The sequence below is a fragment of the Triticum aestivum genome, chromosome 1B, assembly GCF_018294505.1.
Source record: "Triticum aestivum cultivar Chinese Spring chromosome 1B, IWGSC CS RefSeq v2.1, whole genome shotgun sequence".
Lineage (NCBI taxonomy): Eukaryota > Viridiplantae > Streptophyta > Magnoliopsida > Poales > Poaceae > Triticum > Triticum aestivum.
The window spans coordinates 594,359,519-594,483,012 of NC_057795.1; the positions used below are offsets into that span (position 1 = coordinate 594,359,519).

General features: G+C 45.0%; 2 protein-coding genes across 2 annotated transcripts; one reads left to right on the forward strand and one right to left on the reverse strand.

Moving 5' to 3' along the window:
* Nucleotides 1-17,025: 17,025 nt before the first annotated feature.
* LOC123140890 (histone H2A.1-like) lies at nucleotides 17,026-99,678 on the forward strand. The gene is made up of 3 exons (XM_044560157.1): nucleotides 17,026-17,166; nucleotides 99,037-99,147; nucleotides 99,237-99,678. Exons 1-3 carry the CDS (start codon nucleotides 17,044-17,046, stop codon nucleotides 99,501-99,503), a joined length of 501 nt encoding a protein of 166 aa, XP_044416092.1. The 5' UTR covers nucleotides 17,026-17,043; the 3' UTR covers nucleotides 99,504-99,678.
* Nucleotides 99,679-115,370: 15,692 nt separating this feature from the next.
* LOC123080163 (uncharacterized) lies at nucleotides 115,371-117,899 on the reverse strand. Its single transcript, XM_044503062.1, has 5 exons — nucleotides 117,039-117,899; nucleotides 116,046-116,747; nucleotides 115,759-115,962; nucleotides 115,483-115,676; nucleotides 115,371-115,391 (listed from the first exon to the last, which is right to left on the reverse strand). Exons 1-5 carry the CDS (start codon nucleotides 117,427-117,429, stop codon nucleotides 115,371-115,373), a joined length of 1,512 nt encoding a protein of 503 aa, XP_044358997.1. The 5' UTR covers nucleotides 117,430-117,899.
* Between the last annotated feature and the right edge of the window lie 5,595 nt (nucleotides 117,900-123,494).

Below are 123,494 nucleotides of genomic sequence, written 5' to 3' on the forward strand. Positions count from 1 at the left end.
GACTTTGACAGACTTGCCCGATGATCAGCGAGCGATAGAAAACAAATGGATCTTTAAGAAGAAGACAGACATGGATGCTAATGTTACCATCTATAAAGCTCGACTTGTCGCTAAGGGTTATCGGCAAGTTCAAGGGGTTGACTACGATGAGACATTTTCTCCCGTAGCGAAGCTAAAGTCCGTCCGAATCATTTTAGCAATTGCCGCATACTATGATTATGAGATATGGCAAATGGACGTCAAAACGGCATTCCTTAACGGTCATCTTAAGGAAGAACTGTATATGATGCAGCCGGAAGGTTTTGTCGACCCTGAGAATGCTAACAAGGTATGCAAGCTCCAACGATCCATTTATGGGCTGGTGCAAGCATCTCAGAGTTGGAACATTGACTTTGATGAGATGATCAAAGCGTTTGGGTTTATGCAGACTGATGGAGAAGCCTGCGTCTACAAGAAAGTGAGTGGGAGCACTGTAGCATTTCTCATATTATATGTAGATGACATACTTTTGATGGGAAATGATATAGAACTCTTGGACAGCATTAAGGCCTACTTGAATAAGTGTTTTTCAATGAAGGACCTTGGAGAAGCTGCTTATATATTAGGCATCAAGATCTATAGAGATAGATCGAGACGCCTCATAGGTCTTTCACAAAGCACATACCTTGATAAGATATTGAAGAAGTTCAATATGGATCAGTCTAAGAAGGGGTTCTTGCCTGTGTTGCAAGGTGTGAAATTGAGCTCGGCTTAATGTCCGACCACGGCAGAAGATATAGAAGAGATGAGTGTCATCCCCTATGCCTCAGCCATAGGGTCTATTATGTATGCCATGCTGTGTACCAGACCTGATGTAAACCTTGTCGTAAGTTTGGTAGGAAGGTACCAAAGTAATCCCGGCAAGGAACACTGGACAGCGGTCAAGAATATCCTGAAGTACCAGAAAAGGACTAAGGACATGTTTCTCGTGTATGGAGTTGATGAAGAGCTCGTCGTAAAGAGTTACGTCGACGCTAGCTTCGACACATATCTGGATGACTCTAAGTCACAAACTGGATATGTGTATATTTTGAATGGTGGGGCAGTGAGCTGGTGCAGTTGCAAGCAAAGCGTCATGGCGGGATCTACATGTGAAGCAGAGTACATGGCAGCCTCGAAGGCAGCGCATGAAGCAATCTGGGTGAAGGAGTTCATCACCGACCTAGGAGTCATACCCAATGCGTCGGGGCCGATCGCACTCTTCTGTGACAACACTGGAGCTATTGCACTTGCCAAGGAGCCCAGGTTTCACAAGAAGACCAGGCACATCAAGTGTCGCTTCAACTCCATTCGTGAAAATGTTCAAGATGGAGACATAGATATTTGTAAAGTACACACGGGCCTGAATGTAGCAGATCCGTTGACTAATCCTCTCCCTAGAGCAAAACATGATCAACACCAGAATTCCATGGGTGTTTGATTCATCAAAATGTAACTAGATTATTGAACTCTAGTGCAAGTGGGAGACTGTTGGAAATATGCCCTAGAGGCAATAATAAAATGGTTCTTATTATATTTCTTTGTTCATGATAATTGTCTGTTATTCATGTTATAATTGTGCTATCCGGAAATCGTAATACACGTGTGAATACATAGACCACAACATGTCCCTAGTGAGCCTCTAGTTGACTAGCTTGTTGATCAACAGATAGTCATGGTTTCCTGACTATGGGCATTGGATGTCATTGATAATGGGATCACATCATTAGGAGAATGATGTGATGGACAAGACCCAATCCTAAGCATAGCTCAAAGATCGTGTAGTTCGTTTAGCTAGAGCTTTTCCAAATGTCAAGTATCATTTCCTTCGACCATGAGATTGTGCAACTCCCGGATACCGTAGGAGTGCTTTGGGTGTGCCAAACGTCACAACGTAACTGGGTGACTATAAAGGTGCACTACGGGTATCTCCGAAAGTGTCTGTTGGGTTGGCACGAATCGAGACTGGGATTTGTCACTCCGTATGACGGAGAGGTATCTTTGGGCCCACTCGGTAATGCATCATCATAATGAGCTCAATGTGACCAAGTGTCTGGTCATGGGATCATGCATTACGGTACGAGTAAAGTGACTTGCTGGTAATGAGATTAAACGAGGTATTGGGATACCAACGACCGAATCTCGGGCATGTAACGTACCGATTGACAAAGGGAATTGTATACGGGATTGCTTGAGTCCTCGACATCGTGGTTCATCCGATGAGATCATCGAGGAGCATGTGGGAGACAACATGGGTATCCAGATCCCGTTGTTGGTTATTGACCGGAGAGGCGTCTCGGTCATGTCTGCATGTCTCCCGAACCCGTAGGGTCTACACACTTAAGGTTCGGTGACGCTAGGGTTGTAAAGATATGAGTATGCAGTAAACCGAAAGTTGTTCGGAGTCCCGGATGAGATCCCGGACGTCACGAGGAGTTCCGGAATGGTTCAGAGATAAAGAATTATATATAGGAAGTGAAGTTTCGACCATCGGGAAAGTTTCGGGGGTTACCGGTATTGTACCGGGACCACCGGAAGGGTCCTGGGGGTCCATCGGGTGGGGCCACCTATCCCGGAGGGCCCCATGGGCTGAAGTGGGAGGGGAACCAGCCCCTGGTGGGCTGGTGGGCCCCCCTTGGGCCCCCCCTACGCCTAGGGTTGGAAACCCTAGTGTGGGGGCGCCTCCACTTGCCTTGGGGGGCAAGCCGCCCCCCCTTGGAGATCCATCTCCTAGGGCCGGCGCCCCCCCCCCCCCCCTAGGGGGCCTATATAAAGAGGGGGGATGGCAGCCGCACCCATGCTCTTGGCGCCTCCCTCTCCCCTTGCTACACCTCTCCCTCTCGCAGAAGCTTGGCGAAGCCCTGCCGAGATTGCTGCTGCATCCACCACCACGCCATCGTGCTGCTGGATCTTCATCAACCTCTCCTTCCCCCTTGCTGGATCAAGAAGGAGGAGACGTCTTCCTCAACCGTACGTGTGTTGAACGCGGAGGTGTCATCCGTTCGGCGCTAGGATCTCCGGTGATTTGGATCACGACGAGTACGACTCCCTCAACCCCGTTCTCTTGAACGCTTCCGCTCGCGATCTACAAGGGTATGTAGATGCACTCCTCTCTCTCGTTGCTAGATGAACTCATAGATTGATCTTGGTGAAAGCGTAGAAAAATTTCATTTTTTGCAACGTTCCCCAACATCTTGTGCTCCACAATGACCTCCTTCTTGCCGTCCTGCTAGTCTTGGTCTTGTTGCACCTATATGGAAACCTTTGCCTGATGCCTTGGTACTCCGCGCCTGCGCTTGCCCCCTTAGCACCAAAGGGGAAACGAGTACACTGTGTGCGCTAGCGCCCGCCTGGTCTTGGTCGTCATGGCTTGCGTCACGGGAACCTCGCGAGGTACCCCTTGCCTTGATCTCTCTGCCTCCCTCGTGAGCCTGCCTGAGGAGGCCGCTCCTGAGGAGGTCTCGTGTCATCCGCCCTGTGAGGCTTGGCCCCTTGCGAGGGTCTTGAATGTTTGGTTGATGAAGACGGGCCGCACTGGGCCGCTGGTGGAGCCACGTTGCTGGCCGCGGGCAGGCAAGTCTGGGGACCCCTGATGTCTACTACACAACCTTCTTCTTGTAGACGTTGTTGGCCCTCCAAGTGCAGAGGTTTGTAGGACAGTAGCAAATTTCCCTCAAGTGGATGACCTAAGGTTTATCAATCCGTGGGAGGCGTAGGATGAAGATGGTCTCTCTCAAACAACCCTGCAACCAAATAACAAAGAGTCTCTTGTGTCCCCAACACACCCAATACAATGGTAAATTGTATAGGTGCACTAGTTCGGCGAAGAGATGGTAATACAAGTGCAATATGGATGGTAGATATGAGTATTCGTAATCTGAAATTATAAAAACAACAAGGTAACAAGTGGTAAAACTGAGCGTAAACGGTATTGCAATGCTAGGAAACAAGGCATAAGGTTCATACTTTCACTAGTGCAAGTTATCTCAACAATAATAACATAATTGGATCATATAACTATCCCTCAACATGCAAAAAAGAGTCAGTCCAAAGCCACTAATAGTGGAGAACAAACGAAGAGATTATGGTAGGGTACGAAACCACCTCAAAGTTATTCTTTCGGATCAATCTATTCAAGAGTTCGTACTAGAATAACACCTTAAGACACAAATCAACCAAAACCCTAATGTCACCTAGATACTCCATTGTCACCTCAACTATCCGTGGGCATAATTATACGATATGCATCACACAATCTCAGATTCATCTATTCAACCAACACAAAGTACTTCAAAGAGTGCCCCAAAGTTTCTACCGGAGAGTCAAGACGAAAACGTGTGCCAACCCCTATGCATAGGTTCATGGGCGGAACCCGCAAGTTGATCACCAAAACATACATCAAGTGGATCACGTGAATATCCCATTGTCACCACAGATAAGCACGGCAAGACATACATCAAGTGTTCTCAAATCCTTAAAGACTCAATCTGACAAGATAACTTCAAAGGGAAAACTCAATCCATTACAAGAGAGTAGAGGGGGAGAAACATCATAAGATCCAACTATAATAGCAAAGCTCGCGATACATCAAGATCGTGCCATAGAGGGAACACTAGAGAGAACACGAGAGAGAGAGAGAGAGAGATCAAACACATAGCTACTGGTACATACCCTTAGCCCCGAGGGTGAACTACTCCCTCCTCGTCATGGATAGCACCGGGATGATGAAGCTGGCCACCGGTGATGGGTTCCCCCTCCGGCAGGGTGCCGGGATGGGCTCTCGAGAGGTTTTTGGTGGCTAAAGAGGCTTGCAGCGGCGGAACTCCCGATCTATCTTCGTTGTCGATGTATTTAGGGTATATGGGATTATATAGGTGAAAGAAGTCGGTCGGGGGTGCTCAAGGGGCCCAGGAGACAGGGGGTGCCCAGTAGGGGGGCACGCCCTCCTATCTCCTGGCCTCCTCGAGGCTCTTCTGACGTGAACTCCAAGTCTCCCGGATCATATTCTTCCCAAAAATCATGCTCCCGAAGGTTTCATTCCATTTGGACTCCGTTTGATATTCCTTTTCTTCAAAATACTGAAATAGGCAATAAAACAACAATATGGGTTGGGCCTCCGGTTAGTAGGTTAGTCCCAAAAGTAATATAAAAGTGTATAATAAAGCCCGTAATCATTCAAAACAGATAATAAAATAGCATGAATGCTTCATAAATTATAGATACGTTGGAGACGTATCAGCATCCCCAAGCTTAATTCCTGCTCGTGCTCGAGTAGGTAAATGATAAAAGAAAGAATTTATGAAGTGTGAATGCTAGAGGTGGACAAGTTTGATCAATGACAATTTCAGTCACCTTTACTAGCATCACTATATGTCATAACAGTAGTTCATCTCATAAAACTTCTCACGATCAAGTAACAAGCTATTCACATGTTAAAGCATAGACCATAAACTTTCTTGAAAACTAGCAAACTTCATTCTTAGCCATCAAACAATTGCAATTCATCTTATTTTCAGGAAGGGTCCATGTCAGAGCTTTGATTTAGCAAACTCCACATACTCAACTATCGTATAGTCTTCTACAATTGCTAACACTCACGCAATACTTATGGTTATGGAGTTTTAATCGGACACTGAGAAAGATAGGGGCTTATAGTGTTGCCTCTCCCAACGTATTCACCTTTGGGTGATGTCAACAATAATAGTTCATGCTAACTTACATCCAATTGGATATATATATCAGGATGTTTCCAACACAGGTGCTTGCCAAAGGATAAAAATGAAAAAGCGAAAGGTAAAGATCACCTTGACTCTTGCATAAAGTAAAAGACATAAAGTAAAAGATAGGCCCTTCGCAGAGGGAAGCAGAGGTTGTCATGCGCTTTTAGGGTTGGATACACAAAATCTTAATGCCAAAGAATGTCACTTTATATTGCCCCTTGTATATGGACCTTTATTATGAAGTCCGTCGCTTTTATTGCTTCCATAACAAGATCGTACAAAGCTTATTTTCTCCGCACTAATAAGTCATGCATATTTAGAGAGCAATTTTTATTGCTTGCACCGATGACAACTTACTTGAAGGATCTTACTCAATCCATAGGTAGATATGGTGGACTCTCATGGCAAAACTGGGTTTAAGGATATTTGGAAGCACAAGTAGTATCTCTACTTGGTGCTAGGAATTTTTGGCTACCATGAGGGGGAAAGGCAAGCTCAACATGTTTGAATGATCCATGACAATATACTTTAACTGAGATGTGAGAAAACATAACCCATTACATTGTCTTCCTTATCCAACATCAACTCTTTAGCATGTCATACTTAATGAGTGCTCACAATTATAAAAGATGTCCATGATAATGTATTTATATGTGAAATCTCTCTTCCTTCAATATTCTTTCATGAATTGTTCAAGTGACCAATACAATGCTTGCTAACCTTCAATAAATTTACAACCTCTACTTCTTAGACGTGAAGTCATTACTCCCCATGGGATAAGCATATGAAACATATATACTTTCAGATTTATGACATTCAACTCATTCAACCATTTACTCATAGGATATAAGTGAAGCACACGAGTAAATGACAAACTACTCCAAAAAGATATAAGTGAAGATCAATGAGTAGCTAAATAATTATGTAGCTATATGAAGATTCTATCTCTTTTAATAATTTCAGATCTTGGTATTTTATTCAAGCAGCAAGCAAAACAAAACAAAATGGCATTGCAAGGATAGCACAACTCATGTGAAGAAGCAAAAACTTAGGTTCAACCGATACTAACCGTTAATTGTTGAAGAGGAAAGGTGGGATGCCTACCGGGGCATCCCCAAGCTTAGATGCTTGAGACTTCTTGAAATATTATCTTGGGGTGCCTTGGGCATCCCCAAGCTTGAGCTTTTGTGTCTCCTTAATTCCTTTTATATGTTGGTTTACTAAATCTCAAAAACTTCATCCACAACAAACTCAACAAGAACTCATGAGATAAGTTAGTATAAATCATGAAAAACCTTATCATTTTCTACTATAACAAATCACTAAGATTATTATTCAACATTGCATACTAAATGTCTGCATATTTAATACTCCTATCCTAAAATAGAATCATTAAAAAGCAAGCATATGCAAACAATGCAAACATAATAGCAATCTGCCAAAACGGTATAGTCTGTAAAGAATGCAAGATTCATCATACTTCCCTAACTCCAAAAATTATAAGAAAAATACTAAGCTGTATAAGATTTATCAGAGCTCAATATGAAAAATTATTCAACATTATATCACTCTCTGACTTTTCTAGGGAATTTTTGCAACAGCGGTAAACTTTGTGTTTTCAAACAGCAACATGTATACTAGCAAAATAAGCATGGTAAAGGCTATCCTTGACATTTTTATTGAAAATATAGAAGTAAAACATTATTCTAAATAACAGCAAGAAAATACTAACAAAAGAAATTGACGCTCCAAGCAAAACACATATCATGTGGTGAATAAAAATATAGCTCCAAGTAAAGTTACTGATGAACGAAGACGAAAGAGGGGATGCCTTTCGGGGCATCCCCAAGCTTAGTTGCTTGGTTGTCCTTGAATATTACCTTGGGGTGCCTTTGGCATCCCCAAGCTTAGGCTCTTGCCACTCCTTATTCCATAGTCCATCGAATCTTTACCCAAAACTTGAAAACTTCAACCACACAAAACTTAACACAAAACTCGTAAGCTCAGTTAGTAAAAGAAAACAAACCACCACTTTTAGGTACTGTAATGAACTCATTCTTTATTCATATTGGTGTAATATCTACTGTATTCAAACTTATCTATGCTTCATACCCTCCGATACTACTCATAGATTCATCAAAATAAGCAAACAACACAATGAAAACAGAATCTGTCAAAAACAGAACAGTCTGTAGTAATCTATATCAAACGTATACTTCTGGAACTCCAAAAATTATGAAATAAATTGGTGGACCTGATAAATTTGTCTATTAATCATATGCAAAAATAATAAACCTAAAATCACTCTTCAATAAAAAATGGCAGCTATTTTTGTGAGTGCTAAAGTTTCTGTTTTTTACAGCAAGATCACAAAGACTTCACCCAAAGGTTCTACTTAGCACAAACACTAATTACAACATGAAACCACATCTAACCAGAGGCTAGATGAATCATTTATTACTAAACAGGAACAAAAAGCAAGGAACAAAAATAAATTGGGTTGCCTCCCAACAAGCGCTTTTCTTTAATGCCTTTCTAGCTAGGCATGATGATGACAATGATGCTCACATAAAAGATAAGAATTGAAACATAACGGGAGCATCATGAAGCATAAGACTAGCATATTTAAGTCTAACCCACTTCCTATGCATAGGGATTTTGTGAGAAAACAACTTATGGGAACAATAATCAACTAGCATAGGAAGGCAAAACAAGAATAACTTCAAAATTTTAAGCACATAGAGAGGAAACTTGATATTATTGCAATTCCTACACACATATATTCCTTGCTCATAATAATTTTAAGTAGCATCATGAATTAATTCAACAATATAACCAGCACCTAAAGCATTCTTTTCATGATCTACTTGCATAGAAAATTTACTACTCTCCACATAAGCAAAATTCTTCTCATCAATAGTAGTGGGAGCAAACTCAAGAAAATAACTATCATGTGAGGCATAATCCAACTGAAAACTAAAATCATGATGACAAGTTTCATGGTTATCATTATTCTTAATAGCATACAAGTCGTCACAATAATCATCATAGATAGCAACTTTGTTCTCATAATCAATTGGAACCTCTTCCGAAATAGTGGAATCATCACTAAATAAAGTTGACACTCTTCCAAATCCACTTTCATATTCATCACAATAAGATTCAATATCCTCCAAAATAGTGGGATAAATACTACCTAAAGTTGACACTCTTCCAAACCCACTTTCATCAATATAATCATCATAAATAGGAGGCATGCTATCATCATAATAAATTTTCTCATCAAAACTTGGGGGACAAAAAATATCATATTCATCAAACATAGCATCCCCAAGCTTGTGGCTTTGCATATCATTAGCATCATGGGTATTCAAAGAATTCATACTAACAACATTGCAATCATGCTCATCATTCACATATTTTGTGCCAAACATTTTATAGATTTCTTCTTCTAGCACTTGAGCACAATTTTCCTTACCATCATTCTCACGAAAGATATTAAAAAGATGAAGCGTATGAGACAAACTCAATTCCATTTTTCTGTAGTTTTCTTTTATAGACTAAACAAGTGATAAAACAAGAAAAAAAATATTCGATTGCAAGATCTAAAGATATACCTTCAAGCACTCACCTCCCCGGCAACGGCACCAGAAAAGAGCTTGATGTCTACTACACAACCTTCTTCTTGTAGACGCTGTTAAGCCTCCAAGTGCAGAGGTTTGTAGGACAGTAGCAAATTTCCCTCAAGTGGATGACCTAAGGTTTATCAATCCGTGGGAGGCGTAGGATGAAGATGGTCTCTCTCAAACAACCCTGCAACCAAATAACAAAGAGTATCTTGTGTCCCCAACACACCCAATACAATGGTAAATTGTATAGGTGCACTAGTTCGGCGAAGAGATGGTAATACAAGTGCAATATGGATGGTAGATATGAGTATTTGTAATCTGAAATTATAAAAACAGCAAGGTAAGAAGAAGTAAAAGTGAGCGTAAACGGTATTGCAATGCTAGGAAACAAGGCCTAAGGTTCATACTTTCACTAGTGCAAGTTCTCTCAACAATAATAACATAATTGGATCATATAACTATCCCTCAACATGCAAAAAAGAGTCAGTCCAAAGCCACTAATAGCGGAGAACAAACGAAGAGATTATGGTAGGGTACGAAACCACCTCAAAGTTATTCTTTCGGATCAATCTATTCAAGAGTTCATACTAGAATAACACCTTAAGACACAAATCAACCAAAACCCTAATGTCACCTAGATACTCCATTGTCACCTCAAGTATCCGTGCACATGATTATACGATATGCATCACACAATCTCAGATTCATCTATTCAACCAACACAAAGTACTTCAAAGAGTGCCCCAAAGTTTCTACCAGAGAGTCAAGACGAAAACATGTGCCAACCCCTATGTATAGGTTCATTGGCGGAACCGGCAAGTTGATCACCAAAACATACATCAAGTGGATCACGTGAATAGCCCATTGTCACCACAGATAAGCACGGCAAGACATACATCAAGTGTTCTCAAATCCTTAAAGACTCAATCTGACAAGATAACTTCAAAGGGAAAACTCAATCCATTACAAGAGAGTAGAGGGGGAGAAATATCATAAGATCCAACTATAATAGCAAAGCTTGCGATACATCAAGATCGTGCCATAGAGGGAACACGAGAGAGAACACGAGAGAGAGAGAGAGAGATCAAACACATAGCTACTGGTACATACCCTCAGCCCCGAGGGTGAACTACTCCCTCCTCGTCATGGATAGCGCCGGGATGATGAAGATGGCCACCGGTGATGGGTTCCCCCTCTGGCAGGGTGCCGGAACGGGCTCCCGAGAGGTTTTTGGTGGCTACAGAGGCTTGCGGCAGCGGAACTCCCGATCTATCTTCATTGTCGATGTTTTTAGGGTATATGGGATCATATAGGTGAAAGAAGTCGGTCGGGGGGTGCTCGAGGGGCCCCGGAGACAGGGGGCGTGCCTAGTAGGGGGGCGCCCTCCTATCTCCTGGCCTCCTCGAGGCTCTTCTGACGTGAACTCCAAGTCTCCCGGATCATATTCTTCCCAAAAATCATGCTCCCAAAGGTTTCATTCCATTTGGACTCCGTTTGATATTCCTTTTCTTTGAAATATTGAAATAGGCAATAAAATAGCAATATGGGTTGGGCCTCCAGTTTGTAGGTTAGTCCCAAAAGTAATATAAAAGTGTATAATAAAGCCTGTAATCATTCAAAACCGATAATGAAATAGCATGAATGCTTCATAAATTATAGATACGTTGGAGAAGTATCAACCCCCGTTCCCAGAATGCCGACAGTAGCCCCCGGGCCCAAGGCGCGATCGGACTTGGCTTAGCAGCGAAGCCAAATGGGTAAGTGCGAAGCGCCGCGGGCCCCCAAAGCATGCGGCCTTGGCCAAGGCGTGGCGACTGATTGGACGTGGGCGTCTCCGCGTCCCCACGCCGCCTCGGCAACTGCCCGACTGACAAAAAGGCTGGTGCGAGCAAGGCTTGCCTTCATTGCTGTCCTTCGTCTTGCTCCAGATCCCCTTCCTTCACTACAAGAAATATGTCAACTTATGACCTTCTGTCAGTGACCCTGGAAGAATTCGTCATAGATTTATGACCATTTGAGACCAATTGATCAAAAGCTGTTCGAGGGGCTCCAAACCCTAAACCATTGCGACCATTTTGGTCAGAAAGGTCATAATTTCCTTACATGAAATGGTCATAAAGCTAACAGCGCTAGTCCGCTGCCTTATTTCTAGTTGTTAACGACCAATATAGATGGTCATAGCCTTGTAAATTGTAGTGGGTTGCTATGACTAGGCGCCACCTCATCAGTTTTGCCTATGTGTCATGTCCATGTGGCAGTTTTTGCCCTAGGTTGTGAAGCAACCTATATTTCTGTCATTCCCAAAATTCCCAAAAAAATCTCATAAATTCTTTAGGTCATATCTTTGTCAAATATGTAAAAACCTTCCTTGCCTAGTTCAAAAATAATTCAAAAATATTCATTTTCCTATTCTGTTCAGAGTAACAGTTTGTGAAGGAAGTACCACTTTCGCATGTCCAAATAGTATCCATTTTCTACAGTGCTTTCCTATGCCCAAATAACCATCCTCCACCAAATGCCAGCTCAATCCATTCATTATTTTGAGTCGAGCTTCAACATTCGTATTTATGTCCAGTGTGGTGGTTTGCAAAGCAAGTACCACCTAGGCTCCTCCTTTTGAGCTGAAAATTTGTGAAAACGGTCTTCTTAGTAACTGATCATCCTCAGCCAAAACTCACGCCCATTAGCCATGTACATTTCCCGTACCGCTAATCAAACACTTGGCTGCTAATTCATGTTTGAGCACCGATTGGTCTCCTCGTGAGAATCTTATGTTGTAATTTTCTTCCTAGCACCAACCTAGGGAGTGCCCAACCCACTAGACATGCCTAGGCCGCCCAGAACACATGGCAACGCCACGGTCACGCGGTGACCACGAGCGCGGCATGCGAGTTTACGCGCTCTAGAGTTGGGGCCCTCGGCCACCGCCCAAACCTCGACGTATTGCCACCAAACCATGTATTTATGATTAAATAGGTCCTTATGTAACTAGAAATGATTTTTGGAAAAAATAAATAGCAAACTGTGAGGCAGCTGCAGTTCAAATTTGACCCGCTTCCAACTAAATCGGCAGAAATTTGTCTTTTTCACCAGAGGTGGATCTAAACTTTTTACACCAGACCATTTTGTCAATTGTGCATTAAATATGGCCTAGTATTTTATAAAAATGATTTGGTCCAATTTTGCAACAATTATTTGGTAGTTCCTTCACAAAAAAACCTCCTTTCGGGCACTCGAAAAATGGAAAATGGTTTTTTCGTCCAACGGAAATGAAAACTTCCTTAGGCAACATTGTTTGCTATTCCAATATGCACCCTTGTGCACAATATGAGATCATTTGAACAAACTATGCCATGAATGTGGCCATAAGATTGATCATTTGGCTTGAAAGCCATGAATCTTCACACTTGATAGCTCATTTCTGAGAACACTTTTTTAAAATAATTACCGTATTACAAGTTTATTATTTTTCCTAGAAACTTGGTCACATATAATGACACAATTCGAAGGTTTTCCAATTTTTTGATTTTTTTTGAATTTTTTATGCCCGTTTCAAAATGCGGTCAAAACGGCGGGAATGACCGTTCCTAGCTAGTGGTTGAATCTTGGAATTTTTTTGGTGTTTCTATGATTAAATAGATACTTATGTAACTAAGAAATGATTTTTGGAAAAAATAAATAGCAAACTATGAGGCAGCTGCAGTTCAAATTTGACCCGCTTCCAACTGAATCGGCGGCAATTTGTCTTTTTCACGAGAGGTGGATCAAAACTTTTTTCACCCAACCATTTGGTCAATTGTGCATTAAATATGTCCTAGTATTTTAGAAAAATGATTTGGTCCAATTTTTCAACAATTATTTGGTAGTTCCTTCACAAAAAAACACCTCCTTTCGGGCACTCGGAAAATGAAAAATGGTTTTTTCGTCCAAAGAAAATGAAAACTTCCTTAGGCAACATTGTTTGCCATTCTAATATGCACCCTTGTGCACAATATGAGATCATTTGAACAAACTATGCCATGAATGTGGCCATAAGATTGATCATTTGGCTTGAAAGCCATGAATCTTCACGCTTGATAGCTCGTTTCTGAGAACACTTTTTTATAATAATTGCGGTATTACAAGTTTGTTATTTTTCCTGGGAACTTGGCCACATATAATGACACAATGCGAAGGTTTCCCATTTTTTTTGATTTTTTTTGAATTTTTTATGCCCGTTTCAAAATGCGGTCAAAACGGCGGGAATGACCGTTCCTAGCTAGTGGTTGAATCTTGGAATTTTTTTGGTGTTTCTCTGATTAAATAGATACTTATGTACCTAGAAATGATTTTTTGAAAAAATAAATAGCAAACTACGAGGCAACTACAGTTCAAATTTGACCTGTTTCCAGCTGAATCGGCGGGAATTTCTCTTTTTCACCAGAGGTGGATCAAAACTTTTGACACCCAACCATTTTGTCAATTGTGCATTAAATATGGACTAGTATTTTAGAAAAATGATTTGGTCCAATTTTGCAACAAATATATGATAGGTCCTTCACAAAAAAACTCATTTTGAGCTCTCGAAAAATGAAAAATGTTTATTTTTGCAAGAAAACTCATTTCTCAATACACCTTTTTGAAGATATTTGTATTTTTTCATGTTTGTTATTTTTTCTGAAAACCTGTTCACATTTTGGTGACACAATGAGAAGGTTTTTTATTTTCTTTTTGAATTTCTCAGGTCACAAAATAGCTGACATGATTTTAACATATTATTTTTAGACAACTATGACCAATTTAGATGGTCATAGCATCATACTGCATTCTTATTGGTCTATAGACGTTTCACGCGGATCGTGCATCATACGTCGTCGGATGCTCGTGGATCCAACGGCTGTCCTCAACCCTTCCACACCTAACACGAAACCCTAGCTGGTCATTTTCCATCCACCCCCCCCCCCCCCCCCGCGCCTCCTTTCTTTCCCACATCCATCCATCTCCTCGCTGTCTCGCCCGACGGAGAGAGAGAGAGAGCTGCCTCCTCCCTTCTAGATCGCCGCTGGCACCTCCCTCCGCCGGAGCTGGCCGTTGTTCATGGCCTCCCGCACGCCCCTCCCCTTCCTCCACCCAAACCCTAGCTCAGATCCCCCCATCTCCTTGCGCCACTGCCCCCTCCCGATCCAATCCTCCCTCCCACCGATGACCTCAACCAAGGACGACGGAGATCCAGTCCTCTCCCTGTGCGGCAACCCTTCCTCCCACCCACCGCCTACCTCGTCGTCCTCCTCACCCACCGCCCACCTTGTCCCTCTCCTCACCATCTCTCCCTACCCTCCGCCCTCTACCTCCTGCCTCGATCCCCCAAATCCAATCGACACAACCCCGCCGCCCCCGCACCCCGTACTGTCCACCATGGCCGCCTCCTCCTCCTCCCCGCTCCGGAACCCCACACCAACCCACCACCCCGTCGTGGGGGCGTGTCCGTGGTGGCTGTCCTTCCACGTCGTCTCCCCAGCGACCCCCACCCCGGCGACTCAGGTGCGTCCCTCCACTCCATCTCCTCCTCCTCACATCCCTCCCTCACTTCCTCACCTCGTGTTCTATCCCTCCCAGATCTAGGATGCCATGGGCGAGATGGCCTCTTCCTCCCCTGCGTCGGCGTGTGGCAGCATGACCGGGTTGAGATCATCGCCAACGACCAGGGCAACCGTACCACGCCCTCCTACGTCGCCTTCACCGACACCGAGCGCCTCATCGGCAACGCCGCCAAGAACCAGGTCGCCATGAACCCCACCAACACCGTCTTCGGTACATGCCACCCTCCCTCCCTCCCGACCCGCTGTGTATCATGCGTCGTCTGTTAGATGAGATCTCCGTGGTTGCGTGCGGTCCCTGTTCTGTTCTTACACGCACGATCTGATATGATTTGTTCTGAATAATCAGATGTGGTTGTTGCCGAATCCATCATGCAGTGCCCTGTCTATGAGATTAATTACAGATTTATTATTGGTTCATATCTGCATGTGTGTTCTCTGTTGTTTGGCATGCTGTAGTCCCCTGTTTATGAGATTGTTCTATGTCAGATTCTCAAATTAGATCCTTAGGAATGGATGGCTTGTCAATTAAGTTAGGATGGCTTGTCAATTTAAGTTAGGATGCCACCTTATGATTGAAAATATGTTGTAGATCTAGTCTTATTTAAATTAGATGTAGCAGCTGCTGTCGATTCTGTGTTGCAGTCCCGTTTTTCTCTTATCTATCACAAAATTTTATTATTAGTTTATTGGCATGGCTGCTCTCTGTTTATACTATTCGAAATGCTGTTATTTTTTGTTGTTGTTTGTTCTGCATGGTTCAGGAGTAGATCCTTCACAATGGAGGGCTAGAATTAAGTTGGGTGGTTGAAATTATGCTGCATATGAAAATTAGTTCTACTATGGTATACTAGATTCTCAAGTTTTACATCCATCAGAAAAGACTACTTGAAACTATTTCTGCTGCTGCTACTGTCAAACTACTTTTGTTGTTGTTTTCGTTGTCATATGACTCTAATCTCTGCTGTTGTTGGTGTCAAACTGATGCTATGAACCCAGCAGCTCATATGACTCTATTGTTGTTCTTGACCTGCTGTTGCTGCTGTTGTAGGAGGAGCACACCTAGGAGAAGAAGGAGCACTCCCAGGAGAAGCTCTGCCTCTACAGCCTCTACAAGCAGGCCACCCTTGGCCCCGTCAACACCGGTATATATACACATCTGTCCATCTTCTTATTACTAGCATCAGTAACAGGTTTGATTTACTGTTGAAGTGCTTTCAAGTTTGGTTTGTGGTGCTGTATAAGCAAAGGGCTGACTGCATAATTGGTTTGTTGATCGTATGTGTTTGCTTGTGTGGCAGAAATCTGCCCTACATGTAGTAGCCGAGGCTGTTGTACGTTTTCTTTTCCTAATTTCTGCAGGATGCATTGCATGGAACAGAGCAGGCTCCGAAAGAAACAATCTGCATTTCTTTTTGTATTTTCAGAGCTCTGCACAATAATAGCCTTTGCAGTTTCGGAGTAGCTGCACGGTTCACGTTTCAATTCCATTCCTAGAGAATAAAGTTTTAATGGGATTACCAGTCCAGATGTGCGTCCTTATTGCTCTGCACAATAATCTGCATTTTCTTTTTGTATTTTTAGAGCTCTGCACATGAACAACCTTTGCACAACAACAATCTAATTATGTTTTTATCTACAAAGGATAATGCTAAACAGTTCACAGTTTCATTCACTAAATATTGCAAAGTCCAAAATCAATCATATGTCAGCATGATAGTTAGATTAAACAATTCACAATCTACAAAATTGGAAATTTGAGAAGAAAACATTTCACAATCTACAGCAGAACTCTGTACGGTTTCATGTTGTTTTCCTTTTTTGTTTTATAACATGGATACGGCATGGTTCCTTGATTGGGTTTCCTCACGCATGCAGGTGACGGAAATGTGGTGTTTAGCGGGGTTTCTTCCTCAACTTTGGCGCCTCCCGCCCTGCCCGCCAGTGGCCGGTTTTGTCGCTTGTAAGACCAAGAGAGGCGAGAGGAAGCCAGGTGAGGCATGGGATCCCCGGCGTTGTCGCTTGAAATCTCTTTTGCTTGCTTGGTTTTGTTGATGGTTTCATTGGGTGTGCATGCAGGGGGCTCTGCTGCGAAGGGAGATGGCCGGGAAGGGAGGCAAGGGGCTGCTTGCGGTGAAGACGACGGTGGCCAAGGGCGCCGTCGACAAGGACAAGGACAAGAAGAAGGCGCCTGTGTCCCGCTCATCCCGCGCCGGGATTCAGGTTTGCCCGCTCCCTAATTCCCCCACTTTCCTGTAGCTATTTTGTGGACCGTTCTCGCGGGTGAATTGTTAGATCTCCAAGTGTTTCCTGCCGTGGATCTGGTGCCATGCTGCACCTTATGTTTGTACGAGATTTGTTGTAGAAGCTTATTGTGTTCCATTGTCAGTATTGATTATCGATTTGTAGTAATGATTATCAGTTAGCTGGTTCGTTTAGGTTGTCTCCCCCATCTTAGTCAGAGTTTGTTTGTTATGTTGTAAACTATGCCAGATCTATGTTTTGCACTCCTGCAATGTTATGACAGTATACTGATTGCAGGCTTCAGTACCATGCACTGGCAAAAGTCCCATATTTTATTGATCTATTAACTTGTAGCTGTACCTTTTGAATTCTACCCACACTTGTACTGTACTATTGTGGGATCCATTTACGGTTTTTTCTATATAATAATAACATTGCTGGAGATAGGCATGTATTCTCTTTTTACAAGTAAGATTTAAGATGTGTTTATACTCTTCATGATCATCTGCCATGTAGTAATTGTTATTTTTTGTGACTTCTAAAAGCATCGTACTAGTTGAATTTGTGTTATCATTCTGAGAACTTGTCCTTTTTATTGAATGGTCTCTTCATAATATATTTGCTCCAATTTTTTGATTCTTCTTTGCTGATTCATGTAACAGGGCGTCCTGACTATGAGCAAGAGCAAGAGCAGGTGCATGTGCCTGTTTGTAATTCTAACGAAGGAGCTCCATCTTGAAGAATATGGTGTTTGTAGAGCTTGTAAATTAGTTACTCCACATGTAGAGTTATTTGTAGAGCAGGAGCACCATTGTATTGCGTGTTATTTGTAGAGCAGGAGCTCCATACAGAATCTGGCTCTATACTGAATCTGGCTGTTGTTATTTGAAGTATTATATGTGTTTTTTGTCAGTGCCAATTTAAATATAGGTTATTTATTTACTGTCAAAATGAAATGAGGAATATGGCCCTGACAAGTCAGACCCACTTGCTAGAACCTGACAACTTGGACCCACTTATGAGAACATGATAACTGGGATTCAGCCCAGCAAAGAAATGGCCCAGAAAATACGTGATCAAAAAGAAAATCAAGGGCCACGCAAAGAAATCAATAAGGCTGAATTGTTGGGCCAGACCCAGGTAGCTAATAAAAGCATAGGAAAAAATACATTAAAAGGCCGAATTGTTGGGCTAGGCCCATGTAGAAAATCGAATTGGACCGGGCTGAATCTTGTGCCACATCAGCTTGCCACGCTGGATGCCTACATGGCCTGGGGGAGGTTGCTAGTGACCAAAACGCCACAGTAGGAATATTTTGGTCGTAAACGTCTTTGACCATTCCAGAAGAAAGGTCGCTATAGTCAATTTACGACGGCCAGCTTTTGACCTTCTGTTTTTGGTCACAAAAAGGTCATAAATGGAAATTTGTGACCTTTCAGTGACCAATAGTGGTGGTCATAAGTTGACATATTTCTTGTAGTGCTTGCCCTTTGCCTACGAAATCTCCAGATCCGCTTCGACCTTCTCCCCTCCGATGAGTGATGGCGCCCCGCAAGGCCAAGATTGACGCGCCGCCGGCCTGGTACACGCCAGCTCTAGATGCACCCACTATTGATGATGGTGTGGGCCACGAAGGCATCCGTAGTTAGGGTTCTGTCACGCCCAATATGCGACCCTATCCAAAAGGAACTCGAAGGTCCCACCAAGGATAGTGCCGTGGTTCTAAGTCTGACAGTAGAGTGGGGGGTAGGTACGGAGAGGCAAGGTCCTAGCTATGGAGAGGTTGTAAACACAAGAGATGTACGAGTTCAGGCCCTTCTCGGAGGAAGTAAAAGCCCTACATCTCGGAGCCCGGAGGCGGTCGAGTGGATTATGTGTATATGAGTTACAGGATGCCGAACCCTTCTGCCTGTGGAGGGGGGTGGCTTATATAGAGTGCGCCAGGACCCCAGCCAGCCCACGTAATGAAGGGTTTAAGGTGTATTTAGTCCGGGGCGTTACTGGTAACGTCCCACATAAAGTGTCTTAACTATCATAAAGTCTACTTAACTACAGGCCGTTGCAGTGCAGAGTGCCTTTTGACCTCCTGGTAGTCGAGTGAGTCTTCGTGGTCGAGTCCTTCAAGGTAGTCGAGTGAGTCCCTCGTTGGTCGACTGGAAGGTGACCTCTTCTAAGGGTGTCCTTGGGCAGGGTACTTAGATCAGGTCTGTGACCCTACCCTAGGTACATGACCCCATCATTAGCCCCCGAATGGATTGAGGCTTTGAGTGACGGAGGAGTTGATGCTGTTTCCGATTAACCTTTGCACACTGGTCGTGTGTTGTTCTGAACCAGAGAATCTCTTCGTTGATAGTGAGCAACTTGTCTTCAGTCGACTCGATCCATTCTTTTCTTTCGTCGAGTGATCTTTCGGGCTTCGTCGATTTTCGAGCGACGGATCGCAGGAAATCCCGCGCCTGACAGACCGATCTACCGTTCGCAGATTCCGCGGGATGCGAAATTTGGGGAAACGCGCGAAGCGGAGCGGACCGCGGCGTTCGGATGGGACGGGACATAGACGCCTCGATCCCTGCTCTGCTTTCTTCGCCACGTATCCCGCCCGCGTAATAGTTCCAGGATATGATTAGATCGACCGGGCCCACCTGTCATCCACTCAGAAGGGATCTTATAAATGCGCCCGGCGAGGGTTTTTTGAACAGTGCCTCAGCATTCTCTCTCTGCCCCCTTCGTCTCCGCCCAACGTGCTCGCTCTCGCCTCCGCACCACTTCTCCTCACGCGCCCCGCCGGTAGCCATGGTCAAGGAGAAGATGGCGGCGCTGGAGCGCGCGAAGAAGGCGTCGGCGACGGAGAAGGCGAAGGGGAGATCCACCAGCCGCGGTGGGTCTTCGTCTAGATCTCGCCTGCCAAAAGGCTGGGTCCAGGGAGACTGGATCCAGTCGACCATCACGGAGAAGGATCTCCTCGACATGGCCAACGAGGGCCTGATCCCTCATGGAGCTGCGAGGCTTCCGGGGAAAGAGTGGCAGCCCCAGCCGGAAGAGGGTGAGTGCGTGCTTCTGGCTACCCATGTTGACCGCAGATTCTCTTTGCCGCCGAGCATTTTCTTTCGTGGTTTCTTGAACTTTTTTGGAGCGCAACTCCACCACTTCACCCCGAATTCTATCGCCTACCTTGCCGCGTTTGTGTCCATGTGTGAGAGTTTTCTGGGCTGTCGACCGCATTGGGGCTTGTTCAAGCACATATTCACATGTCGCTCTCAAACCGTGAAGAAGGCGAGTCCAGGCGACGAAAGAACCCGAGTGGTCCAAATGTGTGGAGGTCTGGGGATCCAGGTGAGGAACAAGAGCACCTTCCCAGCCATGACATTTCCCGAGTCAGTCAGAGGCTGGCAGTCGACCTGGTTCTACTGCCAGGACGAGTCGACGCCGGGGCAGTCGAGTGGACTCCCTCAATTTACCATGGACCGAGTGAACAAGCCCTCCTCTCTGAAGTTGATTCCGGAGGAGAAAGCTGACGTGAAGATGCTGATGGAGCGCGTAGTTCAGTTGGTTCGGGAGGAAGTGACGGGCATGGATCTCCTGGAAGTTTTCCTTAGGCGCCGTATCCAGCCTCTTCAGTTCCGGAGCCATTGCATGTGGTTGTACTGTGGGACTGAGGATGTGACTCGGGTCAATCCAGAAACAGTCGACGATGCCACTCTGGAAAGGTGGACGGCCGCTGTTACTGGGAACAAGGACAACCCTCGCGGGGCCAGAAGGATTCCCCCACTCGACTGCCACAGTGACCCAAGCAAGGTATGTCTGCTCCACTTCCCATTGTATTCTCGTCATATTTATTTCTGTTTTCTCTGCCGATCAGTCGACTGATCTTTGTCTTGTTGTTTATCAGGCCCTCACCGAACTGTACTCGATGCCCAACGGAGCGCAGGCTCCGACTGAGGAGGGAGAAGCGAGCGGGGCGAGAGCCAGGAGGAGGAGTGGGACTCGGACGCCGCTGAGGCCGATGATGATGACGATGACGATGACGATGGTGACGATGAGGACGAGGAAGAGGAGGAGGAGGAGGAGGTCGGACCACCGCGCTCGGAAAGGCGGTCGAAACTTGCCCATGACCCTGCGACCGAACGCGGCGAGGGGGTTGCGACTATTACACAGTCGACTAAGCGCCCTCGGACCACCTCTCCGGCGCCGACTGAAAAGGCGCCGAAGCAGCCCAGGGCGGCCTCGTCGAAGCCGACCAAGCACCTGCCGAAGATGAAGGTGTCCATCCCCACCATATCAGGGTAATCATGTTGCTTAAGTCTTCTTGTTCTGTGTGAACTTTGTCTCTGGTTGGCGCTGGAGTTAGTCGACTGATTCTTTGGAGTTGCAGTGCTGCTACTTCTGAGACCTCGGCCCGGGCTGATGACCATGAGATGGAGGATGCAGCAACCTCAAGACCCGGTACTATACTCTTAACGCCACTTTTAGTCGACCGACTCATGATCTCTAATTCTGATTCTTTTCTGTAGCTCCATCCAATGTTGTAATCACTCTCCCTGATGATGATGAAGACGAGGAACCGGTGAAGTACAGAAGGAGTAGGAAAGCGTCTGCCAGCAGGGTGACCCAGGATGTGACGGTGCCTGAGGCTCTGGTCGCGGAGGAGGAGAACACCACTCACACACCATGTCCTTCGCAGATCCACTGACGAGTGCTCCGCAGCCCTCCCTCTTCACGATGCACCACGTCCCAGAGGACCAAGCTGGCGCAGCGAAGGAGGCAATATGCCAGGCAGGGATCATGATGGAGCAGTTGAAGACCATCCGGGATGCGAGCCAGGCAGCTTACGACGCCAGTTCCGCCCTCCAACGCAATGTTCAGGTCAGTCGACCACCATTTGTTCTGTTAGGGTATGCTACCAAAAACTTTTCCTTTCCAGAATTTATAGTAGTCACCCACTGGGTGTGTCGATTAAACTCCGTGTTAGCGGGGGCACGCTGAGTGCACCCGCTGGGTGTAGTCCCCAAGGCTAAGGTCGACTGCTGGCAGTCGGCCTTAGGCTTTATAATTTCAGTCTTTCCGTCATTCGACTATGGCGACTGGATTTCGCAAACTGGTCGACTGGTCGACTCTGTCTTCAATAGGATTAGTGGGGGCACGCTGAGTGCACCCACTGGGTGTAGTCCCCAAGGCTAAGGTCAACTGCTGGCAGTCGGCCTTAGGCTTTATAATTTCAGTCTTTCCGTCATTCGACTATGGCGACTGGATTTCGCAAACTGGTCGACTGGTCGACTCTGTCTTCAATAGGATTAGTGGGGGCACGCTCAGTGCACCCACTGGGTGTAGTCCCCAAGGCTAAGGTCAACTGCTGGCAGTCGGCCTTAGGCTTTATAATTTCAGTCTTTCCGTCATTCGACTACGTCGAATGAATTTCGCAAACTGGTCGACTGGTCGACTCTGTCTTCAATAGGATTAGTGGGGGCACGCTGAGTGCACCCACTGGGTGTAGTCCCCGAGACTACGGTCGAATGCTTGTATTCGGCTGTAGTCTTAGAAACACGTGATTTTTCCTTTTTCACTCGGAAGTGAATTATATTTGACATTTTAGTCGATTGGTTCTTCGCAGAACTCCTGTGATCTTGTGGCTCGCTACTCTGAGCTGGAAAACAAGCACGTTCAGCTCGAGCTGAATTTGAAGCTGGTTCAGGAGAAACTGACGAAGGCAAAGGAGGAGACCGAAGGTATGTTTGGTGAGACCTTGACGACTGCTTTTTCCCTTCATTTGTTTCAAAATCTGATCTTGCTGTAACTTGCAGGTAAGGTGAGGGAGGCCCAACGGAAGAAGGACCTTGAACTAGCTGAGAAGACCAAGCTTGTTGACGAGAAGTTAGCTTCAGTCGCCAAGCTTGAGCAAGAAAATGCCAATCTGAAAGCTGCTCTTGGGAAGAAAAAAGATCTGGAGGCCTTCCTGAATGGTCTTGCCAAGAAGTTGTTTCTTATGCTTGAAGGTAAATTTCTATGCTCGGCGATCATTTCCAACCGTGGTTTTTTCCATTCGACCATCGCCTTGACTCGGTGATCGTCCTTGCAGAATTTTGTCAAAACTTTGAAGAAGAAACTAGCCGGCTGGAACCAAACATTGACCCCGTCAATTCTCCGATGGACGACGAAGTTGCCATGAATGTTTTCCGACTGGAGTCCCGTGTTGCAGCTGTCGTGGACTATCTTGCAAGGCTGAAGGTCGCCACATCTCGCATCGACTCGACGCTCTGGCCCGGGGAGACACTTCAGAACGACCTCGAGTCGCTAATGGCTCGCTTGAACACGATCCCTGGTCGAGTGCAGGAGTGGAAAAAGTCCTCGGCTCGGTGCGGTGCAGATGTTGCTCTGTGTCTGGCCCGAGTCCACTGCAAAGATGCGCGAGAAGACAAGCTGGCGGCCCTCCGGGTGGCCAACACCAAGAAACACGACTTCAGGTCCTTTATGGAAACTTTCCTTGCGGCTGCCACTCGGATCGCAGATGGAATTGATCTTGATGAGTTTGTTGCACCTTCCAGCCCTCCACAGGAGGGGTAAAAAACTTCTTCTAAGCTCGACGCTTTAAATTTGCCTCGGTATGCTGAGTGGAGTTGTAACCGATAAACCTTAACGGGCTTAGCGCCTGAGCACTTTCGGTTCCTTTAGGTATCGATCCGAACTTGAATTTGGTGTTTGAATATGATTGCTTTTGGCTCGAAATGTCTTTTGCAGGTTCAAAGCAGGGCGCTTACTGCAATCGACTTATTCCTTAGTCCACTTAGGTGAGCGCTGGGCTGCAGCTAAGCCTCCCAAGTGAGAAGTTTGCTTTTCACTCGGTAGGATTTCTATATCTTAGGCGAGCACTGGGCTGCAGCTAAGCCCCCGAGTGAGAGGTTTGCTCTTCACTCGGTAGGATTTTTGATAACTTAGGCGAGTACTTGGACTGCAGCTAAGCCCCCGAGTGAGAGGTTTGCTCTTCACTCGGTAGGATTTTTATATCTTAGGCGAGCACTGGGCTGCAGCTAAGCCCCCGAGTGAGAGGTTTGCTCTTCACTTAGTAGGATTTCTGATAACTTAGGCGAGTACTTGGACTGCAGCTAAGCCCCCGAGTGAGAGGTTTGCTCGTCACTCGGTAGGATCTTAGGCGAGTACTTGGACTGCAGCTAAGCCCCCGAGTGGAAGTCTGGCTTACCACTCGGTAGGATTTTATTTAATCTTAGGCGAAACGGATTCGCAGCTAAGCCTCCGAGTGGGAGTCTGGCTCACCACTCGGAGGATTTTTACAAACTTAGGCGAAACGGATTCGCGGCTAAGTCACCCACTGAGGGGAAATTTTATTGGACAAAATAAGAAGTGACAAAAATTATGGAGGAACTATGACACTATTATTTTGAGGTCCAAGAACTACAGAAGTACTTTATTGCAACTCATCCGAGTGATAAAGCTTAAGTGTAAAATGGGCGGAGTAGTTCCGCGTTCCAAGCTCGAGGCTCGTCGATATTATGTTCGACGTTGTAAAGACGGTACGCCCCATTGTGGAGAACTTTGGTGACAATGAAGGGTCCTTCCCAAGAAGGAGCAAGCTTGTGTTGTTTCTTATGATCCACTCGGAGAACTAAATCTCCTTCCTGGAAGGCTCGACCCCTCACATTTCTGGCGTGGAAACGACGCAAATCTTGTTGGTAGATGGTCGACCGGATCAGAGCCATCTCCCTTTCTTCCTCTAAAAGGTCGACTGCGTCCTGCCGCGCTTGTTCAGCTTCTGCTTCGTTGTAGATCTCAACTCGAGGAGCATTGTGGAGAAGATCACTCGGCAAGATTGCTTCAGCTCCGTAGACCAAGAAGAATGGAGTTCTTTCGGTCGACCGATTAGGTGTGGTCCGCAGTCCCCAAAGCACTGAGGGAAGTTCGTCGACCCAAGCTCCAGCTGCATGCTTGAGATCACGCATCAGTCCGGGTTTCAATCCCTTGAGAATCAGGCCATTGGCTCGCTCTGCTTGTCCATTCGACTGCGGATGAGCGACTGAAGCGTAGTCGACTCGTGTGCCTTGAGAGTTAGAGAAATCTCTGAATTCCTCCGAGTAAAAGTTCGACCCATTATCCGTAATGATGCTGTGCGGGACTCCATATCTGAATATTAGTTCCCTGATGAAGCTAATAGCAGCACCGGCGTCAAGGTTCTTGATTGGTTTAGCCTCAATCCACTTGGTGAATTTGTCGACTGCCACCAGTACATGCGTGAAGCCACTTCGCCCTGTTCTCAAAGGACCGACCATGTCCAACCCCCATACTGCGAAAGGCCAGACGAGTGGGATGGTCTTCAGAGCCGATGCAGGCTTGTGCGACATATTCGAGTAGAACTGACATCCCTCGCACTTATCCACTATTTCCTTTGCCATCTCATTCGCCTTTGGCCAGTAAAATCTGGCTCGGTATGCTTTGGCCACGATGGTCCGAGAGGACGCATGATGACCACAGGTTCCCGAGTGGATATCATTGAGGATGATTCGACCTTCTTCTGGTGTTATGCACTTCTGACCAACTCCAGTCGCGCTTTCTCTGTATAATTGTCCTTTGATTACGGTAAAGGCCTTAGATCGACGGACGATCTGTCGAGCCTCTTCCTCATCCTCCGGGAGCTCTTTTCTCAGGATATACGCGATATATGGAACTATCCAGTCGGGAATGACCACCAAGACCTCCATGACCAAGTCGACCACTGCTGGGACTTCAACCTCAGTCGGATCTGTGGCACTCTTGGGCTGTGGAGCTTCTTCGGTGAAAGGATCTTCTTTGACTGACGGAGTGTGTATATGCTCCAAGAACACACCACTCGGAATGGCTTCTCTCTTGGAACCTATCTTTGCTAGATCATCAGCTGCTTGATTTTTCAGTCGGGGTATATGATGGAGCTCCAACCCCTTGAACTTCTTTTCCAGCTTCCTCACTGCACTGCAGTATCCAGTCATGGCTGGGCTTCTCACGTCCCACTCCTTCATCACTTGGTTGACCACTAAATCCGAGTCGCCATAGACCATCAGGCGACGGACGCCGAGTGAAATGGCCATGCGCAATCCGTATAAGAGGGCCTCATATTCTGCCTCATTGTTGGAGGAATCAAAGTGAATCTGGAGCACATATCTGAGCTTATCTCCTCTGGGGGAAACCAGGACAACCCCAGCACCGGAACCATTCAACATCTTAGAGCCATCAAAGAACATGGTCCAATGCTCCGAGTGAACTTCAGTCGGCTGTTGCTGTTCAATCCACTCGGCGAGGAAATCTGCTATTGCCTGGGACTTAATGGCCTTCTTTGCTTCAAACTTGATATCAAGGGGAAGAAGTTCAATCGCCCATTTAGCCACTCGACCAGTTGCATCTCTGTTGTCCAAAATCTCTGATAGTGGAGCGTCGCTGACGACTGTGATGGAATGATCAGAGAAATAATGAGCAACCTTCTTTGTGGTCATGTATATTCCATACACGAGCTTCTGATAATGAGGATATCTCTGCTTGGATGGAATCAAGACTTCAGACAAATAATACACTGGGCGCTGAACTTTGAGAGCTTTTCCTTCTTCTTCCCGCTCGACCGTAAGCACAGTACTGACGACTTGTCCTGTGGCTGCGATATAGAGCAACAGAGGCTCTTTGCTGATTGGAGCAGCAAGCACCGGCTGGGTGGAGAGCAGAGCTTTTAGCTCGGCAAACGCTGCATCAGCTTCTGGAGTCCACTCGAACTTGTCTGCCTTCTTCATCAGTCGGTAAAGAGGCAATGCCTTTTCACCGAGTTGTGAGATGAATCGACTTAATGCGGCCAAGCATCCAGTAAGCTTCTGTACATCGTGCACTCGCACAGGGCGTTTCATTCGGAGAATAGTGCCGATCTTCTCTGGATTAGCGTCGATTCCTCGCTCGGAAACGAGAAAACCGAGTAACTTGCCACCAGGAACTCCAAATGTGCACTTTGATGGATTGAGCTTGATATCATACCTTCTGAGGTTGGCAAATGTTTCGGCGAGGTCAGCGAGCAGGTCGGAACCTTTTCGTGACTTGACGACGATATCATCCATATACGCTTCCACATTCCGACTGATTTGAGTGAGTAGACACTTCTGAATCATTCGCATAAATGTGGCTCCGGCATTCTTGAGGCCGAATGGCATGGTGATATAGCAGAAGCACCCGAATGGAGTGATGAAAGCTGTTTTTACCTCGTCGGGTCCGTACAGACGGATCTGGTGGTACCCGGAGTAGGCGTCTAGAAAAGACAGTCTCTCGCATCCCGCGGTCGAGTCAACAATTTGATCTATGCGAGGGAGAGGAAAATGATCTTTCGGGCAGGCCCGGTTGATGTGCTTGAAATCAATGCACATTCGGAGCGATTTGTCCTTCTTAGGAACCATGACGACATTAGCGAGCCACTCGGAGTGGTATATCTCTCGGATAAATCCTGCCGCCAACAGTCGGGCCACTTCCTCACCAATGGCTTTTCTCTTCTGGACGGCGGACCGCCGAAGATGCTCTTTGACTGGTTTTGCAGATGAGTCGACTCTTAGGCGATGCTCAGCCAGTCCCCTGGGAACACCTGGCATGTCAGCGGGCTTCCATGCAAAAATGTCCTAGTTCTCACGGAGGAACCGGATGAGCGCTTCTTCCTATTTCGGGTCGAGTGTTGTGGAGATGTGGGTCGGAGCTGCATCGGGGTCGGTCGGGTGAATGTGAACAGGCTTTGTCTCACCGGACGACTGAAATGCAGATTCTGTGGCGGGTTTCTTGGATCGCAGCAAATCACTCGGATCTGCGTTTTGCTTGTATTCTTCGAACTCGACCGCTGTCACCTGGGAATCGGCAATCTTTGAGCCCTTCTGAAAGCACTCTTCTGCCTTTTTCCGATCACCGGTGACAGTGATCACTCCTTTGGGGCCGGGCATCTTCAATTTGAGGTACACGTAACATGGTCGGGCCATGAACCGTGCATAAGCTGGTCTCCCCAAAATGGCATGATATGCACTCTGAAAATCCACGACCTCAAACGTCAACTTCTCTTTGCGAAAATGTTTCGAATCACCAAACACCACGTCCAGAGCTATTTGGCCGAGTGACTCGGCTTTCTTCCCTGGTATAACTCCATGAAAGCTCATGTTACTGGTGCTCAGTCGGGACATCGGAATGCCCATTCCTTTCAGCGTGTCTGCATACAACAAATTCAGCCCACTACCACCGTCCATCAGCACTTTTGTCAGTCGAGTGCCTTCGACAACTGGATCGACCACCAAAGCTTGCCTCCCAGGGGTGGCAATATGAGTCGGGTGATCAGATTGGTCGAATGTGATGGGTGTTTGGGACCATCTCAGATAATTTGCTTTTGCTGGGGCGACCATGTTCACCTCTCGGTTAATGACTTTCGATCGACTCTTGCTTTCCACATCTGCAAAGATCATCAGAGTGGAGTTGATATGCGGATATCCTTCCTCACTGTCCTCCTTGTCTGCGGCCTTGTCCGACTCCTTCTCCTTGTCCTTAGACTGTTTTCCCTGAAACTGTTGGATCAGGAGTCGACATTGGCGAGTGGTATGCTTCGGGTAGATGATATTCCCCTCTTCGTCTTTCTTCGTGTGGATGTGACACGGCATATCCATCACGTCGTTCCCTTCTTTATCCCTTACCTTCTTAGGGTTCCAGGATCCTTTTGGTTTCCCTTTAAACTTTCCCTGAGTCACGGCCAGAGCCTCTCCAGGAGCTGCCGGTTCAGCCTTCCACTTCTGTTTCCGACTGGTGTTTCCCTTTTCCGACTGACTCGGCTTGTGCTTGCCGCTTCGGAGTCGGTCTTCTTCTTCGCCGTTGGCGTACTTGGTAGCAATCTCCATCATCCGACTCAAGGTCATGTCACCGGTTCGACCAAATTTCAAACTCAATTCTCTGTTCTTGACACCATCCTTAAAGGCGCAGACTGCCTGATGATCAGACACATTCTCCATAGTATGGTGCAAAGTGATCCATCTCTGAATATACTCTCTGAGAGTCTCATTGGTCTTCTGCACGCAGACTTGCAGCTCCGTCAATCCAGCCGGTCGCTTGCAAGTTCCTTCAAACGTTCTGATGAACACTCGGGACAGATCTTCCCAAGTGTAAATGCTGCTGGGAGGTAATTGAGTTAACCATGCCCTGGCAGATCCTTCCAGCATGAGGGGCAAATGCTTCATGGCCACCTCGTCGTTCCCACCACCAATCTGAACCGCCACTCGGTAGTCCTCAAGCCAAGTTTCAGGCTTAGACTCACCAGTGAACTTGCTGACCCCTATTGCCAACCTGAAATTGGGAGGGATAACTGCGGCTCTGATAGCTCTGCTGAAACATTCAGGACCAGAAACATGCACTCGACTGCATGTGGGCGCATCTCTGTCGAGTCCACCTCGATGGGCTCTGTTCCGGTCGACCAAACCTTGCACGATAATGGATCGCGCGTCGAAGCCTGGTTCTCGGGGGTCGACTGGAACTCTTCGCCCCGCACTGAGCTGACGCCTGTCATCTTGCTGCCGAGGAGCGTAAGACCCACCCCTCGGAGGGGAATTGGGCACTCGACGCCTATCATCTCGGTCGAGTCGGTCTCCATATTGGTCTTGCCGATTCTCGCGCCCTTCACGTCGCGGAGGCGATCTGGGGCTGTGAGCCGACTGAACCGTATTCGCAGCGACGGATCAACTGTGAATTCTGTTGCGCGACTGTGACACGGCAGAATTCTGATCTCCTGCCGCCCGGAGCAGATCCCTGATCTGCATCAAGCCTCTGCTAGCTTCCGACTAAGAGGGCTGGATGGACTCTGCTATACGGGTCGCAGCTGCTAAATTCTGGATTGGGGTTCGATATACCTGAGTCGGCGGGAAGAGTTGACGTCGACTGGTGTCGCGAACTCGTTGCCGCACGCGCTCGTCGAGTGCTCGCTGAAGATTCTCCAGTCGAGTGCGTTCGGCCAAATTGGCCAAACGTGCCTCCTCCAAGGCGCGAGCCTCGGGGGTTTCTCCTGCGATGGGAGTACGCAGGGCATCCACGTTCCTGCGGCGAAGTTCCTCTCTTTGCAGAGAGTCGAGTGGCTCGGGCTGGTACTCTTCGTGGTCTCGTGCGGGGTCGCCTCCGTCGCCTGCTCCACCATCACGGGCGAAGCCAGGGGGACTGCGGGGCCCGTCGACCATCAGGATTTCCGCCGCTGGATCACTGCTATCGCACTCGGATGCAGTCTCTACGGAGCCAGTCGACAGATCGAACAGGCCGTAGAGAGATTCGTCGGGCTCGATTGCCGCAACTTGGGTGGTGGCCGTCTGGCGAGCCACCGCGTGCCTCACCCACCGCTGAAGCCTCGACCGGCCCGAGCGCTTGCACTGGCGGGAGACCGGGAGGGTGGCCGATGGGGAAGTCGACCGATACGGGGTCGACAGTTGCCGCAGCAGAATGCCACGGACACATGCGCGAAAATGCGTCGCACCGCGGACGGGGAGCGCATCGACGTCGAGTGGAGCCTCCTGGAGCCAGGCGGAGTCGTCGGCGACGAAGGCGAGAGCACCGAGACGGATCTCTCGACCCTCAACCAAAACTCCAGCAGTCACCATGATGAAAGTACTCGGAAGAACCGCAACCTTTCCACAAAATCGCTAAAACACCTGCCCCACGGTGGGCGCCAACTGTCGTGGTTCTAAGTCTGACAGTAGAGTGGGGGTAGGTACGGAGAGGCAAGGTCCTAGCTATGGAGAGGTTGTAAACACAAGAGATGTATGAGTTCAGGCCCTTCTCGGAGGAAGTAAAAGCCCTACGTCTCGGAGCCCGGAGGCGGTCGAGTGGATTATGTGTATATGAGTTATAGGATGCCGAACCCTTCTGCCTGTGGAGGGGGTGGCTTATATAGAGTGCGCCAGGACCCCAGCCAGCCCACGTAATGAAGGGTTTAAGGTGTATTTAGTCCGGGGCATTACTGGTAACGTCCCACATAAAGTGTCTTAACTATCATAAAGTCTACTTAACTACAGGCCGTTGCAGTGCAGAGTGCCTTTTGACCTCCTGGTAGTCGAGTGAGTCTTCGTGGTCGAGTCCTTCAAGGTAGTCGAGTGAGTCCCTCGTTGGTCGATTGGAAGGTGACCTCTTCTAAGGGTGTCCTTGGGCAGGGTACTTAGATCAGGTCTGTGACCCTACCCTAGGTACATGACCCCATCAGATAGACCCGCATATTGAAACGTTTTTGCAAGGTGGATATCATTACATCAACATTACATAATAGATGGGGATACATACAGAAGGCATACAATGCCACACGAATACAACATCACAATACATAAGAGCATCATCCGGCTACGGATGAAACACAAACAGAAACTCTAACGACATCCACCCTGCTAGCCCAGGCTGCCGACCTGGAACCTATCCCCTGATCGAAGAAGAAGCAGAAGAAGAACTCCAAACAAGCAAACATCGCTCTCGCGTCATGACCATCGCATAACCTGCACCTGCAACTGTTGTTGTAGTAATCTGTGAGCCACGAGGACTCAGCAATCCCATTACCATGGGTATCAAGACGAGCAAAGCTTAAAGGGAAAGGAAGGGGTAAAGTGGTGAGGCTGCAGCAGCGACTAAGCATATATGGTGGCTAACATACGCAAATAAGAGCGAGAAGAGAGCAAGCAGAACGTTCGTGAAACTAGCAATGCTCAAGAAGTGATCCTGAACTCCTACTTACGTCAAACATAACCCAGAAACCGTGTTCACTTTCTGGACTCCGCCGAAAAGAGACCATCACGGCTACACACACGGTTGATGCGTTTTAATTCGTATCTGGTGTCAAGTTATCTACAACCGGACATTAACAAATTCCCATCTGCCTATAACCGCAGGCACAGCTTTCGAAAGATTATACCCTGCAGGGGTGTCCCAACTTAGCCCATGATAAGCTCTCGCGATCAACGAAGGATATACCTTCTCCCAGGAAGACCCGATCAGACTCGGAAACCCGGTTTACAAGACATTTCGACAATGGTAAAACAAGACCAGCAAGACTGCCCGTTGCACCGACAATCCCGATAGGAGTTGCACATATCTCATTCTCAGGGCAACACCGGATAAGCTAAGCGTACAGGTACCGACGTAACCCAAGTTGCCAAGGGATGGTCCCGCACGGTGCTCTAGTTTGGACCAACACTTAGACAAGCATTGGCCCGGGGGGTTGTAATAAAGATGACCCTTGGGTTAATTACTCCCAAGGGAAATGTATGTGGTGGTGAGGCAAATGGTAAAACCAAGGTTGGGCCTTGCTGGAGGAGTTTTATTCAAAGTGAACTGTCAAGGGGGTCCCATAAATCACCCGACCGCGTAAGGAACGCAAAATCCGGGAACATAACACCGGTATGATGGAAACTAGGGCGGCAACAGTGGAACAAAACACCAGGCATAAGGCCGAGCCTTCCACCCTTTACCAAATATATAGATGTATTAATTAAATAAGAGATATTGTGATATCCCAACATAATCCTGTCCACCACGTAGCAATCTTCAACTTCACCTGCAACTAACAACGCTATAAGAGGGGCTGAGCAAAGCGGTAACATAGCCAAGCAACGGTTTGCTAGGAAGGGTGTCAAAGGTTAGAGGTTCATGGCAATTTGGGAGGCTTGATGAGCAAAAGATAGGTAACGCAGCATAGCGATAGAGCTAAGCAACTAGCATAGCAATGATAGTAGTGAGATCCAGGGTAGCGGTCATCTTGCCTGAAATCCCGCAAGGAAGAAGAACGAGTCCATGAAGAAGATGAAGCCACGAAGACGAACCAAGCGTAGACGAACGAATCCTCACGATCGCAACGAAACGGGAACTATCGAGAAGAAGCACATAACATGGTAAACACACCACACATGAACAATGACATGATGCACAAACAAGTATGATGCAAGACAATACTACATGAAGCTACTCATGGCAAGGGATGATGCAAAACAAAACAACACATCAAGGCAAGTTTAAATGAGGTCGGGAACAACATATAACAATTCCGGTAAGTCCTCATATGCATATTTCGAAATTGGTCCAGATCTGAATAAACCTTATGTTCAAGTTGTTAAACATCAAGTTAAGATGCACAAAGATGATCTACACAAAATTCTAGTCAAGTTACATATAAAGTTCATTAGATTTGGAGCTACGACCTAGAAGATGTGAGCAAAACAAGTTAAACATGGCATTGATGCAAAATGCATACAAACATCAAGAAAACACCTCAAAATATGGATGCAACATGATAATATGAAACTATATGCAAAATCAAGCAAGTTTCATATAGAACACACTCAAAACGGAGCAACGGTTCAACACATACACTCCAAACAAGTTATAGCAACAATCTGTCCAAAACAGCAACTAGGCATATTGCAAGCATCAAAACAACATGCTACAGCATCTCAACATGAAAACAAAAGACATGGGCATGATTTACAGGTAAAGCATAACAAAACATGAACACTGAGCTATCTCCAGAAATCACTAGAACATGCTCAAACACACATGGCAAGATTGCAAATAATAACAGTTCAGACTTTGCAGAAAATAACATCAGGTTGCAATGTTTAGAACTATCAAACAACATGTTACAGGATCTTATCATGGCAAACAAAGGCATGGCATGATACTACTAAATGCATAGAACAAAAGTCCCTTACTGACCATGAGCCAAAAAGGATCAGAAGATATGATGGCACCCATGTAAACATGGCAAGTTATATTACAGATTCATACATGGCAGGAACAACGATAAGTAGGCATGTAGATGAGCTTGTACCACTCAACACAGAGCAATACATGGCATGGCAAGGCAACCAACAGTAATAAGACATATTTATGAAGCTAAGCATGGCAATAGAAAGTTCATAGGGTACATGTAACACTAGCAACAATCATGGCAACAACTGAACTAAATGTTAACAGGCTGACAGCAACATCATTTAGCAACTTTGGAGCATGATTACAACAAGTTACAACAAGCTATAAATGCTACCAGGGGCATGTATGGATAGAGCATGACATATATAACAAAACACCCTTAGTGAACATCTCCAGATTATGCATAGAATGACTAGTAGAAGCAGGTTTACATAGCATCACGAAATAACAGATTCGGCCTAGCAAAACAGCAACAGCAAGTACACTACTTAACAAGCTCGATTCACCCACCACAAGACATTGCATGACAAGATAAGCATAGCATCAGCAATAAGACATGTTTATGAAACTACCCAAGTCAAGAACAAGTTCATAGCATGCAAGGATCAACTACAACAACCTTGGCAAAATTGAATAACATGTAAACAATCTGCGAGGAAACATTTTGGAGCAAAAGTAGAGTACGAAAATGACATGCTAGACTACTCCATAATTGCAAACATGGGCATGAATGGATAGAGCATAATCATATGTTCAAAACACCCTTAGTGAAGTATCTCAAAATATGCATGGATCTCTCTGTAGCATCAAGTTTACATGGCATCAAAATAACAGCAGAACAGGGACTCAAATCAGCAACATCACGAAGCCTAGTTTACATGCTTGTGCTAGTCACCACATTGATCACAAAAATACATGGTAAGCACCTCTGTAAAGAAGACATGGCATAATTCAAAACACATGTAGACATCAACCTCATAGGATGCACACATCAAATATGGCAAAAATGACAAAAGAGCAAGTTCTGTTAAGAAACAGGAACTAACATTATGAAGCACTCTTGCAACGATGATTCAGGCATCTAGATGACCTCAAATGAACATGATGCAATGGAGTGAAATGAAGTACTCGTTAATACGAACAATTTGACATATTACACACACAAAACGGAGCTACGGATGCAGAGATACAATGCGATGAACATGGCATGATTGCGCAAAAATATTCGGGACTTAGCAAAAACGGGGTCAACCTGCGATTGGATCTGGATCGGGGCGCGGGAACCGAGGCCGATCCGGAGCTCTCGCCGGAGCTGGGCGGTGCCGGCAGCGAGGAAGGAGGCGGGAGATAGGGGCCGGCGAGGGGGGCGCGGCGAGCGCCGGCGGGAGGCGGGCACCGGCCGAGAGGCGGCGCGGGGCACGCGGCAGCGAGGATCCGGGGCCGGCCGGGCGCCGGGCGGCGAGGCAGGTGGCGACGGGGCCCGCGGCAGGGAGCCCGGCGTCGCGCGGGACGGGCAAGGGAGGACGGCGGCGGTGTGCCGCGGCGGCGACAGGCGGCGGTCGTTGACGGGAGGCGGCGGGCGCGACGAAGGGCGGCGGCGACGGTCTCAGCGCGGGGCGCGGGCCGAACGGCGGCGGCGGCGCGGGATCGGGCCTGGGGCGGCCCGGAGCGGGCTCCCCATGGGCCTGGCGGGCCTGCGGCGGAGGGACACATGTCGGGTGCTGGTTGGCTGGACGGTGGCGGCGGACATGTCCGGGCGGTGGGGAAAAACGTCCGGCGGCGGAGAGGGACTAGGTTAGGGTTTGGTCTGCGAAAAATCCGGAGGGGAATACATATATATAGTTTCTGGGAGCTAGGAGAGTCCAAATGAGGAGCGGTTTTCGCCCACACGATCGCGATCGAACGACCGAGAGCATGGAGGGGAGTTTGCTGGGTTTTGGGCCACTTTGGAAGGGTGTTGGGCTGCAAGACGAAAGAGGCTTTTACGGTTACCCGGTTAACCGTTGGAGTATCAAACGACCTCCAAATGGCACGAAACTTGACAGGCGGTCTGCCAGTGCTATACCAAGGCCGCTTGGCAAACCTCGGGCCATTCTGAGAAAGTTTAACACCCGCTCACAATAGGAGACAAAAGGGGAACGCCGGATGACATAGGAGCGCCGGATTGCAAAACGGATAACGGGGAAAAAGCTCGGATGCATGAGACGAACGCGTATGCAATCCAATGCACATGATGACATGACAAAATGCAACACACAAGCAAATGACATGGCAACAACGAAGAATAGCTGGCGGACACCTGGCGCAACGAATCCGGAGCGTTACAGGTTCCTCCAAGATCTCTTCTTTTGTTCCCTGCGAGGAATCAAGCAATGCCCCGCGGGGGCGTGTAAAGGGTCTGCGATGTCTTTTCTGGACGTTGAAAGGGATCGAGAAGAGGTGTCTAGAGGGGGGTGATTAGACACTATGTACCAAAGTTGCAGTTTTTAATCTCTTTAGGTTTAAGTGGAGTTTTAGCACAAGTTTAACAATCACCCTTTTCCAAATTCGATTATAAGTGAAGTGAGTTAAGTTTCAATAAATTCCCACAATACATATCAAACAAGCATGCAAAGAGTATATGAGCAGCGGAAAGTAAAGCATGCAAGTTGCAAGAATGTAAAGGGATGGGATTGGAGTGTGCAAACGCAATTTGGAGACACGGAGATTTTTGAGCCGTGGTTCCGATAGGTGGTGCTATCGTACATCCACGTTGATGGAGACTTCAACCCACGAAGGGTAACGGTTGTGCGAGTCCGAAGGGCTCCACCCACGAAGGGTCCACGAAGAAGCAACCTTGTCTATCCCACCATGGTTGTCGCCCACGAAGGACTTGCCTCACTAGGGGTAGATCTTCACGAAGTAGGTGATCTCCTTGCCCGTACAAACACCTTGGTTCAACTCCACAATTTTTTCGGAGGCTCCCAAGTGACACCTAGCCAATCTAGGAGACACCACTCTCCAAGAAGTAACAAATGGTGTGTTGATGATGAACTCCTTGATCTTGTGCTTCAAATTATAGTCTCCCCAACACTCAACTCTCTCTCACAGGATATGGATTTGGTGGAAAGAAGATTTGAGTGGAAAGCAACTTGGGGAAGGCTAGAGATCAAGATTCATATGATGGGATTGGAATATCTTGACCTCAACACAAGTGTAGGTGGTTCTCTCTCAGAAAATGTAAGTTGGAAGTGTAGGCATGGTCTAATGGCTCTCGCCACGAATGAAGAGGAGGTGGAGGGGTATATATAGCCTCCACACAAAATCTAACCGTTACACACGACTTACCAATCTCGGTGGGACTGAATTGAGAAACTCGGTCAGACCGATTCAGTAAATCTAGTGACTGTTAGGATTTTCGGTGGGACCGACATGCAAATCGGTAGGACCGATATGGTTAGGGTTAGGGCATAATGTAATCTTGGTGAGACCGATTACACAAACTCGGTGAGACCGATTTTGGTAATAAGCTAACCAGAGAGTTGGTCAGGTAAACTCGGTGGGACCGATTCGCTCATCTTGGTGGGACCGAAACATTACGAAAGGGAAACAGAGAGTTTACATTGTAATCTCGGTAGGACCGATTACTCAAACTCGGTGGGGTCGATTTTGGTAATAAGCTAAACAGAGAGATTACAATCCCATCTCGGTGAGACCGAGATCCCTATCGGTGAGACCGATTTGCCTAGGGTTTGTGGCGGTGGCTATGACATCTGAACTCGGTGGCGCCGGATAGAAAGAATTGGTGGACCGAGTTTGACTTTTGGTTTAGGTCATATGTGGATGTGAGAAAGTAGTTGAGGGCTTTGGAGCATATCACTAAGCATTTTGAGCAAGAACCTCATTAAGCAACACCTCATCCCTCCTTGATAGTATTGGCTTTTCCTATAGACTCAATGTGATCTTGGATCACTAAAATAGAAAATGCAGAGTCTTGAGCTTTGAGCTTGAGCCAATCCTTTTGTCCTTAGCATTTTGAGGGATTCAGTTCCTCTAGTCCATGCCACTCCATTGTTGAACTTATCTGAAACATACTAGGTAACGGTATTAGTCCAACAAGAGATATGTTGACATAAATTACCAAAATCACCCAGGGAGCACTTGTGCTTTCAATCTCCCCCTTTTTGGTATTTGATGAGAACATACATCAAAGCTTTAGATAAAGATATAGAGAATGACAAGTAAAGCTTTGGAAAGACATGTGACATGCATAGGCTCCCCATACATGTATGCAATCATGTAAATATGGAATATAGGAGCATGTGAATGCATAAGCATGACAGAGAAGGCAATGTGTTACATGTATCTTGGCTATATGCATCAGAGCAAGAGATGTAAATATGGAAAATGTACCTTCATGCTCATGAGTCCCTCTTGCAAATAGTATGTACATCGGCAAGAGATCCTCATACACATGATTGTGATGCATATACTTACCTTGTGGACTTGAGTTGGCTTAGGATGGAATGAACCTGTGTAAACAAGGTTAGATAACACAAATACACCTACTACTCAGAGCAAACAAAAGAACCCACAAGAGTACCAAGATTGGGATGACATGTAAAGAGTAAGTACTGAGTACTCCATTGATATAGACATGTCCCCAAAGGTAAAGATGTGCAATGAATTCAAGGATTTCCTTCCCTTAGATTTCTTGCTCCCCCTGAATCTAACATGCGATATTGGGAGAAGATAGGGAACAGAAGCTCAGAGCTAAAAGAGCTCAAGGCATAGCTAAAGCAAACGAACAAATGTGAGCATGTCTTTCCCCTCTTAAAGACATGTGACTTCTCTCCTCTTGAACACCAAGCATCTGGGATCCTTGAAGATTACTCTCTCTTGAGTATTCTCTCCCCCTAGAGATATGATAAAGTTTTGATGTGGTCTCTCTCTCTAGATATGATAAAGTTTTGATGTGATCTCTCTCTCCCCTTTGACATCAACTTCAAAGAGGGGTCTTCTGGATTTTTGTCACAATGGGTTTGGTCCTTGAGTCACAGATCAAAGCAGCAAGTTGAATGTGATGCTGGTAGAGGACAAGATTCATTGAGTGGAGCGGGATTAAAAGAACATAGGAACAAGTGGCAAGCTGTGTTTCCTGTTGTGAAATTGGTGGCACCGAGTTGTATGCTTCGGTAGCACCAAAGGGATTCGGTTGGACCGAGAATAACAGGCCGGTGTGACCGCATTCATCACAGAGAAAACACTTGTCACCTCAGCTCACTAGACACGTAAGATCTCATAAAGATTTGCAAGGAATAGGATGCAAGGAAATGCAGAACCGAAAGAAAGAAAGAAAGAAATCTAGATGAAGTTTTTTTGAAAGGGGAAACAAATATGCATGGAACAAAATGCATATGCACAGAAAAGAACACGAGAGAACTTCATCTAGAAATGGTCAGCGACAAAGTCACCTATGTTAGAGTATATTGACATAGGAGTCAAGTGAGATCACTTGATCATAGGTCATACTCATCGTTTAAGCTCAAAATGGGGTTACCATTTATCGTTTAAGCATTTTGATGTATTCACATCTTATTGAGTTGCTTTAACTCATGTCTTGGAGTAAAGCTTCTCTAAGATGGAATAACATACCTTGGGTGGTGGTGTTGATCGTGTAGTTGAACTTGTGTGGATTGCTCGAGGTTGATGTAGCTCATCAAGAGTTGGGAGCACCATTTCGAGTGTGAGTTTATCTTCCTACATGATATAGTTTTTGCAAGGAAGAGCACTTGTGTATCCAATATGACATTCATAAGGTTCAAAATAGAATTTGTCAAAGGATATGTTGAAGGGCTCCGTGCTTCCTCGTCTTCAACCACCATTATGTAGAGACTTGGTGATGTAGAGATTGCTCAAGATGTGAGTGAGTTGCAATCTCATAGATTTAGATTCATCCAAGTACCTACAAGGGTTAGATAGCATGCAAGGGTGCAAATATATCCACGACATTTATATAGCAATATGAGAAGCATATCAAGGATTAGTCATAAGCTCAAGCCTTGCATGTATCCGAATGGAGTTCCTACTCCAAGTTTGAAGCATCAATGATGTTCAATTCACCTCTCAACCTGCAAAACACTTTCTCATCAAGTGGTTTAGTGAATATATCTGCTAATTGTTTATCGGTGCGAACATGCTTAAGGTCAATGTCCCCTTTGGCAACATGATCTCAAATGAAATGATGTTGAACTTCAATATGCTTAGTTCGAGACTGTTGCACAGGATTGTGAGCAATCTTGATAGCACTTTCATTGTCACATAGTAATGGAACATGTTTCACATAGATCCCATAATCTTTAAGAGTTTGGGTCATCCAAAGTAATTGGGCACAACATGAACCAGCGGCAATGTATTCTGCTTCGGCGGTGGATAAGGATACCGAGTTTTGTTTCCTGGAAGACCAAGACACAAGAGATCTACCAAGGAATTGACAAGTACCTGAAGTAGACTTTCTATCAACCTTGTCACCGGCATAGTCTGAGTCGGAGTAGCCAACAAGATCAAAAGATGCCCTCTTTGGATACCAAATGCCAAAGTTTGGTGTATGAATTAAGTATCTCACTATCCTTTTCACAGCCTTAAGATGACATTCTTTAGGAGCAGCTTGATATCGTGCACACATGCACACGCTTAGCATAATATCGGGACGTGAAGCACATAGGTATAACAATGAACCGATCATAGAGCGATAAACCTTTTGATCAACCGGTTCACCATCTTTGGTCAGATCAAGATGTCCACTAGTAGGCATGGGCGTAGACATACCTTTGCATTCTTGCATATTGAACTTCTTGAATAAGTCCTTGGTGTCCTTCATTTGAGGGACAAAGGTACCTTCCTTAGTTTGCTTGATTTGCAAACCAAGAAATAATTTGAGTTCACTCATCATAGACATCTCAAAATTCTCCGACATTAGCTTTCCAAACTTTTCACTAAATGAGGGTTAGTTGATCCAAATATAACATCATCAATAGAAATTTGGCATACAAATAATTCTCCATTAACCCTTTTAGTAAAAAGAGTAGAATATATCTTTCCAATCTCAAATCCTTTTTCAATGAGGAACTTGGTTAAGCATTTATACCAAGCTCTAGGAGCTTGTTTAAGACCATAAAGAGCTTTGCGAAGTTTGTAAACATGATTAGGTTTCTTAGGATTGATAAAGCCGGGAGGTTGCTTAACATAAACTTCCTCCTCTAGTTCACCATTTAGAAAAGCACTTTTGATGTCCATTTGGTACAAGGTGATATCATGGTGATTAGCATAGGCAAGTAAGATGCGAATGGACTCAAGTCTAGCAACGGGGGCATATGTCTCACCATAGTCCATACCTTCGACTTGAGTGTATCCTTGGGCGACGAGACGTGCTTTGTTGCGAACTACTTGTCCATCTTCATCTTGCTTGTTGTGAAACACCCATTTGGTACCGATGATGTTGTGGTTGTTGTCGGGCTTCTCAACCAATGTCCAAACTTGGTTTCTCTCAAAGTTGTGTAGCTCTTCATGCATGGCGTTTATCCAATCCGGATATTCCAATGCTTCTTCAACCTTCATAGGTTCAATGCTAGAAATGAATGAATAGTGTTCACAAAAGTTAGCTAAACGAGTTTTAGAGCGAGTGATTCTCCCGGTTTCGATATCATTGTAGATTTTCTTGATGGGATGGTCTCCAGCAACTCTTCTTCGAACTCGTGAAAGCCTTTGCTTGGATCTTGGTGGAACATCTTCTTCATCTTGTTCTTCTTCTCGTCCTTCCTCATTGTTGTTGACGTTGTCGTTCTCTTGTTGTCGTGGAGAAGGAGGTTGTTGATGTTCATCTTGGTGTACTTCCTCGCTTTCTTCATCTTGGTGTGTCCCACTTGTTGATGCTTCTGTATCAACTCTTGGTTCACCTTGTTGTGAGGTAGAAGCTTCCACTTGGACGGATGAGGTACTCTCCTTCACCTCCGTTGGACGAACCTTGCCAATAGACAAGTCTTGGATTGCTTCCGAAGGATCTTTATCTCCTACATCAATTGGCAATTGCTCTACTTGCGAGCCGTTAGATTCATCAAACTTCACATCTACCGTCTCTTCAACCTTTCGGGTGAAATTATTGTAGACACGGTAAGTGTGAGAGTTTGAGCCATAACCAAGTAAGAATCCTTCATGAGACTTAGGAGCAAATTTAGAGAGACGATGCTTATCAAGAATGTAGCACTTTGAGCCGAATACTCGAAAGTATCCAACTTGGGGATTGTTACCGGTGAGGAGCTCGTATGTCGTCTTGCTGAGTAGCTTGTGAAGATACAAGCGATTTGTTGCATGACAAGCTGTCTCAACCGCTTCTGCCCAAAAGTGCTTTGGCATCTTGTACTCATCAAGCATCGTTCTCACCATTTCGATGAGCGTTCGGTTCTTCCTCTCAACAACTCCATTTTGTTGAGGTGCGTACGTAGCCGAGAACTCGTGTGAAATCCCTTCTTCATCAAGAAAGGTGTCCACATTTGCGTTCTTGAACTCCATTCCGTTGTTGCTTCGAACCTTCTTGATCTTCACTTCAAACTGGTTTTGGGCTTTCCTTGCGAAGTTTTTGAAGATCTTTTGGACCTGCGATTTATCGTTGAGAAAGAACACCCACGTAAATCTTGAAAAATCATCAACTATAACTAGACCAAAAGAATTTCCACCGAGACATCTGTAAGCGTTGGGACCAAAAAGATCCATATGAAGTAGCTCGAGTGGCCTCCTTGTGGTCATGATGTTCTTCACGGGATGCCTTCCTCCAACCTGTTTACCTGCTTGGCAAGCGCTGCAAAGTCTATCCTTATCAAATATGACATCGTTAACGCCAAGGGTACAATTACCTTTAATAACCTTGTCAAGGTTTCGCATGCCCACATGACCTAATCGTCTATGTCATAACCAACCTTTAGAAGATTTAGCAATGAAGAAAGTTCTAGGATGAGCCTTTTAGTAAAATCAACAATGTATAGATCACCTCTACGAATGCCGGTAAAGACCATTTTATGATTATCTCTCCGAAGCACTTGGCAATCTACTTCAGTAAATAGGACATTGAAACCGAAATCAGCAAGTCTAGATACTGAAAGTAGGTTGTATCCAAGAGATTCAACGAGCATGAAATTTTTTATGGAGCTATCATGTGATATGGTCACCTTATCGAGGCCAACCACTTTACCTTTTGAGTTGTCACCGAAAGTGACAAACTTTCGAGGACCGTCGTTTTCAGCAAGCTCACGAAACATGTCTTTATCTCCGGTCATGTGATCGGTATATCCACTATCAAGAACCCATTCCTTTCCACCTGCCATACATCCCCGAAGGTTTGCCATAAGACCAAAGTGTCTCATTGCATCATCAAGATCAAAGTCATCATCATCATCCTCATCATAATATCCATGCTCAACATCGTCATGTGGTTGATCAATTCCTAGAGAGGGTGATTCATTAGAGTGAGTTTGACAGTGATTTCCTTTATGAATTCTAGTAGCTTCAGAGATAATATCGCTAATGATTCCAACATATCCTTTGGCACGCATAAGGTTTGTAAGTTCAAATAGACGATTACCAAACGTAGGATCACTGGAATTCATCTTACTCAAGGCAATAGACTTATGAAGAATTTCATCTAGATTTTTCAAGGAATAATTCAGAAATCGTTCCTCGAGAAATTTTCATATAGTATAGGCACAATCAAGAGTAGGCAAATTTCTAATCAAGTTTCTAGGCAAGCCTCTAGTTATAAGATTGACAGTTCTAAGATTTCTAATCATGTCAATTGACTCATCAAGGGTAGTATGCATAGGATCAGCATGAGGTGCACAAGGTCTAGCAATGTAGTTGTTCAAATGATATTGATTGAAGATCACAAGCATCTCATTTTTCCACTCATGAAAGTACTCTCCATCAAGTATATGTACTCTATGTCTAAGACTCCCCAAAGTAGACTCATCCATCTTCCTCCAATGGTGATTAAACGAAAGCAATGGAGACCAATGCTCTGATACCAATTGAAAGGGATCGAGAAGAGGTGTCTAGAGGGGGGGTGATTAGACACTATGTACCAAAGTTGAAGTTTCTAATCTCTTTAGGTTTAAGTGGAGTTTTAGCACAAGTTTAACAATCACAATACATATCAAGCAAGCATGCAAAGAGTATATGAGCAGTGGAAAGTAAAGCATGCAACTTGCAAGAATGTAAAGGGATGGGATTGGAGTGTGCAAACGCAATTTGGAGACACGGAGATTTTTGAGTCGTGGTTCCGATAGGTGGTGCTATCCTACATCCACGTTGACGGGGACTTCAACCCACAAAGGGTAACGGTTGCACGAGTCCACGGAGGGCTCCACCCATGAAGGTTCCACGAAGAAGCAACCTTGTCTATCCCACCATGGCCGTTGCCCACGAAGGACTTGCCTCACTAGGGGTAGATCTTCATGAAGTAGGCGATCTCCTTGCTCGTACAAACTCCTTGGTTCAACTCCACAATCTTGTCGGAGGCTCCCAAGTGACACCTAGCCAATCTAGGAGACACCACTCTCCAAGAAGTAACAAATCGTGTGTTGATGATGAACTCCTTGATCTTGTGCTTCAAATGATAGTCTCGCCAACACTCAACTCTCTCACACAGGATATGGATTTGGTGGAAAGAAGATTTGAGTGGAGAGCAACTTGGGGAAGGCTAGAGATCAAGATTCATATGATGGGATTGGAATATCTTGACCTCAACACAAGTGTAGGTGGTTCTCTCTCAGAAAATGTAAGTTGGAAGTGTAGGCATGTTCTGATGGCTCTCTCCACGAATGAAGAGGAGATGGAGGGGTATATATAGCCTCCACACAAAATCTAACCGTTACACACAACTTACCAATCTCGGTGGGGCCGAATTGAGAAACTCAGTCAGACCGGTTCAGTAAATCTAGTGACCGTTAGGATTTTCGGTGGGACCGACATGCAACTCGGTAGGACCGATGTGGTTAGGGTTAGGGCATAATTTAATCTCGGTGAGACCGATTACAGAAACTCGGTGAGATCGATTTTGGTAATAAGCTAACCAGAGAGTTGGTCAGGTAAACTCGGTGGGACCGATTCGCTCATCTTTTGGTGGGACCAAAACGTTACAAAAGGGAAACAGAGAGTTTACATTGTAATCTTGGTAGGACCGATTACTCAAACTCGGTGGGACCGATTTTGGTAATAAGCTAAACAAAGAGATTACAATCCCATCTCGGTGAGACCGAGATCCCTATCGGTGAGACCGATTTGCCTAGGGTTTGTGGCAGTGGCTATGACATCTCGGTGGTGCTGGATAGAAAGAATCAGTGGGTCCGAGTTTGACTTTTGGTTTAGGTCATATGTGGATGTGAGAAAGTAGTTGAGGGCTTTGGAGCATATCACTAAGCATTTTGAAGAAGAACCTCATTAAGCAACACCTCATCCCTCCTTGATAGTATTGGCTTTTCCTATAGACTCAATGTGATCTTGGATCACTAAAATAGAAAATGCAGAGTCTTGAGCTTTGAACTTGAGCCAATCCTTTTGTCCTTAGCATTTTGAGTGATTCACTTCCTCTAGTCCATGCCACTCCATTGTTGAACTTATCTGAAACATACTAGGTAAAGGTATTAGTCCAACAAGAGATATGTTGACATAAATTACCAAAATCACCCAGGGAGCACTTGTGCTTTCAGACATTATCCTTATTATGAAATTGCGTGAGCATTCGTCCTGTCCCGGCTTAGTTCCCGCTTTCTAGCCTCACGACGACTTGGTGCTCTATGCTGACAGGTCCCGGTCCCCAGGTAGGCTGCAGCCGTCGCTGGTATGCCAGGTCGCGATGCCGTGGTCAAGGACAGGAGGTGAGCGGCCCGAGGTCCAGTAAGAGCCCTTGAGTCGTGATGCTCAGGAGGTCCCCTTTAGCATGCAAGCAGTCACCGAGTGGTGAGAAAGGGAGGCAACGTTGCCGCCACAGGGCCGCACCAAGTGAGAATCCTGCGCGGTAGCGATCAGCTGTTCAAGCGTGAAACTTATCTTGGTAGTATGGAGCCGTTCCCTCGTGTTACGTCGGACTTGAGCGTCGGCAACGGTGGTGCAGCTAGGTTGGGCTCGTGTGATCCTTCCCTCTCCTTTTCCGCACTCTCCTTCGTGCTCTACGTCCTTAGGTACCGACCCTCGAGCGAGCTCAGCCGCCGCTGGTATGCCAGGTCGCGATGCCGTGGCCAAGGCCAGGGGTGAGGGCTGGAGAGCCAGTAAGAGCTCCTGAGTCGCGATGCTCAGGAACCCCCCTTTTAACGCGCAAGTGGATCGCGTGGAAAAGAGAGGGAGCTCGTGGTGCTGCCCATTGTAGTCCTCAGGAGGTTCCTGCAAATCAGCATGGGAAAGGCTCGAGTTGCCATTATGATTGTTGGCCGACTATCGGTTGCTCCGAGAGAGAGGGTGAGGGCACTGAGGGCCTGGTGAGGTGAGGTGACGCACGCGGGGCTGCCGCGGGCCAGAGCTCGACCGCTCAGATTTGTCGGTGTTGCAGGGATAGACCCGTGTGCAAGTGTCGTGCCAGCGTGAGCGGCTCCCGTGGTAGATGGCAATCGAACAGGTGATAATTGCAAGTAGATTAGGCATGAAAGGCAAACCATCTTAGGTAAAAGCAGAACGGATACATGCCACTGGGTCAGACCCAAGCGGCTTGGGGATGATGCAGCCCGAGGGGCGCCCCCAGCAAGGTAAGCTAAAAACATAAGAAAAAGGGATACATGCCACAGGGACGGACCCATGCGGTCTGGGAATGATGCACCCCTGAGGGCGCTCCCAGCTGAAATGAACTTGGGAGATGTCACCTGGTTCTGTGGTAGATGGGGGTGTTGGAGTAGCTGAAGATGCACGGTGAGGAGGCCGCTCCTCATGAGCCACCGGGGCCCTGAGCCTCAGGAGGCTCTGGAAGTCCAGGCGGTTCCTTGAGGACCGCCTCCATCTCCGCTAGGACCGCGTGGTACCTGGCCTCCTGAGCCGCCAGAATGCTCCACAGGTGTCGCTGGTGGATGGCAGCCACGTTCGGCAGGCTGAAAGGCATGCGAACATAGTTGTGCAGCGGACCCTCGTAGCCTCCCACGCGCGAAGGCCAGAGACGCTCCTGAGATGCAGCTCAGTTGAACCCTGGGATGTCGATGCAGACGCGCAGCCCGCCATCCTCGCCTGGATGGGGAGCCACGCCAGGCATACGGCGATCTCCGTGCATGGCCCTTGCTTCCTGAAGCTCCTGAGTGGTCTTGGTGATGAATTCCTGAACATTGGGTTTTCCTTGCCCTGCGTCTTCCTGAGGGAAACATGTCGTGAAGCACACCTCCAAGTGGTGCCCAAGCACCTCCCTGGTGATGTTGGCAAGGTCTGAGGCCCTCCAGAAGAGAGCCCCCAGGCCTTGCCCGAGGAGGGCGCCGGGTGCGCCTTCCTATGTGATGGAAGGAAGCGCCCCATGCACGGGCACTGATCTTGACACGGCACCACCCGAGATGCCGACCTCCTGAGGCCTCGGGTGCAGCGGTAGCTTCTTCTTCTTGGGGATGGCCTCCGGAGGGTTCTCATCCTTGCTGCTTGGATCCTCAATTGATGCAGCTTGGAAGGCACGCTCGAGGGAGCACACCGCATCTCTCTCTTCGCAGGGAACCATGGTGATTCCGCCGCTTCCTGGCATCTTGAGGACGTTGTAGCCGTGGTGGGTCACTGCCATGAACTTGGCCAGGGCTGGATACCCTAGGATGGCATTGTATGGCAGGTGGATGTGGGCGACGTCGAAGTCGATGAGCTCGGTGCAGTAGTTGTCGCGCTGTCCAAAGGTGACAGGAAGGCAGACCTGCCCTATTGGGGAGGTGGATCCATCAGTAACTCCGGAAAAAGGCTTGGTAGGCTGGAGCTGATCATATGGCACTTGAAGGTTGTCGAACATCTCGACAGACGGGACGTTAAGGCCTGCGCCGCCATCAATGAGGGTCCTGGTGACCTGCACGTTGTTGATGACTGGGGAATAGAGCATCGGGAGGACGCCGGCAGTAGTCGTGCACTTGAGTTGGTCTGCCAAACTAAAGGTGATGGCGCACTTGGACCACCTGAGCGGGCGCATGGCCTCAAGCTTGGGGAGGACTGCGTTCACCTCATGGGCGAACTGCTTGAAGTTGTGCTGAGAGACTGGGGCCTGAGCTCTGCCCAAGATGCAGGCGATAGCACGTGGCTCCTGGAAGCCCCCAACCCCCTCGTCCTGATGATGGTCGTCATTCCTTTGTGGTGGCGGCAGCGTAGGAAGGCATGTGTTGCCCTGGGGGTGGTCCTCGCAAGGCTGATCCCTCCAGGCACCCTCACGAAGCTGGTCCCTCCAGGCACCCTCGCAAGGCTGGTCCTGCCAGTGATCCTCACGAGGTCGGTCATGCCACTCCTGGCGAGGGCCACAGTCGTCCCATCATCCTCTGCCATGTCCTCCTCCTCGGTCGTATCCCCAGTCATTGCGCTCGAGGCGTCGACCGAAGCGTCCTTCTCGGACGGCCCTAAGCTCATGGAAATCGTTGGTGTTGTGGGTGTGAAGGTTGTGGTAGGCGCAGAAAGGCTGGCTGCCCTTAGACAACTCCGGCTGGTCCCTGCCATGCTTCATGTCTGGTTCCGCGGCGAGCATGGCTGCTCCCTTGCGCTTGACGTCCTTGGCCTTGATCTTCTTTTCTTCTGGGTCGGCAGCTGGGAGCTCGAGAAGGGAGAGGCGTCCCTCCTCGTCTCTTGTGCACTTGGTCGCCAGGTTGAAAAGCTCCAGGGATGTGCACAGCTCCTCATGGATGGCCAGCTCCTCCTTCATCTTGACGTCGCGAACACCATCGGAGAACGCTGAAATGATGGCCCCGTCCATGACCTTGGGGATCTTGACACGGACGTTGTTGAAGCGCTGGATGTATTTCTGCAGGGTCTCCCCGGGCTGCTGCTTGATGCGGCGCAGGTCACCCGCGGCTAGGGGGTGGTCGTGAGTGCCCTAGAAGTTGGCGATGAAGCGACTACATATCTCGTCCCAGAAAGAGATCAAGCCGGGAGGCAGGTTTAGGAGCCAAGAGCGGGCACCGTCCTTGAGCGCCATGGGAAACCAATTCGCCATAACTTTCTCGTCGCCTTTGGCCGCCTCGATGCTCAGCTTGTAGAGCTGCAAGAACTCTTCGGGGTCGGGGTTGTCATCGTAGCGAGGAGGTAGGTCCGGCTTGAACTTGCCCGGCCAGGCGATGCTGCACAGCACGGGGGTGAAGGAGCGGCAGCCTGCTGTGGCCATCGGGCCCCTTGCTGCCATGGAGCTTGCTCGTGATGATGCCCGTGCACCGCTGCCATTGGCAGTACGCGGTCTTGCCGTGCCGGTGCAGGGAGCACGGGGGCGTCTTCTCGGGGGCGAGGGATTTCTTGACAGCTTCTTTCTTCTTGCGCGGGTGCCAGGCGCGGTGGGTCACGCCCGGGGGCCGCACACCTTGGAGCCAGGGCGCCGTCTTGGGGCTGAGGTGGTGGAGGCGCTCCTTGAGCCGCGCAGCTCATACTCGGTGGCGGGTGAGGCAGCGAGAGGGACGGCGCGGGATACCCCCCTGCGGCACTGATGAGCTCGGTGATGTGGGTGAGCCAATCCTCGTAGAGGTCGTCGACGGGGCGGTAATGTAGGAGCTCGCGTGCCGTGAGCAGCACAGCATGCGCGTCTATAGGAGCGCGTCGAGCGTGGGACGACGATTCGGCTGGAGTCAGCGATGGAGTGGCGGTGCGGCCATCCCACCGCACCGATGGGTGCAGCGAGGACGCTTGGTTCTCGTGCCCACCGGGCCAGTGGCGGCATTGGCGGCAGGCGACGGAGAACAGCAAGGGGGTCCACCGACAGGGGCCGTCTGGGTGACCTGAGCGACGAGAGCGGACCGGCGCTCAGCGCGGGCTCGGTGAGCGTCGAACATGGATGCGACGAAGTGATGGGACGCGGATCAGTGGAAGGAAGACTTCAGTGCACCCCTACCTAGCGTGCCAAATGTTGGATATCGGGTTCCGGCAAACCCTTGAGGTTTGAACACTGGGGTGCGCACGAAGATTTCCCCCTACCGAATCTCGCCCTGAGCCTCGCCCGATCTCTAAGCTTAGCTAGACGAAATCACAGCATAAGAGACACAAGGTTTATACTGGTTTCAGGCCACCATTGTGGTGTAATACCCTACTCCAGTGTGGTGGTGGCGGATTGCCTCTTGGGCTGATGATGAACAGTACAAGGGGAAGAACATCCTCCTGAGGCGAGGTGTTCTTGTGCTTGGTGGGTGGTTCTGGTCCGAATGGATCCGTCCCCTCTATGGTGGTGGCTAGTCCTATTTATAGAGGCCCTGGTCCTCTTCCCAAATATTGAGCGGGAAGGGATCCAACAACGGCTGTTTTGAAAGGGGACAGCTAGTACAAGCTATCCTGACTAAAGGTGGTCTTTGCCTATCAAAGGCTCTGGTGATGACACCGTCTTGGGCTCCAAAATGACCTCCTTCTTGTCGTCCTGCTAGTCTTGGTCTTGTTGCACCGACATGGAAACCTTTGCCTGATGCCTTGGTACTCTGTGCCTACGCTTTCCCCTTAGCACCAAAGGGGAAACGAGTACACTGCGCGCGCTGGCGGCCGCCTGGCACCCGCCTGGTCTTGGTCGTCATGGCTTGCGTCACGGGAACCTCGCGAGGTACCCCTTGCCTTGATCTCTCCAACTCCCTCGTGAGCCTGCCTGAGGAGGCCGCTCCTGAGGAGGTCTCGTGTCGTCCGCCCCACGAGGCGTGGCCCCTCGCGAGGGTCTTGAATGTTTGGTTGATGAAGACAGGCCGCACTGGGCTACTGGTGGAGCCATGCCGCGGGCCGTAGGCAGGCAAGTCTGGGGACCCTCGTTCCTAGAACACCAACACCGTTGCTATTTGGCAAACAAACAAAGTGACCACAATTTTGGTTGAACTGCACAAGGGAATAGTATAGTCACTGCATGCAGTGCCATTTGAAAATAGACACAGAAAGATTGGATAGTCACTTCATGGACTGCAGAAAAGTAGTATTGTACTATTTATTGGCCAACACTAGGTGCTTCATTGCTTTGGTCTGATTATACAATGGGAATCATTTTTCCTAAGTTAAAGTTTGTATTCCGAAAATAGTCTCGTTGTGTGATCGAGAGAAGACCAAATCATATTGCAGTGGATGTTCCTCCATCATGTGTGGTTCATTCTCATGGTTTCAGCTGTTGGTGAAACCACTTACATTTGCAAGAGGAATTGTAGACTTCACAAACAAATTTGTCTTTCAGTCTGTACTGAATGTTGGCCAAGAGAAGCATCCATGTTAGTAGGAAGAACATCTGTTTTTTCTAGATCTTTACTTTTGGAGCTACATATTTGTATATGATCTGTGAATCATTGAGATGCATTAACATGTTGATCTTATGTATGGGAATTGTACTAGTTGGTTTTAGTTGTGATGCAAAATCCGAAGTGGCTGATCTTTGCTTTTGGAGCTACATATTTGCATATGATCTGTGAATCATTGAGATGCATTAATAGTTCCTTATTTATGTTCGCTCAGTGTTTATAAGTTACTGATCGATCACTAGCTAGCCTACTAATGCGCTCCTGGCAGTTTTAGTTGCGACGCAAGATCTGAAGTGGCAGTTTTTTGAATGAAAATGCCTGCCTCTGAAGAAACTGACAAGCTGCTCTGAAGAAAATGTCATGCAAATCTGAAGAAACTGCTAGCAAAAACTTCCGCAAATGCCTTATCTCCCAGCTAACGTTCATCAGCTAATGTGATCGTACACGTACACCATCTGACCTACTCGATCCTACACATACACTATCCGACCTACTCGATCCTACATGGATAAATAGCGGATCACGCACGTACTACCTCCTTTCCGGTTTGCAGGGCTCAATTCAACAAACGACCTACTCGATCCTACACGAATAAATAGCAGATCACGCACGTACTAGTACCTCCTTTCTCGTTTGCAGGGCTTAATTCAAAAATCTCACCAACCAAGGTACTCCCTCCGTCTGGGTTTATTAGTCCCGTGAGCCAAAGCAGCAAGACCAAGGCATGGCAATAATTAACTGTATGCAGAAGTTTAAGCCTAATTAATTCCAGCGATTTAAGTGGCTGCATGTGTGCCCACGGTTGCGACTCGTTGCATGCTGCTCCGTGTACTGGCTGTGAGCGATTCTGAGTGCCTGCATGCAGCCAGCCATAATTAAGGTAGCTAATTGATGCGAAAAAAGATGCACTTTAATTGTTGCGGGCCTTTTAAATCTATGGAATCATTATTGACAAGGAGGGAGTACCTCATCTGGATGATTCAAGTACACTCGTTTGACCGTCATGCTGACATGCGACCCAGCATGGACGGGGACGGGACGTCACAGTCATAATTTCAGTTTCTCTAGTTTTCCACGGCAAGCTGGTGCGCTAAGCCATGCCTACTTATGCATTGAATTCCGATGACCATCACGCTACCTTCCGCCTATAAGTATTGTTTCCCGGCCTTCTCCGGTGGCACCGTGACCCAACTCGCCCTATCCTCATAAGCCCCCACCGGCCCGACGTGGCTTGCCACTTATCCTCGCTCTCGCCACGTCCACCATGCCCCGCTCGTCCGTGATAGGCGAGGCCGGAGGCGGTCACCACCGGAACTAGTGTTCGGTTTTTCAATGGAAGGTAGACGGAGGGAGGAGGCATTCTATCGGTCTTTAGATGGCAATGTGGAGATCGAGGACTTGTTGGAGCGCGACCGCCTGGCGGAGGAGCAGGAGTTGTTGGAGCGTGACCGCCTGGCGGAGGAGCAGCGTATCACCAATTTGTGCTACTAGCGGGACATGGAGCAGCAGCGCACTGACACTCTGAGTCGCGAGCAGAGCGCCTACAACTGGGCCGACTATGTGGAGGTCGGCGCCTGGCAAATAGCCCTGGAGGCTGTCGGGCACGCACGCATTCGGGACGCCGATTTTTACTACCAACTCGTCAAGTGGGTTTCCCGCTTAGAAGCCGAAGCTTCGGTGGACCACGCCGGCATGGAAAGGGCCAACGTGCGCGAGCAACGCGCCCTATCGCACCTCTAGCAAGTCCAAGGCAAGGTGGAGGACGCCGGTGTCGGCGTTTAGCGTGTACCGCAGATGGCGGACGGCATCGTCTAGTTAGCTAAGAGTAAGTTAGTACTTGTGCACTACAAGAGTATTGGTGGGAGTAGATAGTTAACTTGGCGATGATGGTTGTCAACATGGAAGTTCAATACTCTATATGTGGATCAGACCTGTTACTTTGCTCTGAATGTTGAACCTTCCATTTGAACGTATGGAATGGGCTGTTATATTTTTAAATGGGTTGTATTTGTCTACCATGGGTTTAGAGGCTGACTTGTGGGCCTACCAAGTTAACGCGTCCACAATCAGTAGATGATTGTAGTGGAGAGAATGACAGCAGGGACTCACCAAGGTCATGGCAGTACGCAAGCAAGTGCCTCCTTATTTCAAGCCAATAAAAAATGGCTCCTCCTAATGGATTTCTGACATCTGGGTCCCATGCCATTGTCAATGTAGTCAATAAACGAGAGAATTGCACAATGAGCGGCTGACACCAGGGACCCAGCAGCTCGCCCAGTTATTTTTGTTTTGGGTTAATTTGATAAATGCCACTCCAAATATGGTGTTTCCGAGAATGCCACTGCAATTTCCAAACTTTGAAAAATGCCATTTCATGCCATTTCCAGTGGCATTTTTCGAAGTCTGGAGTGGCGTTTTTCAAAGTTTGCAAATTGCAGTGGCGTTTTTCAAAGTTTGCAAAAATTGCAGTGGCATTCTTCAAAGTTTGGAAATTGCAGTGGCATTTTTATGAATCGCCATAATTGGAGTGGCATTTATCTAATTTGTTTTTGAGACGGAAGCAGGGTGTCAACTGGGCTGTGCGGGGCACTCTGGCCTGTCTAGACAGCCTTTTCTTTTATGTTTACCACAGACCAGCCCAGTAGTTTTTTCTTTCTTTCTGAAAATGGCTAGCCCGGTTTTTTTGTGATTTGTCAAGTAAGTCGCTTTGTCAAGCCTGTTGGGCTGCAAATCTTTCAAGACGAGGAGAGTTTCATTCGGCTGGCCGAGAAAATGGCCTATCAGTAATGAGAAATGGGTTGTGCATTTTTAAAACACATCAAACCGGCAATTAGTTTCAAATTTCTTTTTTTCATTTCGAGATTTTAAATTGCATTGATTTTTATGCATGGACATTTTTTTGGATTTTATATTGATATACATTTATTTTTAAAATCAGTTTGAATGTGACTCAAATTTCGGGATTAAAAACAGTTCGGACCGCACCGAAATATGCAAAATTTCATATAATTTTTTAACCGTGCCCACAATATGGGCTGCAATGCTAACAAAAAGAATACGGGCTCCAAAAAAACATTAAGAATAGCAAATGAGCTGTAAATTATTAAAAATAATGGCAGATGGGTTGTATGCTATTTTCCAGATATTTGAGGCTTTCCTAAAAAAGGTTGACACACAAGCAGTGATTGTTGGATGTCCATCCAACGGCTGTCGTGCTTCTTCAATCTCTGCTCTTCCTGCTGCAGCCGCTCAAACAAGCACTGGTGGGACTGCCTGCTCCCTCCTCCCGCAGCCGGCTGTGCTGCCGCGCAGGCCTCACCGCCCCACCGTACTCCCATCACTGGCCTAGCCATCCCTCTACTCACCCACACCTGCTGTTATTCTCTAGCGACGGCAGACGAACCAGTAAACCCTCGTACAGTCGTACTCCCCTCAGGTGGGAAATAACTGCCGAGTCTTCCCTGGCTCCGTGTCGTTCCCTTCCTAGGCCTCGCCATCGTCCACCGTCCTGGTGCTCTCGGCGCGGCGTGGTCAACGACCGACATGCATCTGAAGTGGACTGTACGTGGAGAGGCTGACAGCTGGGTCCACGGCCGCACGCAAGGAAATGCCTCCTTATTACGCGCAAAATAATGATTCCTCCACCTGACATCTGGGACCCACCGAAAGGGCCTCTGTATTTCATGAAAAAAATGTTACCGCCGCTAACAGCTCGGACCCACCAGCTATATCTTTGCACGCAAGGAAGTGCCTCCTTATTACGCACAAAAAATGAATATTCCCCCTGCTAGCTAGGACCCAATATAGTGGGAGGCTGACTTGTGGGCCTACTAAGTTGACGGGGATAGAGAGCTTTCTCAACTTAGTCAATATGCATGATTCTAGCTCCAGTGACCGTACGATGTCCATCCAACGGCCGTAGTGCTTCTTCAACCTCTGGTCTTCTTGCTCCAGCCGCTCAAAGAAGCGCCGGTCGTGCCGCCAGCTCCTGCCCCCCGTGGCCGGATGTGCTGCCGCGGAGGCCTCACCACCCCCTACTACTCCCACCGCTGGCCAGGTCATCCCTCTGCTCATCCACAACCCCTGTTATTCTGCGGTGATGACAGCCTCACACCATAGCTGAACCAGTGAATCATCGTACTCCTCTCTACATGGGCATCCACTGCCATGTCTTCCCCGGCTCTGCGTCGTCCCCTTCCTAGGCCTCACCATCGTCCACCGCTGTGGTGCTCTCGGCGCGGCGTGGTCAATGTGGTCAACGACCGACTTCCATCGGAAGAGTATTGTATGTGGAGAGGCTGACAGATGGGTCCACGGCAGCCGCAAGGAAGTGCCTCCTTATTACGCACAAAATAATTATTCCTCCACCTGACAACGGGAACCCACTGGACGGGCCACCGTATTTCGCGAGAAAAATGTTTCCCCCTGACTGATGGGACCTACTAGCTACATCTTCGCACGCAAGGAAGTGCGTCCGGGCAAAAAAAATGATTCGCCCCCCTGACTACTGGGACCCACCAGCTACATCTTCACATGCAAGGAAGTGCCTGACAGTCGGGACCCACCCGAAGTGTACTTAGCGTTGTCATTCTGGTCGCGGATGTGTACATACATACTGGTCGATGTAGAGGCGCGCACGTGTCGTAGTAGAGGCGCACATGTAGCATATACACGTACGTACAACGGCCAGGGTGCAAGAAAGTAAATACGGCCACGTACGTACATACGGGCGGGGTCTCGAATGCCTTCTCGCGCATACGTACGGCCAGTGCTCGTGTACATGGCTGGGTCAGAATGGAGAAACTACGTCGTCGTCGTGTTCATGGGGAGCCAACCGGCTGGGTCGGAACGGAATGCATCGCCATGTTCATCGGGAAGGCTCGGACGGAACAGCCGATGGAAATGAGGCCTGGCGTACCGTAGAACAAAGGAGACGGCCTTGTGTTCGATCGGCCATGTTCGAAACGGGATCATGTTCATTGGGAGGGGTCTGGCGTACCACAAAACGGAGGAAACGGACTTCTATTGGACCTCCTATAGTCAAAACGGGGTCCTGTTGATTGGGAGGGGTGTGGCGTACCGCAAAACAGAGGAAACAGACTTGTGTTGGAGCGCTACGGCTGAAACGGGGGTCCTGTTCATCGAGAGGGGTGTGGCGTACCGCAAAACGGGACTCCACGGGATACTGTTCATCTCCACCGTCTACCTCCTCCAGCCTCCACGGGCTACTGTTCATCCACCGTCGACCTCTCTTCCAGCCTCCACATGCGACTGTTCATCCATGGGCTCCTGTTCATCCAGCCTCCACTGTGCGCTCCTCCACCGGCTATTGTTCAACCAGCCCTCTCCACAGGTTCCTGTTCAACCACCCCTCCACGGGCTACTGTTCATCCAACCCTCCACCGGCTACTGTTCAACCAACCCTTCACATGGTCGTCCTATTCATCCAGCCCTCCACGGGGTCCTGTTCATCCAGCCCCAACCAGCTCGATTGGGGTCCTGTTCATCCAGAGGCAACACCACAGGGTCCTGTTCATCCACCCCCACCGGGAACTATTCATCCAACCCCCCCCCCCCAACAACGCTCATTGCTCATCAAGGGAAGGAGGCAGTAGGGTTTGATCGGCTTCAGTTAGCAACAGTAGCAAAGGAATCACTCGGGTTCAGAGGCGTAGCTAGTGCAATCGCTCAGGTTCATTTAGAGTCCAACGCCTTGTTGGGGTTCAGTTAGAGCCCAACGCCTCGCTGGGGTTCAATAGAGCCCAACGCCTTGCATACACGAGCGTATGTGTACGAAAGAAGCGCGCACCGCTCGGCCCCGACCACCCACCGTAACCGGGAGCTCCCCGAAATTTTCCTCGCCCTCGCTTCTACCACGGTTTTTCCGTCATGGACGGCCCAAAGAATGATGTGCAACTGCTTCTCCGGCCTGCCCAGGACAAAAATCCCATTTTCTATCATGATTTTTTGTCATATAAGTAGGAGCCCACCACATCTATGATGATATTGTGTTTTGTCACAATTATCATCATAGAAGTGTCATAAGTATGACACGAAAAAATTTCGTTCGGCCCAAAATGTCACGGATGTGTCTTTTCTTTGTAGTGATAGGACAATTTCACAAGACACTAGAAAGAGCAACTGCAAATGAACGCACAAGACCAACTGCAAATGAACCCCCTGTCGGTGTCAAAACCGGCGGATCTCGGGTAGGGGGTCCCAAGCAGTGCGTCTTAGGATCAATGGTAACAGGAGACAAGGGACACGATGTTTTACCCAGGTTCGGGCCCTCTTGATGGAGGTAAAACCCTACGTCCTGCTTGATTGATATTGATATTGTGGATGTTTACAAGAGTGGATCTACCACAAGATCAAGGAGGCTAAACCCTAGAAGCTAGCCTATGGTATGATTGTAATGGTTGTTGTTGTATATTGTATATCTATCGACTAGCCTGGCCTCGGTTTATATAATGCACCAGAGGCCTAGGATAACAAGAGTCCTAGCCGAATTCACCGGTGGGGGAGGAGTCTTAGTCTTGATCGCCAAGTCTTGTGGAATCTTCCTTGTATGCGGCAACTGTCCGGACTGGCCCATGAGTATACGGCCATGGGGGTCCTCGGCCCAATCCAACTGATCGGGAGACGACGCATTGAGTACCCCCTAGTCCAGGACACCGTCAGTAGCCCCCTGAACCGGTCTTCAAGTTGGGGACGCTCCTCGATTCTTCCAAACTGTTCTTCATCTTCAGTTGTCGGTCTTGAAAACTGGTTCAACAAATCTTCTCATCTTCGATCTTGAGGATTGCCGAAATGCATTCGACGAGTTTACACGTCGGGTATCCGAGGAGCCCCTTTAAGTTTCCAGCCTTTATCAATGCCTTGTTATTTTTATGCCATGCCTCGGGTTTGAAGTTATTCCCAGAAGGCAGTGTCCTCTTGCGTCCGAGCTCCAACGCCGGACTGCATTCGAGGTATCTTTTGCAGCCGAGCACCAATGCCGGACTGCTTCCCAGCTCTAACGCCGGACTATGTATCCGAGCTCCAACGCCGGACTGTATCCGAGCTCCAACGCCGGACTATGTATCCGAGCTCCAACGCCGGACTGTATCCGAGGTGTCGTAAATCACATTGGTTCAAAGAAGTTTGAAGGAGTTTAGCCGAGCTTAATGCCGGAAATGCCCTCTATGGAGCCAGCCACTAGCGCACGAGCTTTATGCCGGACTGCTTCTGAGGTGGTGCACCACCCCGAATGTGGGCCGATTTTTGTCAATATTTTTTGTTGATGCAATTTATTCTCTGACGAGATATATAGCCAGTAGCCCTCAAGGTGTGTATCGTTCGAAAACCCAAGATGCACATGAAGGATGACATAAGACCGCTGATCCCCGTAGCCGCTGAGACTCGGGTTGATTTGCAAAATCGGTCTGAGGATCAAGTCCTAGCTCGGTAGAATACTTCGGGACACAAAAAGCGGCATGCTCAGTCCTCAAGACTCAGGTTGGGTGCGGCTGACCAACCTAAGGATCAAAATCTCCTCGGAAACTATATTGCACTCAAAATTTTCTGCATAGAACAGGCAATGCAGTAGCCCCCGAGACACTGGTCGGGTGGCAACACCAGATCAGGGGATCGATGTGCCCCTTTAATATTTGTAAATAATAAGCCCGAAGCCCAGTAGCCCCCGAGCCTTAATGCGGGCACGGGAGGCCGAATTAAGGATCGATATCCATAGTAAAATCACAAATTATGTGTAATGACTCTATGTATCCAAGTACTTTACGTCATTAATGCTCGGATCCGCATTGTACAAAACTTTGTTGACCGACCATCGGCTTCCACCTCCTCGGCCAATAGTCGAGGAGTGTTTGTCCTACTTTATAAAGCCTTTATGAGGGCAAAGATTTACAACAAACAAGGCAATCTGGCCATACGGTTTTATAAACAAAGGTACGCGGAGAGACATGTTATATTACTGTTTAACAGAAGAAATGTCTTCCAAAGAAAATAGTCCCGCTATCGGTTCCTTTCTTTGGGTTGTCATGCTAAGCATGATCATGAAACCTCAGCTCCAATGTAAGAGCAAAATATTGAGGATTTAGTTTGGGAGGCCAGTTAATAGCCCCCGGTAGTGTTCGGCGACAGTCGAGGTCAAGCCGTAAACACTTCGGCCATTGTTATGAATGGCCCGTCGTTTAACGCCGTCATCGGATCGCCGACCAGTTTACGCTTATTGTGACAGTCAGTTTTCGGCTTTCTCCACTGAGGTGCTTAACCATGTAAGCTGGAAGCACAATCGCAGTGGTTCTCCCTTTGCACACCTAGCCGAACAAAGCGGAACATAGGAGGCAAGCGCAGGAGCCGGGCAACCCAACTATTGACCGAAGACACAATTCGAAACCGATGCATATATAGCAATATCCGAGAATGTTTTTGCCGAATCTCTAAAGGTGTCCGGCGTTGCATTGCGAGACTTGTGCTGAAAACACACAAATAGTTTAAAAGTGCCATGGGCTCGAAAAGCCAAAAAACTTATTCAAAAGGCTAATGTCCGAACTAGATCAAGTGTTCAGTGCCAATCCGAAAATTGGACTTTAGAAAAAAAAAGGTGCTTCTGTCGTGCTTTAATATGACACATCCTATCTCAAAACTTCAAGCGGGTCAGCCTACGACTTCAACCTCCTATCCCGAAGGCGGAGTACTTCTTACTAGGCCATTTTAGCAAACTAAACTCTAGCGGCTTTGAGAGAGAAATTAGGCTCCCCGGCTAGTGACCGCACACTTGTGTCGAAAAAAGGAGTGATAAATAATAATAAAAACTTTGCAACGACTAAGAAGAAAAACACTTATCATAAAACGGCTCATATAAATTTAAGAGCCCCCAAGCGACTTGGGTAAAAGTTGACTATAAAATGTAAGGTGACATGTAGAATGCCTTCTAGCCGGATTGTAGATCGTTTGTCGTAGCGGACCTTTTCGCTTCAACCTCTGGACCCAATAGTCTGGAGTGTGTCTGAATACCCTCGCGGTTATAAAAACCGGGGCATGCGTGGAGACCAGGCGTAGGGGTCATTAGTGCTTTATCAGACAAGTGCCCAACTAGTTATGTTATATTACATGGTTAGTAAGAAACATCTTCCAGGGAGAATAGTTCAGTTAGGGGTTCCTTTCCCTGGGAGGCATGCCCTAAAGTGCATGTCCGGACTGCGAAAAGAGCAGAAAAACATCTGGGGGCAGGTAAATAAATAGGTAAGAAATCATCTTTTAGTTCACCGACCGAGTATTCCCTTAAGAGCGCTAGCTTTCGGCTTCACCCAGTCTCAGGTACACATCCGGCTGACCCGGCAGTAACAATCGCAGAGGTGCTCCCTTTACCACCTAGCCGAACAATCGGGAACGTAACGGTAAGCACAGGAGCCAGGCAACCCAGCTTGGCCAAAACTTAAGTCATATCGATGCATATAATGGTGAATAAAAGATACATGCGGAAGTGTGACACATGTGTTGGGCATAAAGCCCGTATTAATAAGCTTCTTTTAAAGAAGCCCCCAGGTATAATGAGCGCGGGTAGCGCGTCAAGTGTGTGCGAACAGAGTTTCGACAAGGAAAATTTTTACAAGCAACTTTTTTACAAAAAAGTATAATTCTTGGTCGAACCGAACACAAGTTAGAAATTTAAAACTTTGAGCATGAAGGCAACTTAGCTGGTTAATGTGTTCGGTATTGACGACGCGGTCCGAGCTTGATGCAGGACAAGGTTCCATCCCCCAAGCCGGTCCCGAGGTGGCGGAGCAAAGAGCTCGGCACTGTGAAGTGGTGACATAGCACGGTCAATGCAAGATGGCAGAGTGATGCCGAAGTCCCTAGCATGGAGTAATGAAGTGTTGACGAAGCCCCCCGTCCAGCCGAGGTGACGTCAAAGGATATAGTCCGACTGGATCATTTTCCTGTGCACAAAAAATAGTGCAAACCAGAGATATGAAAAAAAAATGTTGCATAATAAATAATTTATGCAAAGTGAGTAATAAAATAAATATGGCCTGGCGCCGAAGTCGGTGCAAGGCGGCGGCGTGATGCGGTAAAGGCATGGCAAGGCCTGAATTCGCAGGTCGGTTCGAGTTCCGGATGCGGCGTTCGCCGGACTGTGTACGGAAACTGACCGAACCATCATGCGACCGTCGATAATGCGGCCACCATTTGATAGACCTGTGTACATATGCTGGACTAACCAGAGTAATAATTCCTTGGGAAAAATTTAACCCAAACAAGCAAAAAGAAATATTAGGATTAATAGCACCTGGTTTATTTGTTGTAGCAATCCGAAGGAGGTGATTCCCAAAATTGGGACTCGATCCGCGCACCCATGCCTGGTCGGCTAGTGATGCCGAAGTGTCTGGAGTAGGTTGATGAAGAGATGGCGAAGCCCTCGGTCCAGCCGAGATGTCGAAGTAGGTCGGCGTGACGGACACCAGCTTGAAGAAGCAATAGTGCGGCCCTGCCGATGCAGGTCGTGACGTGGTCGATGCCGGCTTGATGAAGCGACCGTGCGGCTATGCCGGTATGCCCGCTCCATGTAATCCGTGGGGCGGCGATGTTGGTGATGATTTATCCTTCGCGATGCCGGACTCTTGTTCGGCTTGCCGAGATGATGATCCGAAGAAGTTGAGCTCGGCTCAACAAAGTAACGACGTGTCTAGCGCAGGTCGGCAGCCGTGGAGTAATATTGCCGGACTGGTTTGACACCAGCATGATGTTGAAGATCATGTTCAAAGATCTTAGAGTTAGTGGGATCTGTTCGGGAACAAAACACAATACCCCATACAAAACTTCCTTCAAAAAGGATGTCCGAAATCCCGTTCATAAAAAAGACGAACTCGGGTCGGATTCGTTTTCGCGCAGAAAGCAGATCCGAAAAGTGATGCACTAATCGGAAGGTTCCCGGAGTTTGGACGGTCGGATCGAGCTGAAATTTTGAGGGGTGGTAGATATAGGAATTCCACAGCCGATCAACGGTTGGATCTTCCAAAGGAAGTCCGAGCTAGAAGCTGGACACCACGCCCTAAACTCGTCTGGATTCTCGTCCAGATTCAATGCGGCTCCGGTATATCGGAGATTGCCAGAGATTCCTCCATCGGAACTCGACGAAATTTTCCAGGGTTGTTGTAGACTCAATTCCGCACAATTCCACTGAAGCAATCGTCAAAGCGACGCTCGAGGAGGCGGTGACGGAGGATGCAAGTTTGCTGTCCAGAAAAACAGCACGGTCGCCCGAGGGCAATGTTGACGTTGAGCCCCCGGGCTCCCTGGATGATTCCTCCATGATCTTGACAGAGATCGGAGTTGATGTTGATGAAGGCCCTCATCCGAACATGACAATCGGAGGTAGGGCGCGGTCCTTGGTCGAACCAAGATGACCAGTCGAGATGGTGACGAAGATGCCGAAGTCGTAGTTGATCTGCAGGCGAGCCATCGACCTTTTGCCGAACACACAGCGGAACTCTCAATGAAAGCACCAATGTCGGTGTCAAAACCGGCGGATCTCGGATAGGGGGTCCCAAGCAGTGCGTCTTAGGATCAATGGTAATAGGAGACAAGGGACACGATGTTTTACCCAGGTTCGGGCCCTCTTGATGGAGGTTAAACCCTACGTCCTGCTTGATTGATATTGATATTGTGGATGTTTACAAGAGTGGATCTACCACGAGATCAAGGAGGCTAAACCGTAGAAGCTAGTCTATGGTATGATTGTAATGGTTGTTGTTGTATATTGTATATCTATCGACTAGCCTGGCCTCGGTTTATATAATGCACCAGAGGCCTAAGATAACAAAAGTCCTAGCCGAATACGCCGGTGGGGGAGGAGTCTTTGTCTTGATCGCCAAGTCTTGTGGAATCTTCCTTGTATGCGGCAAATGTCCGGACCGGCCCATGAGTATACGGCCATGGGGGTCCTCGGCCCAATCCAACTGATCGGGAGACGACGCGTTGAGTACCCCCTAGTCCAGGACACCGTCACCCCCCATGCAACTCTCGTGACCTAATGGAGCTCTCTCCCCCTTTGGCATCAAGACACCAAAAAGGAAAATAGTGAAGCTAGCGCCTTGGGGCTCAGTAGACCTCCTCACCAGTTGCCGCAGAGCTGTCAGAAGCATCATCATCATCATCATCAGTATCGTTAGGCTCCTCAGCCTCCTCGGCCTCCTCAGACTCCTCAGACCCCACAGTAGTCGCCTCAGGACCACGGACAGAAGAGGTAGCAGGCGCTTCATCAGACCACTGACAGTTCTCCAAGCACCACGTATCCTCAGGAGTGATGGTCTTCTCAGAGCCACTCTTCACATCTGACACATTGAGGTGCCTCATCAACTGAATCTGCCTGTGACGCGCCATCTTCTCAGCAACATGGGCCTTGTAGAGCTTCTTCTGAATGTGAGTTTGTAAGCAGAAGGTCTTCTTGATCTTGGAAGTCAGCTTCTCAACCCAAGTGGGTTGGGCCCCAGCCTCCAACTCAAAGTCATCGTCATCCAAGGTAGCATACACATCCTCCTGGTTGCCCGTAGAAAAACGAGGAGTCTTATGCTTCTACTTCCTCGGAACCTTAACCTCATGCTCTGTGGAGTTTGCAGGAATGGAGAGAGGCACTCCTGGCCTACGGACTGCCTAAATGGTGTTTAGAAACTGCATCACAAAAGGAGCATAGATCGGTACCTTGCGGTAGCACACCATATTGTACATCTCCTCCCACATCCACTTGGAAACATCAAACGTGGCACCGGATCCCCTCTTGGTCTTCATGGCCACAAGTAAATCCACCAGATAACCATAAATATCATCTTGATTCCCAACCTTGGGAAGAAGCACACAGCGGAACACACGATGCATAATGTCATAGATGGGCAGAAGATCACCGGACTTACCCACAATACCATGTCCAGGAATGTACAGAGGGGCAAGCTTCACCTTATCCATGGGATGAGGTCGGTCATGAGGATGAAGGCCACCTTGACCCTCCACCCCGGTATCCTCATAGCCAAGAGCATTGCAGAGAGCTCTCCACGGGACATGAAGGAATTCATCACGGCACATGAAGGAAAGGTGGCGCTCAGCTTCAGAGCCGAAGTGGACTATAGCATAGAACTGATGGATGAGCTGCACATCGATGTCACAATTCATGGTCATGAGCTTGATCAAGTCAAACTCCTCATAGATCTCTAGAGCTTCTCCAAAGTAGTCAAGGTTGTTCCTCCAATGATCAATGTCAATGGACCACATCTGGGTGAATAGTTCTTGTGATGCTCGAAAATTTCTGACACAATCCTCATCTGAAACTCATTCCAGAACAGAGGGTTGTTCCAACGAGGAGTCGGTGCTGTAGAGTAGGGATCCTGAAAACGAGCCTTTTGTCAGTCCGACATCTTCCACTTGTGCATTGGCATCGCAGCACGTTGCTTGGCAGCAGCAGACTTCTCCTGACAAGTGGCTTTGGTAGGGAGGACCACCTCATGAGCATCCTCATTGTCATCCAATGGTTTGCCCCTACGGGCTCTCTTCTTGGTGTTCCGAGGCTTCTGAGCAGCACGAGAGCTAGAGCCACCTGCAAATGCACACAGAGAGCACACAGAAACCCTAGCAAAGATGAGAAGAATGTACACAAGATCAGAGGAATACATCTCATGCATGTAGATAGAAGAGGAACAATGCAGATGGGTTCAGAGAAGGCGGTTGTTCCGGTTGTTCAACCGGTAGTACCGCTGAGAGTGGATTGATACGTCTCCGACGTATCTATAATTTTTTATTGTTCCATGCTATTATATTGCCTATTTTGGATGCCTATGGGCTTTATTTTACACATTTATAGCATTTTTGGGACTAACCAACTAACCGGAGGCCCAGCCCATATTGTTGTTTTTTGCCTATTTCAGTATTTCGAAGAAAAGGAATATCAAACGGAGTCCAAACGGAATGAAACTTTCGGGGGCGTGATTTTTGGAATGAACGTGATCCAGAGGACTTGGAGTGCAAGCCAAGAAGCAGCCGAGGCGGCCACGAGATAGGAGGGCAGGCCCACCCCTCCTAGGCGTGCCCCCCGTCTTATGGGCCCCTCCGGCGGCCACCGACGTACTTCCTCCTATATAAGCCTACATACCCCAAAAACATCCAGGGAGCCACCGAAGAAATATTTCCACCACCGTAACCTTCTGTATCCCCGAGATCCCATCTTGGAGCCGTCGGCGGCGTTCTGTCGGAGGGGGAATCCACCATGGAGGGCTTCTACATCAACACCATAGCCCCTTCGATGAGTTGTGAGTAGTTTACCATAGACCTTCGGGTCCATAGTTATTAGCTAGATGGCTTATTCTCTCTTTTTGGATCTCAATACAATGTTCTCCCCCTCTCTTGTGGAGATCTATTCGATGTAATCTCTTTTTGCGGCGTGTTTGTCGAGATCCGATGAATTGTGGGTTTATGATCAAGTTTATCTATGTATAATATTTGAATCTTCTCTGAATTCTTTTATGTATGATTGAGTTATCTTTGCAAGTCTCTTCGAATTATCGGTTTGGTTTGGCCTACTAGATTGATCTTTCTTGCCATGGGAGAAGTGCTTAGCTTTGGGTTCAATCTTGCGGTGTCCTTACCCGGTGACAGAAAGGGTTGCAAGGCACGTATTGTATTGTTGCCATCAAGGATAAAAAGATGGGGTTTATATCATATTGCTTGAGTTTATCCCTCTACATCATGTCATCTTACTTAATGCGTTACTCTGTTCTTATGAACTTAATACTCTAGATGCATGCTGGATAGCGGTCGATGTGTGGAGTAATAGTAGTAGATGCAGGCAAGAGTCGGTCTACTTGTTACGGACGTAATGCCTATATACATGATCATGCCTAGATAATCTCATAATTATTCGTTTTTCTATCAATTGCTCGACAGTAATTTGTTCACCCACCGTAATACTTATGCTATCTTGAGAGAAGCCTCTAGTGAAACCTATGGCCCCCAGGTCTATCTTTTATCATATAAGTTTCCAATCTACTTTTATTTGCATCTTTATTTTCTGCATCTATATTATAAAATACCAAAAATATATTTATCTTATCATATTATCTCTATCAGATCTCACTTTCGCAAGTGGCCGTGAAGGGATTGACAACCCCTTTATCGCGTTGGTTGCGAGTTCTTTGTTTGTTTGTGTAGGTTCATGGGACTTGTGAGGAACCTCCTACTGGATTGATACCTTGGTTCTCAAAAACTGAGGGAAATACTTACGCTACTGTGCTGCATCACCCTTTCCTCTTCAAGGAAAACCAACGCAAGCTCAAGACGTAGCAAGAAGGATTTCTGGCGCCGTTGCCGGGGAGGTCTTTTCTCAAGTCAAGATATACCAAGTACCCATCACAAACTCATCTCCCTCGCATTTACATTATTTGCCATTTGCCTCTCGTTTTCCTCTCCCCCACTTCACCCTTGCCGTTTTATTCGCCATCTCTTTCCCAATCTCCTCTCTTTTCCGCTTGCCTTCTTCTTCCTCTCTCTTTCGCTTGCCTTTTTCTGTTTGCTCGTGTGTTAGATCGTTTACCTTGTCATTATGGCTAGTCCCCCTATCCTTGTTATTACTCCCGAACATGAAATTCTCAATTTTAAGCAAATGGAGGGAGAAAATTTAAAAGATGCTTGGCATAGAATTTGCAATGCTCAAAACAAATCCACTAGGAAGCTTTCTACTTCCGTTCTTCTTCGCAATTTTTATGTAGGCATTACTCCTTGGAATAGATGCGTTCTTGATACCGTTGCCGGAGGGGATTTCTTGAATAGTCACACGTTTGAAGCTTATAATGCTATGTTAGATTTGTTTGGTCCACCACCTCTTTTGGTTAATGGAACTATTTTAACTTTGGAACATGTTATGCAACGGCTCGAGATCATTGAAAATAAAATTTCCACTATTGAGTTAATTGAAAATTTGGATAAAAAGATTCATAATCAAATTACCCAATACGGATCTAGGATTGGAGTTACTTTGAAAAATCTTAAAGAGAAAGAACCTATAGTTAATGAAAAAATAGATCTAGATTCTGCAAGAATCGATAAACTTGAGGATGTCATTACTAACTCAGGTTCCGTGTTTTCCTCCATGAAAAACACTCCAAAAACCCCTATCAAAACCGCGAAGTTTATTTATGTTCCTAAAAATAAGGGTGAATCTCAATTCCATAAGTGATCATCCCAACTGTCTCTCTATCGTTAAGGAACCTTCCGCTACAAACAAATTTCTTGAATTTTTTCCTAAAGGTTTTATCATTGCTAAAAAGGGAGAAACCCCTAAAGATTATAAGTGCTTTATTGATGATTCAAGTGCCAAAGATGGCACTACTTAGATCTATCTTCGCTTTTATGCCTAGCTAGGGGCGTTAAACGATAGTGCTAGTTGGGAGGCAACCCAATTTTCTTTGTGTTTCTTGTTTTTGTTCCTGTTTAGTAATAAATTTTGCATCTACTTTCTGTTTAGATGTGTTTTCATGTTTTATTTAGTGTTTGTGCCAAGTAGAACCTATAGGATAACCTATGATATGAGTTGATTTGATTCTGCTGAAAAACAGAAACTTTGTGCTCACGAGAAAAAATTCAATAAATCACAGAAACGAGCATTTTCATTGATTCTTTTTTATGCTGTTCAATAAACAAATTGTTTAGGACGTCTTATTTTGGTAGGATTTTTAAGGTTCCAGAAGTTTGCGTTAGTTACAGATTGCTACAGACTGTTCTGTTTTTGACAGATTCTGTTTTTCGTGTGTTGTTTGCTTATTTTGATGCATCTATGGCTAGTATGTAAGGGTATGAACCATAGAGAACTTGGAATACAGTAGGTTTAAAACTAATATAAATAAAGAATGAGTTCATTACAGTACCTTATGTGGTGGTTTTGTTTTCTTTCACTAACGGAGCTTATGAGATTTCTTGTTGAGTTTTGTGTTGTGAAGTTTTCAAGTTTTGGGTAGAGCTTTGATGGACTATGGAATAAAGGGTGGCAAACGCCTAAGCTTGGGGATGCCCCCGGAAGGCATCCCCTCTTTCGTCTTTGTTCATTGGTAACTTTACTTGGAGCTATATTTTTATTCACCACATGATATGTGTTTTGCTTGGAGCATCGTGTATTATATTAGTCTTTGCTTTTTAGTTTACCACAATCATCCTTGCTGTAACACACCTTTTGGGAGAAGCCTACTTGATTGAAATTTATTAGAATACTCTATGTGCTTCACTTATATCTTTTGAGCTAGATATTTTTTGCTCTAGTGCTTCACTTATATCTTTTAGAGCACGGTGGTGGATTAATTTTGAAGAAATTGTTGATCTCTCATGCTTCACTTATATTATTTTGAGAGTCTTTTAGAACAGCATGGTATTTGCTATGGTTATAAATTGGTCCTAGAATGATGGGCATCCAAGTTGGGTATAATAAAAACTATCATAGGAAGTGAATTGGATGCTATGATCAACTTGATACTTGATAATTGTTTTGAGATAGGGAGGTAGTGATATTAAAGTCATGCTAGTTGGGTGATTATGAATTTAAAGAATGCTTGTGCTGAAGTTAGCAAGTCCCGTAGCATGCACGTATGGTTAAAGTTGTGTAACAAATTTGAAGCATGAAGTGTACCTGGCTTGTGCATCCTTATGAGTGGCGGTCGGGGACGAGCGATGGTATTTTCCTACCAATCTATCCCCCTAGGAGCATGTGCGTAGTGCTTGGTTTTTGATGACTTCTAAATTTTTTCAATAAGTATATGAGTTCTTATGACTAATGTTGAGTCCATGGATTATACGCACTTTTACCTTTCCATCATTGCTAGCCTCTTCGGTACCGTGCATTGCCCTTTCTCACCTTGAGAGTTGGTGCAAACTTCGCTGGTGCATCCAAACCCCGTGATATGATACGCTCTATCACACATAAACCTCCTTATATCTTCCTCAAAACAGCCACCATACCTACCTATTTATGGCATTTCCATAGCCATTCTGAGATATATTGCAATGCAACTTTCCACCGTTCCGTTCATCATCATCATGACATACATTACTTTTGTCATATTGCCATTGCATGATCATGTAGTTGACATCGTATTTGTGGCAAAGCCACCATGCATAATTTTTTATACATGTCACTCTTGATTCATTGAACCATCCTGGTACACCGCCGGAGGCATTCATATAGAGTCATATCTTGTTCTAGTTTCGAGTTGTAATTCATGTGTTGTAATCAATAAAAGTGTGATGATCATCATTATTAGAGCATTGCCCAAAAAGAAAAAAAGAAAAAAAGAAAGGCCAAAAAAGGCCAAAGAAAAAAAAGAAAGAAATAAAAAAAAGAAAAATAAAATAAAATAAATAAAGGGGCAATGCTACTATCTCTTTTTCCACACTTGTGCTTCAAAGTAGCACCTTGTTCTTTATGTAGTGAGTCTCATATATTGTGCTTCAAAGTAGTGCCATGTTTTCATGTAGAGAGTCTCATAGGTTTTCACTTTCATATACTAGTGGGAATTTTTCATTATAGAACTTGGCTTGTATATTCCTACGATGGGCTTCCTCAAATGCCCTAGGTCTTCGTGAGCAAGCAAGTTGGATGCACACCCACTAATTTTCTTTTGTTGAGCTTTCATTCATTTATAGCTCTAGTGCATCCGTTGCATGGTAATCCCTACTCCTCATGTTGACATCAATTGATGGGCATATCCATAGCCCGTTGATTATCCTCGTCAATGTGAGATTTTCTCCTTTTTGTCTTTTCCACACAATCCCCAATCATTATTCTATTCCACCCATAGTGCTATATCCATGGCTCACGCTCATGTATTGCATGAAGATTGAAAAAGTTTGAGATTATTTAAGTACGAAACAATTGCTTGGCTTATCATCAGGGGTATAGAAGTTGGGAACATCTTTGTGTGATGAAAATGAAGCATAGCCTAACTATATGATTTTGTAGGGGTGAACTTTCTTTAGCCATGTTATTTTGAGAAGACATGATTGCTTTTATTAGTATGCTTGAAGTATTACTATTTCTTTTGTCAATATGAACTTTTATTTTGAATCACTTGGATTTGAACATTCATGCCACAATAAAGAGAATATTTGAATCTTCTCTGAATTCTTTTATGTATGATTGAGTTACCTTTGCAAGTCTCTTCGAATTATCGGTTTGGTTTGGCCTACTAGATTGATATTTCTTGCCATGGGAGAAGTGCTTAGCTTTGGGTTCAATCTTGTGGTGTCCTTACCTAGTGACAGAAAGGGTTGCAAGGCATGTATTGTATTGTTGCCATCGAGGATAAAAAGACGGGGTTTATATCATATTGCTTGAGTTTATCCCTCTACATCATGTCATCTTACTTAATGCGTTACTCTATTCTTATGAACTTAATACTCTAGACGCATGCTCGATAGCGGTCGATGTGTGGAGTAGTAGTAGTAGATGCAGGAAGGAGTCGGTCTACTTGTTACGGACGTGATGCCTATATACATGATCATGCCTAGATAATCTCATAATTATTCGCTTTTCTATCAATTGCTCGACAGTAATTTGTTCACCCACCGTAATACTTATGCTATCTTGAGAGAAGCCTCTAGTGAAACCTATGGCTCCCGGGTCTATCTTTTATCATATAAGTTTCCAATCTACTTTTATTTTCATCTTTATTTTCTGCATCTATATTATAAAATACCAAAAATATATTTATCTTATCATATTATCTCTATCAGATCTCACTTTTGCAAGTGGCCGTGAAGGGATTGACAACCCCTTTATCGCGTTGGTTGTGAGTTCTTTGTTTGTTTGTGTAGGTTCGTGGGACTTGTGAGGAGCCTCCTACTGGATTGATACCTTGGTTCTCAAAAACTGAGGGAAATACTTACGCTATTGTGTTGCATCACCCTTTCCTCTTCAAGGAAAACCAACGCAAGCTCAAGATGTAGCATGGATCTACCGAGAGGAAGAACAGGAACAACCCTATCTCGAATCTAGATGCATTATTCCTAATGCTAGCTACGCACAGGAAACAGGAGGAGTTTATACGGATCTCTCCCACCAAACATTTGGCCAAAAATGCGGGAGTACAAGCAATGCCCTAGAGAAAGGATTCAACAAGAGGAACCCTAAGAACGAGAAGAACAGGGCATTACCGGTATCCATGGGAGGAGAATGAAGAAGAGGCGACCTCAACGGAGCAGATCCGATGAAGGGTCGACCGATCCGGAGGGCCTGAGGGCGCTCCGGGGCAACGGACGTAGCAACCGGTGGCTAGGGTTTGGATGGGGGACGAGCGCGAAGGGGAAGTAGAAAACCCCTTCAGCATGCGCCCCTTATATATGCGCCCAGATGTCAGCCGGTAGTACCGCTCCGAAGAGCGGTAGTACCACTCCTGTAGCTAGCCGATGTTTGACAGCGGTACTTCCGCTCTAGAAGTAGCGGTAGTACCACTTCCAAGTACCGGTAGTACCGGTCAGAGGTACATGTGTAGGTAGGAGCGGTAGAACCGCTCGTACCCGAGCGGAAGTACCACTGGGACTACACAACCTAGTGACAGAACAGTAGAACCGCTCAGACCACCGGTTGTGCCGCCAAGTTGTAACAACCCATGCACAAAGAGATCAAACGTGTGTACATTGGAAAACATGGCTTGGGATGAGAAGGCTTAGGATGGAAGCACAACACTGTATTATGATGATGAAGACTCTCAAGATTGCAAGAAGCAAACAATAAAAGCCACTCTTTAGAGAATTCAAACATCTAGGAGAACCAAAAAGCAATGCAAAAGGAAATAGACAAAAGAAACTACTTTTGCACAAGGGCGGTGGCCGGAGCGACCTATGTTTAAGCGAATGGTATGGCGCCGCGAAGAATTATCCTTGGGCCCATGACCAAAACTCGTCTCTGAAGCACAAATACCATCAAAAATGGCTAATGTGAAAGACTCGCTCAATTTATGCATAATGGGGGGAGGGAGAGTTCATTGAGAGAACAACACTCCCCCTATGTCCATGCCTACACCTAAACAAGACATCATGAAGAGTATGGTGGGGTGTGCAAGGGTTCAAGCCACATTGCTCGAATCAATGATATTTAGCTCATGCCTTAACTCGTGAAATCTTGCTTCATCCAAGGGCTTCCTGAAAATATCTGCAAGGTTATCATGAGTGTTGACATACTTGAGCTTGATATCCCCTCGCCTAATGTGATCCTGGATGAAGTGACACCGAATCTCAATATGCTTCGTCTTGAAGTGCTGCACCGGGTTGAGTGAGATCTTGATGGCACTTCCATTGTCACACCAAAGAGGCACTTTGTCACAAGTGACACCGTAATACTTCAAAGTTTGCCTCATCCATAGAAGTTGAGCACAACAACTATCGGCATCCACATACTCCGCTTCGGTGGACGAGAGAGATACACAACTTTGCTTCTTAGAAGACCAACTCACTAAAGAGCAACCAAGCAATTTGCACTCTCCGGAGGTGGACTTCCTATCCACTTTGTCTCCTGCCCAATCTGAGTCTGTATAGCCCAAAAGATCGAAGTTGGCTCCCCTTGGGTACCATAAGACAAAGTTTGGGGTGTGAGCCAAATATCAAAAGATTCGCTTGACCACCACAAAGTGGCTTTCCGTAGGTGCACCTTGAAACCGTGCACAAATTCCCACACTCAACATGATATCCGGTCTAGATGCAAAAAGGTAGTGCAAGGAGCCAATCATGGAGCGATATACCTTTTGATCCACTGCTTTACCATTGGGATCTATGTCAAGTTGGCATTTGACGGGCATTGAGGTGGAGGCCGGCTTGACATCGCTTAGCTTGAATCTCTTGAGCATGTCTTGAGTGTACTTGGCTTGTTTGATGAAGGTTCCTTCTCTTCTTTGCTTGATTTCGAACCCAAGAAAGAACTTCAACTCTCCCATCATAGACATCTTGAACTTTGAGGTCATGAGAGTGGCAAATTCCTCATTGAAAGCTTTGTTAGGAGAACCAAATATAATATCATCAACATATAGTTGGCATACAAACAACTCCCCTTTGACCTTCTTAGTAAAAAGAGTGGGGTCGATTTTCCCAATTTCGAACCTACGATCTTGCAACAACTCGGTAAGATGCTCATACCACGCACGTGGGGCTTTTTTAAGGCATAGACTGCCTTGTCGAGTTGGTACACAAGATCCGGGAAATAGGGGTCCTCGAACGCCGGGGATTGTTTGACATACACCAACTCATTAATGGGACCATTAAGAAAAGCACTCTTCACATCCATTTGTTGCAACTTGAAATTATGATGAGAAGCATAAGCAATCAACAAACGAATAGATTCAAGGCAAGCAACGGGAGAAAAGGTTTCACCATAGATTCATGCATGGCATTGAGCCAATCCGGATCTCGAGCGCCTCATAGACCTTTTGGGGTTCGACACAAGAAACAAACGCGTGATGTTCACAATAGTTTGCTAATTGTCTATGAGTGCTTACCCCCTTTCTTAGGCTTCCAACCACATTCTCCATGAGATGGCCTTTGGTTGTGAGCTTGGAAGCAATCTTAGTGGCACGACGCTCTAATTCCTCCTCAGGTGTGAAAAGAGGAGCGGAAACTTTATCATCTTGAGCGTTGTCTTGAGCTTGTTCTTGATCTTGAGCTTGCTCTTGATCTTGAACTTGCTCGGAGGGGATAACTCAACCTTGGGCATCACTTGGTGTCTCACCACCATCTTGAGGTTGATCTTGCCCTTGATCTTGTTCACGTGGTTGAGGGCCTTCATTGTGTTCTTCGGAAGCGTGTGGGTCTTGGGTCGGTGATGGCTCCACTTGAGTGGAGCATTGTCCTTCTCCTTCGACCACAAGGGGTTCCTCAATGGGTAGGATATGACCAACACCCATTCTTCTTATGGCTTGGGGAGGAATTTCATCACCTACATCACAAGTACCACTTTGCTCCACTTGGGAGCCGTTATTCTCGTCAAACTCCACGTTACACGTCTCCTCAATGAGTCCCGTGGACTTGTTGAGGACACGGTAAGCATGGGAGTTTGTAGCATAACCAACATATATGCCCTCATGAGCTCTAGCCTCAAATTTAGACAAACGAACACCTTTCTTGAGAATGAAACACTTACAACCGAACACCCGGAAATACTTGAGGTTGGGCTTGTTACCGGTGAGTATTTCATATGGAGTCTTCTTCAAGCCTTTGCGGAGATAGAGCCGATTGGATGCATGACATGCGGTGTTGATGGCTTCGGCCCAAAAGTTGTACGGACACTTAAAACTCCGCCATCATGGTCCTTGCCGCATCCATCAACGTCTGATTCTTCCTTTCCACCACACTATTTTGCTGAGGGGTGTGCGGTGCGGAATATTGATGCTTGATCCCCTCATCACTAAGAAACTCATCCAAGGTGTAGTTCTTGAACTTGATGCTGTTGTCACTTCTTATTGTCAAGATCTTTGCATCGTGTTAACATTGAGCTTCATTTGCAAAGTCGATGACAGTTTGTTGAGTCTCACTCTTCCTCTTGAAGAAATGTACCAAAGTGTACCTTGATTAATCATCAACAATCACCAAGCAATACTTTCTACCCCCAAGACTATCAAAGGATGGAGGCCCAAAGAGATCCATGTGAAGGAGCTCCAAGGGTCTCTTCGAGTAGATGATAGTTGTGGGAGGGTGAGCCCTCTCATGTAACTTTCCTTCGATAAAAGCACTACAAGCACGATCTTTGGCAAAGCTAACATTGGTTAGTCCACGGACATGGTCCCTCTTGAGAAGACTTTGCAAAGATCTCATATTGGCATGGGCTAAATGGTGATGCCAAAGCCACCCCACATCAACTTTAGCCATTAGGCATGTCACGGTCTCAGTGGGTCGCTCCAAAAAGTTAATCACATAAAGACCGTTCTCGACATGCCCAACAAAGTCTAATTTAAGAGTCTTGCTCCACAAGAAGGCCATGGTATCAATATCAAAGAATGTGTCAAAGCCCATGAGTGCAAGTTGACGAACGGAAAGTAAATTGTATGAAAGGGACTCAACAAGCATGACTTTCTCGATCGTGAGATCATTAGAAATGACAACCTTGCCAAGAACCAGTACCTTAGAAGATGAGGCATCACCCCACTCGACATTGGTGGGCGTAGATGGGGTCTTTTTCACGTCCACCACCAAGTCCTTGCTTCCGGTCATATGATTTGTGGCTCCACTATCGAGCAACCATGATCCCCCACCGGAAGCAAACACCTACAAGAGATCAATGCTTGGTTTTAGGTACCCATTTTGTAATGGGTCCTTTGATGTTAGTAACAAGGGTCTTAGGAACCCAGATAGACCATTCAATGTACTCATAAGGATAACCAACAAATTTAGCATAAACATGCCCATCACTAGCATGGCACAACACATAAGAGGGGTTAAAGTCGCCGGCTTTGTTGTAAGGGGTGGCATTGCCCTTTTTGACATCACCACCATGCACATTGTTCTTCTTCTCCTTAGAAGCACCCTCTCCCTCCTTCACAAAAGTTTGCTTGAGAGGAGGAGGTCATTTGGTCTTGACATTCTTCTTCTTATTGTTGGACTTGGATGCGAACCCAACTCCCTCCTTGGCCACAACTTCCTTTGATTGCTCAAAAGGTCATGGAGATTCTTCTCACCTTGTATGCAAGACACAAGGCCTTTCTCAAGTTGCTCCTTCAACTTGGAATTCTCCTCCACAAGATGCACATGCTCACAACACGGGTTAGTACCATTTGCGTTATCAATTAAGACCATGTGAGAAAAGGTGGCTTTCTCCTTGGTTAGCTTCACTTGGAGTTGATCATGAGACTACTTGAGGCTAGCATGATCACCCTTCAAGGCCTTGTGAGCCTTATCAAGTATATCAAACTCCTCTTTGAGTCTAGCAAGGTCAACCCCAAGTTTAGCCTTCTCGGAATTTAGCACACGAGATACAACAAGAGCATGATCAAGATCTTTCTTTAATTTAGCATGGTCATCCATGTGTGACTCCTCAAGAGCCAAATGATGAACACGCTCTTCCTCAAGTGCATTAGAGAGGTCTGATATCTCATCGGCATAGTCACGACTATGACCTTCCATCTTAGAGATGGTTTCCTCATGAGCCTCGATCATGTCATTGGCTTCACCATGTTGTTCCAAGAGAGCAACAAAGTGCTTCTTGGATTTAGCCTTGAGCTTGCTCATAAAATACTCAAATTCATTTACTTCCTCATTAGACCCCTCACTTTCATCAATTCAATCCGTCAAGGAAGGATTAGTAATGATGGTAGTTTTGATGTTGGGGGTTACCTTGTTGGTGGCTTTGGCCATGAGGCACTTGGCGGTGATGTTCTTGTTGGGTGAATCGAAGAGAGACACCCGTGGAGTTTTGGAAATGGCAACGGAGGCCATGGCCATGGCTTCACCATCTTCTTCATCATCATCATCCTCATTGTATTCTTCTTGTGCCAACAACCCTTTGGTCGGAGTCTTCTTGGTGAAGTTGTTCTTGTTGGGGAAGGACTTGGCTTTGTCTTTTCGGATGAGCTTGCCACCATTGTCTTCCCGCTTCTCGTAAGGGCACTCCGCAACAAAATGGCTAACATTGCCACAATTGTGACATGTTCTCACACGTTGCTTTCCCTTGAAGCCACTTGAGTTGTTCTTGTTGAAATTTGGCCTTGAGTTCTTCTTGCTCCAAAATTGCCTTGAAGCAAGAGCCATGTGCTCATGATAATCATATTTCATATCTTCGGGGTTGCTCTCCTAATCTTCCTCTTCATCATGTTCTTCGACACTAGCCTTGGCCTTCAAGGCAAGGTTGGGCTTCTTTGCTCTTTGAGAATGCAACACCGCATTGTCGGCGGTCTTGTCCAAGATCCTCATTGCCACAAACTCATCCAACACTGCATTTGAGGACAAGGTATGGAAGTTCGGCCTTTGACGGATGACGGAGGACATGGCCTTGTGGTAAGGCATCATGGCCTTGAGGAATTTGCGCTTGATCCAATTATCATCCATATCCTTGCTCCCATGATCTCAAAGAGAGACCGCTGGAGTGGTTAATCTCCCGTAAAGCACATGAGGTTCTTCATCTTCATTCATTGCAAACTCATCGGCTTCATCTTGCACCACTTCATAGTTGGAGCGTTGGATGCTTGCGCTTCCCTTGTAAAGGTAAACAACATGGTGCCATTATTCCTTGGCCACGGTGAAGGGTCGGAGATGCACAATATCTTCGGGTGGAATTGCATCTTGGATGATGAAGAGAGCATTCTCATTGAATTGATTATCCGCAGCTTCTCTAGGGGTTAAGTTGTTCTGATCATGTGGATAGAAATCTTCCTCAATGATTCTCCAAAGATTAGTATTAACATGGTTTAAATGATGTTTAAAGCGATAAACCCAAGAGTCAAAATCCTCATTTTTCACAATCTTGGGAGGAGAACCCGCATGATTGAAATGAGTGGAGGGAACAGGTCCTCCATAAGTGAGAGGTGGTTCAACATGAGCATAGATGCCATTTCCACTTTTTCGGCTAGGCAAAGGAACTTTATCACTAGAAGCTTCCCCCTTATCGGAGTTGGCATCCGCCACCTGGTTAGTGGGAGAGGCCACTTCCAAGGGTGTGGTGGATAATTTAAGACCATCAAGGAATTCTTTGAACATGCCTTTGACCTCGGTCGTCATGGATGTTTTCAATGTGTCCAAAGCCACATTGAATTCCTCACGTGAGATCGGGGATCCCCCATCGGCCGTAGACGAAGAAGGATTCACACCGGGGTGCTCCTCCTCACTGTCTATGGTGTTAACCATACTCTTAGGACGGTAAAGTCCTTAATAAAGAGACGAAGCTCTGATACCAATTGAAAGGATCGATATAGTTGACTAGAGGGGGGTGAATAGGCAACTAAATTTTTTAGCTTTTCTTTACCAAATTAAACTTTGCATCAAAGTAGATTGTCTAGATATGCAACTAGGTTAACAACCTATATGATGCAACAACAACAAGCACACAAGCAAGCAAGGGATATAACACAATATAGATTGCACAAGTAAAGGTAAGAGATAACCAAGAATGGAACCGATGGATATGAGGATGTGTTACCGAAGTTCCTTCCCTTTGAGGGGAAGTACATCTCCATTGGAGCGGTGTGGAGGCACAATGCTCCCCAAGAAGCCATTAGGGCCACCATATTCTCCTCACGCCCTCACACAATGCGAGATGCCGTGATTTCACTATTGGTGCCCTTGAAGGCGGCAACCGGACCTTTACAAACAAGGTTGGGGCTCTCTCCACAACTTAATTGGAGGCTTCCAACGAAACCCCGGAGCTTCACCACGATGGAATGTGGCTCCAAAGTGACCTCTTCCAACAAGGGTCCCAAGCACCTAAGAGTAAAAAATCCACAGAAGAAAGTATAGGGAATCAAGTTTCCTTTGGTGAGAGTGTACATCTAGGTCTCCTCCTTCAATCCCTAGAAAATCAACAAGTTTGAGTGGCTAGTGAGAGAGATCGGGCAAGAAAGCTTCGAGGGCATTAATGGAGGAGAGAGAGATGCGAGAGATAAGTGGGAGGTGGGAGAAGCACCTCCTTAAATAAGGTACCCTCAGGTCCAACCATTATGCGCAGAAACACTCAGGAGCGGTACTTCTGCAAGGGTCACCGGTACAACCGATGAATGCGGGAAACCCCTGCTAGGGCACCGCGGCGGTACTTTCGGTGAGACAACCGGTAGTACCGGTATATCGGAACATACTGGAACTACCGCCTCACCAACAGAAGGAAATCACCCTAGGCCGGTAGTTAGAGCGGTGGTTGGGCCGGAGCTACCGTTGGGCCAGCAGTTCCTGAGTAGTGGAGTCCAAGGCGGTAGTACCGCTCTGAACACCAGTAGTACCGGTTTGTCAAGATAAACCGGAACTTTCGTTCCACTACCGGTCTACCACCGTACCCGGTACAGAAGGGAGTCACCCCTGAGCGGTACTTGGGGCGGTTGTAAGACCGGAACTACCAGCCCCGCGGTACAACCGCTCAATGGAGCGGTACTACTGCCATGGGCAGAACTGCACAGAATAGAGGACTTTGGGGAACCCATCTATCCTCGAACGGAGGGTATATGGTGGGTGCAGAGAACGTGTACGTGAAATGATTCACCCAATACCATCCGATGTGGATTCTCTCTTAATAGTACGGATATCCTACGACCAAAGGAATATAACATCGGAAACTCTATCTTTGATCTTTTCCGCATAGAGGGAAGGCCTAACCGTCTTGCGCTGCACATTGTGTACCTGAGAAAACTACGATGCACGATTAGTCCAAACGAGTGTTGTCATCATCACCAAAACCTTAAGGCAGAAGATGCCCTTACACAAGGTAATAAAAGTGGGTAGCTTTTGTCAACAAGAAAGTCATTTGTCCCTAGGCAAATGATAACAAGTACCGGTAATCATTCTTGTAATTCTATATGAGGGAGAGGCATGAGCTAACATACTTTCTCTACTTGGACCATGTGCACTTATGATTGGACCCCTAGCAAGCATCCGCAACTACTAAAGATCATTAAGGTCGTGAAACCCAACCATAGCATTAAGTATCAAGTCCTCTTTGTCACATACTCCACAACCCACCTACTCGGGTTTAAGCTTCTGTCACTCTCGCCACCCACCATAAGCAAATCATGAACGTATTGCAACACCCTACAGCGGGGATCCCTCACATTTGCACGAGATGGAGGGCACCGTAGGACAGCACCATAAATAAAATATACAATCATCCCAACCAAGATCACGATTATCCCACGGGACAAAATAGATGTAGTCAAACATCATAGGATAACAAAATATTATTGGGAAATAATATATGGAGTTGAGCACCATGTTTGAATAAGATTATAGCGGGGAGAAGGGGTGTTACACTGCTGCATAGAGGGGGAGAAAGTTGGTGTTGACGTTAGCAAGATTGTTGATGTAGATAGCCGTCATGATCCTAGCCCCGACAGCACTCCGGCGCCACTGGGAGAGAGGGGGAGAGAGCCCCCCTCCTTCTTATTCTTCCTTGGCCTCCCCCTAGATGGGAGGAGAGTTCCCCCTCTGGTCCATGACCTCCATGGAGGAGGAGGGGCGAGAGCCCCTCCGAGATTGGATCTCCCTTTCTCTTCTCTTCTGTTTCGCGTTCCCCAGATCAGCCGAAAACCGTTTCTTAAATTTTAACATGATTTTTTCCGGATATAAGCTTCCTTGCGCCCGAAGTAGAGCTCCAACCGATGTACGAGGTGGGCATAAGACACCTGGGTGCACCTAGGCCCCCAGGCGCGCCCTGGTGGGTTGTGGTCACTGTGGGCTCCCTCCTCTGATGATTCCAACCCCCAAAAATCACAAATATTCCAAAATAATTCTCCGTAAAATTTTATTGCATTTGGACTTCGTTTGATATGGATTTTCCACGAAACAAAAAAATGCAACAAACAGGAACTAGCACTTGGCACTGGATCAATATGTTAGTCCAAATAAATTATATAAAAGGTTGCCAAATGTGTATAAAAGTTGTATAATATTGGCATGAAACAATCAAAAATTATAGATACGATGCAGACGTATCAGCATCCCCAAGCTTAATTCCTGCTCATCCTTGAGCAGGTAAATGATAAAAAAGATAATTTTTAATGTGGAATGTTACCTAGCATAAACTTGATCATATATCTAATCATGGCATGAATATTAAGACATAATTGATTCAAATCAATAGTCTATAATTTGACATCAAGACATTAATACTCAGGCATCCCAATAAACAATCATGTCTTTCAAAATATCAACGCTAAAGAAAGCTATCCCTACAAAATCATATAATCTTGTCATGCTCTATCTTCTTAACACAAAGTATTTATCATGCATAACCCCGATGACAAGCCGGGCAATTGGTTCAAACTTTTTAACGCGCTTCAGCTTTTCCAACTCCCATGCAATACATGAGCGCAAGCCATGGATATAGCACTATAGGTGGAATAGAGTATGATGATAGGGGTAAATATAGAGAAGACAAAAAAGTAAGAAAGTCTCACATCGACGCGGCTAACCAACGGGCTATGGAGATGCCCATCAATTGATATCAATGCGAGGAGTAGAGATTGCCATGCAACAGGTGCACTAAGAGCTATAAGTGTATGAAAGCTCAATATGAAAACTAAGTGGGTGTGCATCCAACTTGCTTGCTCATGAAGACCTCGGTCATTTGAGGAAGCCCGTCATCGGAATATACAAGACAAGTTCTATAATGTAAAATTCTCACTAGTATATGAAAGTGACTAAATAGGAGACTCTCTATATGAAAAATATAGTGCTACTTTGAAGCACAAATGTGGTAAAATATAGTAACAATGCCCCTTCTCTTTTTTTCTTTTTTTTCTTTTTCTTCTTCTTTTTTCATTTTTTTCTTTATTTTCTCTCATTGTCCGGAGTCTCATCCCGACTTGTGGGGGAATCATAGTCTTCATCATCCTTTCCTCACTCGGACATGCTCTAGTAATGAATAATGATGATTATCACACTTCTATTTACTTATAACTCAAAAGAAATAAAAATTACAAATTGATACCTATAACAAAATATGACTCTATATGAATGCCTCTGGCAGTGTACCAAGGATGTGCAATGATCTAGCATAACAATGATATCAAAAAATGGACAAGCAATGGAAATATCATGCTAGCTATCTTACGATCATGCAAAGCAATATGAAAATGAATACTCAAGTCATCAAAATGGAGATGGTGGAAGTTGCATGGCAATATATCTCGGAATGGCTACGGAAATGCCATAATAGGTAGGTATGGTGGCTGTTTTGAGGAAGATATAATAAGGCTTATATGTGATAGAGCATATCATATCACGGAGTTTGGATGCACCTCTGAAGTTTGCACCACATCTCGAGGTGAGAAAGGGCAATGCACGGTACCATAGAGGCTAGCATATTGCGGAAAGGTAAGAGTGTATATAATCTATCGACTCACATTAGTCATACAGAACTCATATACTTATTGCAAAAGTTTATTAGCCCTCAAAGCAAAGTACTACTACGCATGCCCCAAGGGGGATAGATTGGTAGGAAAAGACCATCGCTCGTCCCCGACCGACACTCATAAGGAATACAATCAATAATAAATCATGCTCCAACTTCATAGCATAACGAGAGACTATACGTGCATGCTTCGGGAATCACAAACCTTAACACCAATATTCTTACTAACCACAACCGTTTACTAGTACCTCCCACATATTACCATCTCTATATCATAAAACTATTGCAAGGAATCAAACATATCATATTCAGTGATCCATAAGTTTTATGTAGGATTTCATGACTAACCATGCAATTGACAATTCCTGTTGACTCTCTCAATAGATATAAGTGAAGCATGAGAGTTTAATTCTTTCTACAAAAGACCATGCTATAATAAATACAAGTGAAGCAAAATAGTATTCTTCAAATAACGGTTTTCTATGTGAAGAGAAACAGGCAATCCGAACTTCAAATGATATAAGTGAAGCACATGAAGCATTCTATAAAGCCATACTCAAATGATGTAAGTGAAGTGCCATGAGAATTCTATAAATAAACCATGGACTACCGCATACCAACATGGTTTATAAAATAAAAACTAAATACAAAAGACGCTCCAAGATTTACACATATCACATGAACGAAACAAAGATGAAAACATACTAATACTTGTTGAAGAAAGATGGGATGCCTTCTGGGGCATCCCCAAGCTTAGACACTTGAGTCTCCTTGAATATTTACTTGGGGTGCCTTGGGCATCCCCAAGCTTGAGCTCTTGCCTCTCCTCCTTCTCCTCATATTGAGACCTCCTCGATCTATGATCACTTCATCCACACAAAACTCAACAGAAAGCTCCCTAAGATCCGTTAGTATAATAAAGCAACGTTTCAAACCAATTCATATTTTGTTTTTGAATTTTAGCTACTGTAATATAACTTCTCCATGGCTTATACCACCGATAGAATTGATAGTTTCATCAAAACAAGCAAAACAATGCATAAAAAACAGAATCTGTCTTAAACACGACAGTCTGTAGCAATATGAACATCTACCATACTTCTGGTACTCAAAAAATTCTGAAAACTTGGGACGAAATAAACAACTTGTATAGAAATAGCGTGCAAAAAGTTTCAGAAATGTTTGAGGTTCTAGTAAAAAATGAAAATTCACGCGCTACAGCTAAAGTTTTTGTTTCTGCACCGCACATACCAACAAGCAATCTAATCATCCTAAAGGCAAACCTTGGCACAATAATTTTATACAAAGGATTTGTACAAAGGATTAATTATTTTTGTTGAAAAGTTTCTGTAATTGAGATTCACAAATTTTCCATGGGCATGAACAAAGTTCAAGGAGCTCCCCCACTTCAACAATGCTCGTCTCTCTCACTTTCACTTTACTTTTTGTGAAGTTTTAACTTCCCCTCTATATTTTTTTTTGTTTTTAAACTTTATAAAAGCACTCAACAGAAATAAAATGACTCTCTAAAACTTCCGGGTTGTCTCCCTGACAGCGCTTTCTTTAAAGCTATTAAGTTAGGCATAAAGTGCTCAAGTAATGAATCCACCCAGATCCCAAGGTATATCAAAGCCAATTTCAATTAGCAACGATTTGGCATTTAGTAGCGAGCACAAAGAAACATATAGCAAGCAATGATGAAGTCTAACCCTCTTCCTATGCATCGGCATGTCATAAAAGAAGAATTCATGCACATCAAGTAAAGGCCAATACATAGCATAAGCAGTTTCTTGCAATTTTATCATGTTGGAAACATAAAGAGGTGGAGGTGTAGTTCCTCTCTCATAATAATTGCAACTCGGAGCAGCAAGCTCATGCATATTATATTCATCAAAATCATCATGTGCAATGGTAAAAGGCAACCCATCAATATAATCCTTAACAAGTGCAAACTTCTCCGATATAGTGTAGTTGGGAGAATTCAAAAAGATAATATGACTATCATGTGTGCACACAGTAGCAAAAATTTCATTCTTAACATAAGGGACAATAGCAAGTTCATCTCCATAAGCATGTTTCATATTGGCATCTTGGCCACAAGCATAGCAAGCATCAATTTCATCAAAAAGGGATATTTCAAAAGAATCGACGGGATCATAGCAATTATCATAGCATTCATCCTTCGGTAAGAACGAAGGGAAATTAAACAATGTATGAGTTGAAGAGTTACTCTCATTAGAAGGTGGGCATGGGTAGCTAATCCACTCTTCCTCCTTTTGTTCTTCGCTCTCACCATCATCTTTTTCATCCAATGAGCTCACAGTTTCATCAATTTCTTCTTCCATAGACTCCTGCAAAATAGTAGTATCTTCTTGGACAGTGAAGACTTTCTCAATAAATACATCAATATCAGAACTGCATTTGTAATTATCATAGCAATATTTAAGGATGAAAAAAAATCCAGGTCTATAAACATCCTCATCAAAAACTTCATACTTTAAAAACAAAGATTCAATTTCATAAGCACCCCTAAAAGCAACAATTTCTTCTAGTTGTTCCACATCATAATAAGCATATCTACCATTAGCATAAGAAGCTAAGGTTTCATTATCATGAAATTTGCATGAAAAGGGAAGGTGTGGAGCATTCATCCTAGAGCAACAAGTAAAATCATATCTCTGGCATAAATTCCAAGCATACCAATGCAACGTATCAATTTGATCCCATAAAAGTTTCCCTTTTTTGTCAAGCGTTAATCCCTAAAGTATTCACGTTGATCCAACGTGTCTCCCATTATCATGTTGAATGGGGTTTTCTCAGGATTATCAAAGTAGTGCATAATATTTTTCACATAACGAACATCGAGGGTTTTAGGAGGTTCCCCATCTCCATGAGTAGCAAGTACAACTAATTATTTTGGTGTTTCATGTTCCATATCCATAACTAAAGATAGAGAACAACTTAGAATAGAGAACACAAACTACTTAGTGATAAAGCAAACAAGCACACACGAGAATATTCACCCCACGTTATTGTTCCCCAACAACATTGCCAGAAAAAGGTCTTGATAACCCACAAGTATAGGGGATCTTTTGTAGCCTTCTTTGATAAATAAGAGTGTCGAACCCAACGAGGAGCTAAAGGTAGAACAAATATTTCCTCAAGTTTTATCGACCACTGATACAACTCAATGCACACTTAACGTTTGCTTTACCTAAAACAAGTATGAAACTATTTTGCAAGAATAAAACTACGAGTACTTTGCGAGAATAAAACAACGAATAAATTGCAAGGTAATAAAAGTGGATAGCTTTTGTCAACAAGAAAGTCATTTGTCCCTAGGTAATCGAAACAAGTACCGGTAATCATTCTTGTAATTCTATATGAGGGAGAGGCATGAGCTAATATACTTTCTCTACTTGGATCGTATGCACTTATGATTAGACCCCTAGCAACCATCCGCAACTACTAAAGATCATTAAGGTCGTGAAACCCAACCATAACATTAAGTATCAAGTCCTCTTTATCCCATATGCAACAACCCACCTACTCGGGTTTAAGCTTATGTCACTCTCGCAACCCACCATAAGCAAATTATGAACGTATTGCAACACCCTATAGCGGGGATCCCTCACGTTTGTGTGAAACGGAGGGCACCATAGGACAGCACCATAAATAAAATATACAATCATACCAACCAAGATCACGGTTAACCCACAGGACAACACAGATCTACTCAAACATCATAGAATAACCAAATATCATTGGGAAATAATATATGGAGTTGAGCACCATGTTTAAGTAGATATTACAGCTGGGAGAAGGGGTGTTACACCGCTGCATAGAGGGGGAGAAAGTTGGTGTTGACGGTAGCAAGATTGTTGATGTAGATCATCGTCACGATCCTATCCCCGGCGGCACTCTGGCACCACCGGGAGAGAGGGGGAAAGAGCCCCCCTCCTTCTTCTTCTTCCTTGGCCTTCCCCCTAGATGGGAGGAAAGTTCACTCTCTGGTCCATGGCCTCCATGGCGGTGGAGGGTCGGGAGCCCCTCCAAGATTGGATCTCCCTCTCTATTCTCTTATGTTTCACGTTCCCCAGATCTGGCCGAAAACCGTTTCTTATACTCCGGGAGATCCGTTACTCCGATTGTGTTCAAATTTTAACACAATTTTTTTCCGGATATAAGCTTCCTTGCGCCCGAAGTAGAGATCCAACCGACGTACAAGGTGGGCATAAGACACCTGGGTGCGCCTGGGCCCCAGGCACGCCCTGGTGGGTTGTGGTCACTTTGGGCTCCCTCCTCTAACGATTCCAACTCCCAAAAATCATAAATATTCCATAATAATTCTCCGTAAAATTTTATTGCATTTGGACTTCATTTGATATGGATTTTCTGCGAAACAAAAAATGCAACAAACAGGAACTGGCACTGGGCACTGGATCAATATGTTAGTCCAAATAAATCATATAAAATGTTGCTAAAAGTAAAATTGGTTAATATTGGCATGAAACAATCAAAAATTATAGATACGACGGAGACGTATCCGTATGAACCATGGAAAAGTTGGAATACAGTAGATATTACACCAATATAAATAAATAATGAGTTCACAACAGTACCAAAAGTGGTGATTTGTTTTCTTATACTAATGAAGCTTATGAGATTTTTTGTTGAGTTTTGTGTTGTGAAGTTTTCAAGTTTTGGGTAAGGATTTGATGGACTATGGAATAAGGAGTGGCAAGAGCCTAAGCTTGGGGATGCCCAAGGCACCCCAAGGTATTATTCAAGGACAACCAAGAGCTTAAGCTTGGGGATGCCCCGGAAGGCATCCCCTCTTTCGTCTTCGTCTATCGGTAACTTTACTTGAGGCTATATTTTTATTCACCACATGATATGTGTTTTGCTTGGAGCGTCTTGTATGATTTGAGTCTTTGATTTTTAGTTTGTCACAATCATCCTTGCTGTACACACCTTTTGAGAGGGACACGCATGAATCATGATTTATTAGAATACTCTATGTGCTTCACTTATATTTTTTGACCTAGGCAATTTTGCTCTAGTGCTTCACTTATATCTTTTTAGAGCACGGCGGTGGTTTTATTTATAGAAATTGTTGAACTCTCATGCTTCACTTATACTATTTTGAGAGTCTTTTTAAACAACATGGCAATTTGCTTTGGTTATAAATTTAGTCCTGATACATAGGCATCCAAGAGGGATATAATAAAAACTTTCATATAAAGTGCATTGAATACTATGAGAAGTTTGATTCCTTATGATTGTTTTGAGATATAAAGATGGTGATATTAGAGTCATTCTAGTGAGTAATTGTGTATGGAAGAAATAACTGTGTTGAGGTTTGTGATTCCCGTAGCATGCACGTATGGTGAACCGTTATGTAACGAAGTTGGAGCTTGAGGTATTTATTGATTGTCTTCCTTGTGAGTGGCTGTCGGGACGAGCGATGGTCTTTTCCTACCAATCTATCCCCCTAGGAGCATGCGTGTAGTACTTTGTTTCGATGACTAATAGATCTTTGCAATAAGTATGTGAGTTCTTTATGACTAATGTTGAGTCCATGGATTATACGTGCTCTTACCCTTCCATCATTGCTAGCCTCTCTAGTGTCGCGCAACTTTCAGCGGTACCATACACCCACCATATACCTTCCTCAAAACAACCACCATACCTACCTATTATGGCATTCCCATAGCCATTCTGAGATATATTGCCATGCAACTTTCCATCGTTCTGTTTATTATGACACGCTTCATCATTGTCATATTGCTTTGCATGATCATGTAGTTGACATCGTATTTGTGGCAAATCCACCTTTCATAAGTCTTTCATACATGTCACTCTTGAGTCATTGCACATCCCATTACACCGCCGTAGGCATTCATATATAGTCATATTTTGTTCTAAGTATCGAGTTGTAATTCTTGAGTTGTAAGTAAATAGAAGCGTGATGATCATCATTACTAGAGCATTTTCACATGTGAGGAAATAAAAAAATCCAAAGAAGCCAAACAAAAAAGGGAGAGGAAAAAGAAAAAATGAGAGAAAAAGAGAGAAGGGGCAATGTTACTATCCTTTTTCCACTCTTGCACTTCAAAGTAGCACCATGCTCTTCATGATAGAGAGTCTCCTATTTTGTCACTTTCATATACTAGTGGGATTTTTCATTATAGAACTTGGCTTGTATATTCCAACGATGGGCTTCCTCAAATCACCCTAGGTCTTCATGAGCAAGCAAGTTGGATGCACACCCACTTAGTTTTTCCTTTTGAGCTTTCATAAACTTATAGCTCTAGTGCATCTGTTGCATGGAAATCCCTACTCACTCACATTGATACCTGATGATGGGCATATCCATAGCCCGTTGATATGCCTAGTTGATGTGAGACTATCTCCCTCTTTTTTGTTTTCTCCACAACCACCATATTCTATTCCACCTATTGTGCTATGTCCATGGCTCACGCTCATGTATTGCGTGAAAGTTGAAAAGGTTTGAGAACACCAAAAGTATGAAACAATTGCTTGGATTGTCATCAGGGTTGTGCATGATTTGAATATTTTGTGTGATGAAGATGGGGCATAGCCAGACTATATGATTTTTTAGGGATAACTTTCTTTGGCCATGTTATTTTGAGAAGACATAATTGCCTTGTTAGTATGCTTGAAATATTATTGTTTTTATGTCAATATTAAACTTTTGTTTTGAATCTTATGGATCTGAACATTCATGCCACAATAAAGAAAAATTACATGGATATATAAGTTAGGTAGCATTCCACATCAAAAAATTTGTTTTTATCATTTACCTACTCGAGGACGAGCAGGAATTAAGCTTGGGGATGCTTGATACGTCTCCAATGTATCTATAAAAATTTTTATTGTTCCATGCTATTATATTATCTATTTGGATGTTTTATATGCATTAATATGCTATTTTATATTATTTTTGGGACTAACCTATTAACCTAGAGCCCAGTGCCAGTTTCTGTTTTTTTCCTTGTTTTCGAGCTTTGCAGAAAAGGAAGACCAAACAGAGTCCAAACGGAATAAAACCTTCGGGATGATTTTTCTTGGACCAGAAGACACCGAGGAGACTTGGAGATCAAGTCGGAAGAGCCACAAGGCGGCCACAAGGGGGTAGGGCGCGCCCCTGCCTTGTGCCCCCCCCCCCCCACTCCACCGACCTACTTCTTCGTCATATATATTCCCAAATATCCCCAAACCATCAGAAGCATCCACGAAAACACTTTTCGACCACTGCAACCTTCTGTACCCGTGAGATCCCATCTAGGGGCCTTTTCCGGCATCCTGCGGGAAGGAGCTTCGATCACGGAGGGCTTCTACATCAACTCTATTGCCCTTTCGATGAAGCATGAGTAGTTTATCTCAGACCTATGGGTCCATAGCTAGTAGCTAGATGGCCTCTTCTCTCTCTTTGATTCTCAATACCATGTTCTCCTTGATGTTCTTGGAGATCTATCCAATGTAATCTTCTTTTGCGGTGTGTTTATCGAGATCCAATGAATTGTGGATTTATGATCAGCTTATCTATGAATATTATTTGGATCTTCTCTGAATTCTTATATGCATGATTTGATATCATTGTAATTCTCTTCAAACTATCGGTTTAGTTTGGCCAACTAGATTGGTTTTTCTTGCAATGGGAGAAGTGCTTAGCTTTGGGTTCAATCTTGCGGTGTCCTTTCCCAGTGACAGTAGGGGCAGCAAGGCACATATTGTATTGTTGCCATCGAGGATAAAAATATGGGGTTTACATCATATTGCTTGAGTTTATTCCTCTACATCATGCCATCTTACTTAATGCGTTACTCTGTTCTTCATGAACTTAATACTCTAGATGTAGTCAAGAGTCGGTCGATGTGTGGAGTAATAGTAGTAGATGCAGTCAGGAGTCGGTCTACTTGACATGGACGTGATGCCTATATTCCAAAATCATTGCCTTAGATATCATCGTAACTTTGTGCTTTTCTATCAGTTGCTCGACAGTAATTTGTTCACCCACCGTATTATTTGCTATCATGAGAGAAGCCACTAGTGAAATATATGCCCCCCGGGTCTATTTTCCATCATATAAGTTTCCGATCTACTATTTTGCAATCTTTTACTTTTCGATCTCTAAACCAAAAATACCAAAATATTTACTTTACCTTTTGCTTAGTTGCATCTATCTCTATTAGATCTCACTTTTGCAAGTAACCATGGATGGATTGACAACCCCTTTATCGCGTTGGGTGCAATTTGTTTGATTGTTTGTGCAGGTATTGGTAATTTGTGCGTTGTCTCCTATTGGATTGATACCTTGGTTCACTAACTGAGGGAAATACTTATGTCTACTTTGCTGCATCACCCTTTCCTCTTCAAGGAAAAAACCAATGCAAGATCAAGAAGCAGTAGAGTGCCGTCGGGGCTAGGATCGTGACGGCGATCTACACCAACAACCTTGCTACCATCAACACCAACTTTCTCCCCCTCTATGCAGCGGTGTAACACCTGTTCTCTCTGTTGTAATCTCTACTTAAACATGGTGCTCAACTCCATATATTATTTCCCAATGATCTATGGTTATCCTATGATGTTTGAGTAGATCCGTTTTGTCCTATGGGTTAATCATGATCTTGGTTGGTATGATTGTATATTTTATTTATGGTGATGTCCTACAGTGCCCTCCGTGTTGTGCAAACGGAGGGGACCCCGCTGTAGGGTGTGGCAATATGTCCATGGTTTGCTTATTATCGGTGTTGCGGGGGTGATAGCAGCCTAAATGCGGATAAGTGGGTTATAGCGTATGGGAGTAAAGAGGGCTTGATATTAATGCTATGGTTGGGTTTCATGGCCTTAATGATCTTTAGTAGTTGCAGATGCTTGCTAGGGGTCCAATCATAAGTGCATATGATCCAAGTAGAGAAAGTATGTTAGCTCATGCCTCTCCCTCATATAAAATTTCAAGAATGATTATCGATACTTGTTATCGATTGCCTAGGGACAAATGACTTTCTTGTTGACAAAAGCTATCCACTTTTATTACCTTGCAATTTATCCGTAGTTTTATTCTCACAAAGTACTTGTAGTTTTATTCTTGCAAAAAAGTTTCATACTTGTTCTAGGTAAAGCAAACGTCAAGTGTGCATATAGTTGTATTGGTGGTCGATAGAACTTGAGGGAATAATTGTTCTACCTTTAGCTCCTCTTTGGGTTCGACACTCTTATTTATCAAAGAAGGCTACAAACGACCCCCTATACTTGTGGGTTATCAGCGCCAATGACCGGGTCCATGTTGATGGTCTCCCATGCTTCGGCGATGCACTCATCTTCTTTGGACGTCCACTTGACGCGCGGCTCGCTCGTCCTGCCCCCCCCCCCCCCGATTCTTCTTTTTCTCTTTCCTCATCGGCGTCGGCACTGGTTCCATATCCTCCTCCTCTTCTTACTCCTCCTCCTCCTCGCCGTCGTCGAGCTCGTCGTCCATGTCGTCGGTGGTGACCATTGTGTCGTCTTGCGCGTGGAACCCGGGGGAGGAGGCGGCGGCGACCGAGCTGCTCGTGATGATCTCATCCATGTCGACTTTCGTTGCGTCGGGGTTGCCAAAATGTGACGACGAGGCTTGCGAGAAGGGCAGGGCGCCACGACATAGCGGTGGTGTCAGGGAGGCTATGTATGATGGCGGCGAGTAGTTGTATGGGGGGTACTGGAGGCCGGGGAACACGGGCGAGGGAGTGCGCTAGTTGGGGTTCATACCGGAGGGTGACGCGCGCTAGCCATGTGGAAAGGTGATGTTGGGGTTGAATCCACCATGCGCGTCACCATCGGTGTAGCCAGGCGAGGGTGCATACCCCGAGGGCGGTGGCGGCGGCGATAAGCGGGCAGGCGATGCGACGCTCTGTTGGCTCCACGCAGCTTGCGGGTCGTGGCTGCTGGACGGATTCATCATCCTTGCACGAGACGCTTCTGCCTGCTCTGCTGCCGCCGGAGCAGACACGGTCGTGTCCCGGGCCTTCTTGGCGTTGAGCCTATTCCGCTGGTTGGTGGTGACAACCTCCTGGCACTGAACCTCCGCCCTCCACTCGGCGTTCGACATGCCTGATGGTTTTGCCATCGGCTTCCTCTGCTTCGGCTGGGTGGAATCGGCAGTGGCAGTGGCGCGAGGGGCCGAATACTTGTTCAGCGGCATGGCGGGATGGCGGCCGGATGGGAGGAGAATGGCGGGAGAAGAGGGACAGAAAGGGGAAACAATGGCAAAATGGAGAAAAAAGTTGGGGAAAGGCGGGAAAAGGCATGTCTATCACTGACAAAGCGGACCCACGTGCCTTTTGGCTTCGGCCGGCGCCCCCAGGCACCCCCCGGGTGCCTGGGTTCGGCTCGGGTTCGCCGATTGTTATTTCGGCCCAAACCGGCGAAAAGCAAGGACCTAGGGGCGCGACTAGGCCTATTTTTCAGCGTCGGTGCTAAAAAAAGAGCCCTGGGGGCATGTTGGGGGGGGGAGTGGAGATGCTCTTAGTAATGTTCTTTGTATGATTGTATCTTATGAGGCATATATTCCCCTTGTGGCCTTACCTCCATCGCCTTGATGCATACACATATAGATTGATTAACACCATTGTGTTTGTGTATGGGGGGAGGGAGGGGGTTTGGCATTGGGCCTTCAACATGTTTGTATTGAGCCTGCGGCTGCACCCAACTAATGCAACGCATCATAGGTCGACACGGGCCATGTCCACCATCATGTTATCATTTTTTGGCTTCTCTCATTTTATTTTCTTCCTTTCTTTTCCGCTATTGAAATTTTAGTTCATGTGGGAGATTTTATAATAATTTAGAGGTTCCCATTCTAGAAAATAAAAGATAGAAAATAGTTTAGGGCCAATTTGATTCGAAGGATTTTCGTAGGAAATTTGGAGTCCTTAGGAAATTTTCCTATGCTTGTTATTTGATTCATAGGATTGAATTTCATATATTTTTTCCTAACAATTTCTTTGTACTACTTCCCATAGGATTTCTATTATCCATCTCAAACATCTTTAAAAAAAATCCTTGGTTTTTTATGATGCAATCAAATGAACCTAAATCATGTAGGATTGAAATGGCATGTCATGCCAGTCCTATGTTTGTCCTATTCTCACGTTTTTAGAATCAGGCGAATTGAAGAGGCCCTTAGAGGTTTCGTCTGTTTTTGTAGGAAACGTGATAGGGAAGACCCCTTATTGTGCCATTATTTATTTATTTATAAATGATGGTGGTAATGTACATGTTGTGTCAACGTCCATAGGAAAATTTTACAAAGAATCCAACCATGATTGCATGCCTTCTCTAAGACTAGGTGTAGCTCTATGAATAATAAAAGAAAATGAATCTTTGAATTCAATACAGGAGTTGATACTGGGCTGAATAATTTCAAAGATCTTTTTCTAGAAAAGGAGGATTACCTTCGGCCTCTGGATTTGGAAGGTGCATGCAACCATTTTATTAATTATTCACGAAGACCTTACAAAGTAGTACATTAGGTAGTCTGAAGCCACCATCTTAGCAACAACTATCGCCACTCCTATCCACCTGATGAAGGGGTGTCGATAGTCCAAGACTAATACAAAATAGACATCTCACAAATGCCTAACATCTAAAGACAGATGCCCCAACCAAGCCACATACTGGGTTTGGGGCACAAATAGGTCTGACGCACTCTCTGTGTCGTCGTCGCCATCTTCCGCCAATCCATCGACAAAGCAGAAACTAATGCACCGACCTTGCCAAGCCTCTCTGCCATCGATGCCACCATGACCCAGACAACACCCTCCTCCTGCATGAGTCCATCTTCGTGCATCGTACTCGAGTCTCCACAGCGCCACACCGCTGGGATCCGCCGCCATCAATGTGTAAGATGAAGCACCGCTCCACCAAAGAAGTCGTTCTCTGTTCCCTCAAGCCCGTGTGTACCTCCATGAATGACCCCCCAATGGGGAAAGAACAACAGAGCATCGCCATCATCTGATCTACTTATCTAGGGTTTCCCCCGGAAGCAGAGAGTGACCTTGAAATTCTCCACGGTGATGCCTTCAAGAAGGGAATGACGCAGACAACGCTGACAACGGCCTTGGCAGTAGTCGAACGCAAGTTTTCACCCAGATCTATTCGAAGCAACTCCATCTCTCGTGCACGGGCCACCACGTCCCATGACATCCCCGGGAGCGGGATCCCAAGATCCACCGCCACAAGGACCCGCCACCTGGCCCTCATCCCTAGAAGGGGATGACACCACTAGCTTGTTCGAATCTGGCACAATGCCAACGCCTCCAGCCGCCCCCATCACATCGGTGAAGAAGGACAACCAACGCGCGCCCACCACCGCTTAGGGCCGCCAGACGGCGCCCGAGCCCGACCACCCGGAGGAGAACCAATCTGGGGTGGGAAACCTCGGATCTACCACCACCGGCCCCCGCAGCACCGTCGGGATCCCATCGGGCCACCGCCCGAGTGCGCCAACTTCGCCTTCATGTCGTACGCCCAGGGGAGCCATCACATATCAATCAGAGGATCCCCTCATGAAGAAAGGAGGCGAGCCCGCCGTCCGCTGGGCGAGCTTCGCTCGCCGGCCTCCTCCAACGGCGTCCGGAAAGCAGATGAGGAGGGAGGTCGAGGGCGGCGGCAGCTAGGGCGGCCTAGCAGGCCCCTGGAGGCGACGCAAGCGGTCTTTTCTCAATTCCAAAGATCTGCCCATTTCTTTGCAGCCAAATGCTCCATGGATATGCTTTTGTTCCAGGTAAAAGAATGCAACTGCGGGAATTTTCTCGCCATAACGTCGCCATTGAATATGTTTTTTTCAAGGCAGCACATTCTTACCATTACCAACATTGTAGGAAGCAATCCCTCTGTATAAAGCCATGTGGGTTAGGCAATCCCTCCACCAGAAAGATCCTTACTAGTAGCATGAGGGACAATCCTATTATCATAGTATACTTCCCAAAGTAGATTGATCCATGGAATGTCTTCACGATTGTACATCTTGTGAATAATTTTCATGAGTAATGCATTATCCGTGCCCTTAGATTTAGGACTCGTAAACCACCTTGGGAATTTGGTCTGCATATACTATTCCAGCTAGCCAAACAGCTCCCACTTTCATTAATATCATTTTTGTGCCAAAGAAATCTCCTACATGACTTCTCACAATGTTGAAGTATGGTAGTGGGAATCTTGAAAGTACACATGGAAAACACAAGCATCAAGGTGATGTCAGAGTTGATACATGTTAGTCTACATGAATATGAAATAAGAGTTTATATGCTAGCCAATCTCTTGTCAATGTTGGCAACCAGTGGGATGATATCCTGCACAGATGGTCTAATAATTCCAAGTGGCAATTAGAGGTGGGTGATGACCCACAAATATAGGGGATCAATCATAGTCTTTTCGATAAGTAAGAGTGTTGAACCCAAAAGGGAGCAGAAGGAAATGACAAGCGGTTTTCAGGAAGGTATTCTCTGCAAGCACTGAAATTATCGGTAACAGATAGTTTGATAGCAAGGTAATTCTTAAAAAGCACTCCCTCTGTCTGAAAAAGCTTGTCCCTCAAATGGATGTATCTAGCACCTAATGCTAGATACATCCGTTTGAGGAACAAGCATGGGACAAGCTTTTCTGGACCGAGGGGGTACCAGGTAGCAATGGTAACAAAGGTGCAACAAGGTAGCCCAATCCTACCATGAAATCGGAACAAGTATGTGTGGTTATATGAGGTGCCAGTGACGCCGCCTCAATGACTACTTTCACCCCGTGAAATTGGATCGGAGGTCAGACGCCCAGAGAGACCAAAACTCGTCCAGAAGGCGGAATCCCAGCCTCTGCGGGCTACCCGGAGGAGGGATTGGCAAGGATAAGAAGGCCATCTTCATCACCAAGCACAAGGGGTCTAGAACATCATCTCCACCGTCACCGTCATCCGCATCCTTATCATTGTAACATCAAGAACCCTAGTGGGTCATCTTCTGTGTTACTTGTGTCATTCACTCATGTTTGCCATCACCCCATCATGATGATTGATGTCTTCATGTGTGAGTAGACCCGTAGTTCTTGGGATATGGATGAACCTTGGTATGTATAGGACTTGAATCATTATTTTGGACATGAGATCCTCTATTGAATGCTTAGTTTAATAACTTCGTGAATGTCATGAAGGGACCCCACTAAACATTATTGCCTTATGGCCACGAAGTATATCACCATCGTTGTAAAGTGGTAGGATGTGAAGGCAATTCAAGGTGATAGTAAAAGCCTTTACTCCTAACCTTTGCAATTGACATGGAACTACAAAGAACCCTAGAGAGGCCATGTCCATGGGGTTAAACCCTTAATTATCATGGTTGTACCCCTATAGGGGGGACTATGGTGGTGGCATGTGTGTCATGAAGTCTACTTCGAGTAGAATGTGTGTGTTCCTGTACCCGACTCTGCCCAGCATAATCGTCAAGAATGGCTCAAGTATCTATACCATACTATGCACATGCATAGGCCGCCCTAGAAACATACCAATGGGGATTCTGAACTCCCTGAGAACTCCTTACTCCTCCTCTATTCCACCAATTACTCAAGTTATCGTTTTCTTATTACTTTCATGTTACTCACTTTAAAAGTTTGCTTCGCATTTCAATCACAATTTAATTCCGCCCTCACTTTGTTTGGAGTATAGAATTATCCGCGGGTACAAATCCATAATTCACCATGACAAGCAAAAGTCAAATTCCTATGCTCCATGTGGGATCGATACTCTTACTTCGAAAAGGCTACAACTAAACCTTGTGCACTTGCAGGCTATCAAGCTTTCCCGGGCGCCATTGCCAGGAGATGAGTGCTTTTGGGCTTTGTCTTAAGTCTTGAATTATTTTATGTTCTAACATTTTTGTAGGTTGCAATCAACCATGGTTTTTCAAGAACAAATTTACCAGGTAGGTGTGCAACTAGTAGCCGGACCAGTTCGAGGAGTGAAACTTCATATCTGTCGGTCCTGACCTATCTGGTAAAATATTTGAGATAAATCCTCAGTTACTTGAGATGTTGAAAAAGAACACATTCCGTGGTGGTGGAACTAAAAGTCCTTATAAACATATTAAAGAATTTGAATTTGCATGTGGTACCTTTCAGTTGCGAAATCTAACTAATGAAGAGACAAAAACAATTTGGTTTCCTTATAGTCTTGAAAAGGAAGCTACCGATTGGCTATTACAACAACTTGCAAGTACCTTGAGTAATTGGAAAAAGTTATCATCTGTGTTCTATGCTTGTTACTATCCTCAAAGAAAATTATATAAGATAAGAAGGAAGATTGGTAGCTTTGGACAATGGCCAGGTGAAAAAACGGTAGATGCTTATATAAGGTATCAACCTATACTCTTTGAATGCCCTGAACATTAATATCCTGATTATTTGACTTTGAACTTCTTTTATGGTGGACTTGACTCACAAAGTAAACATGCGCTAGATATTGGTTCTCAAGGTTTTTTATGGGAACTTAGGTTTCACAGGCATGGTGTTTGCTTTGCAAAATTCGGCACAACACCGAGAGTCGGTACCTATGTTCAAAAGAGAAGACAAAGATTTATCCTAGTTATGATAGTATTAAATTCTTCTTTTGACCGAAGGAGATGAAAAATCTTTGTCATGAGTTTAATATTGGAAATGACCCCTCTTTCCACATCTTAAAAGATTATTTCAAGTTTTTGGCATTACCAGATGAAGGGTTTGTAAAGCATACTAGGGAATATAAAGCAATTCACATGGTAGAGGCAATTATGAAGAAAACCACTCTACCCACTAACCAGAGGGAAGCTTATTTCAAGCGGAAGGCCAAAGAGAAGGGAGAATCACTTTCAACTAAGCATAAGACGAGTATCAAGTTAAACAATATGGGACTCACCGCATGTCTATATTGTAAATGGACTCGCTACACCTATATCAGTGGTTAATAAAGAAGTATATCTGGACCGAGACACCACCTCATATCTAAAAGGTTGTACCGAAGGTAAAGATACATCAAAATAATTTTTGTCATGTTCCTTCGGTAGCAAGTCTTACTTTAGATTGTGATCCTGGACCTCTAGTTAACATTATTCCGTACCCTCTTTATCCAGTTTGAGGGCTTTGTACATGCATTCAACAGAAACTTAAATAATAGTAAAACAACGATATACATACATCCATAAATAGATATATCTAAGTGAAAAACCAGTTAGGTGCAAGATAAAGTGAGGGAAAAGCCTAAATGATGCACAAAAAGAAAACCAGGTGTTAATTGAAGCAAAATCCCTTCGTGATGCAAATCCCCGCGCTCTGATTGGCCGATCCTACCGTCCCACGGATCGCCACCCCCGAAACAAATCCTCACCGCCCACTCCCCGCAGATCCAACGGCTGGCACACTGCGTCACGCGGATCGCTCCCCCCTGCCGCCGTCCCGCTGAAGCTTGCACCTCCCAATAAAAGCCGCGGCCTCGCTGGCGTACCAATCCACAAACACAGAGCAGCGCGCATTCCGATCCCGCACCGCCGCCCACGCATCTCGAGTAGTTTCCAGCTCGCCGGAGAAGCAGCAAGCAAGATGGCCGGAAGGAAGGGCGGAGACAGGAAGAAGGCGGTGACCCGCTCCGTCAAGGCCGGGCTTCAGTTCCCCGTCGGCCGCATCGGGCGCTACCTCAAGAAGGGCCGCTACGCGCAGCGCGTCGGCTCCGGCGCCCCCGTCTACCTCGCCGCCGTCCTCGAGTACCTCGCCGCTGAGGTATGCGCCGATCTCTCCCCTCCTCGAGCCTCTGTTACTCTGTTCTTGCCCTGTTCGACGGTCTGATCTGGTTCTTGGCTGAATCGCAGGTGTTGGAGCTTGCCGGCAACGCGGCCAAGGACAACAAGAAGACCCGCATCATCCCGCGCCACCTGCTGCTCGCCGTCCGCAACGACCAGGAGCTCGGCAGGCTGCTCGCCGGCGTCACCATCGCCCACGGCGGCGTGATCCCCAACATCAACTCCGTGCTGCTCCCCAAGAAGTCCCCCGCCGCCGCCGAGAAGGAGGCCAAGTCGCCCAAGAAGAAGATCTCCACCAAGTCCCCCAAGAAGAAGACCGCCGCCACCAAGGAGTAGCCGCCCCCATAGACTACTATCGTGACAGGATGAGGTGTTTTGGCTGGTTGGGTCCTGTGTGTAATTGCCTAGTCTGTAGTGGCTGTTTCATCAGTTCGATGAGCAAGCCAGTAGGGGCTGTATTCTTATCTCTGATTTATGTCCGGAATGGCTAAAGATGCAATCCTTTCAATCATCTTCTCTCTTGTGTATCCATGGCTGCAATCCATCTTGTGTATGTTTGGTTACCTGCCTTTGCTTCAGAGACAATCCATCTTATAAATTTTACCTTCTGTCCGTTTAAACCTATGACAGTATACTAAATTAGATACTCCTAAATTGCTTTCACACAAAACATGGCAAGGCAAATGACAAAATCTTTCATGACAACCGAACTAAACTTTGGATAGTCAGATGTACCTAACAGACCTGAGAAACAATTAGGCAAATGAGATACCAGAATTACTTTTGGACTGAGAAATCAAGATGCTACTGTAGAAGAATGCTTGTCACACAAGAGGGCAAAAATTGCTGGATAATAAATAATCAAGTCGATGCTGCCCTTCATGTATCAATACAAAAAATAATTTTTTTCAGAAAACAAAGTTTGTATTTTTTACAAAGTTACCACTGGAGAAAATAACAGGTAATAATCTCAGTAAAATGTTTCACACGTAATGTTAAAAACTTATAAGTATCCCTCTTGCCCCTTTCTCTTTTACATTTTGCGCCAACTGTAACTCCCTGCTCTCAGAATCAAATGTTATCATCAGAATACAGCTAAGCATCCCAATGCGCATCAACTTCTAACTTTGCATCTTACTAATTTAAGAAAAATGCAAACACGGGGACATTATTTGCTAACATGATTTCTTCAATATTTCGTGAATTTTCTTATAGTAGTGTCGGAAATATAGAACTTGGTACTCCATGATGCGATTGAATCATGGTGTATTCTCATATTCTTATTTGCCCACCCTCTTTTGTCCATATTTTAGTGTTTGTTTGACCTGTTTTTCTTACTTTTATGTCTACTTTTTGAAAACAAATTATAAAATATAAAATTCACTAATTGCTAACTGAACCTTAGACATGTCTTCTATATGACTGTATCTTAAGAGAATAGCTTCCCTCTTACCCCCATCGTCTCGATGCGGACGTCTAGAGATTGATTAGTATGAATTTTTGCGGGCATTGCGCCTTCAGTCTATGTGTATTGGACCTGCAGCTGCACCCAACACGTAGCAGGCCGACCCAGTCCAAGCCCTCCATCGTATTATCATTTCTCTGCTTCTCTCGTTTCATTTTCTTCCTTTGTTTTTCCCTGTTGAAAGTTTTGTTCGTTTTGAAGATCAGATAGTAGTTTACAAATTCCCGTTCAAGAAAGAAAAGATAGAGAATAGTCTAGAAGTTTCATTCTATCTCGAGATTTTCTTCATTGGATTAATTCTTCCGTATATGGATAGCCATCTAAATATAATTGTTGATATGATATATGTATATATTGAGGGGAAACGCAAGACACCTTTGATAAAAATCTGATCAAATATTTAAATTTTATCTGAAAATAAAAATAAATACATAAAAACAAAAAGGAGAAAAGCAGAACAAATCAAACAGAAAAAAAATTAATGCAGATTTAAAAAAAATCAAGGAGTATGTGAAGAATGTTCAACCTATGTAGTGAAAATGTTCAACGTACATTGACCAAAAGTTGACATATATTTGGAAAAAGGAAAAAACGAAGAAAACAGAAATATATATAATAAAAGAAAACCAATGAAAACCATTAGAGAAAAAACATAGAAAAGGAGAAAAAAATGGACAAAAAACCAACCAGAAGGTTCCTAAAACTAATCCAGGCCTCCCATGGAGGGTTTTGAAATCCGCTTAAACCAGTCGGCCCACTCGCCGAACACACAACGATTTGTCTCGCAGTAAGCAAGATATAGCTCACCCAGGCACAACCAGACGCTGCTATGCAATGTCTATTGCATGTGTTAATGTTGTGGCGCTCACCTTGGTCGGCCCATAAGAATGTTGAGCGGCCAAAGCGATATATATTTGTTCAGTGAAAAAACTATGAGTTCGTAGACACAAAACCAGCCAAGTGGTTGTTATTAATACACAAAACCCATCAATATGTACATGTATTTATCTTAATATATTTCTTAGTTGTGTGCATCTAACTAAAAGAAGGAAGTTAAACAGTTTTGAGAGTGCATATAGACCCTAATTATATCTTGTTGTGATGATGATATGTTTAGTAGGACTAACAACGTTTATCAAATTTATTTGACGACATTGGTTCCTTGATGAAAAGTAACGAGATGGTTCCCCCCTCCCCCCTCCCCCAAAATGTGTCGGTTTGTCCAAGGACTCGAAGTATTTTCTGGTTTATTTAAATCTTATGAAAGTCGCGCTATTAAGAGGGGTTGAGGTTGCATCATTGTGGGGATCATGCCTAGTAAAAACCATTCAGTACAACCTCCCCCCCTTCCTGTCTTCGTGGTCCATTGGAGATGCTCTTAAAAGAAGACTATGTGAGTTGGTTCAGAGAGTGGACTTCATCGATCGGGAAACAAGATGGCAGTTGGAATTCAGATGCAACGGAGGCAGCATCATAGCTAAAGTACTCCGAGCTTGTCGTGGCTTTAATGCATAAAGAGGCCTGGAGCTGCTCTGTTATATATTGGCAGCGGTTCCCATTTGTTTTTTTCCGATAAAGGGCTTTTCATTGAATTGAAATATCGAGTTGATACAATTGCATCGTAGAACGCCCGGCCTCTGCATAACTAGATGCACGCAGCCAACAAGTCCAAAAACCAAAAAGGAAAAAAGAAAAGGCTCAAATAGCCAGTACGACAAAAAGAAGAAAAAGCCAGCCTAAGATGTGACCGATCCTATCTGAAGATCACACCGCCATCCATGGGGGTAAAAAACCTCCCTGGCTGAACGCTCCAGCCAAGTAGACGCCAACTTAAAAAGGTCTCTGTCCTCCGCCCTCTGCAGGATAGACCACATACGGAGCCATCGCGAACATATATGAATAACCTGCATAGGAGATGAAACATATTTATGGTTTAAAACTATGTCATTCCTGGTGAGCCACAGAGCCCAACATAAGATAGCCGCCCCCACTAGAATGTGTGCAGGAAATTGTTTATCTATTCCCCTCACCAATTGCCGAACATGTTCCGTGCACTACGTGGGGGATAAATATTTGAAGCTATTTGAACAATGGCCCATATAGACCGAGCAAACTTGCACTCAAAAAATAAGTGTTTAATGGACTCGTCATGATGGCAGAAAAACATATTTTGCACCCTTGTCAGTTGCGTCGTGCCAAATTATCCATAGTTAAGATCACCCCTCTATTGAGAAACCAGAGGAATATCTTCACTTTTAGAGGGATTTTGAGCTTCCCAATTTCCTGTTATCAATCAGAACCTCGTTATGGACCAGTGCATCATACATGGACTTGACTGAAAACTTGCCATTCTGATGCAATTTCCATCTAAAGATATCCGGTTCCTCCGACAGCTGGATGTCCCCCAGACGGCTGAGCAATTCATTCCAGGCTGCCAGACGAGGTCCTAGAAGATCCCTATGAAAAGAAATATCAAGATTTTCCTGACCCAAAGCTTGTTTGACCGTGACAAACTTATGTCTAACAATCCGGTACAAGCTTGGATATTGCACACTAAGCGGATTGGTCCCCAACCAGGTATCTTCCCAGAAACGGACTTGGGAGTCGTCCCTGACGGAGAACGTTCCAAATTCAAAAAAAGAATTCTTTAGCTTTCATCACCCACTCCAAAAATGAGAATCGCCAGGTTTCCAGTACACTTGAGATATTGCTTTGGAACCCACGTATTTATTACAAATGATTTCCTGCCAAACACCATTCTCAATGAGTAGTTTATACACCCATTTGCTGAGAAGTGCGATGTTTTTTATCTCAAGGTCCTGGATTCCAAGCCCCCCTTGGTTTTTAGGTCGACATAATACATTCCACCTAGCCAGACGATATTTCTTGGTTTCATTATCACCCTGCCAGAAAAACCTTGATCTAAAGTACTAGGCGCTAAAGCACTCCTTTTGGAAGATGGAAGAATGATAACATGTAAAGAACCATATTGGTGAGGACCGAGTTGATCAAAATTAATCGACCCCCATAGGACAAGAGTTTGGCCTTCCAACTGGCTAGGCGTTTCTCCAGTCTCTCTTCTACATGCTTCCATTCAGCTATAGTCAAGCGCCGATAATGAATGGGGATGCCCAGATAACGAATTGGAAATTGCCCAAGTTGACAACCAAAGATTTTAGCATAATCAGGTGCTACTTCCGCGGCATCGCCGAAACAGAAGAGTTCACTCTTATCAAAATTAATTTTGAGACCAGAGAGTTCCTCAAAAGCACATAACAACAATTTAAGGTTTCTGGCTTTTTCTAAATCATGATCCAAGAACAGAATGGTATCATCCATATATTGTAAAATAGATAGTCCTCCTTCTACCAAATGAGGTATGACATTGGTGACTTGTCCAGCTATCTTGGCCCTCTCAACAAGGATAGCTAGCATATCAGGCACAGTGTTAAACAAAATGGGGGATGCGGGGTCCCTTTGACGAAGCCCCTTCCTAGTCTGAAAGTAATTGCCCACATCATCATTTACCTTGATGGCCAAACTGCCTCCAGACATGAAACTCTCTACCCATCGACACCATGTATTGGAAAACTCCTTCATGCATAATGTTTGCAACAGAAAGGGACATTTCACTTTATCATAAGCTTTTTCGAAGTCGATTTTAAATATAACACCATTCAACTTTTTATGATGAAGCTCGTGTATAGTTTCATGCAGAATAGCAACACCATCCAATATGTTCCGTCCTTGCATTCAAGCTGTTTGGGTGGGTTTGACTACATGGTCAGCCACCCCGTTCAGCCGATTAGTCGCAACCTTTGTATAGATTTTAAAGCTTACATTTAGTAGGCAAATCGGTGTATATTGTTGAATCCTACTAGCATCTTTAGTCTTAGGTAGAAGAATGATTTCCCCAAAGTTTAAGCGGGAGATTTCAAGTTGGTGAGCATGCAGTTCATTAAACAACTGAACTAAGTCTGACTTAATCATTTCCCAAAAACATTGATAGAACTCCGCCGGAAAACCATCCAGACCCGGAGACTTGTTGTGTTCCATCTGAAACACCGCAGTATGAATTTCCTCCTTAGAGAATGGAGAGGTTAGGAATTCATTTTTCGTAGCTGAAACTTGATGAATGTCATGACTAATAGACTCATCCATCTCAAGAGTTGTATCAGCTGATGGTCCAAAAATTTCTTTGTAATACTTTGTAATGAAGTTTTTTAGTGGTGCGTCCCCCTCGATCCGACCCTCCTCCTGATCTAGAACGATGATACGTTTCTTTTTATGTCTGCCATTGGCCAACATGTGAAAGTATTTCGTATTATCATCACCTAGGATGAGCGAGTCCGCCTTACACCGCCGGTACCATTTAATTTCCTGCTCGCATAAGAGGCGGGCTTGCTGCTCATTGAGATGACTTTTTTGCTCAATCTCCATGGCAGAAAGAGGCCTCGCCTCTGCGGTTTTATCGAGAGTATCAATTAAGGTAGAGAGTCACAACTTCTCTTTCTTATAGATACCGACAGTGTGTTTAGCCCAACCACGAAGGAATCGGTGCAGAGCGCGAATATGATTATTCCATCGTTGAATTGGCGTGTTACCACGAGGTTGGCGTTGCCACACTTTTTTAACCAGCTCGTTAAAACCCTCTCTAGTGAGCCATCCCAGTTCAAATTTGAACTGATGGCAATTCACACTTGGTGCCTGACCGAAATAGGTAAGCGATGGAGCATGATCCAATAAGGCCTCGATTCTTTCTAGTGCCCATACTGAAGCTAAGGGATATTTAAATTCCTAGTCGGTGGTAACTAGTACCCGGTCAAGTTTTTCAAAGGTTGGGTTTGCTCTGTTATTGGCCTAGGTATATTGGCGATCAAACATACCGAGTTCCCGCAAATCGAGACTGTCAATAACAACATTAAAAAGAAACGACCATCTAGTATCAAACCGGTCATTGTTTTTTTCCTGCTGATATCGAAGGATATTGAAATCCCCCCGATTAACATGGGATTTGGATTCTCTTGGCAGGTATTGACCAATTCTTTGAGAAAGGCCAACTTGAACTCCTCTTGAGCGGCGCCATAAACAGCCACTGAGCTCTGATACGTCTCCAATGTATCTATAATTTTTGATTACTCCATGCTACTTTATCTATTGTTTTAGGCAATATTGGGCTTTATTATCCACTTTTATATTATTTTTGGGACTAACCTATTAACCGGAGGTCCAGCCCAGATTTGTTTTTTATGCCTATTTCAGTGTTTCGAGGAAAAGGAATATCAAACGGAGTCAAAACGGAACGAATCAATTGGAGAAGTTATTTTTGGAAGGAAAGCCACCCGATGGACTTGGAGTGCACGTCAGGAGATACGGGAGGTGCTCACGAGGGTGGGGGGCGCGCCCCCTGCCTCGTGGGACTCCCGTAGCTCCACCGACGTACTTCCTACACCCATATATACCTACGTACCCAAAAACTTTCAGAACAGAACCTAGATCGGGAGTTCCGCCGCCGCAAGCCTCCAGAGCCACCAAAAACCAATCGGGACCCTGTTCCGGCACCCTGCCGGAGGGGGATCCCATCATCGGAGGCCATCTTCATCATCCCGACGCTATCCATGACGAGGAGGGAGTAGTTCACCCTCGGGGCTGAGGGTATGTACCAGTAGCTATGTGTTTGATCTCTCTCTCTCTCTCTCGTGTTCTCTCTCGTGTTCCTCTATGGCACGATCTTGATGTATCCCGAGCTTTTCTATTGTATTTGGATCTTATGATGTTTCTCCCCCTCTACTCTCTTGTGATGAATTGAGTTTCCCCTTTGAAGTTATTTTATCGGATTGAGTCTTTTATGAGAACACTTGATGTATGTCTTGCCGTGATTATCTGTGGTGACAATGGGATATCATGTGCCACTTGATGTATGTATTGGTGACCAACTTGCGGGTTCCACCCATGAACCTATGCATAGGGGTTGGCACACGTTCTTGACTCTCCGGTAGTAGCTTTTGGGCACTCTTTGAAGTACTTTTATGTTGGTTGGATGAATCTGAGATTGTGTGATGCATATCGTATAATCATGCCCACGGATACTTGAGGTGATGGAGTATCTAGGTGACATTAGGGTTTTGGTTGATTTGTATCTTAAGGTGTTATTCTAGTACGAACTCTTTTATAGATCGATCCGAAAGAATAGCTTTGTGGTGGTTTCGTACCCGACCATAATCTCTACATTTGTTCTCTGCTATTAGTGGCTTTGGAGTGACTCTTTGTTGCATGTTGAGGGCTTGTCATATGTTCTATCTATCTTATTATTTTGAGAGAACTTGCACTAGCGAAAGTATGAACCCTAGGCCTTGTTTCCTACCATTGCAATACCGTTTACGCTCACTTTTACCGCTCGCTACCTTGCTGTTTTTATAATTTCAGATTACAAATACCTTTATCTACTATCTACTTTGCACTTGTATCTTCATCTCTTCGCCGAACTAGTGCACCTATACAATTTACCATTGTATTGGGTGTGTTGGGGACACAAGAGACTCTTTGTTATTTGGTTGCAGGGTTGTTTGAGAGAGACCATCTTCATCCTACGCCTCCTACGGATTGATAAACCTTAGGTCATCCACTTGAGGGAAATTTGCTAATGTCCTACAAACCTGTGCACTTGCAGGCCCAACAACGTCTACAAGAAGAAGGTTGTGTAGTAGACATCAAGCTCTTTTCTGGCGCCGTTGCCGGGGAGGCTAGGTAAAGGGTACTCACACTCCGTCACTAAGCTCTTTTCTGGCCAGGTGAGTGCTTGAAGGTATATCTTTAGATCTTGCAATCGAATCTTTTTGTTTCTTGTTTTAGCACTAGTTTAGTTTATAAAAGAAAATTACAAAAAAATGAGTTAAGTTTGTCTCATACGCTTCACCTTTTTAATATCTTTCATGAGTATGATGGAAAGTATAATTGTGCTCAAGTGCTAGAAGAAGAAATCTCTAAATAGTTTGGCACTAAATATTTGAATGATGAGCATGATTGCAATGTTGTTAGTACGATTCTTTGAATATCCATAATGCTAATGATGATTGCACTAGTTATGATGAAAATGTCTCCTATAAGCATGTTGATTTTTGTGGAGTAGATTGGGTTTGTAAGTACACATCAAATAGGGAAGATAGATATTGCAAGAGGCATAAGTACTTAGAAACCAAATTGTTGCAAGAAGAGCTAGATGCGTGTGCTGAAAATTTAAACTTTCTTAGCCATACTTGTGAACTTTGCAATGAACATGATCATTTTAGTACCCAATGCAAATTGTTTCATGATCGTATCGTGTCCAAAAATTGTGATGACTTGATTTTCCTTGCACATCATAATGAACTTAGTTTGCTCTTGGGTTATGAAGAAATTAAACGTATAACTAAGATTATTCTAGAATTTGCCCTTGATAGAATTCTTCATTTTGATCTAGAGAAGATTTATATGTATTGTCGGTGAATTGTATCGAAAATCCTTATATTGCCAATTACCTAAAGAAAAGAAAGCAAATGGAAGATGATGAGAATACTAATGAAAGGGAAGAGGCTTCCCAATCTCCTCCTATTATTTCTATGATGAATCAGGTAACGAGGAGGACCTTTCTATTCAGCCAATCTCATCAATAAGGAGCTCAAAGAGGAAGGTTGAACCTACACATAATGTGAAGAAGAAAAAGAAAAGAAGGAGCAACAAAGGTAAAAAGGTATCCCTCCCAAATGATGTTGCTCCTACTACTACTTGTGATGATGATAATTGCTATACTATTGGTGCTATTCATATTTTTAATGATGAGAGTGATTATGCTTATGATATGAAAGGGCCCAAGCTTGGGGAAGCTATGTTTGATGAGTATGAAATATTTGAGAATATATTTGCTGAAATTAATGTTTGTCCCAAGCTTGGGGATGCTACCTTTAATGAAGATGATATTTTTAGCATCCCAAGTTTTGATATGCAAAGTTGTTATGATGATAGCATGCCTCCTACCTATGATGATTATATTGATGAAAGTGGGTTCGGAAGAGTGTCAACTTTAGGAAGTAGTGATCCCACTATTTTGGAGGATATTGAATCTTATTGTGATGAATATGAAAGTGTATTTGGAAGAGTGTCAACTTTATTTAGTGATTCCACTATCTTGGGAGAGGTTTCAATCGATTATGATGAGAACAAAGTTGCTACTTATGATGATTATTGTGATGAAACTTATGGTATAAAAAGTAGTGAGGATTATATTTACAAATCTTGTCATGATTATGATTACCCTTTTTCTGAACATTACTCTTTTAATGTGGAAACAATTTTTAGCGTTCAAGTCTCTTATGATACTCCCACCATTCCGAATAAGAAGAATCTTGCTTATGAGGAGAGTAGTAAATTTTCTATGCTTGTAGATCATGAAAAGAATGCTTTAGGTGCTAGTTATATTGTTGAATTCATTCATGATGCTACTGAAAATTATTATGAGGGAGGAATATATGCTTGTAGGAATTGCAATAATGTCAAGTTCCCTCTCTATGTGTTGAAAATTTTGAAGCTATGCTTGTTTTGCCATCCTATGCTAGTTGATTATTGTTCCCATAAGTTGTTTGCTCAAAAAATCCATATGCATAGGATTGGGTTAGACTTAAATGTGCTAGTCATATGCTTCATGATGCTCCCTTTATGTTTCAATTGTTATCTTTTATGTGAGCATCATTGTCATCATCATGCCTAGCTAAAAAGGCATTAAAGAAAAGCGCTTGTTGGGAGACAACCCAATATTTATCCTTACTGTTTTTGTGTGTCCACATGATTATGCTACTGTAGTAATCATGTTTTATAGCTTTTGTTTCAATAAAGTGCCAAGTAGAACCTTTGGGAAGACTTGACTGAAGTTTATGCGATCTTGCTGTAGAAAACAGAAACTTTAGCGCTCACGAGAATAGCTGCCATTTTTTTACTGGAGAGTGTTTTTAGGTTGATTATTTTTGCAGATGATTAATAGACAAATTGCTCAGGTCCAGCAATTTATTTCATAATTTTTGGGGTTCCAGAAGTATACGTTTTATACAGATTACTACAAACTGTTCTGTTTTTGACAGATTCTGTTTTCATTGTGTTGTTTGCTTATTTTGATGAATTTATAGGTAGTATTAAGTGGTATGAACCATAGAGAAATTAGAATACAGTAGGTTTTACACCAATATGAATTTAGAATGAGTTCATTACAGTACCTAAGTGGTGGTTTTATTTTCTTATACTAACGGAGCTTACGAGTTTTGTTTTGAGTTTTGTGTGGTTGAAGTTTTCAAGTTTTGGGTAAAGATTCGATGGACTATAGAATAAGGAGTGGCAAGAGCCTAAGCTTGGGGATGCCCAAGTCACCCCAAGGTACTATTCAAGGACAACCAAGCAACTAAGCTTGGGGATGCCCCGGATGGCATCCCCTCTTTCGTCTTCGTTCATCGGTAACTTTACTTGAAGCTATATTTTTATTCGCCACATGATATGTGTTTTGCTTGGAGAGTCATTTTATTTTGTTATTTTTTGCTTGCTGTTAGTTATAATAATGTTTTGCATCTTTAGTTTCAATAAAAAAAGTCAAGGATAGCCTTTGCCATGCTTATTTTGCTAGTTTGCATGTTGCTGTTTGAAAACAGAAAGTTTACCGCTGTTGCAAAAATTCCTCAGAAAAGTTAGAGAATGGTATAACGTTGAATCTTTTTGCATATTAAGCTCTGATAAATTTACTACAGTGGGAATTTTATAACATAATTTTTGGAGTCAGGGAAGTATTGTTACTCTTGCATTCTTTACAGACTGTACTGTTTTGGCAGATTGTTGTTATGGTTGCATTGTTTGCATATGTTTGCTTGTTTAATGATTCTATTTGAGGATAGGAGTATTAAATATTCAGAGGCATTTAGTATTCAATGTTGAATAATAATTTTAGTGATTTGTTACAGTAGAAAATGATAAGGTTTTGCATTGGTTTATACTAACCTATCTCACGAGTTCTTGTTGAGTTTGTTGTGAATGAAGCTTTTGATAAAAGGAGAAACCATGATATGAGAGGAATTAAGGAGACACAAAAGTTCAAGCTTGGGGATGCCCAAGGCACCCCAAGATAATATTTAAAGAAGTCTCAAGCATCTAAGCTTGGGGATGCCCTGGTAGGCATCCCACCTTTCTTCTTCATCAACTATCGGTTAGTATCGGTTGAGCCTAAGTTTTTGCTTCTTCACATGAGTTGTGCTATCCTTGCATTGTAGTTTTCTTTAGTTTTGCTTGCTGTTTGAATGAAGTATCAAGATCTGAAATCCTTTAATGAGAGAGAGCCTTACACAAATTAGAATTTGCTAGATTACTCTATGTGCTTCACTTATATCCTTTGAGTGTGATAATTTTTGCTCTAGTACTTCACTTATATCTTTTAGAGCACGGTGGTGGATTTGTTTTAAAGAATCTATTGATATCTCATGCTTCACTTAGATTATTTTGAGAGTTGTTAATAGCATGGTAATTTGCTTAACATTAATATACTTGGTATTCAAGACATGTGAAACTTTCTTTTGAGTGCGTTGAATACTAAGATAAGTTTGATGCTTGATAATTGTTTTGAGATATGGAGGTGATAATATCAAAGCAATGCTAGTTGGGGTGATTATGAATTTAAAGAATGCTTGTGTTGAAGTTTGTGATTCCCGTAGCATGCACGTATGGTGAACTGCTTTGTGATGAAGTCGGAGCACAATTTTATTTATTGATTGTCTTCCTTATGAGTGGCAGTCGGGAACGAGCGATGGTCTTTTCCTACCAATCTATCCCCCTAGGAGTATGCATGTAATGCTTTGGTTTTTGATGACTTCTAAATTTTTGCAACAAGTGCATGAGTTCTTTTGATTAATGTTGAGTCCATGGATTATACGCACTCTCACCCTTCCACCATTGCTAGCCTCTCTAATACCGCGCACTTTTTGCCGGTATCATACACCCACCATATACCTTCCTAAAAACAGCTACCATACCTACCTATCATGGCATTTCCATAGCCATTCCGAGATATATTGCCATGCAACTTTCCACCGTTCCGTTCATATGACACACATTACTTTTGTCAAGCTCCAAATGAAGTTGTCGGATTTATTTCGAAGGTGGAATTTGATATGATATTCCCCCTTCGATGTAGATAGAAGTTCCAAGTATGTGGAGTGTATACCAAGCAGAATACCCTGAGACCTCCCAGAAGGCGGTAGAATATGCCATTCATAATCATAACCACATGAAAAGTGGTCAAGATCACATGTTGGAAAGTCACGTTTGCCACACTTAGAGATGGCCACAAAGTCAAGGGCATGATCCCTAACACAGTTGGAAATATGTGTATGCTTAGCCAAGTCACCAATACCTCTACTATTCCAAAACATTCCTCTCATGATGAACCTTTTTTTTGTTTAGAAACCTTTTCCTTCTTAGTTGGACGTCCCTTTTTGTTTACTGAATTAGACTTGTTCTTTCGTACCGACACGACGAGCTCACGTAGCACAGTGTCACGCGCGGTATCATCCAAGTCTACTTCAGTTGTATCTTTAATCAGATGGGAAAGGAGCTTGCCTTCATGGTTGACATCAGACTCGTCATCCTCCTCATCTGACACTAAGGGGTCCACAAACATAGGTGACTTTGGAGCAACCGTAAGCCGGTCAAACTCCACTTGCTTAAGAGCCTTAACAGAAAAAACTACCGCATTTTCATTTCGTCCTAATGAAATACCAAGACTAGCAATATTTGAAGAAACTTTGGCTTTATCAAAAGACAGAAAAGATTTGCGAGCAGAAGTACCTTCAAAGTCGAGGTTGCGAGAGGCCATTCTGTGCATTGCCTTCAGCAAGGAGTCCTCGTCGGTAGCTGATGCGCCGTCAGCACTAACGAGGTGGCAGCCGCTGCGTTTTAGAGGTGTGGGTGTGGATTCCGCAGCAGCAAGTGTCCCGGAGACCCTGAAAGGCGGTGTAGATGGGTCCGACGATGATGTTGAAGACCGTGTGGGCTGCACCTCGCCCTCCTTCGCCGCAATCGCCCTAGAAGCCGACGCCCCTCCTGGTGATGGTGGCACAGAAGACAGAGCCCGCAGCTCCGCCATGGCCAGCTGATGATCAGCCCGCACAAACGGGGAGAAGATCACCCCCCATCGAGAAGGAGACTGCTGACCAGATGAAGTAAGTGGCGGTACGTCCACTGCAGCGCCCTCCGGTGATGCGCTCCTCTCCTGTGATGGAAGCATCTCATCACAGCAAAGCCGAACCGAAGGTAACGCCAGAGAAGGTGGCGATTGAAGAGCCGTCTCAGGAGCATAGGCCGACGTAGAGGTGTTCCTTGGCGCCAAGTGCGCTGGAGTCGTAGTTGGTTCTTCCAACGACGGAGACCCCTAAGAAGTCTGCGAACTAGGCATGGAAGAAGTACGTTGATGCGGATTCAGAGGTGTAACAGCAATGAATTTCCCCGGCGCCGAAGGCCCAGAGGGAGCAAGTGTGACTGTGGCAATCTGCATAGGTACCACTCCACCTGTGTTCGTAGTAGCTGACGTGGTGTTAGACGATGACGACGCTTTGGGCCTCTTGCTTGTATCATTAGCCCTCATAGAGTCCTCTCTGTCATGTCCCTTGTCGCTCTCAGGATCATCATCGTGCTCCCAAACGTGAGGCACGAAGTCAGCATCAACACGGAAATCTGATTCTTCCAGACTATAGCGAAACGCATATCCCTTCTTCTGAACAACCACGTCAGACAAAAGGGAATTAATTGTGCTCCTATTGAAAGCATCGAGGTTGAGCACACCCACATGTATGCGAACAATTCCCCTGCAGTGCAAACAAAGTAGGTCCACATCCACCGTGGCGCCAATGACCGAACCGACTGCCCAAAGACCCAAGAAGTGGCGAAGCGCATGGGGCACCCCGTGAACATGCACCCAAATAAGGATCAACTTGAAATGGTGTGGTATCTCCTCTGATGCCAGGCCTTGAACTCCAAAGTGACATTATGCGATTTGATGAAAACCGTAAACCCAGTTACTCTCAGAAGCACCTCATCACTAGGGAAAGACATGAGAAAAGCATTCTGGTCATGTGGTATAGCCTCCCAGGCCCACTGATGTTGATATTGCGCAATCTTGGCAACCTCGGCCTCCACAATGCTGGAAGTGATAGAGCCACCAGAGATTGTGACTAGTGCCGTTGGAGAAATCTGTGGAGCAATATCCTCCCTGCAGACATTGGCAGGCATCTGAAAGAAGGCCATGTTCTCAGTACCATAGCCACAAAACATCGCAACCGGCTTCGACATCTTAATGCAGGGCACCGATGCAAGGTCATCGGATGGTTCTACTTGTTAGATATGAAAAAATATCGTTGTGTCTCGCATTCTTTAGCCAGGTGTCCTGCGGACGGACATTTGGTGCACCACAACTTTTTAGACACCATAACCACACCAGCAGACCCTGCAGATTGAACTGGAAGGTGAGGCTGAGTCTGAGTCGGTACTATCTGACCATGGACTGTTGTTATAGTTGTTGCAGGCACCCCCTGCTACCCTTGCAAAGACAAGGCGGGGGCGGCAACAACGACAGTAGGAGGCTCTGCCCCATGCTGGTATTTGGGGCGTCCTCCCTTGCCACTCTTCGACTTGCGAGGGCGAGCATTAGCTGACGGGCCCAGCAGTCGCATTGTACGTCACCCTGACATTGAAAGAAACCGGCTGCATGCCGGTGGGAGACCCTTGCTGCTGCTGCATAGGTGTACGAGGCGGTTGATATGAGAACACTGCGGGATGCTGATGTTGCTGCACATATGCTGCCTGAGGTTGAAAGTACAGCCGTTGCTGGTAACTGGCTGTGAACTGCTGCAGTAGAAGCATCTGATAGAGCTGATGTTGCTGCACCGGTGCTTGATAATAAGCTTGATGCGGCACCGTCGCCATGTTCCCTGCCGGTGCAAGGTGTTGCGTCGACAGGACAAGCGGGAAGACGCCAAGAGCGAAGCCCGGAGCACCACCAGACGATGAAGCGTCGGGCGGCTGAGAAGTGGCGGGGCTCGGGCGGCCATGGTGGTTGGAGGCGAGTCCGGTCGGCGCGGCGACTTCACCGCAAGTAGCAATTAGAGCAGCAGTACTGATCATACACAGTGAGAATAAATATTAGAGCGGAAACGCCAAAAATAAGAGACTTACCAAATCTACGAATAGAGGCTGTTCACTTCCTTGGTCTTCTTCCTAACTAGTCGTCCAGATCTACGAGTCTCCAAATTGCCAACACTTGCTGCTGTCTCCTTTTCAGCTTGTACTTGTGTCTCTTCTTCCACTTGCATTTGTGTCTCTTGCTGATCTTGTTGATCATCCTCATCATCCTCACTCACCCCATCATCATCCTCACTGTCATTATCAACATACTCATTATCTTCATCGTCATCCTCACTCTCAGTTTCAACATACTCATTCTCCTCATCATGATTCCTCTTTCTTTTCTTCTTATTACCCTTTGTACCAACATAAGAATCCTTCCTGCCTGAGTTGAGACGCCTTATTTTCTCAAAAACAACACTGGCTTCATTAGCTCCATCCACAATTGGATCCTCTGCATCCTCATTCAGCCACTCCATTATTGGATTTGCTTCATCAAACATTGTTGTGTCCATCAACAGTGCACTTGGATTAACTTCATTATCTATATCTTTCTCTTAATCTTCTTCAGCACGTATCTTCAAAGTTTGAATAGTAAACCAAGTAAATTATATGACATGCAAGGACAATACAAGGTTGACAAAGATAGTAAAATGAGTTAGTTTATACCTTTAGGTTGTAGCATACAGAAACTAGCTTGTGGAGCTTGTCATATAAAAGACGATTTCTTTGCTTTGTGTGCACCAAAGCAAAGGCGCTCCAATTCCTCTCACACCCACTTGATGAGACACATTGTGAGCAAATTCTCATTGCACACTTCTGCAATGCAGGAACATCCCCTCCAAATTGAAACCACCATTGGGCTGCAAGATATCACCAATGAAATTTTCAGAATTGCAAACAAAAAGGAGATGAAAATTCTAAAACTAAAGGACCATGTCTTACTTGGCTCCATTCTCGCCGCAACTTCTTCTGCTAATCTGGTCCCAAACCTCCCTTGGCACTCCCTAAACTTACTTACATCATCAATGGCTGAAAGAGCACTCTTTGGATCTAATATCTTCGCTATCGCATCTGTTAGTGAGGTAGCATAATCTGTATGGTTGCAAAGGTTGAGCTTGTAATGTGTATATGGATCAAGGACAGCAGCTGCATAAAAATAGAGCAACATGAATTAAAAACAGAAAAAAAAGAGAAATATAAATTTCAAAATTTCATTCATTTATGAATACCTGCAACCATAAATGTATCTTCTTCCATTGCCTCTATCCTCTTGCCCACCTTGCACATGAAACTAAGGTACAACCTTGATGTAGGGCCTAGATGTGCTTCCATCCCTTGTATAGCGAGCATCATACTTTTCTTGAATCCAGAAAGAGTGCATTGTTTCTGTGTATCAGCATACCTCATGGCCTTATAAAGTGGCCTCAACGAACCCAATACCCACTCTAGCGTGTTCCACCAAACATTACTAGACAAACATTCTTCAGCAAACACATATCCAGGCTCATACCTCCACTGACACTCCTTCCAATCAGTCGAAACCATCCACTCCCTAAATTTATCTTTCTTCAAATGGTAACTCTCAAGGAACATGAAGACAGTCCCAAAACGGGTGGCATTTGGTCTAATTAGTTCACCACCTATGTTCTTCTTCATGTTATCATGTAGGTTATTGTGCTTATGCAAGAACCTACAGATTGTCTTGGCACTCTTGACTATCACATCAACCTCGGGAAATTTGGCTATATCTTTTAACATAATATTGACGGTGTGGGCAGCACACGGTTGCCAAACAATATGAGAGTATTTTGGTTCTTCTATAAGGGTTTTGCAAGCTTTCTTATAGTTGGACCCATTATCGGTTACTATTTGAACAATATGTTCATGGCCTATCTCTTCTACAACCTTATCAATCTCTCTATAGATAAAGTCTGCAAAATTATGTAAAATGCATATACCTAATTAGAACAAAGCAAGTATTTTAAGAACATAAGACAATTGTAAGACATATCCAAGAATTGAACAAGCAAGTATTGTAGGAGCATATGTAAAATTCATATATACCTAATTAGAACAAGGCATTGAGAACATAAAACAATCCTAAAACAGATTCAAGTATTCAAGAAGCAAGTATTCTAAGAACATATGTGAAATGCATGTATAGGACAAATACAAGTGTTCAAGAAGCAAGTAAAATGCGAAGAAGGGGAGGAAGAAGTAACCTGAATTCTGAGTCTGACCGGATGCATCAATGGTATTGAGGAAGAACATTCGTGTATTACAATATACCATGAAGTTTATGAGGCTCATTCCTGTTGGACCAGTCCAAGAGTCACACATAAGAGTCACACCGAAGTTTTTCCAATCTTGTTTAAATTTTTGAAGAAAGGAAGTAGCTTCATCATAGTTAGCCTCCAAATATTTCCCATCAATCTCCTTCGCGGTTGGTATAGGAGCAGGCCCTAATTGTTGAGTGATCTTCACAGCAACTCGGAAGTATGGGCAATCAGCTTTACGTCCAGCAATATCATTGGCATGAAAAAACTTGGACCAAGCTAGGCCAAGTGCATCTCTTGAATTAGGATCCAAAGCACTACTGATCTTGGGCTGCATAGATACTTTGTTGCTGGATAATTGTTTGTCAAAATAGGCAGTGATACTTCTTTTGCCAACAGAAACCCGCACATCACCCACGCCCCCCTACCAATCCTCCTTTCAACTCCGCGGGAGACATTTGGGTCACGCAAGGCCTCTCTAATATTCATCTGAATTTCTTCTTCATCATCATCTAGTATGTTAATCACCCCTCCTTTTTGATACAACCCTTCCATAATATTTCTTTCAATTCTCAGCCTGCTATTTTGTTTGTCTCTTTTCTTCCTCTTTGATTCATCCCATCACTCTCTCATTGCATCTCTCACATTTCTTGGCACATTGGGGCAGCTCCTCACATTACCTACAATACCACCAAGGTGCTCCGCAACACGGGTTGCACCTCCACCTTTGTGCTTTAGGTTGCAGTACACACAATCAAAACCCCCATGATACGGCCATGCATGGTTCCAAGGATCATACAAGTTATTATCTTTAACTCCTGCATTGCAAAGTTACAAACAACATCACTTCAATTGAAGCTAGCAAATCAAGATCATGGTTCCATTTGCATCGTGTGAACAAGCAAAGCATAGTAATACCTTTCCAAGATCTTTGGGAATCATTTGCATTTGCATCATGGTTGCCACTACCACTCCTATTTGCATTTCCATTACCTGAAAATCACATGACAAAAGAACAACGGTCGGCTATGAAGAATAGGTAACTAAGGAAGCCACACTTACTTACTAGGGTGTCCCCATATGAATGATAAATAAAAACAATACAACCCGATCTACTAGGGTGTCACTTGCTTACTTAATGGTATTGCTGACCATTCAAATTAATCATTGGGTCAACATCTACTTACTTAAATACACACGCAACACAACTGCTTTTTTATTGGACGTGCTGTAGATCTAAATAAAGATCGATTCAAACATCGGATGCTTATTCAAATATACAAGCCAGTGGTTGGATGTGATAAAAGACACTATAACATTGCGCACAGGAATCATCTCAACAGCTCAAAACGCAAGCACACAACCCAGATTTATGGAACGATTGTATATTTGAGGATGTTAATAACAAGGTTTATAACCCACTTTTCTTTTGGACCAAAATAAATATTACCAGATCATGATCATCCTTGGTGACTAAAAGCAAAATATGCATGAAAACAGATGTGAATCATACAAAATTACATGGTAATAGAGCACATCTTGCTTCCTCCATCCTTTGGCAGTCAGGCTCATTAATTGTTGGTTGCCGACTCGTCGCAGCAAGCAGTCCGATGCAGCAACAAGCAGGAAGCTATACTCGTACAACAATCGATCAAGCTGCTTCTAATAGCTAGCTAGCTGTGTACGTACAATTAATCAAGCTGCTTGTAATAGCTATATAGCTTTGTACGGATTGCTGCTTCAAGTAGAAAGATATAAAGGCATCAAGAACATCAAGAACATCTATACCTTCCCAACCAACAGGACGCCCTCCACGCTGCTACCGCTGCCCCGTGCTCCTGCCTCCGTTGAACTGGTTGGCTCCTGCACCATCACCTCCGTTGCCGCAGCCGCCGAGCACCATGCCGCCGTCTTGAAGAAGCAATGGACAGGGAGTGGATGGGGTGGATGCGAGCAGACGTGGAGGGCGGCAGGAGGCTAGTGAGCGCCGGCGAGATGCGGAGGACGTGGGAGAAGCAGCGCTCGAGTGAGATGTGTCTGCTGATCTGCTCGATGTGCAGCGGCGGCGCCGCACACGGGAGGAGCCAGAGGAAATCGCGAACTAGGGTTAGGGCGATTGGTTTCGTTGTTTTATGTGAGCAGAAGCGTAACAGGAAGGCTCTGGAAGCTGGGTCGGGCCAGATAAATTCAAATTGGGCTGAATTGTTCGGCCGAAAGGCCCATATGTCGGGCCCAGGCAAGACGGCCGAAAATCGGCCGAAAATTGTTTTTTTCGGCCGAAAATCAAAACGCAGCGTCATAGCCGGAGAGCTGACGACGAGCACGAAAGAATGAGAGAGATTAGGGTTCCCTCCCTGCGTATTCCTGTTCCACAAATGCCAAAGCCAACGGTTGAGATTAACCATACTTAACGGACGCCCAGGATCAGCCATGCCAGGATTAGGGTCTGGACCCGCCGTGAGGACCGGATCAGGCGTTCGAGTTTCAGTCGTCGAGGATCCCCGCCCAAGCGCCTGTGGCAGCGGCGTCATTGGCGTTCTGAGCCTGGACGAGGCCGCCACCGCACCAAGGCAGGCGTGCGGCATGGCATCGCCAATCCTTCGAGGAGGAGACACCCGAGGAGGTGGGATGGGGCTGATCCAAGGGTTGACCAAAACCATAGGCGTCGCCGGTACCCCGATAGCACCTCGTCCATCCTTCGCCAACGCCGTGGATGAACTCACTGGCCCGATCAAAATGCGTTTCTCCCCATCCTTCTACACATGTGAAACTCCTCCAGTCTCAGACCTGCTCACATGATCACCTGCACGTTGAGATGAAGGTCGCTCCCACACCCTTGACGCTGGTGTCGGGTAGCCGATGTCTGCCCAAAACTCTTCGGCAAGCTCCTCATCGGACTTGCGCCATCGCGTCACCAATGCCTCGTCTACCATGGGCGCATCTTCCCCCTCTGCCGGCTGTAGGCAAGAAAAACAAGATCCAGACCCGGACGCCGTTGATGCCGTCCAGCCCGGCGCCAAGATGAGTCGTCGCCTAGAGGAGATCCGCATCCGGCGATCCCTAGGGCGGCGGCGGCCCACAGTGATCTAGATCACCACTAGTTCTCCGTGTGTCTGGTCCTCTCAACTCTGTTTGTTTTTGCGAAGAATATCTCGCTTATTGCTACTCGCCTCTAGCAATCTCGACATGGGTCATGGCTCGGGCAACATATGGGGGTTTGCTTCCCTGGTTTTGCCTCTTGTTTTCTACGGGATGGGTGGTCCATGTGCATATATTTTCTGTTTAACTCTCGTTTCCCACTTTCTTTTTCTTGTTTTCCTGTTTCTTTCACCTTAATTTTTCTTCCGTACTTACTTTTCTATTCCTTTTTCTTTTTATACATTTATTTTTTCCCTTTTGGGGTTTCCTTTCTCCTGTTTTTTCTGTTTATTTCTTTTTTCCTTTTCCCGTACCATTTATGTAATTACTTCCTAAAAAATGGTCCCCATGTTTCGAGATATGTTTTGTCATGTACTCCCTCCATTCCATAATGTATTGCATATAGATTTTTTGAAAAGTCGAACCTCACCAACTTAGACCTATTTTTTAAAGAAAAACATTTACATCTAGATTGCCAAACATATATATCATTATACTCATCATAAGATGTAGTTTCATACTATCTCCGTCCAGAAATAATTGTCGCTCAAACGGATGTATCCAGATGTATTTTAGTGCTAGATACATTCGTTTGAGCGATAGTTAGTTTTGGACGGGTGGAGTATTTTATATGTTTGGTATTCTAGATGTAAATGTTTATCTATAAATTTGGTCAAAGTTTGACTTTTCAAAAAAATCTATGCACTACATATTGGAACGGAGGGAGTATTAAAAATGTGCATGTGTATTAAAAACATTCAATATGTATTAATGTATTTATTATGTATTAAAAAATATTAGCTACTTATTAAAAGATGTTCTTTGTGTATTAAAGAATCTATTGGTTGAAGAGTATTTGACGTATATCAAGACTGTTTTACAATTTATTGAAAATGACAAGACTTTTCTTTAAAAAATGTTTATTGTGTGTAAAAAATATTTATATTTCACTAGCAATAATCCACTTGTTTTTTTTAAAAAAGACCATGTATTAAAAACAAATAAACTTTATTGGAATTATTCATCCGTATTTAATAATATTCATCACAAATTAACACAAAACGACCGCCTAGTGCCTAGTGCCTTTCGATCTGGACCTTCAGTGCACACCATTAACAAGGTTCTATGTATGGATACTATTTCAGGAACAAAATCAGAAAAAAAAGGCATAGAAGATCTTGGAAACCAAACACAATTGGTTTGAATGATATTTTATTTTATTTTGAGGAACTTCCATATTATAAATTTAAAAGATTAAGAACAATAAAGTTGCTATTTAGATAGAGTATTCTATTTTACTCTAATCACATAGTGTATTTATTTTGAACTTCTAATCTCTATGGATGTAGCATTTCTCAACCTTGGGTACAAACCATTAACAACCTTCTAGCTATGAATGTTATTTCAGGAACAAAATCAGCATGAAAGAAAATGTAAATGATTATAGAAACAAAACACAACTGGTTTTCTTTTTGAGAAACATCCTATAAATTAAAAGATAAATAGAAAAACAATTGTTAATTGTAAAAAATCTCTATTTATTCGCAGCATATCTGAGCTTAAAATGTGTACAATGTAGTACCTTGAGGATTTGCTACATCTCTTTTGGGGTGATGTTGTTGACTTGATGGCTAAATCTGTTGCATTGTAGGATGAGAATCCAAAAGCACACATGGAGGAAATGTGAACCACAACTGGAGTGAATAAATGAGGTTGGGATGGAACTTTTGTCGGCGCAAGGTGCTTTTCTTCTTCATCATCAAGGATACTAAGTATCAAGTCAGAAATATAAGACCATGGACTTTGTTATATGCCGCCAAGGAAGTGCCCGAGATCAGATGGCTATCTTCACTATAGAAAGAAAACAATAACTGGTAGTCTTGTTTGTGTTGGACACGATGATTATTACATGTTGGTACACTCATTTTCCAAGCTTGCAGAGGTTGATATTAGGGTTATTCATGCCAGTGTGATAAAACTTGAGAGGAGACTTGCCTGGATAGAAGAAAAAATAGGCAGAAGCTTGGATGCCTTGTGGAATCTGCCAAGCTAAGCAAATGATGCTCAAAGACATGTTTCATGTTGTCGTTATGGATGGATTGCCAATTTTCCAAGTCGGTAAACTGGTGATGGGTTATCGTTCTATTGTCGAGAAAAGAGATTATGTTTGTAGTTCGGGTCTCATGATCCTAAACCAGAAGGGTCCAAATAGCGGACCTCTTGCAAGATCTTGCTGAAAAAGTGACCAGGAACACCAAACTATATCTGTATTTGTACCAATGATTCCCATGGAGATGCCCGTAGACCCCTAGTTCTCTTTGGTGGCAAGCTTTGCCAAAAAGTTATGCATAGTCATCGCTTGCCAGATTTACCGCTCCAGTGTAAGAAATATCCATGGCCAAGGCCACTATGAAGTTCATTTTAGTTTACCAGTTTTCACTCTTTCTTACTAATGGAAAACCCACGTCACGGTTTGTACCTAGGAATATGTTGTTCGTAGTCCTTGTGTTGCCAAGAAATGGTTGGTGCTGATGGTCACTGCTATATATCGTCAATTGTTATTTTTATTGCTTGTTTTTTTCTCCTCTGCATAGGCATGTCTTTCGTCTTATATGACTTTGCTTTTTGGCAGTGTGGTCGCACTAATAGAAAACGGGCCATTAGTCCCGATTACAGAGGGCCTTTAGTCCCGGACTAAAGCCCAAACCTTTAGTCCCAGTTTGCTTACGAACCGGGACTAAAGGGGCTCCACGTGGCCGCTGTCTTGAGCTCCACCTTTAGTCCCAGTTGGTGACACCAACCGGGACTAAAGGATTTTTTTTTTGAAATTTTGTTTTTCTGAATTTTTCTGATTATTTTCGTTTTTTTCTTATTTTCAAATTTCTGAATTATTTGACAATTTAATCTCTAATCACTCCTCACCCCTGCTTAATTATGAATCACTCATTTCAAATCGTCTAACTTCCCAGCCGGTCACCCACCCTCTCACTATTCAAGGCTGAGCATGCTTAACTTTCATGTTCTATTCCCCCTACTTTCCAAGTCTACACTTGTTGTTTTCCTGACAATACTAAGCTGTCAACCCTATTAACCCTTAGGAGTTGAACTTGAGCATTAAGGAACGTTTGAGTTTGAAACTATTATATAAAAAATAATTATTATTTAGTAACACTAATATTTCTTGAATAAGTAGTTTGACCATAGTTTGACCAAAAGTCAAAAAAACTAAAAATACTTATTTATTAACACTAATATTTCTTGAAT

Bases quoted from the DNA above. Each gene is read 5' to 3' on its own strand.
- LOC123080163 (XM_044503062.1), bottom strand. From the start codon at position 117,429: ATGCAGCCCAAGATCAGTAGTGCTTTGGATCCTAATTCAAGAGATGCA. The intron at 115,963-116,045 runs GTATTCATAAAT...ATTTTTATGCAG, and splicing joins AGATACATTTATGGTTGCAG to CTGCTGTCCTTGATCCATAT. The intron at 115,392-115,482 runs GTATAAACTAAC...CAAACTTTGAAG, and splicing joins CTGTATGCTACAACCTAAAG to ATACGTGCTGAAGAAGATTA.
- LOC123140890 (XM_044560157.1), top strand. From the start codon at position 17,044: ATGGCCGGGAAGGGAGGCAAGGGGCTGCTTGCGGTGAAGACGACGGTG. The intron at 17,167-99,036 runs GTTTGCCCGCTC...GCCGGGCTTCAG, and splicing joins CATCCCGCGCCGGGATTCAG to TTCCCCGTCGGCCGCATCGG. The intron at 99,148-99,236 runs GTATGCGCCGAT...GCTGAATCGCAG, and splicing joins TCGAGTACCTCGCCGCTGAG to GTGTTGGAGCTTGCCGGCAA.